The 119,367-nt window shown below is 43.1% G+C and overlaps 7 protein-coding genes across 9 annotated transcripts; 5 read left to right on the top strand and 2 right to left on the bottom strand.

The window, feature by feature from the left end:
• Positions 1 to 15,155: 15,155 nt before the first annotated feature.
• Positions 15,156 to 59,562, top strand: capn15 (calpain 15). Of its 2 annotated transcripts, none has more exons than XM_078290870.1 (12): positions 15,156 to 15,419; positions 32,958 to 34,632; positions 39,910 to 40,118; positions 43,246 to 43,429; positions 44,106 to 44,329; positions 44,843 to 44,968; positions 46,192 to 46,344; positions 49,759 to 49,920; positions 50,410 to 50,645; positions 51,473 to 51,642; positions 53,432 to 53,610; positions 55,527 to 59,562. In XM_078290870.1, the coding sequence occupies exons 2-12, from the start codon at positions 32,980 to 32,982 to the stop codon at positions 55,702 to 55,704; spliced, it is 3,474 nt and encodes a 1,157-aa protein (XP_078146996.1). In that variant the 5' UTR covers positions 15,156 to 15,419; positions 32,958 to 32,979; the 3' UTR covers positions 55,705 to 59,562. The 2 variants fall into 2 exon arrangements, with proteins under 2 accessions (XP_078146996.1, XP_078146997.1); XM_078290871.1 differs by lacking the exon at positions 15,156 to 15,419 and adding an exon at positions 22,584 to 22,633.
• An 827-nt stretch (positions 59,563 to 60,389) lies between these two features.
• mss51 (MSS51 mitochondrial translational activator) lies at positions 60,390 to 72,738 on the top strand. Its single transcript, XM_071907325.2, has 7 exons — positions 60,390 to 60,422; positions 62,614 to 62,791; positions 63,906 to 64,055; positions 66,174 to 66,298; positions 66,646 to 67,209; positions 70,628 to 70,721; positions 72,185 to 72,738. Exons 2-7 carry the CDS (start codon positions 62,634 to 62,636, stop codon positions 72,390 to 72,392), a joined length of 1,299 nt encoding a protein of 432 aa, XP_071763426.2. The 5' UTR covers positions 60,390 to 60,422; positions 62,614 to 62,633; the 3' UTR covers positions 72,393 to 72,738.
• A 1,387-nt stretch (positions 72,739 to 74,125) lies between these two features.
• Positions 74,126 to 78,720, top strand: LOC139918062 (putative protein MSS51 homolog, mitochondrial). Of its 2 annotated transcripts, XM_071907327.2 has the most exons (6): positions 74,126 to 74,212; positions 75,276 to 75,425; positions 75,549 to 75,673; positions 76,206 to 76,769; positions 77,014 to 77,107; positions 78,102 to 78,720. In XM_071907327.2, exons 1-6 carry the CDS (start codon positions 74,196 to 74,198, stop codon positions 78,304 to 78,306), a joined length of 1,155 nt encoding a protein of 384 aa, XP_071763428.1. In that variant the 5' UTR covers positions 74,126 to 74,195; the 3' UTR covers positions 78,307 to 78,720. The 2 variants fall into 2 exon arrangements, with proteins under 2 accessions (XP_071763428.1, XP_071763427.1); XM_071907326.2 differs by lacking the exon at positions 74,126 to 74,212 and having other exon boundaries at positions 75,234 to 75,425.
• A 326-nt stretch (positions 78,721 to 79,046) lies between these two features.
• On the bottom strand, positions 79,047 to 79,862 carry LOC139918048 (myeloid-associated differentiation marker-like protein 2). Its single transcript, XM_071907310.2, has one exon. The coding sequence runs from the start codon at positions 79,860 to 79,862 to the stop codon at positions 79,047 to 79,049; it is 816 nt and encodes a 271-aa protein (XP_071763411.2).
• Positions 79,863 to 82,099: 2,237 nt separating this feature from the next.
• On the bottom strand, positions 82,100 to 83,005 carry LOC139918047 (myeloid-associated differentiation marker-like protein 2). Its single transcript, XM_071907309.2, has one exon. The coding sequence runs from the start codon at positions 83,003 to 83,005 to the stop codon at positions 82,100 to 82,102; it is 906 nt and encodes a 301-aa protein (XP_071763410.1).
• A 1,400-nt stretch (positions 83,006 to 84,405) lies between these two features.
• Positions 84,406 to 94,026, top strand: cog7 (component of oligomeric golgi complex 7). The gene is made up of 17 exons (XM_071907315.2): positions 84,406 to 84,852; positions 85,681 to 85,829; positions 86,304 to 86,420; positions 87,202 to 87,370; positions 87,543 to 87,625; positions 87,788 to 87,910; positions 88,508 to 88,706; positions 88,818 to 88,945; positions 89,145 to 89,299; positions 89,489 to 89,605; positions 89,807 to 89,872; positions 90,078 to 90,264; positions 90,485 to 90,625; positions 90,822 to 90,905; positions 91,152 to 91,266; positions 91,905 to 92,048; positions 92,516 to 94,026. Exons 1-17 carry the CDS (start codon positions 84,687 to 84,689, stop codon positions 92,680 to 92,682), a joined length of 2,310 nt encoding a protein of 769 aa, XP_071763416.2. The 5' UTR covers positions 84,406 to 84,686; the 3' UTR covers positions 92,683 to 94,026.
• A 1,938-nt stretch (positions 94,027 to 95,964) lies between these two features.
• Positions 95,965 to 109,268, top strand: LOC139918064 (ubiquitin carboxyl-terminal hydrolase 31-like). Its single transcript, XM_071907328.2, has 16 exons — positions 95,965 to 96,492; positions 101,441 to 101,578; positions 101,899 to 101,987; positions 102,529 to 102,621; positions 102,885 to 103,020; positions 103,595 to 103,745; positions 103,980 to 104,160; positions 104,651 to 104,762; positions 104,875 to 104,969; positions 105,697 to 105,774; positions 105,985 to 106,114; positions 106,289 to 106,408; positions 106,684 to 106,909; positions 107,119 to 107,277; positions 107,383 to 107,535; positions 107,704 to 109,268. Exons 1-16 carry the CDS (start codon positions 95,965 to 95,967, stop codon positions 109,266 to 109,268), a joined length of 3,954 nt encoding a protein of 1,317 aa, XP_071763429.1.
• Positions 109,269 to 119,367: the final 10,099 nt, after the last annotated feature.

Raw genomic sequence — 119,367 nt, 5'->3', positions numbered from 1 at the left:
GTTCCCTCTGTCTTTGTTTTTCTCAGTTTCTCACATAAACACACACACTCAGCAGACAATTCTACCTCATTCCAGTGATTCATTCACACACACACGCACACACACACACACACCTTCTTTTGATGAAAGCCGACTGCTGTTTCTGTTTTTGTTTTTGCTCTTGCCTGTTATTGATGTCCAGCCGACAGCCTCCCATGATTCATTATGCGGCATATCGGTCGGATTTGAACAGCACTGTGTGTCATTCTTCATTCTCTGGAGAGTGATTAGGCTGCTGTGTGTGTGTGTGTGTGTGTGCGTGGGTGTGCGCGCGTGTGTGTGTGTTTGTGTGTAGGGGGGGTGTTTGAGGTGAGATGAGTGGTCCTCCAGTGGTGGTCACAACACCACAACACAATCAAAATCTGTTTTGAATGAGTGAGTCATGTTGTGTATTGTGTTCAGAATTATAAGCATCAAAGCTCTTCTTCATCTGATGTAAGCTACACACACACACACACACACACACACACATAAACACACACCACCGGATACGATAGCAAGTAAGATATGGTAATGAAAATCTACTGACAGTGAAAAGGACCCAAGGATGTGTGTGTCGGTGTGAGCGTGCGTGCAAGTGTGTGTGTGTGTGTGTGTGTGTGTGTGTGTAGAAGAAGTTGACAGTGTGGTGAGATCATGTCAGCTGTCAGCAGACACATACATGAGACCTTCCAGCTATGCTGTTCAGACAGCCTTGGAGAAAGGCCGGGAGACATCACACACACACACACACACACACACACACACAAACACACACACACAGCAGCAATAATTTATCTTCTCAACTCAAATGCATGCAGCAGGCTTCCACTCAGCATGAATGCATTATGAACAGCATGTCTTGAATCATAACATGGATCTAATGGACATCCAGCAGATCAGAGTCCAGCGTCCAGAAGAAAAGAAGATGGCAGCCTGTTGGTCTGACGTCACGGCGCTGGCCCCGGGCCGCGCAAATCCTCCAGCTTTAGCCCGAGGCACAGAGCAAAGCTTCTAGTGCTGCTTCACACTGCTGCTATACTTTCTGAATGATGTGAAAGACGTCTCGATTTCACATTGTTCCTGGGTGTTTTGCAGGGTCAGAGGAAGCAGTGTCTGTGTGTGTGTGTGTGTGTGTGTGTGGTGGGGTATGGTTTTGTTCTTGCGGTTTGGTTATGATGTAAATGGGGAAAAGACATTCTTATGAGGCTCAATGTACCATGTACTGGTTTTATGGTTAGAGAGTTGGATAAAGTCGTTGTAGTCTGTAAGTCACTGAGCTTTTGCACCCATAAATCATCTATACGAAATGGTCCACATAAATTGGTGTCTTGTAAAGGCCGTAAGTATTAACATGGACTTGTTTGTACATTCCCTCAGTTGGACAGCTCAGCTCCAAATGACCACTCATGCCCTAGCTAGTTACCTGCTCACTGCGACAGACACAATTACTCAGCTCATCAGAGTGAAGGTTAAGAAATTCAAACCGGATCTCAACTTTACTCCTCAAGTTGCTCACTTTTTAACTGTGTGACTGCGTAGCATGCGTGAAAGCCACACAAATACCCAAAGAATACAAAGGGCCTTGTGGTGTTTGTGACAGGCATTACTGGACATCTGCTCTGACTGACAGCATGTGGCGATGCACATTTTCCAAACCAGCAGCCTAACTAAGCCTCAGTTACTTCTCCACACGCTTGTAGCAACTGGTAATGTGGTGACAACAGCTTGTCAAAATGTAATAAAATGTTCCTCTACATGGGTCGGACATGTAATAAAACCAGTCAAAGTCATTAACTGCACAGTATAACCTCACATTAATCAATGTACTTTTTAGGTGATGATGTAATAATAATATTGGGACGGGCATTGGAAATTAGCAGTAGCTATAAATGCTGTGATGCATTGCATTGGATAATTGTTGTGCAATTCTCTATGCTTAATGCATCTGTTATATCATAAATAAATAAATTGACTAATAACATAATATTCCAAGTTATCACATTCTTTTTATCCTTATGATGAGTTATGCCATTATTAGTCAATGTTATCATTACATCATTAGTTAAAATATTTTTCACCCCTCATTAATTAATAATTACTAGTTGGAATAATGTTACATTATCCAATAATTTACTACATGAAGTTATTGCATTATCCAGTAGGTTTTTCACTATCAGTTGCTACATTGCTGTATCTATAATGCCCTAGTACTTATACTGCGACTGGATATTGAGCCTATACCAGACCATAACACTATACTGTATGTATGAGGAAATTCACCCCAAAACCAGAATCTGATACCAAGAGCCACATGTGAATAAGATATAAAAGCAAATTTGTCACAAATCAAAGTAAAACAACTTTTTCACATTTTCACACATAGAAGGATGTTAGGTCTCTCCAGGGGAGTTAATGGAGTGTAGCCCAATCATTCTTATCCAGTTATGATTAGTACCAAGAGTTTGCATAAGCAGTGAAGAAGTGGTATCAGTACATCAATCGACATAACTGCAACGCGCAGTTACATCTGATTCCCAGGCGATAGCTCTCTAACATCAGCTCCCCGTCTCTCAGTTCCTCGAAAGGCTGACATATTGCATAAAGCCCCGCTCTGGTCACGCTTCAGTAATACACTGTGGTCATTGGTCATTACACCTGTCAAATGGCTCCGACCTCAATTTCCCTCCCTTGATTTCTTCATAGACTGTGTGAATAAATAATGTCGCAAACCCAGATCAGATCACTGCCAGCTTAACCCCAGTGCCAGCAGTTCAACCCTTATAAATGGGATTTGTAAGTTTGCCATGGCCAGTTGTTCCAGACAGATGATTTTGACTTGAGCGAAGACAGAGGGGGAAATGGATGGCCTGTAAGCGGCCTGGACACTGACTGATCATAGAATTGGAAGGGACAGAACGGACACTCCTTCATGTAACAGGGCAATCTCCTTTCTTGGTACACCTAAGATGGCTGCCACAGAGCTTTGGATAATGTTGTTGTGGAAAAGAGCATTGTTTCAGTTTCTGGACAGTGCGTGAGACTCACCACAATGTCCAGTGAAGCATTACCCTCACCATGGTAACACAGCAGCTCTTAGTCACATGCAGTCCACCACTGCTTATTTTCAAGACAACATTATCTGACATTCTATAATAGTCATTTTGATCGTTGACAAAATGAGAATATTGACTTTAAGAGGAAAGCCTATCTTACGCTGCGATTAGGATTCTGTGTATCATCTCTTGAATGGCGGGTCATGTTGAGTGCAAGGCTGCAATTGAGCAAAGAGGGACTTGGTTGCTCGATGAATTGTTTGGATAACTGAGATGCATCAAAATGCAGGGATAAGTCATATTTCTTCTTTTTTGGCCACTAAGCAACTCTATGGCAGCAACTAGGATTTAGTGCAGTTGCTCAAAGGCACCTCAACAGTAGAGTACGTTTCTCATTGACTTCCCTGTCCACTTTATCACAACCTAGAATTTGAATTAACGTATTTACGTATGTATACATATTCAAAATCCACTGGTATCAGCAGGGCCTCTAATGGAATGTATCAACACAGACACTTAAATTAACAGAGTTTATATACCTATATGGTCTAGGACAGTCCAATATTTGGGAACAAGAGCAACTCTGTCCCTATAAGCTGGAAGCCAGGAACTAAGACTTGAGCCTATGATGTCATCAAATGTAAAGTCTGGGCTGCGCCATAGGCAATGGGGAAACAGGGGGAGACTGATTTGTACACTCAAGGGATTTTTGTTTGAGGTTTTATGCTGAAATTAGCTTTAATCTGTTACAATATTATCAGTTCTGAACCAGTAGATGTACACTTATTGCCAGAAATCCCCCTAGCCACCTTTACTATATTTTCTAATTCAATGCCCATGCAGCATCAGATTAACTAACCTTTCATCAAGATCACTAACCCTTGATGGATTCTTATTACTCTGGCTTTCAGGGAGTTGTTCAGAGACGACAGGAATAACATGAGCTCTGAGTATTCCCTTTTAACATGTCAGTTTGAATTTCTGAGTTTCTGATATCTGATGCTCTATTTTAAATGGCTGTGCGATGATGGTAACACTAGTGAAATTCTGATGCAGAAGTAATGAGGATTATGGGGTTTCTCCAAAGCTGTCACAACACCTGCATTTAACTGTCAAGCCATGACAGGCTGTGTCACGGGATATTAAACAGTAGTCTAATATTCAGCCACGCTTCCTTTAAGAACGTCCGACTGATTTCATATATGCCAGCGCTACGTATTGTGTGTATGACTATTAGAACAAACAGACACATCAGCAAATGAGTCTCCTAGGAGTTCAACACTGCATGGAGAAGGTTATAAACGTTATGAGAAAAGATGTTATGAGGCATTAAAGCGGAACTGGCATTATCATTTTGTTGCTAGAACTTCAATTAACTTATGATTAGGCAAAATCAATCAAGAGAAAACACAATTGGCGACAAAGAATATTCATCCTTCAAAAATACCGTTTTACCATTGAAATGTAATGCTGTTAATGTGAGTCAACATCCCATTCACTCCCATTCAGAGGCTCCCACTATCATTCACTCCCAACTCTCCATGTCAGAAACAAATGGCTGTGTCGCCCTCTAGTGGCTGACTCTCCTACTGCTCTGATACCAATCCAGCAGAAACGAGTGGTAATGTAACAGAATGTCCTCATCATTATGCCTGGCCTTATCTTATAGAGACTGATTTAACAGAACAGTAATTGGATGGCACCAAGTGTCAGCCAATCACCGGTTCCGCCTTTTGGTGTTTGTCTAAAGAAAGACAAACTCTAATGAGTTTTGTTGGTGATTATGGATGGTGTGTGTGCGTGTGTGTGTGTGTGCGTGTGTGTGTGTGTGTGTGTGTGTGTGTGTGTGTGTGTGTGTGTGTGTGCGTCTGTGTGTGTGCGCATGTGTGAAAGAGAGAGCAAGAGGGATAGAGGCGTCTGTAGGTTGCGTCTGTGTGTGTGGGTGTATACATACATGTGTACAGACACCACAAACATGGACACCTCTTTCCCTGTCTCTCAATTTCACACACACACACACACACACACACACACACACTCACTCACTCACACACACACACACACACACACACACACACCATCATCCATATTCATCGACATAACTCTGACAGAGTTTGTCTAGCGAGACAGGAGTGTGTTTGTGTGCACGTGTGCGTGTGCAGGCATGTGTGTGTGTGTGTGTGTATGTACGTATGTATGCGTGGGGGTGCATTAGCCCTCCCTCACTGCGGTGACTCACCAGTGACTCACAGGGCAGAGAGGAGAGGGGAGTTGCGCAAGCCAGGAACCCCTCACTGTCACTTGATTGTTTGGCGTAGCGCCGCGGCAGGTCGGCGGCGTAACCTCATCATTAAGAGAAAGCTCGCCATGGGGAGGGGAGGGGACTGGGGGGGGGGTGTATGGATAATGAGGAGGATGATTCAACAATCACTGATGTGTCACCATCAATATGAGACATGAGGGGGGCCGGCTCCAATTTAAATGAATGGTTTCACTTGACAGGTCGGGGTGTAGCAAGTAGGAGGCAAAGCATGTAGGCACGCATCCCTTCCTAGGCAGTCACAGGCATGAATTATACATGTTGCATCTATTCACTGTAAGAGATAGGTATAGTGCAGTGACAAGAAAGAGTGTGTGATTCATGTATGCACACACACACACACACACACACACACACATACAGAAACAACACAAACACACACATGCACACATTTCCCCCAGACACAATGCCAATCCTGTTCTGCTATCGGCAGAATGTGTTGAGAGGGAGAAGGGAAGAGGACATGCAATAGAGCCAAGAAGATACAACTCCCGTCGGTCTTATCTCGCTGTGCCCAGCCACAGCAGCGCTCACAAAGAGGGGAAGGAATATTTGCAAAGGAAACTACCATGTGGTGAAAGAAGGATAACAGGCTTTGGACAGCAGTCACAGTGAGAATATCAGCACATGACGAAAGCTGAGTAAGGGTCAGGAATCTGTTGTTCGAATTTTTAGGTTATGAGCAGTGTGGAGATAGATAGATAGATAGATAGATAGATAGATAGATAGATAGATGGATAGATATATAGATAGATAGATAGATAGATAGATAGATAGATAGATAGATAGATAGATGGATAGACAGATAGATAGATAGATAGATAGATAGATAGATAGATAGATAGATAGATAGATCCTTTATTAATCTTATCATGCAACAATCACACATTAGTCGTCAAACCTATTCCTTTTCAAATGTTGAAAAAGCTGAACTGATTATTGTATTGTTGTATTGAGTATTGTTTTAACACAAAATGTGTCTCTCAAGAGACTGACAGCCAGACTGACACATAGCATTTGGTGGGCGCTTTCATCCAAAGTGCCTTACAGCACCATGAGTGCATGCATTTTCAGCATGGGATTAAATCCCTAATCCTGCCAGTGTTAGTGCCATGCTCTACCTATTGAGCAATACAACAGCAGTATACTGTACACACCGCCTATGGACAAGCCTTTCCAAACCATCCTCTGGGGGATAAAGCAACACTGCACACCAAATAACTGCCGCTGTGCGACTTCAACAATAGCCACATCTCGAATTTCACTGCACTTTGAATTTAGCATGTATTCAAAACATCCAAATATTGCCACAGTATATGTGAAGTCATTGATGTTTGTCACCGAATGGATAGAGGAGACTGTAAGCTGACACTAAAAAGGGCAGTGTATGGATACAAGTGCTAGAAAGGATGTTAGAATGTAGAAAGTGTTTGGTAGTGAATGAAGCCAGTTAAGTATCTATCTTCTCCAGAGGTGTTGAGCAGTGAAGTTACACCACAGAGGGCTGGAGGTATGCAGGGTTGGACAAATCAGCTCCCCATCCCCCATCAGAATGAGGCAGGCTTGGTAGAGACAGCTCGCTTATCGCTCCTCTGAGGCATCACTCTCGGGCTTTTTCTCTGCTTTCTGCTGACTCACTGCTTATAAAGGGGAGCTAGGGGAATGTTTGTATGCGTGTTTGTGTGTGTGTGTGTGTGTGTGTGTGTGTGTGTGCGTCTGAAGTTTATGCATGACTATGTGTGTGCTTCCCTGTATTCTCTGCGTTCCCTGCTTCCCTGTGCCTGCAAAATTGTGTATCTCCATATTAGCCCTTAGTTCCCAGATACCTGATTCACCCAATCAAACAACAGCCTTTTGCATTTTGGATGACGATTAGTCTTTTGTTGCTAAAAATAGAAGGCAATAAACTATGAAAATGCCCAGACACGTTGGGCTGTAAACCTTCGAGTCCCTTGTCAAGTTGTCCCACTAAAACGGCGAGAGATGAGAGCCATCGGAGAAACACTGAGCATCTGTTTAGATGTCACCAGCTGCCAAAAGACAGTGAGTCCTCCATAAAGAACAATGTTAGCACTGTGCTTGGCCTCAACTCCTGTCAAGATGCTGTCTTTAAAACAGACAGAGCTAACAGTCAGGGGGATCTGCACGCTCCCTTTAAACGTCCGCACTTCAGCTAAGGCTAATAAAACCCAAACAGTTACAAACCTTCTAGCCACTATTGTTAAATCGGAGCCTCTTAAAAAGCTCTCCCTTGCAAATGGCTTTTCAAAAGCTAGCGGCTTTGCCTTGAGATATACAGCGGTTGAATCTAGTGGGTAGAGGGGCCTGCAGTGTATCACCATGTCACATTTCACAGTATCCAAGGGAGCCATTGGCTAAAATAATCAGCATTGTACTAGGATGCAGGGAAAAATGCTTCTCCAATCCCAATGCCACACCACTGAAGCGCGTGGCAACAACAGTTCCAGGAAGCCCCAAAATAGAATATAGGAAGTTCATTTAGTAAACACAATAAAACATGTTAAGGTCTCAAAAAAAAACGGTGCAGCACCAACAGTCAGGCGGATGAGGACATCATCTCTCTTACTCTATGAGTTCCTCCATTCTGGCTCCATGGGGTTCCAGTGGCTTCTGTGTCGCTAGTCCTATTCTTCTTCTTCTCCTTCTTCTTCCAGTGCGGCTGCTGGCCTTACCTAGGAAAACACATACATAGGTATTAGCCGGTGGCGGTGAGCGGCATACACCTGGGAGGGAAACGATGAATGAGAGCGGGTGTGTCTTTCACTTGCTCACCATCATCACTCATTTACACAGGATGCTTCACTGAGGCTTCCTGAAACACACAGGGCATAATTCACACACCACTCTGTCAGTCTGTCTGTCTTTCTCTCTCTCTCTCTCACACACACACACACACACACACACTCTCTCTCTCTCTCTCTCAGACCATTGTCTTTTCTTTTGTCTTTCCTCTATATCTTTCTTCCTCTCTGTGTCCCTCTCTGGCTCTCTTGGGGCCTCTGCAGTCCTCTCAGATCTTTGAGGTTTTGAATTTCAAAGTTGTCCTCACACCATGTGATTTATGATGGCAGTAGTGCTAGCCTGGGTTTCTCTGCTGTCTAAGTCTTTCCTGTGTGTTCAGAATTATTCTCCCGTATCATGTCCCCCCCCTCCTGTGACATCTAAAGAATTTGAAGAAGCGTTGAAGCAAATGAGCGTGGCCGGGATTATCAAGAGCTCTCCATCACTGTCATTTGATCCCCGCAAAGGATTTTCCTGTTCCTGTTTCCAGCCACAACTGGTTCTTGTCTGACTTTTGTATTTAGTGCACACACTTGAATGGCTGTTCAGTAGATTGATTTCTCCAATCTGCTTCATGGCATACACTTCATTTACTATCTTTAGTTGAGTGAATCCAATATCCACACGTTTAGACTGATCTGACACACACACATTCATTATCTCTCTCTTTCACAAACACAAACACACACCTTCAAAACACCTTCACTTTCTCCGTCTTCCTCAAGGCTTCCTCTACACCAATGCCACTGAGTTCCTTCTGACTCAGGAAAACACTCCATGAATCTAATTAATATTATTATTCATGTTAATTCCAAGTAATTATGCAGAGAGTCATTCACAGCTGCGGCACCTGGATAAACTGTGTATGGGTGGTGACACCTCTCTCGCCCCGAGCCCGCATGGTAATTAGGCGAAACATCTGGTGAGAGGGGAAACATATTGTCGAATTGAACTCAGGAGACGCTCCTGTGATCCAAAGCGCTGAATGTTTGGAAGGTGAAGCGCAATTATATTTGGGATGCGCATATCTCTCTGAGCCAAGACCTGCTCCACTCAAAGGTGATAAGCAGCCAATCCAATCCCATCTCTCATGCGTTTGATATAAAAATCCTGGCAAAGCAAGGACAGCGGATGTTGATGGGGAGTGCTGCATCGTGTTATAAAGTCACAGACGTGTGAACTTTGTTACCTTACTGTTGCACACGCCTACACTTACCTGGAAGTGCAATTAAGCCGCTGTGCTGCACACCAATGACACTGACTCATGTCGCAGAAGAAAACATTTGGTTGCATCGTGGTTGTGGTGTTCGTGAGCTCAGATGTCGATGAAGCCTAGCATCTATAAAGGTTTCTACTAATATCTAACAACAAAAACGCCCACAACACATCACAAAGCAGGCTTTTAATTACAATACCCAGGCAGAGACAGAAGAGGAGTGCATGGCCAACCATAAACTGTAGGAAATGTTTTACCAGCTCACCAGCTCACTCAACACCCATTGAGGACGTGATTTCAACATCTATGCTCTACCTCTCATGTAGTCCAGGATGTTTTTGGCTACGTATGACCCAGATTTAGAAAAAGCAGTAAATACATTATTACATATTTAAACAATGCAGCTGTAAATATAAAAACAATATGCACCAGAGAAGTCCATATGTACAAGTTAATGCTTTATTTTTGTCTTATACCCCAATATCTGTTTGTCTCAGTTTGGCTAAGACAGACGTCTACGTTCCCTTTTAAAACCTATGTAGCCTAATTTAAGCCTGGACCACTACAAACCAGTTAGAAGTCTTTTACATGGCTAATCAATGTAAAAATGCTCAGTGGGAGGGAAGTCTTCAAGTATAACTCCTGTCTTTCTTTCATGTGATGATGATTTTGCCCCAAAATTTTAATATGTTGCAGCTCTCCCCATGTCTCCCAGTTATTTAGCATTATTTCAGTGTTCTTATGACTATTTCCATAGAGCCAAACCTATAGGCACACCTGCTATTTGTGCTTCAAACCAAAGGATCTAAATACCATATCAATAAAAAATTATGAAAAACACACAAAAAGCCAATATTTAAAGTGCCCCATTATGGTTTTTTTTTCTATTTGATACCTCCCTTCATGTACAACCTGTACCTTCTCTCCCTTGCCAAAGTCATCCGCATTCACGCCTTAGCTTCCACCTAGTCATGCATACTAATCTGTGCTGTAACTTGGGGCAGTGAGCAGCCGCTGCCTGCCTGGCCCATCAAACATGCATAAGAAACAGATGTATCTTTGATGTATTCATTTTGCCCCATGTGCATGTGGATGTGTGTATGTGTGTGTGTATGAATGAGTGTGTGAGTGTGCGTGTGTGTGTGTTTGTGTGTCTATGTCGGTGTGTTTCCAGGCCCTGCGGGCGCAGGCAGGACTGGGGAGACAACGCTGCATGCATGCCCCGACAGATAGGCAGAGAGGGAAGGCCGACAGCTACGCAATCATACACACCGGCTTCCGACAAAAAAAATGATTTACCGTTTCCCTGACAGCAAGGTGATGGTTAGTGCAGTGACTACCCTTTAAAGTTCCACAGGTAATGAGAGAAAAGGAAAGGGATAAAATGGGATGCCTCTTGCCTTTGTTGTCTTTTGGTCTTCCTAGGCTATCCCACAGTGCAACACACACACTCACCTCCACAGACTCACCCAGTGTTTTCTGACTGACAAGAGTGGGTGCTGACATTTGGACATTTTGCTGGCGTTGCACTGTAGGACAGGCAATGGCGCCAGTCCACGAGGCTGTCATCTTTAAGCACCTGGGAGTCGGGAAAATTTCCCTGGCGCAAGATTGTAAACAAGTATAATCATCATTCATCAGAGGGGAGCGCTTACCGTACATCCTGCTTGTCATTTGCTGCACTCATTGCACTAGCTGCCTGCTCTGCTCTGCGAGTGTGTGTGTGTGTGTGTGTGTGTGTGTGGCAACATCTGTAGCAGTGGGACAAATAAAGCCCTCCCTCCTACCCCCTCCTTGAACCGGCGCTGGCATCCCCTCCTGTCCTCACATGAGGCCATGACCGTGTAAAGCGACCCTGACCCCACCTCTCACCAACACACACACATATACACAAATAGAATTAGTGTTAGGTTGTGGCACACACTCAAATACCCACACACACAAGTATAAACCATACCATAATGACACACAAACAGACACACACACATCTTTTTCCTGTTCCGTCAAGACAATTGTGTTGCTCACTCTCTATTGTGGAAGCCAGTCATTTCCACATGTGTGTTGGCCGTAAAACAGCAAAGGGCCGCCTAAAAGCATCCCTTTCCTGACTAGCAGGGTCACAATCTGTCCCATATAAACACAGGACACACCTTAACCCAACAGTTTCCACATATCCCACTGACCCCCTTCCATCCAACACTGTCACAAAGTAGTTTTCTTTTCACTGACACAGGATAGTGACCAGTGCAAAAAGACAGATAGCTGGAATGAGGTAACCAATCCAAAAATAGTAAAGTATACACTTTTTCACTGATATTCTCATGCTAAGCTGTTGGCTAAACAGTAAAACAGGGAGACAAAACAGTCGCTGTCATATGGTTTCAGACTTTCTGTGAGTTTTTGGGGAGTTTTGTGGCAACAAAGAAAGTCCTAAAGCAAAGCTGAGCATTGAAGCTGCTCTCTTTTGTGTCTCCCAACGTGCCTCGCGCTGGGTTTCCCTAGCATTGTCATGACAACAGTGTGTACGCACAGACACTGGCCTTTTGAAAACAATACACCCACCAAAAGTTGACTGGAGTAACAACTTCCATTCGTTTCTGGCATGTTAGTCCGAAAATATAGTCAAATAAAAAAAAGGCTACGGCTGAGTTTACTTTCTTTCGTACCAACGAAGAACAAGTGCACAAGTGTTCAGGAAGATTGAACAGCAGTTAAGCTAGTGTACAAGGATGCGTTCATTCCCATACCTTCTTGACAAAGAAGTCTTCCAAGTGTTCCCGGACCGTGTTGGAGTAAGTTACCGCGTTTCTCCACGGAATATGTTTTGTACACCACTACCTTTTATGCTAAAAATGTTCTGAGCGTGTATCCTGTGGCGTGGTAGTCCGCACTGTGAGCACTATAAGCTAAGCGACATGTGAGAAACAACGTCCAGTCTTAACTTTCTCCGCCCAGACTCATTCTTTATTCTTCTGCCCGCGTCTATCAAAGGATGCCTTGCCCCGCCTCACTCAACCCTAACGAAAAATGACTATAATAACCCTATGGAGACGTACAGTGTGTCTGTTGTAGTATCAATAGTGGGTTTGTAGCATACTGATAGTATCATACTTTATGGTATTTTTTATATATATACATATCTCCTAGGGCATCTAGGTACAATGTGTAGCTATAATATTCATACAATAGTCTATTGGTGTTTGTGAAGTATCTTTCTAAAATGTATTCATCAAAACCTCTTTTCTTTACGGATGCAATGGGACTAAATCTCATTCATAGTGTTCTTTCGTCAAATTCCTCTCTACCACTGTGGTACAAACACCAGTCAATCCGGGTCAACTCCGGTGATTGATTGTACACCGGACAATTATCCTAATAGGACATTTAATGGGTTCCTATACTCCGCCATGCTATCTCATTACTGAAGTCACAACTCAAGTCGCTAATCCTTTGTACCTCCCCGGTTCAAACAAACCGGGTGACACCGGCATTAATAGAGATAATCCGGACTCACAGAGTGGTTCACATGCTGTGGTTTATGCTGATGAAATTTAAAATTACACTCATGGGGTTTAAAGGAATAGACAATTAACTGTAAACTAAAACAGCGTGAACATTTCGAACACCGTTTAACATTTGTACAGGCTTGTAGTTTTCGTGTATTTTTGGTTCCCATGAAGACTAGTGATAGCTGAGGCGATGGACTCAAAATAAAGTTTCAAGTCTATGATGTTCTAACATTTCGACGCAGTCCTATGTAGCGATAACGTTTTATTAGTAAATTAGAAACGACTTTAATGTATTTTAAAAGAAAGAACATTTTGAAATCTCTGAAAACATTTTGTCTCATATGTTCTTGACCAGGCATTTCACCTTCAGACAACACTGAGAAAGAGGCCCACTGAAGAATGAATATAGTATAGGCCTAATATCCCTACAGGGATGTTATAATAATCCCTTGGGGTAAACAGGGATATTATAGGAATATTATTGTAATACCATAGTAGGTAATGCCATAATAGGACACACTAGTTCCTATAGGAATATTATGGTGATTTTGGTTAGGGTTCTTTGTTTCATTTCCATTACCATGACGACAAGACAGGTGCCATAGTGATTCATTCATTCATTCATTCATTCATTCATCCATTCATTCATTCATTCATTCATTCAAGCAGCATCTCATTCTGATACACCACTGTGATGTTAAAAACAGTGAAAATACAGTACTTCAAATATAGATACAAAGATAGATACTGGGGGTCCTTCTTCTTCTTCTTCTTCTTCTTCTTCTTCTTCTTAGAAGTAGAAGCAGTAGGCTAGTAGCAATAGTAGAAGTAGTAGTAGCCTAGTAGTACCACCAGCAGTAGTTGTAGTAGTAGTGGTAATACTAGTAATAGTAACAATAGTGGTAGTGGTAGTCACAGTAGTAGTAGGTGTAGTAGTAGTATCAGTGGTAGTAGTTGTAATAGTAATAGTAGTCGTAGCAGTAGCCTATAATTGTAGCAGTAATTAACAGCAGTAGTAGCAGTAGTAGTAGTAGTAGTGGTAGTAGTGGTAGTGGTAGTAGTAGTATTTGTAGTAACAGTAGCAGTAGTAGTAGTAGTAGTAGTCATAGTAGCCTAGTAGTAGTAGTAGTAGTAGTAGTATCATAATTGTCATCATTGTTTAATAGAAGCCAACATATTACTTTTTGTTGGCAATCAGAAGATTTAAAGCCCTGTCAGAGCTTAATTTCTCTTTGCATGTTGCGCCTATAAACCAAGGCACAGGCCAATATAGTCAGCCACTGGGGGTTCAATTCACACCTGTAGTGCCTAAGCAGAGTAATGGACCCATAACCCAGAAGTTGATGGATAAGGGACATCCAATGTTAACAGCGCAATGATCACCTGAGATAAAACCATCCATCAAATGGGATATGTTAGACTTCATCATGAAACGACAAGGGCAAAAAGCAGGTCAAAATGCTGTTGCAGTGAGTCATTCAGACACTTCGAAGCTTAGTCATTTAGCCTACATACAGTGAATAATATTCCTTTATGCTGTGAAGTCATTATGTATGCCCATAAACAAAGATAATAAAATCACTTGCAGAGGATTGAAGAACACTTTCAGATTTTTTTTTTTCCCATCAGAAGATATTCGCTTAGGCAATAGCCCCAGAAAATCTGACACTGATATGGGTCAGTTTCACAGAGTGCCACTAGATGACACTGGTAGTCTGCAGGTAGAATGATCCTGTTTGTTTGGCAATCTTATCTGAGATTTTGAACTCAGATTTGACTTGGGCGTCCTCATGAACTGAGTTATTAAGATAAGATGATAAATCTGAAAAAAAAGAAAAAAAGAAAAAGGGTCCCATCAGATATCTCAATAAAACACAGAGAGGATTTAGTCATTTTAATTTTAGGCCTATCTCTGAGTCAGACAAGCCTTAGATCCAAATAAACCCAGGTTGTCTATTCCTAATAGGGTCATACCTATAATCCAACTCTATTTTCATAAAACGATTATTTGTTACATTTTTTTCTATCCAACATGACGACATTCGTGCCCGGATATCCTAGTCGAAAATGTAGGCTTTCTCGAACATGGGAAATGAAGTTTTTCTCCCCGTATTCCCGAATGCATTTTACGCCCACTGATCTGCGCGAGCCCTGCAGATCACCTCCCAGTACGCATAAAACGTACGTGTAGTCTCTCTTCGCTCCTTGGAGATTCCCCTTCCTTCCTGGGGTGTTTGAGGTAAACGTACATGATCGCATCAGTCTCGCCAATACTCGATGGAGTGGAAATAAACTGGAAATTTACGCGTTGGTAACAAATGTCTGGAAAATGCACCGGAGGGCGAAGCTAACGCCTGGAAAGGTAACGTTAGCCGGCAGCTAGCGCTCGCCAAAGTACAATCCAGGAAGAACTTATCCTTTCGATGGTTGGGAAAAGTTCACGCGCTCACGACTGAAAAATAGGAATAATTTCCCTTCAACCGACTGGGTATTTTGAGGTAAGAACACTTCTGGCTGAACTTCACGAAGGGTACAGCTCTCTGACAGTGTCGGTAGAGTCAACCAAATGATTGAATAAGAGTGTCTTTGTTTACATTGTCCCCGGCGTCCCTGGCTCCCGCTGTCTCAATGGGTTTGTTAAGAGTTTTAATCTGTCCGCACTGTAGCTAATGTTTATTTCAGTGACACGGCTCCCAAGGTGAGACTTTCTTTCAGGTTCACCATAACTAGCTTGATTCTATGGGAACAGCTCATATATTTAACCCTGGTGGTACATAAAGCTTGTGTCATTTTATTCCAGCGTAATTCCCCAGAACCTGGTGTAATCAAAATGTGATACTTTAGGGAAATTCTCCTTTGACTTGACCGTCTCCAGGTAGGTCAGAGTGCAGGGTCAGCTACAGGAAAGCAACCCTGAGATGACAGGGATTCACTGCCTTGCTCAAGGACACTTCGGCAGGGCGGGTGTATGCTGACCTGAGGCCTGAACCCAGCTCCTCTGGTTGAAGGAGGATCTTTTTATCCAATAAGTCACCCTGCTGCTCCAAGTGGAAAAGCACATTGGCCCAATAGAATGGACTGTAAAATAAAACACACAGGTGTATTCTATTGGCAGTAATCGGAGGCTGACTGGGAGTGAACTTGCAGAGGGTTATCATTTGTATTCCGCTTTGAGTTTATCAGCTGAGGGGAAAAAGCTTGTGACAATCAGAAAATTTTGGGGGAGTGTAGTAATGACTACACTGTACCGTGAAATCAGCTCACATCCTCCCCTTCCCCTCTTCTCCTCTGTGTCCCTGGTGAATAGAAATTTGATATGAAATCCAAACTCTCTCTCTCTCTCTCTCTCTCTCTCTCTCTCTCTCTCTCTCTCTCTCTCTCTCCACTGACTGAGACAGCTGGTGTATCTCTCGGGGTGCTGACTTGCAGAGGGACAGGTGGCCTTAAGACAAACAGGTGCAGCCTTAACAAAGGGTTACAGTCCTCTGCCTTGGTCTGGTTTATGGGCAGTATTTTTTTGAGGTTACACACTAATGTTGTTTTTACTGTCCCACAACTACAACTACAAGCTGCTTTAACAACTCGTTAATATCTGTATTTGTATCTGCATGTATGTCATTTGTTACTCTCCAAAGCACGGTTTTGCGGTTTTGTTAAAAGTGCTCTATGAGTAAATTTGACTTAACATGATTAAACATGAACTCTGCGGTATCTGGAGCTGGTGATTGCCCAACTGAAATTTGCAGTTGACACTGAATGGTGGCTTGACCACAGTTTTATAATAAATGCCTTTAAGTCAACTGATAAGAAACTGGTTGTGCCTGCTGCATAACAGAGACATTCTTTACAGCTCCAGTCTTCTGCTCAGGTATTGTGGTTAGACTAAGTTTCGATCAACCCCCATGGCATGTTTCATACTGTAGACTTTGCTATGGAAATTAGGTAGTGGTAGGGTGGCCCAGTCGAACCAGTTTGAGTCTCAACACAGGCTCCAGAGAGCCCTGTGCATGCATAACACACCCTTGCAGGCCCTGTGAACCTGGATAAGCAGAGTGCCAGACAAATATATGCTGACTGCACTCCCACACAGTCAGTCTAGCTTGTGCTACCATGGTTGTATAGCTCATTTATGGCTAATGGGTAACCCACTGCTTTCTACGTCACGAAAGATGCGTTGGAAAAAAAAATGCAGCAATGTGAGTCATTGATGATCAGGCCTATTCTATAACTATGCATTGTTTTGTCGGTGATCTCTGTGAATTGGGAGAAGCAGAGTGGGAGATCAGGAATGAGGTCAACGAAGTGATAGGGAGTGGAAGAGAGAGGACATGGAGGAGGAAGCGAGAGAGGAGAGGGGAAGTTTGAAGGCTTATCTCAGTAATGTGAAGGGACAGTTGAGCAATGATGAGTGTTGCAGTCACCCACTGTCTTCCAGTTAACCCTTCGCTGCCTCCTCTGGCACACACTATAAAGACTATTGGCCTTCTTTCCTCAAGGAACCAACAGATTAAAGTGATATGAAGAGACTGGGGCTAATAGACACTTGTGTGTAAGAGTGACATGTAAAGGGTGGGAAGTGTCTCATTGCCAAGTGTTTTCCAGAAACAAGCATGCCTCTTGTTGTCTAGGCTGCATTTGATATTCATCACTGTTATTCATCACTCTATGATACCATTCACATTAATGAGTGAGACCTCTACGGGTCGCAGTCTTTGTTGAGGTTTATTTAAATCTCTTGAACGCAGCCCTCCAGCTTTCCTCTGGTCGGCAGTCCAGTGCGCCTGCGCGCTGCTGACACTCCAGTAATCCGCTGTTGGGAAGAGATTGCATCCTCGTCCACTGCACTCTGGCTATCAGAGAGGGAGAATTAAAGCTCGTGGGAAAAAATAGAATATATAATGGGCCGATAACAGCCCCAGATGGAAAGATATACTGGGAGTCTATGACGGAGCAGTCCTGCACTATGGGTAGTCATGTAGGGCTATTTCCAAGGCGACAACGGGACTGGAGCGAGGATGTCTCCTAATATAAGACAACAAGGCTCAGCATCTACAGCCTATACGCTGGAAATATGAGATGAGCTCAGACTTGAATGGACCCGGCGGAAGACGGTGAAATTTGCGACTGAGTTCCCCTCCTGGATGAGACCTTCTTGGCTATTTTCACGTTTTTTAGAGCCTACTAATTCGCTTCTTGCATGATACTGTCCTGGCCTCTATACTGCCACTAGTCAGCTACCGAGTTAGTCTGGAAACGGATAGATTAAATATACCTTTATACGAATAATGCTTTGCAATGCTGTTAGTAAATTGAAAGCCCAAATGCGCTTGCGTTATAACGTTAAGTGATTATTCATTATCATGTAACATTACATGAACCTGCAAGCCTAAACTGTAGCTTTGTGCCTATGTGTTCTCTGCTATGCGTTATTCTCTATAATAACGGCCGGTACGTTGATCCTAAATGTATCGAAGCCTTTAAGAGAAAATAATAAACGCCACGGGACATCGCTCGCGCTAGACGCTTTGCCTCAGGGTTATACGGGCTATCGATGCTCCTATCAACATGCATGCAAACGTCGTGAAGCCTCACTTGGCACTTTTGTCGGGATGATAGTTGTTTTCTTCAGCTGCCTCGCCTGTAGAGACTCGCTATGACAGGCTGGCAAGTACACATAGACCCGAGTGCAAGTTGGTGAAGTAGACTGGCCGGCCTCATCAGCGGGATCAGACAGAAATTAAGCCGTCTCTCTCTCAGACAGCGGAAACCAGGATCACCTCCCGTCCTTTGCGTTGGCAGAGCACCACAGCCTGAAACGGAGCACTCCTCTTGGGTATTTTGTCGGATAGTACACAGAACTTGTTGTTGAGCAGTAAACATTTCTCATGCCAAGGCGATCTGTTGAAGTTTAAAGGGCTGCTCCTTTTAAAACCCTATGCGTAAACAAACACCTCCCGACATCTGGGGGTTTCTTCAGGTTAGATTCCAAAGTCCGTGTAATTTATTTAAGTGGAAAGGCTATGACAATTATCCCTGTTGTTGAAATTATGTAAATGTCAGAAGTGGTGGAATCTCTCAGAAAGGCTATCCCGAGTGTTTCAAAGATGAGGTTTTATCCAGTGCGAGAAATGCAGTGGGGTGTTTTCCTGGTAAACCTCCACAGCAGCTGCTAGTCAGACGGGATATCTGAAAGATGAGACTTGGATATTGGCGTACTTGTAGTGTGCCAACACCCTGCCGAGGAACTGCAATGCATTCAGTTTCTACACGGCTCGCCTTCTAAATAATTCTGCAGATATATATATCTTTATTGATTTATTCCATCAAGACATTCCATCAAGATCAAGTCAGTGCCATTGTTGTTAGCACAGTTTCAGCTGTCTTTATGGACCATGTCGGTAATGTGACGTCCTGGATATGAGGATTTTTTCAGGCTTCAGCTCTAACCACAACCAATCACATAGGTTGCAGTTTAAATTTAGATGGATTAGTGTTTTTTGTTTTTGTTTTGCACTTTTTAAACCCCAAACCTTCAGGATGTGTACCGTTTGGCTGCAGAGATGCTGATTGACGGTGAACCCAATTACCGCTGCACGCACCTCTTCCTGCTCTCCCTGATCTTCTGAGCATGTGCAAAGGAAAGAGGAACCAGGCATGAGACCGACTGCACAGACTGGGGAGATGTGTCGGAAGCAACGCAGGAGGAATTATGAGTGGCACTATCCAAGACATAGTGCAGAGTGTTAACACAGAAAGCTCGAAGTCTATAACGGAGAGAATTGTAAACCTCTGCTGAGAGGAAAGTGTATTTTTTTCCCTCTCCGAGACTGACTGCTGAATTGGAATCAGTGCTCAGGGCATCCAATTACAGTTTGGATTGAGTACTTCTTCCCCCACTCGCTGTGGGAAATCCACCTTGATCTGCAGACTTAGCCACCTGCAAGTTGCACTTATTTTTTGAGTAGCCTCACCTTTGATTTCCTTGTTGTTGCCATTTTATTAGATTCCTTTTTATTCAAGTACCCTCAAAGTTGTTTTGCGGGAAGCAATTCATCCCTTTTTGAAGTAGAAAGTTGTCAGCAGCAGATTTACTGCAGATACATCTGATAAGGGTTACACTTGTGCCCCGAACATCCTCGTAACTCCCTCCCCAATCTCTGTACCTGTGACTGAACACAACTGTGGGCCCTCTGTCAGCTTTTTGAGGCAAAAAGCAGAACCCAGGTCCCCCCATCAGACTGCATTCAGAGAGCATTTTCCTGTCGCTGTGGCGATGGGGAGCTCAGCCTCGTCTCTCACGGCGGAGACTGAGTCGGACCATGGCTTCCGCAGCACCCCCTACCCATCGTCACCCCCCATGGGCTGGCTCAGGAATAGCCACAGCAGTCCGGTCTGGGGCACCACTTTCATCACGCGTCAGCAGCAGCACCCGCTGCCTCACCGAGAGCGCAGGTAAGAGCCAACGCTGTCTAAGCAGCCGGGTGCCAACACATCTCTCAGTTGAGTGCACCTGGGACACAGAGCAGGACTGGCTGGCATGGCCAGTTGGTGGGGAAGCCGAGGGAGAAATGGGCCATAGGGTTGTATTACATGGGGATGCCGTTGCTTTGAGCTGTGAGCTGTGAGCGTGAGTGTACAAATGTCAGAAGGCTTCATTTTGCAGATCCTCTTGTGTTGGTGTCGCCTCCAGTCGCTCAGGTGGTGCATGCTTTGTGTTGTAATCTGACACTATTCACTGGCATTGCTCACTTGAGACACTTTTACTACTGTCGCACATACTGTGGACTAGTATTTCACATTCAGTCTTTCTTTAAGAATAGCTCACAGAGGATTCAATAACCTCACAGTTATGAATGAAATCCACTGTTTCATCAAAGGTTATCTAATCAAAGCCTGCATTTTGATGTTTTCCTATGATGCACCGAAATCTGGCTAAGCCGGATTTGTAAACTAAAATCCCACCCCCCTCGGTTCCTCCTAGCACAGCTGTACAGTACTATGTGCCACATTTTAGGCACTGCTGAGTGGATTGCCTGGACAGATAGATTGAGCTGACCTCTGTGAGCCCAATGAAAACCAGCCCAAGGGCGATTAAAATATGAGTTTTGCCGTCATGCTGTATGGCTTCCAGACAACCTTTGATTTCAACCCATTGTCAGTTTTGTTGGAAGGCATGGTGCAAAATTTTGACCTGGGCAGTGTGTCCACCAACAGATAGCCTCTGCTGTACAGATGATAGAAGCTTCCTCAAAATTTGATGGTCTGAAATTGTTGGAACATAAAACCTACAAGTTATTTCTCCAAGCAACAATTGGACCTCGTATAGGGCTAGCAGCAGAGTTGAGTAGTAGAGAAATAGCCTAGGTTTATTTTTGATGGGGCCAACTATTAATGGAAGAGGCTTGCTATTCCTGTTCACTGAAAGACTTTCTCAGTATTGACTCTATTAAAAAGCTGTGTTCAGCTATCTCAAAGCTAGACTGCTACAGTAATCCATTGTCCCAAAGGTAAGAGTCATTGCCTTCTGAATCATTGATTGTGAACAGTGTGAAATGCTTACCAGCAGTTTGTAAGAAGCTCAGTTTGCATGTCCACTTCTTCCAAGAGTTCTGATAATTGAGCAATTTTCTTCCACTAACCCAACAGATGATCTTTTAAACAGCTCTCACAGAAAATTGTTTAGAAGTGTTTCCAGTTTTCCTGTAGCTCTGTGTGTCATGTCTCCCAGAACAAGAACAGGCAGTTGATATCGACCGCCTCCAGTGTATTGAAGTTATTGCTGAGTCACTCAGGGCATCATGGTCCGGTTGTTAGTTATTGATTTTCAGAGGGCCCGGTCAAATTTCCCCACAATGGATGTCATTATTTATTCAGCATCGGTCTCCAGTAGGGCTTTCATGTTTCTTGACTTCTGCCTGTCGCTGTCAGTGCTTTCCTTGCAGTTGCCCCCCATTTAACAGTTAAGGCCGTGATGGCTTCTATTGCTTACTCTTTTAGAGTTTTAAAATTTAGTCGTGGCTGGTTTTAGCCCACGCTACAGCATGATTCCATCAACCGTAGCTCCATGTAGGAATGAAACTTAAGTGTAGCTCCCACTGTCAGTGCAGTTTTGCATCATACAGTAAACTCCTTTTGTTTTTTCAGGAGACTCTTCCGTTGTGTTCATGATGTGCATCCCCATAGCAACAAGCTTCTGCCTCCATCGCCAATCAGACTCCAGCCTCAGTCAGCTGAGCACATAGACACATGCAGACACGCACAGACAATATACACACCATTTCAATCCATTGCTTTTGGGAGCAGTGAGGGACATGCACACACACACACACACACACACACACACACACACACACACAAGTATACTCTCACAACAAAGCTTTTAGAAACAGTGTGCAGTAGTACTTAGAACATGCTCTCTTGTCTATCCCCCTCTCTCTCTCTCTCTCTCTCTCTCTCTCTCACACACACACACTCACTCTCAGTCTCACACACACACACACACACTCACACACTTCTGTGAGCCTAACGAGGTTAGGCAAGCCTTGCTGAGCCGTGACAGAGCATGAAATATAGAAACAACAGAGCACTATGAGCCCAGCTTAACCTCAGCCATTCTCATACAGAGTTTATTCTCCAATATATTGTCCTATAAAACACTTTCTTTGCCTTGTTATTCTCAGCTTGGAGACGGCACGAACAGCCCTGTCCTTGGGTAATTTCAATTTGTTTTCATCCAGCAGCGACCTATTGACTTTGGGAAGTGTTTGTGTGTTCTGAATCAGTATGTTGACTGTTAAGGTTCTCTCAAGAAGACAACCCACTCGCCAAACAAAGATGCACAAAAGAAATTTGGTTGTGTGAGCCATGATGTTTCATAAACATGGTATCATCAACCTTTTCTCTATTTTGATGCCAGCTCAATGCAGTATTTATCCAAATGCTATTATTGTTTAAGACAACAATGGGATTTCCGTGCCTTAGCAATATAGCCTGTTTTATCTCAGCCACTCAGTGCGAGTGTGTTGCGCTGCGTATGGCCTTGGGAGTCTTCAGCCCTTAAAGTCGGTGTCTGCTCTCCCCTGAGTCGATCCCAGTGTTTCTGACTGTCCCAGCATGATGGATGATGGCGTTTATCGCGGCTCCACTCCACTGGCTCTCCTCCCGTTAATTGGATTAAAACCGGTCCACTTGGATTCGACCAGCATGCTCACTCGCTGTGTTTATGTCTGAATTATTTCAGCGCGTCTTCCCTTGCTGTTGCCTGTCTGATGAAGAGGGCTGCGTCAGGACATTCCCCAAGCCAACAGAATGGATTTGGCACACATGCTTTCCTTCACACTGTGGCTTACTTTGGAAAACAGAGCATTGATGCAGCAAAAAATGTAGCCTATTGGCATTGCAACTGACATGATTCCAGATTCCCCCGCTCTTGTTGCCATGGAAATCTGTAGCATATGTTCAGTAGCCTAATTCCATCGGGCCCTAGATAAAACCACACATGGTAACCTGGCTGTCTCACACAAAGGAAGAAACCCAAACTAGAAATTTGCATCTCTGGAGGAACACCTTATAGGTTGTCCATTATTCAAGTCAATATTTTGTGATACTGGACAGAAGCCAGTGAGCCCGAGCAATTTAAAGGCCAATGATTTTTAATGATCTGCCTCTTAAGTGTTGCATTTGTGGGGTCATAACAGGAAATAAACTTCTCCTTTGTGATTCCTGTTTGGGAAGTTCCTCTCTGGATGCAGGCAGCGCTGTGTCAGCAGTGCTGCTACCCTCCAGGTTTGGGTGCCCCGTTAGAAACATCAGATTAGCACAGCGGCAGCGACACCCTGCCCCTGACATCTCTTCCTCTTCTTCCTCCCCGAGTCAAGAGCTTCCTGCCAGCTTCCTGCTTGCTCTCCCTTTGCTCTGCGTTACTGCTGTCTGCTGAAACCCAGTCGGACAGTTTCCTCTGTTTAAAGATTCAAACGTCTGAAGCTGTCTCCACCACTGACAGATTCACCCGTCAAAAATGAGCACTGGTCGTGAAATATTCACTGAGGGTACAGCTAGAGGTCAGAAGCTACTGTTATTATTTTTTTCTTTTTCTTTTTCTTTTCGCCTTTCTCACCCAGCATTTGCGTTCTTAACATCCTCTCTCTCTCTCCTCGTCTCTTACTCAGTGGAAATCTTTGTTGGTTAATACCTTATACTCATAATATTTCTTGGTTATGTGACCTAGATAATAAGGTGTGTAACCGTCTAGGTCTGGCCTACGTAAAAGATTAACAACAGCAATGAGCTGTTATGAAGGTTTCCTCATAAAAAGGATACAGTATTCACTATTCATATGCATTGCATCATTCTGACACGACATGGTGTTTAAACAACATTACCATTGTTTTTGCAGCATCACCGTTAGCTTTTAGATGTTAGCCTAAGCTCTTGTAATGTTCCGTTCTCATAAGAGGGGGATATTTATTGAATTCTTACTCTGTAGCCTCAGTCATGTGTATTAGTGGGTTTTCTTGGCCTAAGGACACAAAAGACCTTTTGTCTCGTTTGCTCATATAAGAAAGGTTTTTGTGCCACCACTAGTGCCATTACATGCTTTTTTTTATACCTGATCGTGTTCATATCCCTTTAGTTGTCCATGACCAAAGCGTCACTGTCACCAATCCCTCTGTATCATGTCACCCAAGTCTCAATGTGCCAAAGAGGAAACTATGTTATCTGCCACTGAAGTTTTCTATCAAGAAACGCACCTCAGATAACTGCACAGGAGCCTCAGCTCCATACTGGCTGCTGTAATGACTGTTGGCTTCTGGATGAAATGAGTAAAGTCACATGCGTACTTCTCAGGTACGAGCACAGCTGTGGAAAAGCAATCTTTGCTGAAAACTATTGGAGCTTGAATTTCATCCCCCTCTTCCATGCTGAACAGCAGCTCCCCATCCCGAACATCACACAGTGTCCTTCTCGAGACGTAACGTGGCTTGGAAATAAGGAGTGCTACAGTGAAGATGCAAGGGAAAACTGTACCTTTTTGTCCTTATTAGTGAAAGAAGACCTCTCAGTGCTGAGTAGTGAGTCATGTAGGTGCCAGAACATATTACCTGGCAGGTAGAGGGGACGCTCTCGCAGCTAATCCTCCAGTCTCTGACCGTGACTCATCAGCTGCTCTGACAGACAGGGAGGAATGCTTGCTATGGGAAATGAGTGAAGTGAAAAGGTTGCTCTAATCTCAGACCAGCAAGAAAATTTCCACAATGAAGTGGTAAACAAAACTTCAACATTTTTGCCAGTAAAACTGCTGCACACTGCATTTATTGCCGAAGGGGTAAAAGAAATTCCCAGACTGTGTTTTCTCAAGTGTGATAAAGAGCGTGTAAAACTGCTGATCTAATCCCTGTCACTGGAGTTTTCTGGGCGTGTTCAGACACAGCCGAATGTTTCAACATTCATTATCTTTTTTCTTTTACAGCCTGTCTGATTCAAGGGCATCTTGGTCTCTGATAAGTCTCAATTTGTCATAACATGCCCCTGCTCTGTAAAACAAGAATCACTATGAAATACTCAGTAGGCATCAGCATGCTGTCTGCCAATGATGTCTGAGTGTAAGAAGTGTGATAAAAGCACAACCGGTTCTTCCAGTCTTTTTGGTAATGCCAGTACTGAAACCCCGAGTGATGCCCTGGCAGATGGTGGCTATGCCCAATTGGCCATCACTCCCTGCGGCGGCATACTTACCCTAGTCACCTTTACGGATACAGTAATTAAACAGTGTCACTATTAACTGCATGTTAAAATACCACCGTTTTCTAAAAGCTACGGTATCTGTCTACAGTTCTTTCCTTGCTTTTACACAAGATTGCACCTATCAAAACTCAAAACAATTAACAGAGGAAACAACATCCCAGCTTTATATCCACCAAAAAAGCACCTTAAATCAGCAGTGTGGGAGCATTTTGAATAGAAGACTGGTATCCAATTAGCAATACATGCTCACAAAAAGTGGCTGCCAAAGGGTCTAACTTGCTACATCGTCTTTGAGATCGTCATACATTCTTGCATAGTCAAATCAAGGTAATAAACAAAACTAACTTTAAGTTGAAACATGTTTAGCTTGGTGAAATGTGCTTAATGAAACGTTGGTTTCATTTGCTGGTAGGAAATAAAAAATAAAGATGTCAATGTAAGCTAAGAATTGGGCTTTCAATGTAACTTAAGTCAGCATCAACAAAGAGGAATGGGAGTATTGCAGCAAAAGTATTCCAGTGTTTCTTGTTGCGGGGCTGTGTGTGTGTGAGTCTTGAGAAGTCATTTAGCGTAATAACTAGCTTTTGTTTTCAAAAGGCAGCTACTGTGAATTCTAAAAGGCAACTACATACTTGTTTCTCCTCCATATTTAAATGTGTTTTCAATATACAATACATTTTCTTTGCACAATCCAAAAGAAATGTGAAAAAATACAATAAAACAGTATATTATAAAATGCTAAAAAAAAAAATCCCTATATTGATGACTATAATCATACCATCAAAATCTCTGCTGTTACACCCCTAGTTACTTCTGGAGGTGCTAAGCCAAGTGAAGGTATCACAGGCTAATTACCTGCAGTAAGTCAGTCTTTTTGGGGCATGGTTTACGCCTCTGTCTGCTGCCAGTCTGGCCCCGGTGGGCATCACGAATGAGGCCAGCGCCACTTCCTTGACAGATCAGACTGGGCAGATCTGTCAGTCGTGCTTAGGTGACATTTCCTTATAGCTCATAATGCTCTGATGCTCTGCAGTCAAGTGCTGTGAGTATCCTAATTTGAGCACTTTGGCGATCTGAATTCAAATGTGTATAGTTGATCAATTCCTGCCTATTAAATGTGGCAATTAAGTGTCATAGGGCTGCAACACTCATTTTGGTAATTGATTTAATCAGTGGCTGTTTTTTTTCTCATGAATATTGTCTTAGTTTGATTAGCCATAACAAAACAAAAAAATAAATCAAGTAGCTCAAAATGCAAACATTCATTGAGTTCTCATGTCTTTGAGGAGCAGGTGGCGGATGCTCTATGTCAAAACCTGCTGAGGAGAAAGTAATGCATGTACCTTTGCTTGTTATTAGGCAGAAAGGAAGAACTTCATTAAAATATGTAAAGTATCATAAGTTACATGTTGGTAATGTAGAAATTAATTAATGAATTCTATTCAGTAATATGGCTAGGTTAGGTTTTATGAAAAAGTTTTGTATGGAGGTGAGAGTACTCAGTTATCATTATCCTCTCAGGGTATTATTTAACTACTCATAACTAGTCAGAGCTATCAGCACATATTCAGGTCTGTAGTTAAGCTATTCCGTCACTGATTGCCAGGTAGCCTAATTACTCACCAATTACTATCTGATGCATATAGCAGCATAACTGGGATACTTTGCAGCCTCTCTGCTGCATGTCGGTCAGCTAGACGTTTCAAACAGTGCTGCCACCCAGCACTTCCTTTGCGCATTGCATTATTGACCATTAATAAGATGTATCTTTTGTGCATACAGTCTAAAAATGTATAAATAATGTGATGCGTTAATGATGAAAACTCACATCAAGACATTTGCATAATTTATTTAGTCAATTATATCAAGTAATAGTTGCAGCGCTAGTACCTTGTGCCTTTGTGAGTTGGACTCTTACAGTTACTTGTGATACAACAATAATTGTTGTAGTTTTTCAGTTTCCATTTCTTGTAACATTCTGCTTTGCTATTGGTTGAAGCTCTCAGAACTTTTAGAAAACATTTTCCTCGTTCTCTGTTGGAGGGCCCTACAAAAGTCTGTAGCAGCAGCAGCCACTACAATTCGCTGTCAGAGCCTGTTGTGTAAGGCCTACTGCCAGGCTCAGGCTTGTCCCGGTGCTGTATGGATTGGCTACATTATTAACTAGGAGCACCCCCCACAGAGCCAGGTCCAGCACACCACATCCACCCACTGATGAGCCAGGTAGCCCCAGCTGAATCTAGGAAGGAGACGCTTTTAGCCGTACAAATGCATAACCTTTTACCTTGTGGGCTAACTTGTAGCTAATTAGTCCTGGCGTGTATGTGGCTTTCTGTACAAGCTACACATGGATTAGTTACCAGTCTAATGAGCAACATGTGTGTGGTCAACATGTCTAGGCTGTGGCATTCAAAGTGGTTTCTAGTGTTTATACTCAAGGGTTCAATAAAACACCTTGTGTTTTGAACTTGTCACAAGATGAAATGTCATGGACAACTTATGTGACACTTATTTAAGACTGACTGACAGACCACATTGTTACAGTATATAGCATCTCTGGAGTGCTGACGCCTTTTGTGTTTTTTCCTAATGTGGAAATTGATTTATAAGACCGCCATCAAAGTGTTTGTTCATGAAGGATGCAATCATCTGGCATGGCATGACACTTTTGTCCCCAGCATTGTTTGTGTTGTGTTTTTTATAGTTAAATTAGAGTAGAACTGTAGAGAAGGCTTCTGTCAGCATTCATGTGTACTTAGCATTTTCTCTTTTTTTCCCCCTCTGTCACCCTCTTTTTCCAAAGTAATAGGCAGATAGGCAATTCTGATTATGATGTGTCTCTTCTTCTAAAGTACTTTTATAGCAATATGGAACTGACAAGTTAAGGAGCAGTTCCACTTTCAATTTGTTTTCCACTGTCTACTGTCCCTAATCATCTTTAGAAAGGTGCCATTTGCTGTCTTTGTAACAAACGGTGTGTATTGACTGTGGTCTGTGTTACAAGATAATGGCAATCTTAGCAGAGCAAGTAAATATAGAGAGACTACAGGCAGGCTACATTTTAAGAAGACAAGAAGAATGAATTGCCATTGCAGATTGTAGCCACATTGGCGATGTTTCATCATCAAAGAAAATTGTATTCTTTGAATAAACAATAGCCATGTATAAACAGCCATGGCTACTGCTATCCTCATAACATCCAGTCCTGTGGTGCTGGTCTTTGTGTTTGTGTATAAAATAGAAACACTCTGCCCCTGATGGCCAAGGAGGGTAACACGGTTTTCCCTCAGGCTCTGGGCTCACGGCCAACCTTGGAAAGGCAGTGCTAATGACTGTCGCACAAAGGCCAAATGTCTCACGGCGAGGCGGGGAGAAGCCGGCGGGACTCGGCTCACTTGATCTCACAACAGAGTTCAGAATGTGGAGCGCATCCAGCCAGCCATGGTGGCATACACACCATCAGCGCCTCTAGCGTTGACTCACCCCAACACCTCTAGCATTAACTTAACCTTCCTTAACACCAAATTGACCCATCACCCTCCAGGGTTGCCTACATCCTGCACTTATCTCTCTCTACCCTGCCAGTTTCTCATGGGAACCTTTTCTCTTTAGCCTTAAGACGTTTTGGCTTACATCTAATTAGCCATAATTAATTTTATTTGGCTTTTTTTTTCACTACTGTGATCCTACCAGTTTGCTAGTTTTCACTGAGAGTTGTAGAGCTCACAGTGCTTCTAATAGCCTGCTGAAGTGCTCTGTGATTGTCTTAAACCTAGTGAAGCATCGAAAAACTGGTCAGGGGTCATTGATCCTCTTTCTAAAGTGAATTTAGACGAGGAGCAGATACTTTATGGGCAGCATGGCTGCAACGAGGACCTCATGGCAGTGGAAGCCTAGGAAGATGGGTTTTCTAGAGGTGAGATGTGTCTCTCTCTCCACTGTAAGCTCTTGGCTCCCTGCCCAGGTCTGCGACACTGAGGAACTGAGGAGCTGAAGTGGGCACTTTTAGAGCAGCTCCACTGAACACAGGGCCAAGGACAAAAGGCATGTGTGTGTGTGCGCGCGCGTGTCCACGTGCGTGCATGTGCACTCACATGCACACACAATGCATCCTTTTAAGCAAGGGGCAGAATCATAGTCTGTAGTGGTTCATCATCTACTGCTTACATTTAATAGGCCTAATGCCTACAACACATAATAATGAGACAATCTAAATATTACAAATTCCCAGAGTGGGTGATCAGTTGGATGGGAAGCTCCCTTGATGGCTGCCAGACAATAACATTTAATGAAATTACGATCACTTTTCTCCACCGAGTACCAAATCAATTGCTTTGACAAAGTCTCCATGTGGCTGACAGCTTGACTTTGCTCTCTCGCTGGAGATGAAAGAGGCGTGACAGTTATGAAAATGGCCACAGGGAAGAACCTGTCAACAAACATGAGGTGTCGACACTGTTGTTGTTGTTGTTGTCGTCATTGCTGTTTGTGGCCCTCAGATAGGCAGGCCTATGGAGAGCCAAGCATGGTGTGAACACGTGCCGTCCGTGCTAGCAGGGAGCTGCCACTTTATTCAACCACAGTTAACTAGACCGCCGAGGGGGCGGAGGACATGTCACAGCCCTCACACTTCGAGTCTGAGGACGCAGCACAGGTCGTATGAGAGTAGATGAAAGATTTTCTAAACGATAGATCATAAAAAAGAATCATTTTAGGAAAATCCCTACCAGAAATAGCTAGGCCTGTGTTTTTCCTATTCTTATGCGGCGACTGGTGCTAAATTGACTCCTCTTAACTTCTATGTTTATGTTTCAGTTCATGGATACTTCATATTCCCTAGCCACTTGACAGATAACATTGTGGGGTGATAGCCTGAGTAAGCAAAGCATTAAGCACTGATTTGTTAGTGTTTCAGTGGGGGAAAATGTCTTAACCCAGGCATGTGTGTGTGTCTCTCCGAAAAGTGTTTTCTTAATTTGTTCTGTGTTAGTATTGGAGGGCTAAGTTTCCTCCTCACTCGGGGGCCCTTGGTTCACTTCGGAGTGCTGACTGCAGCCTAGGAGAACGAATGCAGTGCTAATGGCTCCTGACACAAAGCACTGGGACTTCTACCCTATCTTGCTGCCCCTGGGCTGAGAACACATACAAACTCAGGCACAAATGTACTTTGACAATAAAAACACACACAACCAACTATGTACGCACAAACAAGTACGCATGCCTACATATATATACACACACACGCACACACACCCCCCCCCCACACACAAAGATACCCGAAGAGACACATTAGTACCCCTCCCTGCTGTGATTCTCCTCCTCACCATAGGAAGGAGAGTACAAGCAACAGAAATGGAGAGAGGAGAGTGTGCTGGGAGGCAGAGGTTGTCTGCAAGAGGTTCCCCTGGGTTCTGAGGACTCTGCTGGTCTGAAAGGGTTTAATGGAGTTGAACTAAGGGCAATTAGCTGTCCAGGACACATGGTGCTGCAGTAGAGAAGAGTGGGACCCAGCCAACCAGCAGTCAACCTTACAAGACTCCTCTGTAGCCTCACAGCCTGTAGGCAGATTCTTTTTCTCTATGCCTTCATATAATGACAACAAAGAATCATCAGCATATTTCTTTATTTTCTTTTAACAAAAATAGGCTACGTTTCCACAGGAAACACTGGAATTCTACAGGAAATGGCCCAAAGCCAGTTCTGCTTCATAAAAGCTTTTTTTCAAACCAGCCCTGGTCGCCTCAGAGAGAAAAATGGACATGGTCCCCTTCCTACCAAAAGGTCTAATAGTGTATTATTAATAGGGACAGATGTGACCAGATCCACAAGCTCTGTGGCCAGTTTGTGGGTGACATCTTAGCCACTGGGCTGCTTGGATAGAGCAGCGCAGCATGCTAGCTCTTAGCACCTCAGCCATTTCCACTACCCTTTACTCGCCACACCACCCTCTCTGTGCTGGTGTTCACACATGAGCAGCTTGAGTGACAGTGACATTTATGGGCTTGTCCAGAGAGCAACCACGTCCGTCCCTCGGGGCCATCCCTCTCCCCCCCGCTGCACTCTGGAGGTGTCCAACCGTGCCGCTCCCCCCAAAGACCCAATATAGACACTCAATGAGTTATTTTGATTGAACAACAAGCGCGCTGGATGAATTGGACATAAAACCTAATCCAAATGATAACCCTAGCCTGAGTTATGTTGTAGTTATCTCTAAAAGTCTGACTAGATAGGTGCGTAGCTAGATATGCCGTTGGATCAAAACTGCATAAGATTGATTTGTTCTCCTCTCTCCTCACATCCTCTCTCTACTGTCTACAGTGTAAATTAAAAAGAATAGGCCTGTTGAAGGAGCATAGACTTGAGATAACAGTTAAGCTTCTTGGATAATAGATGTTGATAATAGGTGGTTTTTAATAGCTTTAAATCCAGGCCTGTGAACAATTTGTCATTAAAGTATGGAAAATTTATAAGTGCTGCCAGAATTAATAGACTCAAGCATTCAGCATTCATTTGAAAATCCATTTGGGCATGGGATTGACGCGACCTTAAGTTGCCCCCCTCTAGCCTGCATTAACATTCACTGAGGAAAAGGGAAGAGAGGTGCTAATATGAAGTGGAAGAGATCCCGTGTGTTTTTTTCCATTCTAATAAGTGTCAGTCAGGTGGAGAGCTCTAAGAAGGCTTCACTCAGTATTCTGAGGCAGTAGCAGCCTCCTCCCCTCCTCCCCTCCTCCCTCCTCCCCTCCTCCCCTCCTCTCCTCTCCTCCTCTCCCCTTGGCTCCTCCTCTCTGCTGTCTCCCTCGCTCTCATCACGGGGGCATTGTGTATGGATTTACTGCCCTCATTGCCCCCAGGAGGGAGATTTGATTTTTCCCCTGACTGGCTAATCTTTCCCTCTTTCTTTCTCTTTCTCTTTCTCTTTCTCTTTCTCTCCTTCTCCTTCTCCCTCTCCTTCTCCTTCTCTTTCTCTTTCTTTTTCACCGCCTCTCTTCCTGCACACAAAGTTTTTGCTGTCCCCTCTTCCAGTAACCCTTAACTCTCCAGATGTCTGTGTTGAACTGTTCATTGTCTCACTTCTGTATCATTTTCCTCAATATATTTCTCTCTTTTTGACGCCATCTTGCTCAGCTTTTCTCTTCGTCCTACTTCGCCCCCCTGATGCTATATTTTAAGCGTTGTACAGAATCTGACTGACTTTTTTTTATTTAACTAACAGTATGTATTAGTATATGTACTATTGACTGATTTTGGATTTGTTTTCACATTTTCACATTTGTTTTTCTGTTTTTCAGCCACTCTCACTCTCCTGGCTCCATGGCAGCAGCAGTGCGAGGCAGTGAGTGGTCATGCGGCCGCTGTACCTTCTTAAACGCCGGGGCAGCACCTCGCTGCTCCATCTGTGAGGCACCACGCCAGAAGCCCGACCTCAACCAGATCCTGCGGCTGAGCAGCACCGAGGAGCAGCGCTGGGCCTGCCCCCGCTGTACCCTCAACAACCCCCAGGGCTCTGGAGCCTGCTCCGTCTGCGGCTTTGGACCCTCCCCTGCCACTCCCACGCCCCCCACAACCACCATAGCTGCAACTGCCAACGGCCTGCTGCCCCCTCCTTCTGAACCCCCGACACCCACCGTCATCCCCACCGTGCTCTTGGAGCCCCGTGGGCAGCATCCACCCAAGGAGGAGGTGCTGCGACGGTCAGAGAGCAACGGAGAGGTGGGCGGCCTGGAGGGGCAGCACTCCGGCTGGGCGTGCCCTCGCTGCACACTCCACAACACACCTGTGGCACTGTCCTGCTCAGCCTGTGGGGGGCCCAGGAAACTGTCTCTGCCTAAAATTCCCCCAGAGGCATTGGTAGTACCTGAGGTACGCACACCTGTATTAGGGTTTCCCGTGCACACAGCAGGGGCCGCCCCACTCCTCATAGATCTAACGGACGACTCTCCCCCAGCCCCTCCCTGTGAGCCTCCGGAGCCTCCCCATGTTCCCTCACAGTCCCTCTCGTCCCCTTTTACGTCTTTTTCTTCCCTCCAAAACAACCCTGTGCCACGCAGCAGGAGAGAGGTGCCCCCTCCAGGGCGCCCACCAAACTCGAGCACCAACGCCCCCAGCCCCACGTCCCCTTCAACGGCCAGTGTGCCCCCCCAGCCCGGCCCACAGCGCCCAGCCAAGCCCAAACATGCCCAACCCCAGGAGCCCTCCTACCCCAGCAAGCGCCTCAGTATCTTGGAGGAGGAGGACCCTCACCACCACCCTCCGCCCCCGCACCTCCCCGTTACTTCCTCAGCAGCCCCCACCTGGAAGTGCCCTAGCTGCTCTTTGCCCAACCCAGGCAGCTCATCCAAGTGCGAGGCCTGCCGATCATCGCGGGCGGGCGCTGACCTCATCGACCTGGTAGGCTGTGAGGCCGTGCGCTTTACCCCGGCCAGCCCCTCTAGCCCGGACTTCAGCACCTGGGCCTGTTCCAAGTGCACCCTGCGCAACCCCACAGGGGCACCCAAGTGCTCAGCCTGTGGTTCATCCAAGCTGCACGGCTTCCAGGAGCAGCAGGCACCTCTGCCCCGCTGCTGCCCACACTGTGGCCTCCCCCTGGGGCCTGGCACTGTACCGTGCTCCTGTACCTCCTCCTCTTCATCATCCTCCTCGGGTCATAAAACACGGAAACAAGCCCGGGTCTTCCCTTCCTCTTCTTCAGCTACTCCTTCTTCCACTTCCTGCTCTTCTTCCTCCTCCACCTCATCTAGCCTTCAGGAGAAATTGGGTCAGTGGAGCTGCCCAGCATGTACGCTGCTCAATGACGTCAAGGCCAAGAACTGTGCAGCGTGCCACACGCCCCAGCAGTACCTCACGCTTCGCAAGGTGGTCAAGCCTTTGAAGAGGAGGGAGAGCATGCATGTAGAGGCCCGTCGACGAAATGACGAGGGCGAGGCCAAGGAACTGTGGGAGAACATAGTCAGCTTCTGCAGAGAGGTAAGAGGAAACTGGCCGTGTTGTAGGCAAATAGCTCATCATTGTTGGCTGTTTAAAAGGGAAGGGAATTAGCATGCAATGTGGATCTCATGTCACTTAGCCTTTTTGTCATTTGTGTGATGTTGTCATCAGCCTAGGCTAGATGTTGGGAATTATGGGGAATTTTGAATGTACAATTCAATAAATGATATACTTGGATTTGATTTTTTAAGCTGTTATATTGGTCAGCTTCAGATAAAACAGGTGGTGAGCTTGAAACTAGCACTAAGCTAGTTTTCACCTGTCTTCCCTGTGTGCTCCTGCTCCTGGCCACAACAGCAGCTTGCATCACCAGTGGTATTTACAGTGGGCATGGTGTTAAAGGAAATGTTTGCAGTAGTATAATCACCTTTGCTTCTAATCACGGCATTACATTTCTACTTCATAAGACCTTGGTGTTCTTGATTTTATAAATGTATTGAATTTGCATCATTTCTAAAGGGTGAATAAGTAAAAGCCTTGTCAAGTTAGCGAGTTGTCATCTACAGGCAACTGACATCGTTCATTTGTTGTGCAGCTCATAAAAGCTCATTATGCGTCACCATTTTTTCTGTAGAGTGCAGAAGTCAAAGACTTCTCAAAGAGCATATTTCAGTGTGTAGGCTAATGCGTCACAGGATGCACACTGCATTTCAGAGCACAGTTCCCTCATTGCAATACCTCTTTTTTGTTATTGCTCTGGCATTGTTCCCAGTCCCCCAATCTGCCTAATTTCAGAGACTCTGCCAAGAGATGCTAATAGGCTTTGTCATTTGCTTCTGTTTGCACTCAGTTTGTTAGCTGGGTTTTAATCGGCCAGAGGGTGAATGTTTGTCCCCTAAATGAGCTGCATATACCAAGTGTCTCCTCTTGAGGTCCAAACTATAGCCTACCCTCAGTCACATGGAAGTGACTGTTCGGTTTCACGACTGTCTGTGAGTAACTCCTGGATTGGGAGGCTTCAATTAGGCCAGTCTTGTTGTTTGTCCTGAATAGTCTCTGCAGGGACGTTGTGTTTGTTTTGATTGCTGATGGTTTAGTTTGAGTCAGGCTTTCTATTACCCGTCCTCAGATGACACCAACCACAACTTAGAATTCCTGTTTAGGAGGTTATTAGATTGCCTAATCGAATACGTCTTGTAATAGTGGACATATGTATGTGATAAAAGCAACTTTGATCGCTCAGATTCTAATTTCACTTCAAAGTGAACTTTAATGCATCAATTTTATCCAACTATTAAAAGATCAGAAATGCGGAACTTCTTTAACAGGCAGCAAAAGCTCTGAAGTCTTTTTCACGGTGTTGACCCCCATCATGAAATAATAGATTTTCATTAAGCGGCATAAATGTCAGTTAGGGAAGAGTTAATCAGAGGTGGGGGGTTTTCTTAATGGAGAAAAACCTAATTACCCTTTTATAATTACAAGCTAATCTTCTGATCGTAACACCTAATAAAATGACGTATTTTTACCTGCTCCAGTGCATTTAATGTCCAAAGATCAAGAAGTCGTTGAGGTCACTTGCACAGCTCTGATTGGTCTGATTCACAGTGTCACAGCTGTTTGGGGACACAGTGATGTCTTCCCTGGCAACCGTAGCTAGGTGTAAGCATCCTCTCTACTGCTTCCCTTTTTATCACACCACTTCATGTTCACTTTGTCTCAGCAATGCTGAATGGCCTTTGAAAAGCCTACATTATGTTGTCATGAATATGCTATTTGGGGCTGTCAAAAGGGTTTATGTGAGACCAGTTGTTAGACTGCTAACACCGTTGCAAATGAGACAAACCTGGTTGGACTAATTTAAACCTCAGGAGAAATGTGGGCATTGCAGAATCCAAATCTGTTCCCACTCCAGTCATTTTCTAATGACTTTGCTTTAGATTTAGGCTTTTTTTCTTTGATTCCACTTGGGTGTCTGATATGTACCCACTGACTACACTGCCACAGCACCTCTCATGCCATGTTTACAATAGCATGAAGTGAGCTTTAGAATGTATTATTAATGTCTGCTCTGCAAGTTGCAGGGCTCGCTGCCGGGAGCGTGGGAGGGAAGCTGGCTCAGTAGAAAGGAAGGATATTGGAGATCCCTCATCCCCATCCTACCCTCCTCTTCCTAATTTGACAACTACATTTTAGCTAGTTTTCCTCTTATCATCTTTCCTTTTCTCCTACAAATATTTTAGGCCTCCCTCTCTCTTGCTTTGCCCCTCTGCGCTCTTCAAAGTATTTTCCCTTGTCATCTCCTTTTCATCCCGTCTCCCTCCATCACATCTACCCCCACACTCATCCTGTTTTTTTTTTCATCCTCTCTGCTAATATCTCAAACTATGCTTTCCCCCTGCCACCCACCGCACCCCATCCCACCCCCATCCCACCCTCTCCACGCGACTGCACTCAATCCTCCAGTGTAGCACTCTAGTCTATGTGTGGCTGGCTGTGTGTGTGTGTGTGTGTGTGTGTGTGTGTGTGTGTGTGTGTGTGTGTGTGTGTGTGTGTGTGTGTGTGTGTGTGTGTGTGTGTGTGTGTGTGTGTGTGTGTGTGTGTGTGTGTGTGTGCACGCTAAGGTGAACACAGGGCTGGCCTATTTTTAGCAGCAGAGCCAGAGAAGAGAGGAGCAGCAATTATCCGCTTTCCTATAGTGAATGTAATCACTAGCAGCATCAAATGCAGCAGCTTGGTTTTAGGGGTCAGAGAGATGGAGGGGGGTAAAATTGGTAAGCAAGAGGCACTCATCGCCCTGATCCATCTCCACCAGGGCATCATCATCACTTGGCTAGCACCAAAAGTTCAGGCCCTCAGTAGCACCAGTGGTGAAATTATATCAAATGATAAAGATAGGTAGGTGCAACCTAGTACTAATACATGCAGGCAGGCTCCAACCACGCAACCACCTTTCTTTGGTCCAGTTGAAGTTCTCGTTCTAGACTTGTTGATGATGATGGAAGATGGCAGTGCAGGTGAAATATATGTTAGGGGAGATTTGGTCCAGAATGCAGCGATCAAAGAAGACCAAAAAGTAGGCGCTCTAGGTTGTTTGGAATATAGCAAGCCTGTGGATAATTTTTGTCCATGAGGGGACAAGAAAATTTCTCCCCTTTGAGTACTGCTTGTTTCTGCCTTCCCCTTTGCTTTTACTCTACTTTCTGGGGTTTGAGAGCGAGAGGTGTCCGCTTGTTGCCAGTGCCCCAGAGTGTGTCCGCTCACTCACTGTGCCAAACGAGTAAACACCACTAACAGCCATCAGCACAGCTTGTGAACCGTAAAACTCAGCATGGCTGGAACCATTTCTCTGTTCCCTCTCCATGTCAAACCTCTCTGGGAGCAACAAAAGGACGGCACACAGCAACAGATTGACGCTCATTTGTTCTATTCCCCCTCTTTGTGTACCACTTGTTCCTCCAATTCTTTCCACATTTTGGATTTTTCCAAGGCTTTGGCTTGCACATTGGATCTGTCATGAGTCTCAACTGCCTGCAGTGACAGGATTGTACTACCTGTGACAGTATTGTATGTGCCAGGCTGTACTGGCACGCTGTTGTTTTTGGTTCAATAAGTGTGCCACTGTCAAATCTGACTCTATGGTTCCTTGTCAAAAAAATTTCAGAGATCAATAGGTTGACTGTAACATCTAGATATCTAGCCACAAGCTTACTACGCTGAAAACAGGCCTTGTATGCCTGCCAGTTCTCCATAGTCAGGGAGACGGCAGGGAAGCAGTGGGTTTTCTGAGCCCAGCGCTGAACTGGCTGAATGCGGTCTAGGGTTCGCAAGCTGGCACGAGTCCAGGGGGGAGAATTGGAGACAGCAGCACCAGGTTCGCTCGATGAGGACAGCCAGCTAGACTAGCGCTGGCCATCACAACAGCTGGACCCGAACAGCTGGAAAGTGTGTTTGTATGTGCGCGCGCGTGCATGCTAGTCGTACTCTTCGACACTCCCATGGAAGAGTCACAGTCCTCTCTGGTCTCTAGTCTGTGTACAGTCCTGTGCTTTTGGTGAGAGGTATTAGTTTGAAGTCTAGTCCCTGCATGTGTCCAGGGCCAAACCTTTCCCTCCACTGCTGTGGTAAATCCGTATTGGCCTCTTAAGTCCAACAGCAAATCAGGGTCATATATAAGCCAGGGAACTACAGAATCAGCCACATGCGGACCTCGGCCGGTCAGTCCTCAGGGAGAATGATGGGCGGATAAAGGTCCGGGGCAGGCAGGAAGGTGGGAGGGGGGGGAGGCAGCGTCCAAGTGATTTTGGCTGTCGGCTGATGCTGCAGTGAGGAAACTGAATTGGATTGTGGGGGATAGCGACAAATCAATTCGCTCCATACCCACTGTGAGCCACCGGTGGGGCACCCACATTGCCCCCCCCCCGCCCGCCTGCCTCAGGAAAGAACCGGCCAAGCCCACTTCTGACACCACGAATAGGAAACCAGATAGGGGTGCGTGTGTGGCTGTTTGCCCTCTCTGGTTTGTACAGGAGGGTTTTAGATGGGCAGATAGTGTGTCAGATAGGGTGTCTGGATCTGTTAATGTATCCATGTAGTTCAGGTTCCTGTGTACAGTAGGCAAAGGTGCCTAGATTTCACAGGTCCTTTCAAAGTGTGATAATCCAATATGTCGCTTTATAAGCTCAGAGAATATGTGAGGAAGTATAGTACTTCATCTGTTTGCAAGTGATTTGCATAGGTTCTGGATCCTGATTGATGTGTGTTGGCGCATTTGCTGTCCTGCTGTGCACATGTATGATGCTGTGCTAACAGCGGGAAGTAATTCCCACTGTCACATGAATAAATTTGGGAGACAACGGTTTGTCCTTGTTCCTCCCAGCATCTGGTGCTCCTACGGTGGCCTGCGGGGTCTCAATTAATCATCATCCACCTGCAAAAGATGTCATATCAGAAATGTAGGCTAGGGGTTTTAAACAGTTTAATAGTCCTCAAAGCTCAAAGTGTCCTTCAAGCCTGCATAAGCCCTTTGAACAGCTTCAATTTTAAGTGCTCTCACCAACTCCTCTGGGCATGATTTAAAAAAAAAAAAAAAAAAAGAGAGATTTGGGTTGTCAGATAAGATCATTCTGTTCTTGTTTTCTCCTGATAATCATGATTCTCATTATGTTTCTGAATTTTATTAAGTTGAATGGAAGTCACCATGACCATATTGAATTTATTTTATATGAATGGGTTCAGTAGTCTAACTCTCACTCCTTTCCCTGTCTATCTCTCCGTCTCTCCTCCTCCCCTGTCTCCCTCTCTCTCCCCGACCAGAACGTGGTGAACTTTGTGGACGACAGTTTCCCCCCCGGGCCGCGCTCTGTGGGCTTCCCCGAGGGTGACAGCGTGCAGCAGCGAATCAAAAAGTGGCTCCGCCCCCACGAGATCAACTGCAGCAACTTCAAAGACCGAGGCGTCAAGTGGTCCGTCTTCCGCACGCCACGGCCCTCTGACATCCTGCAAGGCCTTCTGGGAAACTGCTGGTGAGGTGTCAAAACTGTACTTTGGGGACACACTGATAACACATTTGCACTGCCAATAGTGATTCTAAAGTGCTAAACTATTGCCAAACTAGAAGTATTGGCCAATCCCAAGTACCAATCAGATCCATTACATTTACTGAACAAATAGATACAGGCCATTGATTTGGGGTCACTGGGTAAAAATGAGATATGATTTTTTTATTTATTTATTTATTTATTTTTTCACCTTTATTTATTCAGGGGAGTTTCACTGAGAGCAATGCTCTCTTTTTCAGGAACGCCCTGATCACATTCACACACATTCACACCTGGAAGCTGATCAGTACAACCACAGTCTGATCTGCTGCCACTGAGCAGCTCCACTGGAGTGGTTGGGGTTAAGGGCCTTGCTCAAGGGCACCTCAGTGGTGGTAATGAGGGAGGGGCAAGCGCTGCTTTTCACTTTCCCCACCCAGATTTATCCTGCCAGTCCGGGGGGATTGAACCGACGACCTTCCGGTCACAAGCTCGCTTCTCTAACCTTTAGGCCACCACTGATTATTTACCCCATTTAAAGGCTCTAATTTGTGAAAAAGGCAGAAAAAAGTCAATTGGCCTCGATTTCTCACATCATCTCTAAGTATAGGGGGAAACAGCCTAAAATAGCCTGCATCTATTGTTGTTGGTATCCATGCATCCTTAGCCTGTGTGTATGCATGTGTGTATCCCAGGACAAACAAACAAAGCCAAAGATCCCCGATGTGAAAGGCAATTTCTCATTCCGTTCTGTCTCAGTCAGAGGTCAGTGGAATAGAAAACAGTCAACAGATAACACTTGAGGTCTGTGTGGTTTGTCAATGAGCCTACTGTAGACGAGCACCACAGCCTGAAGCCAGTGGAGAGAGAGAGAGAGAGATGGAGAGGGAAAGGGAGAGAGTCAGCGAAAGAGTAACTAAGGAAAAGGAGAAAGTGAGAAAGAACAGAAAAATGGAGAGAGGGAGAGAGAGCAGGGTTGAGTCGACAGATGTACAGATAGTATACCTGACAGGAAGATTATTCATGGGAATATGTGTCTGGACACACGCTTTATCTCAGCGCCCTTGTTCTGTGTGTCCTTGGGGGGCGTGCGTATGCGTGTTGTCCTACACACACATACACACATAACAAACAGTCGCTCACAAAGTTGTGCCCACACAACTTTCACTTCGTCACCCGCACACACCCATATGCACACACACACACACACACACACACACACACACACACAAACATAGCTTATCAAAAATAACCCTCCCCAGAGCTGAATCCTCTCACTAGCGACAGGATGTAACCCAAATTCCTCCTCTTTGGCTGAATCTCTCTCTCTCTCTCTCTCTCTCTCTCTCTCTCTCTGTCTCTCTCTGTGAACACACACCACACACACACACACAGATACACACGTCCTAAATAACCAGCAAACAGCCCTGCTCTGACCACCCAACCAATGAAAGCAGGAGTCTGCTGGTGTAAGAGCCAATCAGCCTCGTTGTTGAGTACGGCAGCGATACAAGTCGTCATTAGAGTCACATTACGCCACGGCTAATTGGATTTTGATTTGATTCTTTTTAGCCGATTGGTTTTTCATCAGGGGCTGAATGGGCCGATTGGCCCCGCTCAGCTGCCACTTGAACAGATGGAATATAGCTCTAATAATAAACATTTCCAACCAAACACAAAAGAGTTTCTATCAATCGTTAAATGGCTACTGCACTAAGGCACATGTGATGGGTGGACTTAAAGGGATATTCCTCTCAGAAAGATCTGTTGATATATTGAGCCTACAGTCAGTGGTGTACTCAATGAGCTAAAGTTAAGCCATGTTGTTTGAACATGGCTTAATATGGTGGCCAATTCATATATACGCAGAATCAGAAGCTGACAGAACTGTTCCTTTTCTTGGCATTCTTTTTTCAATGTTAAATCTTTTATGACAGTGATGAGTCAGCAGCAAATAAAAACTATTTTTAGCTCACTGTCCCAATACTTCCATTGTTGGCAGTGAATTCAACAGCCTTGTATGATTTTCAGTATCTCATTCTACATTCTCAAATGAGCTAATGTTCACTTAAAAGTGGTGTTGATGAATATTTTGGCTGAAGTATCCCTTTTAAGTGTGTTTGAGTCCATGTGTCCCCAGTTGCTCTGGTGAGGAATTTGCATTTTCTGATGAATCTGGATTTTGATTAACTAATTTTTGATTAAGCTAATTAGGGGAGGCGAGTCAGTTTGTCTTTGCTGCGGGGTAAATTAACAGTAATGGGGAGGTAACCAGAAGGCACAGAAGCTTGACTCATCGAATGTGATTGATTTTCAATGAGGGCAAATTATGCAAAAAAAGTGAAAATAGTTTCATAACTGCTCAAGGCACCTTGTGAAGCAGGATTTAATTCAGGTTTTAATTACACATTTACAGATTAATGGCTGCTTGTCTGTCTGTGTCTTTGTCTGTGCTTCTTTTTGTTCGTCTCTCTGATTGTCTGTCAGTCTACATTCCTTCGACCTCCCTCCTTTTTACATGCCAGCCTGTCTTTGTGTCTGAAGTGGGCATCCATCCAGCCGTCGTTCTGCCTACCAGTATCTCTCCTGTCCATTCATCCATTCATCCATCTGTCATCCTACTAGTATCTCTCTCATCCATCCACCCAGCCGTGCCGATCAGCTGGCCATTTATGTCTTCTCATCTCCATTTGTTTCTCTGCTTGGTTCAGTCGCTGGCTTTGCGCTTTGTTTCTGTCCCTCCACTCATCTATCCTTCCATCCATCCTTTGACTGTGTCGTTATTGCCTTCACTGCCTTTTGTCTCTCCTCTCTCTCTCTTCTTCTGCTCCTTCTTGCTACCTTCTGCCTATCCCTCCATCCTTTCCTACCTCCATTGCACCACGCCCATTCCTTCCTCAACCTTTTCTTCTTCTCTCATCCTTCAATCCCTCTCACACTCCTCCCTGCTCTCCTTCCCTGTGTCCCTTGTACCCTTCCATCCCTCCTCTTCCACATCATCCGCTCCCTTTCCGCCTTCCACTCCTCTCTCTCTGTCTCTCTTCTCTCGCAACTCTGTCTTTGTCAACCTCCCCTCTCCCTCACCTGTTTCCTCTCCTCTCTCCTCCCCCAGGTTCCTGAGTGCCCTGGCGGTGCTGGCGGAGCGTCCTGAGCTGGTGGAGAGGGTGATGATCACCAGGACCATCTGCCCAGAGGGAGCCTACCAGGTTCGGTTGTGTAAAGACGGGACCTGGACCACGGTGCTGGTGGACGACATGCTGCCCTGCGACGACTACGGCTACCTGCTCTTCTCCCAGGTCAGGGAGGAGGGAGGAGTGTGGGGAAGGATGGAGGGGAGAGGCAAGGGAGATAAGGAGGAATTAATGCTATCTGATGTATCTGATATCCAATATAAACCTAGCATTTAATAACACCATATACCCTGACTTAGGTTGTTCTTTGTTCTGTGTCTTTGTTCAAAAGCCTCTCAGTAAACACTTGGGTCACAGTCAACCAGTTGAGAACCAATCAATCAATCAAAATACTTCATTCATGCCTCAAGGGGCAATTCAAGGCAGCAAGTTCATAAACAGGGGACCACAATATACAATCATTCATACACATATAGACAAGAAGAAAGCAAGATATAAAATAGATACTGTAGATATTTAAAAAAAATACAAATAAAAAATGGCTAGGTCACAACATGATAAATACTATCCAGTTCTGTCCAGTCCAGAGGAAAGTGTGCATGTTATATGCTGTGTGAGAAGACCATTCCTTTTACATTTACTGTTCACAAGTCTTACGGTTTCTGGAATAAAACCAAACTTTCTTCGTTTGTTTTATGCTTCTAAAGCGCATTCCTGAAGGCATCAGTACAGAAGACTCGTGGAAAACATGTATAGTGTTACAAATGTACCTCTGTTGATGAGTCACACCCAGACTGACATGTGACTGACTGTTCCCGCTTTCTCTCTCCCGTCGCCTCAGGCCCAGCGGAAGCAGCTGTGGGTGGCGCTGATCGAGAAGGCGCTGGCCAAGCTCCATGGCTCCTACTTTGCCCTGCAGGCAGGGCGCGCCATCGAGGGCCTGGCCACGCTGACGGGGGCTCCCTGCGACTCCCTGATGCTCCAGGTCAGCTCCACCAACCCCCGGGAGGAGCCCATCGACACCGACCTCATCTGGGCCAAGATGCTTAGCTCCAAGGAGGCTGGGTGAGAGCAGGATCCCCCGGGAATTATGGAAAAATTGTACTGGATGTTTCCGTCTGTCTAAAATCCCCAAGTGTGGGATACCATGGTGGATCAGCGGGCTAAGGCGCATACTTTCTGCTGGCAATGCTGTTACTTTGAATACAGATTTACAGCCTTTGTTACATGCCATCAGCTGTCACTCATTCTCCGTCCCTTCTGTACTGTAAATCTCCACTGTGTCAGATCAAACAGAAATACATGCATACATACATATATACATATAAAATAGATTGGTGTCTTTGTATGATATGCATTATGTAAAGCAGATCAAAAGACGTAGGAATAACATGTACAGACTTAAGTTATCTCCATTCCCGTTCAGTTCTACCAGTGCAATGTCAGAATGGAAATTTCAAATGGAAAATTGATTTACAACATAACATTTGTAAGTGTAATTGTATTGAATGAAACCTCTGGCCTACAGAATATATTTGTCAGAAGCTTGACTGACTGTGGATTGTGTGTGTCTGCCAGGTTTCTGATGGGTGCGTCGTGCGGAGGGGGCAACATGAAGGTGGACGATGTTGTTTACGAGTCTCTGGGTCTCCGGCCTCGCCACGCCTATTCCATCCTGGACGTGCGAGACGTACAGGGCTACAGGTAGGAATGGGCAGTGGGAGGCGCATGAGCTGGCGTGATCAGCTGGCTGTTTATGTCTTTTCATCTTTCCATCTGCTTCTCTTTGCTTTTTGCTTCTTCTATCCCTCCCTTCTTTCTTTGTACATCCCTCTATCTTCTCCCTCCCTCCTCCTACCCTGAGGAGATTTGTAAAGCAAATTTGTGATGGATAACATAGTGGACGATACAAATATTCTGTCTGTAATCTTTGTTGGCAAATTTACCATTTATATGGCGTTAAAATACACACACACTTGTTGCACGAAACATTGCGGCCACCTTTTTAAAAGTGAGTGACGCTCCATTTGCACAGTCCGTGTCTCAGTTGTGTCAAGGCTGAAAAATATTTCTTTAATCTGTCCCCTCCCCCTCATCTACATCTCCCATTCATAACTGCAGTAGCAATGAATCATAGCTTTCACCAGCATTGACCTTGGCAGTCTTATTTCATGGAAAGAAAGGGTGACGTTGAGATTTTGTACACTCTGTTCATTCGATCGGCGGATTCCTAACCTATCACTGCCTCAGTTGTAAGGCTATGTAACATATATTTTTGATGTTAATGAAAAGCTGTCTTGACATCAGCATTGATGGAAAACACGTGTTCTGATTGTGAAGACATTTGTCGAATGATTCATAGGTAAAAGGGGTGGGGCTGCAAGCTTAAAGCAAGAAGGGGATTAATGCCAGTACAGTACAGTTTGATCACTTTGATCAGGTTTAGCATTGTGAGTCCACACAATGGATGCTACTTCTATCCTACCTGTGAGAGGAACTTGAGAGTAGCTGTAAGTCCCAGATGTAATTTGCTCAGGAGCCACGCACTGCCACTTTAATTTACCACCTTAAAGCAATCAGACTGGGCCACAGCACTTGATCTAAAATGAGTCGGAGTCCTCCTGTTAGGAGCCGGCGGAGACGAAAAGCAGCTAGGAAACGGCGATTCAACAGCAGTTTTTTTTTTGGATGGGGACACATGGTTTTCCATCATACCTCCTGAGTTTTACACTGTAGGTAAAAGGCAGTAAAATGAAATGGGTTGTTAAAAAGTAGGCAATCATCCATACGAAGGGGAGTCTGACTCTGAGGAGATTATGATGCTCTGTTGACTGAAAGCTGTTCTCACCTCTACTGGATTCTCTATTCCCCCCTCCCTCTCTGTCTATCTGTCTCTCCCCCTCCTCACCCCCCCCCCCCCCCCCCAGGTTGTTGCGGCTGCGTAACCCGTGGGGTCGCTTCTCGTGGAACGGCAGCTGGTCGGACGAGTGGGCCGACTGGCCGCAGCACCTGCGGCATGAGCTGATGGCCCACGGCAGCAGTGAGGGCGTCTTCTGGATGGAATACACCGACTTTATCAAGTAAGGAGAACCCTGTTTGTACAAGTGAAAGGTGTGACTTTGCACCTCTGGCTTCCAAAAGAGGTCTAGCTGAAGATATTATTTTCTTTTGTAGTAGTAGAAGTAGTGTATACTGAATCTGACTGAATCTCTCTTTGGTCCATCACCTCTGGCGATGATGGGTCAAAGCAATTTTCAAAGCAATATATATTAGATGTCTTGATATATATCGCTTATTTTTACAAGAACAAATGCAACCACAAAGAGCTGGTGGCATCACAATATCTTAAAGTGCTAATCCACACATTCCTCATGTTTTTGATTTTGGCGACAGCTTTGGTGATAAATGATCACTGCTTTGGTGTTTTTGCACTGCACTTTCCAGAGATCATGTGATTACTTTGCCAGTACTGTGACGTCTTTTTCCTTGGATCCTCTGTTGATGAAGTTTGAGTGTCTGTAGGTGGCGCTCTTTCTTCCTCTTCTGTCTGTTCAGCCATGGTGGCTCATGCTAACTTCCAAGTTCTTCTCCTATTTATTCCAAACAAACAGGGTGTAGGTTGAATAACTGTTGTGTTATATCAGTCCGTGATAAAGTGTAGTAAAACAAACATTTATTTATGTGAAAGTGTTGTGGATTTTTTCTGAAAGAGCAAATTTAGAAGCATTTTTCTTGCACAGTGTGACAAGTGACAGAAGTTTGAAATGTCCTTTGATTGTGCCGTGATGTACATGATGTGCTAAGAGTGATGGATAGCTTAGTAATCTCATGCCTCTTCGGATTTCACTGACCATCTGGTATTGACACCACACTGTGTGACTGGGTTCCATAACACCACACACTGGTGTTATGGAATAGTGGTGTTTTTTTCTTGTTGTTGTTGTTGTTGTGGTGGTTGCTCTGGTTGCCAGGGATTTGGAAGGCAGAAGCTTCGACTTGTCATGCCTCACTGTCTGTTTTGTCATATTAGATTAATCCTGTCATTCAGTCATACACGTAGCATGGTGTATTGACTTCACTGTCTTTCTGTCTTTCTGTCTGTTCGCCTGCATGCCAGCATGTCTTTCCCTTCGATTAAATGAGCATTGCAATGTTCAGTGACCTTGCAGAGGCCTATAACATTACATCTGCCTGTAATGTAATAAACACCAATAATAAAACTAAATTTAATAAAGCCTGTAACATAACAAAAAGCCAATAATGTAATACAATTTTGAAACTATAGTATAGCACCTTCACCAACAACGTAGTAACTTATTACATTATCGACTGGTTAATACATTGCTGAATGATGTAATAGCATCAACCAATAATGTGATAACACTCCTAAAACTCTTTCATTGTCTCTTCCACATCAAGTAACACCAACAGTAATATTCAGTTGGACTAAAGGTGTATATTTTGAGTGAATAACTTGATATTCACTCTTCTATTGCAGAATGTTCTTGTGGACAGACTGCATTTAAGCCTTTTTCTCTTTGCTAAAAAAAAAGCTTTCTCTTACTGTCAGACGAACATCATCTAATTAATCTTTTGGGTGATGTCAAAGAGTCCACCGGGGGTGTGTGTGTGTGTGTGTGTGTGTGTGTCAGTCTGTCTGTTCAGTTATTAATGTCCCTCCTGTCTATCATATGAGAATTGCAATAAGCCCAGGAGCAGCGATCTGTCCGTCCTCCTCAAACCTGAGAGCTGTGATTGGCCTAGAGGAGTATCCCATCTGTCTTCTGTCTCCTTATTGTTCTCTCTGACAATCAAATTATCTTGGAGCTTTGCAGTTGGATAGGAGGACTTGACACACCTACAGTCTGTTTCGGCCCTGGCTTGTTTTAGTGTGGAAAAAGAAAAGGGCACAGCGGTAGGCTCGCTGGACACATTGACAAGGCCCTTATGAGGCCACTTCTAAATCAAGAGGATAAACAAGACTGATGTTGATTATTAATAAGATGTCAGAAAGGATATCCCAACTTGCTTCTCCTGTTATTTCAAAGAGAAGGAGTGGGAGTACACAGACGCTAAGAAAGTTTCAACAGCAGGAGCACCTGACCTGCCATACCTCTCTCTCAATATCAAAAACAACTCTTTAACTACAGCATAGTCCCCCCTCCCTCTCTCCCTCTCTCTCCCCATCCCTTATTGTCATGAAGACAAAAGCAAGATATATAATAGTTGTCAGACCACGGGAGGTTAGGAATTGATGAAACGACGAAAAGCAGTCTGAAAGAGAGGAAGAGAACGTCTCATGGGGGCTCTGTCTTTTGAAGAGGAAGGTCTGATAGTTAGCGAGGTAAATCGTGTTTGTATGCCAGCACCCTCAGAGGCCGTGCCAGTGTTAAAAGAGTTGCTTTTGATGCATACAGATGTACTGAGCTCATGACAGTAGGAAGTCAGCCGGTCAAACTGTGGGTCTGTCGGGAGTTGAGGTCCTGATGCAGGTCTGGAAACACGTGGATCATGAATTTGATCATTTCCAGGTCTCGAAAAGCCTGGAAATTGTGTAAAACGTCTAGGAGAAGCATAAAATATTCTGTCATTAATTATGTCCTAGTATACACAGGCCCACACATTTTATTTAGATGGTGACCTGCTCTCTTTTTGCATATTGAAATATTTGTTGGTGTGAAGAATAATCGTCACCTATAAAGGGCTATTGCCTAGCTGATAGACATACTGCCCACACTGTCAACACACACCATATACTCAGCACTGACAAAAAGCTTCAAATCCAGTCAAGAAGTACACTTTGGAAATGTATGAATGTGTTGAAATTGTAAATGTGTGGTAATCCTGTGTGTGGATACCAAAAGAAGTGTGTGTGAGTGTCTCTGTGCTCATGTATGTGTTGGTTTTAGGATAGCATCAGAAATATTAAGATTAGTCTAGTCTAGTCCAGTTCCTGGCCATGACATAGACATGTTGGTATGTTTAAAAGTAACGTTTGTATATGTAGTTCTGTACTAACATGGGCAGGTAAATGAGCCTTTGTGTGTACACAACCACGTTAAACTAACTATCAGGCAGTGACATTACTGTAGACAGACATTGTGAAAGTGTATATACACAGGCTTTCATACTAGGATGCTGTATATAGACTACATGACATTTTGAATCCTAACAGATTGTGAAAAGCGAAAGCATTTCACACTAAACAACAGACTTAGCAGATTTCTAGTCTCTCTGCCGTACAGGAAACACCAACTTGAAGGCGAGCTCGGGACAGGGATCACACATTTGATGGCAAGGAGCATCACGTATTACACAAAGCGTCTGTGATGGGTTTCAACAGCAGTCATGTAATGCTGAAATCTTACAGCACAGTCTCAGTCTGAATGCAGCTTCACAGGCCAATTGCATTGTTTTTCCAGTTCACCAAGGCAATATCTTTTGCTTCTAGCTCATCTCCTGTATCTCTCCTCCCCCTCCCTGTCCTCCCCCAGGTACTTTGACTCGGTGGACATCTGTAAGATCCACTCAGACTGGCAGGAGGTGAGGCTGCAGGGCTGCTTCCCCAGCAAGGCCAGCGGGCCGGTCACCGTCACCGCCCTCACCGTGCTGGAGAGGACGGCGCTGGAGTTCGCTCTCTTCCAGGAGGGAAGCAGGTAAACGGGAAAACCGGACAGTCACCAACATTTTCACCTCATAGTCTTGGCAAGTTGGGCTTTATAAGGAAATTGGAGACATTTTTTTTTATTTTTTATTTCTATTTAGCTTCTCTTTTGCGTCTATCACACGCAGCATGGCATGCAACACCTCGACCAAGTGCTACGTCAAAGGCGCTGTTTTAAAAATGCAAAAAACATTATTGAACCTGTGTCTCTCTCTTTGTCTCTCTCTCTCCCCCACTCCTTCCCTCCTCTCCTTCCACTTTCTCTCTCTCTCCTTCCCTTCCTTCCTCTCCTTCCTCTCTCTTTCCTCCCTTCCTTTCCTCGCTCTCTCTCTCTTTCCTTCCCTCCCTTCCTTTTCTTCCTCACTATCTCTCCCTCCCTATCTGCCTCGTTTCCTCTCCCTCCCTCCCTTTCCCTGTTTCTTTCTCTTTCCCTCCCTCCCTCGTTCCCCCCCCCCCCCCCCCCCTCCTCTCCCTCCTCCAGGCGTTCGGACACGGCCGACAGCCACCTACTGGACCTGTGCATCATGGTGTTCCGCGCCTCCTTCGGCAGCGGCAACAAGCTGACGCTGGGCCGCCTGTTGGCCCACAGCAAGCGGGCGGTGAAGAAGTTTGTGGGCTGCGATGTGATGCTGGAGCCGGGGGAGTACGCCGTCGTCTGCTGCGCCTTCAACCACTGGCAGATGAACGTCAGCGGGGCAGGAGGGCCACCCACACCCAGTAGGTGTACAGGCGCAGTGTATACAGTACAAGCATTAACATGAACCAGTGTGGGAAAAACAATGTCTGTGATGTTCAGGTCCTTACTTGAACTGAAGGTTTCACAACCCTTATGAAACTTACAAAACCCCATTCAAAACCCATGATAAAATTTTAAAAATAGATAGATAGGTAAATGTAGATACAAGGGTTTTAGTGTATTACTGTATGTAACAGTTGGGATTCAAGACAGACAGGACTGCTCTTCTGTATATATACACAGAGGCAATACATTTACAGTGTGTCTATATACAGTATATATACAGTATATACAAAAAGTGAACCCCATAATGCATATAAACAGACATCTGAAGACTTGTACACTCACAAACCCACCCAACACACCACACACATACAGTATACACACAATTACACAAATGCATACAGTATATTGAGTATATACAGTGATTAGAAAGGATAAGTGGGATTTTTCTCAATCTGCTGCTAATACCAGCTATACTGTTCAAATTTGTTTCAGCGCAAAACAGTCTTATGCATGTGTTTAGCTTCGGGAAAATATTTCTGGGCAAGTTGCTATGGTGCATATATCCAGAATCACTTGCAGTGTAAGGACAATAGCAACTGTTTGTGAATCCCATAATTGCAAGCAACCTACTGAAGAATAAGTGTAAAGGACAATAAAACAATGCTGGAAAGTCTTTGCCAAGTCATTTTTGAACGCTTACTAAACAATAACGAAGTGGACTTTCAAGCCTAGTTGTTAGTTTTTTTTTTGTTACGTTATGAAGACATTTATTATCAAGCTCATGCCTGTGTCCGTCCCACAGTCTCCAGCCCCACCAGCGGAGCGGCGCGGCGGCCGAGCCAGGACTTCCCCGGCTACATCCTGGCCATCTACAGCTCCCGGCAGGTGATGGTGGAGCAGGTGGAGGCCACCGCCACCACGCTGGCCGACGCCATCATCCTGCTCACCGAAAACAAAGGCGAGAGGCACGAGGTGAGACACACACACACACACACACACACGAGCAAGGTGAAACACACCACCTTACAGTTCTATTAAATGTCATTCATTCTTTCTTACTCACCTGCTTTCAGTTTAACTTTCACTTGCTCTCTCTCTCGCTCTCTCTCTCTCTCTCTCTCTCTCTCCCTCCCTCCCTCTCTCCCTCTCACCCACACACACTTTCACTCGGTGTTTGCCGATCTTCTATGAGCATATTTGCGCGCATGAATCCAGAGGACGCTTTCAACTCTGTAAGCCACTTTGAGATTCCACTTTAGATTTTCTTTGCAGCGCCCCAAATCCCATTCTGCCTTTACCCGAGCACGTACGTGCACATAACCGCACACACACACACACATACACACACTCTGACACTCACACCCGAAGAAACAAATTATTCTGGCTCTCCTGAACAGCGCTTTCCAGAAAGTGCTGTCATGTTGGCTGGTATTTCAGAGGATGACGGAGCTTTTTAAACACTAGAAATCAGCGGTGTTAAATCATTCAGCTCTCCAACTTTCCAGGAATTCACCACTCACAGCAGGTGGGCCGAGAGCTTCTGGGTACATAGCGGCCACTACAAGAACTGTGCTGTTTTAATGATAGGGTGAAAACGAGATGCACTCGGGGATTAACAAGTGATTTGGGCAAAGAAAGCGTGCTTTGTGTCCAGAAATAAGAGCCTTGTCTCTAGAGTCACATGCATGTGCTGCTGGCATGGGATGCAGCTGAGATATTGTGTCAGCAAAGAATAAATACTGAGTGGACTTCCCTCTCCTTCTTAAAAAGGAAAAGAAATGTTGTTTGAAAAAGTATGTACAATGGAAGATGTTTTTGGGCCATTTCAGGTAACACAACAGCAGTTGAAGTAGTACGGTAGAGGTAATACAGAGGCATTCACTGTATTCCAATTACAGTGCCCAAACAGTGATAAGCAGCAACTACATATGAGATGAGAAACTTCAAAGAGAGTTGTTATTCTGAATGTATCATGCAGTGTTTAGAGGAAAAATCCAAGCTAAAACACTTTTAGCTGTTGGCGACGTGACTTGCATTTCTGAGTCCATTTCGTTGTTGGGTGGTGTATTTTTATTATTGCCGTAGATAACTGCCCAAAACAGCTACAATTAAGTTTGATGGTAGAAAATAATTCAGCTATCTAAAACATCAATGGGAAACATCAGGTTTTGGGGTCAGTCCCTCAGAATCAAAGAGTGAGGGCTTCTTTCTAGACTCACCGTTTTGCACCGACGTTCGACAATCATACAGGGAGAAATCCATCGTAGAAGAGGCAGAGAGACCAATTTCTCCACTGACAATAGCCTCAGTAGACCAGAATGCAATGCAGCCACAAGACATGATGCGTTTTTGAAGAGGCTCAATTCTTGCTTTTTCTCCCTTGCATAACTTACAGCTAAAAACAAAAAGTTCACTCCGTTCTCTGGGGGTTGTCGAAAGTCATTCTGGGAAAATGTAGGAAATCACTAACTGAAGTAGAAGGCAACTTGCAACACTTGATCACAAAATAACTCCTGGAACTGAACATCACAGATTGATAATGTATAACAGCATTAAGAGTATATGAGGATGGAATCTTCCTTTTAAGTGGAACATGTGTGCTGGATACAGTGGATACGATTTGACTGTAGGACTCCTGTGTGTGTGTGTACATGCATTTCTGTGTCTTGTTCTGTGTACATGGTCACACTTGATTGTGTGTCTCCTCGCGTATCTGTGTGTGTCCACGCCCGTGACTGTGTTTGTCCCCGTGTGTGCTCAGGGCCGGGAGGGCATGACGTGCTACTACCTGACGCACGGCTGGGCGGGGCTCATCGTGGTGGTGGAGAACCGCCATCCCAAGTACTACCTCCACGTCTCCTGTGACTGCACTGACAGCTTCAATGTGGTGTCCACGCGCGGCAGCCTCAAGACCATCGACAGTGTGCCCCCACTGCACCGGTACACACATCCTCACACACACACACACACACACACACACACTTACATAAACACAGTGATCCTAGAGGATTAGTGCTCCATAGTTCCTATTAATCTACTGTACCTTGGGCTGCAACCTTATCCCAGACTAGTAACTAGTAACTTGCTGGGAGGCTGAATAACAAATGCAAAAAGTCAATAATTTACATAAATATTTTACATACAGCATGTTCTACAGTCTTACATTAAAACGTGTTTAAAAAAGACAAATGTTATTTATTATTGATATGGTAAATTCGTTTTTAAGTAATTGAGGCATATCACAGTACTGTTTCTAAAGTTTTCATCTTATTAATAATTATCGGGATAATATTGTATATCGAGATAATTTTGACCAAGATAATCGTACTATAAAATTTTTATATCGGCACAGGCCGAGTTTGATTTCAGCTCTGACCTACAACACATCATCTCCTCTATTGCCTCTGTCTTTCCTGTCACTCTCCACTATGTACTGTCCGATAATAGGACTGCTTTAAAGAAAAAAGATCTGAAAGAACTTTGTATGCAGATATGCATATGGGAAATCAAGCATGGTAGAGCTATTTACGAGTCATTAAGTCTCTGAAATAAGCATCTTTGGACATCTATGAATGTTTCAATTGTACACATAGTGCACATAAATGCAAATTTACAGCCTCCTCGCTTCACGGTTATGTTCCCCATAATTGGATACCGTTAAAAGTCGCCACGCATGAGGATCATATTATTTAACGACATTTTCTTGTTTAACATCAATATCTCCCGTTTATCCGCCCAACAAGAGCAATCTGCCAGTTCCATTGTTGAAAACACTTGTGTGATGAGCAGCACTTCAGCTCTGCTATATCACAGTCTTAGCCGTGGTTCTTATTCACCCGCTATTTTATAATCAGTTCATGGGTGAAAACGCAAGCTCTCATTCTCATTGGCACAATTCTCTAGGTCATCCATTATTACTCATTTCATTTCATATTTTTAGAGACGGATAAGGAGTTCTGTACATACATTCATGCCTGCATTATGTAAGCACATACTCTGAAACAAGCTACTGTTATCTATTTTTAAACGGCATACAGTTTTACAATATGTGCTACTATGATTGTTACAGGATAGCTTACTGTGTTATAAATTAATAATCACATTATCTAAACACATCCCAGGGTTTCTACTCAGGTCTGGAAATTGTGGAAACGTATGAAAATGAATTAAATCAATTCCAGGTCATGAAAGGTTTGGGAAAGATAGAAAAAGTCTGGGGGGAAACATTTTTAGTCCTCATGCACATAACCTCACATTTTCTGTTCATGTAGACCCGCGGTTATTTCACAGATTGTCACATTTGTTGTTGTGGACGATAATCTTCAGCTGCAGAGTCATACTGCCTTGTTGTTGTCCGGCTATTATGCTGTCAGCATACATTATATCAACACCCCAAATCTAAGATCTTTAAAAAGTATTGAATTTTGAAATGGAAATTGCATATGAACCCTGACATACTCAACCATACTCCAACACTGTTAAGAGGTATATGAATAACACAGTCAAAGGCAGGTTTTTCAGAGGGTTTTCTCTCCTCACACCATTTTGCCTCATTTGTTCTCAAAATAGACTAAAGCAGGGAAAAAAAAATACTCGAGAGTGCTGACTAATCATCAGCTTTTCTGCCCCCAATCCCAGCTTTAACCATTCCTGGGTGAATTATTAACAGTCCCCAGATCAGTGACTGACGGTAACCACACCATACACAATACAAGACCTGGGAATACCATAGCTTTGGCTTCTATCTGAACTGGTGACGTGTGCTTGGTTTACCTTGCCTGAGGCTTGAATGGCCTAAAACATACATCACCACTGTGTGCTTTTTTTTTTTTAATACTCTCTGTCTCCCCCTGCAGGCAGGTGCTGGTGGTGCTGTCCCAGCTGGAGGGGAACGCTGGCTTCTCCATCACCCACCGCCTGGCTCACCGCAAGGCCGCCCAAGCCTCCCTGGGCGACTGGACCCCCACCAAGGCCACCCACAGCCCCCAGCTCACCCCGGACATCGACGGCCTGCACCGGCCCAGGCCGCTATGACCACCGCCCTCCGTCTCACACACACACACGCACAAACTTTAAAATACAATGAACTATGGGACCAGTGGAAAACAGAGGGGGGGGTCGGGCTGTGTGCAACGCTGAAATATGGAGGGAGACACGTGTGTGTGTGTGTGTGTGTGCGTGCGTGTGTGTGTGTTTGAACGAACACACACCTGAATGTAGAGCATGAATGGGCAGAATTTGTGTGCTCTCCTCCTCTTCCTCCATCGCTGGATGCTAAAGTCTTCGTCCGGCCCGAGCACGCCCTGTTCCTTGCCAAGCGGATGTGCCATTTAGGGATGGGATGAGAGAAGCGGGCCGCAAACAACAAGATCATTCACCCAGACCCCCCGCCCCCAACTCCAATTACCTAAAGAGGATTCACTTCAAACACGATAGAAATCTGGACCTTTGTTTTTTTCCTTAGTACAAGCGCTGTATGTGGGACAGACACATTCTCGGACGTTGAGTATCGCTCCCTCACACGCTTGGAGACGACCCTGCTTTTCAGAAGTCAGGGTGGAGTGCTGTAACTACTGAGCCATTTGCCGGCCCACCCCCTCTGAGCCAATCCCCCGCCTCGCTCAGAACACTTGACCCCGCCCTCCATGGCCCGCACCCTCAACCCAGTAGCTGCACCTCATCGGAGCTGTTGACTGTTGGCGGACAAACAAAGTGGTTTCACCCACCCAGCCCTCATTATGGTACTTAAAGAGCCAAACCCAACTGCTAGTTTTACTCACAGTCATATGGGTTTTTTTTATTTTAAACAATACACTTTACATTTTGGCAAATTTGGTCTTACTTGTTTTATACACATGTCCCATGTTGCTGTCTTGTCCATATTTGTACATGTTCAAGGTCATAGAATAAGCCATCATCTGTACGGTACTGTCTGTCTGTCTCGCTGTCTCCACTCTCCCTCCTCACCACACTGCTGTCTAGCTCTCTCTCCAGCTCAGGACCAAACCCATGCTATTGATTAATACAGTAAGCTGGACTCAAGGAAAAACCTCAAGTTGATATTTTGACAGTTGTATGGTGCCTGTATAACAAAGTGTGGTATGAGAGACCGCGGCTGGGATAGCACCCTCCTATATCTCTGTTGTCTCGCCTCCATGTTATCCTTACTAGGTCTGGTGGTCGTGTAGAGAGTAGTAGCTGTTGTCTTGAGTGGCGGTAGAGGGGGTTTGTCTTGTGAAATGCCCACACAGTTAGTTGCACACCCTAGTGCTTTCACAAACTAATGTACATTTTTGACTTTTTTTATTTTTATTTTTGTTACAGAGAAACAACCGCTGTACCTCCCCTGCTCTTTTCTTCTCTCTTCCTCACTTTCATTTGTTTCCACTCAGTCCCTTTGGGGCCTAAATGCTGGAGGCGAGTGGTTATTTGACAAACTCTCTGGTTTACCCCTCAGGCAGGCTGGCTTTTCTCATCCTGTCCAAGAGTCTGTCCGTTCATATCTCGGCACATGAATTCACGCTTCGGGAGCAACTCCCCTCTGTAGACGATACACAAAGTCAGTTAATGCTGCATCTTGCTATCTTGGATTGTGCAGTGACACCCCCTGAATTTGCGTCGCTAAATGTTGGCGAGCATAAACAAAACGGTAGCTTACAGATCTTTTCGGTACTGTTAATTTTGTGGCGAAGGTCAGTGTGGACATTTGTCGATGTATCACGTATTTTAACAGACGAGTTCGCCAGCATGTCAACTCAGACTTAGGACTACTTGGGGAATACTGGAGGAGGCGCTGGCTGTTTGAACAGTGGGTTTGCCATAGGGGAGCTCTTAAGAGGAGCCGCCGAGTTTGTTTTGGGAGGTGGGGGAGCGTTTTTGTTTGTTTGGGCGCATCACAAGCATCTGGACCATCCTCCCGCAAGGATACACCAACGGCACATTAGAGTACAGAGGCACCGTGTAATAACAAATGAGCTTTTTGTCAGACTCCATGCACACATAGAGGGAGAGAGAAGGGACTCCTGAGACGTGCTGGTTTGGGTCCCTCGCAGTTTCTCTTGCATTGTGTGCCATATCTGCCAGGATGGTCGGGTGCTGTGAGACATTGTGGTCTCAGAGGGTTTAGGACTTCTTCTAAGGCCCCTTGTCCCGTCTCATTTGTCCAGTGTCAAAGCCATTACTCAGATTTTATTAAAGATCTTTCAGCCTTCACCATGGCATTACAAATGTTTCATCAGAGAGAGCGGGACAGAGGAGAAAAAACTAACACATGGTACTATCTTAACTGGGTGGAGTGGGAGAGATTTTTTTTTTTTAATTCAAAGGTGATGTCTTACTGCTATGTAGTTATGTGGGGAAACACTTGAAAGCAGCACTCGTATAATAATTTTCGGGGAGAGATTTATGGGGATTTTTTGCCCCCATTTTTATGACTTTTTTTTTATTTGAAAATAATAGATCCCCCCCATGAGATGATTGAGTGCAGTTCTTTAGACCAGCTACCTTGAGCTTAACAAGTGCTGAAGCATGCGTCATATGTCATTGGCATCGTCCCTTTTGTCAGTTTTGTCACCACTCATGGCGAACGGCAGCACTGTGTCACGATGCTTGCGGTCTTGCTCTGTGTACTTCATGACATCTTCAGGACATTTTGTAAGAAAACTACTACAGTGACGTAATGTCTGCTCGATTAAAAACACAGCTGAAGTAACTGTAAATATGTTTTCCAAAGAAACTTGCTGTGTGATGACCACTTTCAGACGTCGGTTTGCCCTGTGTGTGTGTTCACAGCCCAGTAGCTGTGAATTCAGAGGCTCTAATTTATTTGTATAAATGATTTCGACAGGGGGGAAAAAAGCTTGCAGGCCTGTTGTCTAATGGTAGCTGTATCACAAATGTGTGTGAACCAGATGGTAAACGCGTGTATTTGGTTGAATATTGAACCAACAGTGGATTGATGAATGACAGAAAAAGGAATGTGATAATTTATGGCTTTATTTTGATCGCCCAGAGGGACTAGCTTGACAAGAACTGAACCTGCACTGAAATACCTGAAAAGTCAAGGCACCTTGAAATTCAGTGTCACGGCTGTTTCACTTACATGTGTTCATTTACATGTGCTTGATTTTTGTTTTACACAATGTTTTTTTTTTTTTTTTTTTAATCATAATTGTTGTTTTGGCCCTTGCTGGTGTCCTATGAATCCTCTCTTATGTTAAGTTGTGGTGGTGACTCTTCCTCACTTCAAGGGCGCCCCCTGCTGTTGAAGAGGCGACAGCCAGAGACACGAGTCTCAGTGGAACTGGTCATTCACAGACTGGCCAACACAACGCCTTTTCTCTGTTCTCCTGTGTCTGGTTCCCTCTTGTAAATTGTACAGACTAATATAAGCCACCCAAAAACAATGAACTGACCCTCTTGAACTTGTAAAAAAAAAAAAAAAAAAAAAAAAAAAAAGAAAGGACAAAAGAAGAAAAAAGTAAAAAACCTAATGCTGAAACACAATGGAACTCTGACAAGAATGTGATATATATTTTATTGATCTTTTCCAGGGGGAGTATATGTGTACAAACCTATGTATGTTTAATTTTCAATCTCAGGTTCCAATGGACCAAATACATTTTTTTAATTAAAAGCAAAACCTGTTGTCATTATTAACATAATGTTATCACATTTTTCTTGGGCAAATTTCCATTCATCTTTATATAATAGCAAAGACTTTTTGGCTTGTGACTCATAAACAAATTATGCTTACTGGCAACCCCCCAATGTGGGCAAGCACAAAGAATTATGAACTGTGACAACAGATATTAATTTTTAATTTTCTCTTTTGAGGCTGTTGTGCTCTATCAATTATAAGCCCAGAGCCTGCAAGTATTCATTATTTCACCAAAAAACAGGTAACTCTCATGAAGAAAGCATTAAGTATTTGTACATTAAAAATATATATTTTTTCACATTCCTTCCTCATCTTATGACCCCCACAAACTTATCTTGCAGCAGTGTGATGGTTCCCAACTCCCAGACTGGAAACTGCACTGGTTTACTGCACTGTCATCAGGTCCAGAGAGCCATTTTCTGCTGTTTGTTGACATTTCCAGCACTGTCTTCTTCATGCTGGTCTGTGATGTGCCTCTTCTTCTCTCTGGACTCCCTCTTCCCAGCAGAGTGTGTTTTTGCAGAATCCAGGGGTCTGTGGTATCTTATCCTAGTGTGTGTGAGAGGTTGGGGCAGGGCCAAAGGGGCACGGCACCGTGGGGAGCCAGTTGACAAACCAATGGACAACAAGATGGATAACTCCATGTGACAGGCCCCTGAGTCCCTGATCATCACCATCACAGCCACCCCCCTCCCCTGTTTGTCCCACCCCTCCCAAACCCAAACCTGCCCTCCCTCCTCCCTCTACTCCACCCCGGCCCTCCTTCCCAAACCCAGCCCTTACTCCTATCCTCCTATCCCCTCCTTTCTTCCTCTGCCCCCACCTTCCTCCAAGCCAAACCCTCTCCCCGACCCCATCCAGCTCCCTCTCTGAGCCTCTGGCCCCCATCAGTAGTCTCCCCCTCAACCTCAGATGCCAGGAACTCTCCATAAATGAGGCCACAACACCATGCCCCCTCCCCCTCCCTGCTTTGAGGCGGATAAGTTTTACTGACCCCCAGCAGACACACCATCCAGGCTCCATCAGGTGGTGGCATCGCTCAAATCCAGCTTTAGGAGCTGTCAATCACATTCTCCCATCCTGTACTGAGAAGGTGAGACCAAGAATCTTCTAGAAGGCGCTCTCCCCGTCTGGAACCTAAGGTATGACTATGGTGTTGGTGAAATATCTGTCCATGTCTTGGTGTTGTGACATACCTGAGTCATCTTTTTAGTCCAGAGTGTTTCATTATACATTCAATAAGGCAAGGCAGGGTGAAACAGTGTGATAATGCTGGGGATAGATAGTCAGTGGAAGGACTTTGCATGCTAAAACTTTGACGGTGTTATGGTCAGATATGCGAGGAGTGAAAATTAAAACCTGCCCTCTCGTGGGAAATCTGTTCATTTCCACTCATGCCCCCTCGGTGCCCCGTAGATATGAAGGAGCTAATTAGATAAAGGCCTTTCAATTTGTCTCAAGACAAGATAAGGGCAATCGTTCCTCCGCAACACTTTCGTATGAAATTGAAAAGAGTTCCTCAAAGTAGCAGGACACTTGTTTTGATGTAAAACTCTGGAATGAACATCATTCTGAGTGCAATGGAGCGCCTCGATGTGATAAAGTAATACACTTTAGTTCTCTAGTTAAGAATAGAGGTTGTTAAAATAATTTCAGTGAAAGTGCAGAGCGCTGAATGCAGTTTGGCATGCTTTCAGGCTAGACAGGGTTTCAGGACTTATCTATATAGGCAGGTAGGCAAACCATCTCTTGTTAAATTGTCTTATGTGATGGCAAACTAAGCGCACTATCTCTGGCATTGACAAGTTACAATACACAGTGCAATGACATTAGCTAATCTAATCTAAACCTCGGTTTAAGATTCAGTCAGAGTAAGAGAGGTTTGATATAGAAATACAGTATTTTAAACCTGTAAGTCTATGGTATATATTTTTAAATGGCAGTACTCTGCTGATCCCTACTGGGGAGTTATTTAATCACTTCATATCAGTAAAACAAAATCTAAAAGGGCATGTGGACAGGTCAAAAACTGCAGCTCCCAGAGTGATTGTGAAAGAGCAAAGTATGCAGGCTAAAGAGAGTTATGTACCACCTCTAGTTGATCGTCTTTCTTCCCCCCTCTTATTTTCCCCTTAGTCGGGCCAAGTAAATAAATCGTGTGGCAGTGCTGGTTGGGGGAGTGGTGGTGGTGGTGGTGGTGGTGGGGTGGGTGGGGGTGGGGGTCAGGGGGGTTGCGGGTTGGGGATTTGTGTGAAGGGCAGAGGCATGACAAGGCACCTCCAGGGGCTTACCTAATGGAGCCCCCGCTTCTCTGAGATTTGGGTGATCCACCTGTTGTTAAGAGAGCCTCTGTCATCAGGGCATAAGGCCAGAGAGTGTGTGTGTGTTCGTGCACAAAGGCATGCCTGGTCTTTAGTCTTTAGTCCCCACCACTACCTCATACGATCTCCATTACTTGCAGTTATGTGGAGAAGAAATACCTCCGTCTGCACTGAGTATTAACGCAATTTAGAACTGGAAGATATCTGTTACCGTCTCAGTCTATTTTCTGCTTCTGTGTATAGCGCCGTACATCACTGCCGTCAGATGAAAATCTTTCATCTTCAAAAAGTCACCTTGGAAAGACAGGCTTGCTTTCATATTTAGGGCCATGCATTTTTGATTTTTGAATTATCATTGGTTTTGAGTGGGTTTCATGGGAACATTAAAACATGAAATGCCCCTAAATTGGAGTGCGTTCTTTTTCTCTGACAGCAGTGATACATTATCAGCAGTAGCATTTCAAACCCCTCACCTAATGGCAGTGAAAATCTCCGTGGCCAATGCAGCAACGTGCAACTTGGGTGTGAAAGTGCATAGTGCAAATATCTCTGCATGTCTTGGTATTTCCTCCCACCAAAGACTGCATTTCCAGCCCTGCTTCTTATCATCTGTCAGTCTAAGCTGGTGGGGTGGGGGTGGGGGGGGTGGTCCTCAGTCCCACGCAACCTAATCTGTATCTGTCATTGAGCTCACAGCATAGAAATGAGGAAAAAGACTCTGCAAGCCAGCTGTATTGTTTGATGTAATGGTTACAGCATGTTAATGACCCTGACCTCTGAAATGGACCACTGACAGAGTACTGTCATCGCTATCCTGTGAGGAAATGCATGCATGATCACATCAAATTGTAACCAAACGAAATGTCTGTCAGCCCTTCCTAATAGGCCAAACATCATTTAATAGCCTACAATATAACAGGAAATCAAACTTACTGTACATTGAACCCTTCATTGCTTTCCTAGTGGAAAGCGAAGGCCACAGAATGGCGTCCCAGATCCCAGCGCTCCCACAGTCCTACGCTCCAGGGACACATAGCGTCTTCTCTGACCAGTCTGGCTTCTACTCTCTGGACTCCCACGTCCCTGGGCTCTCGAAGGTCATCCTCAACAAGCTCAACATGAAGGACTATGGAGAATACAGGTAAAAACACATAAGGCTTAGTGATACTGACTGATAATAGCCAATGTAAAAACTGATGTGTTTCTTGTCCATTGATTCTCACTTATCCAGCTAAAGTTGATTCATTTTTCACTCAGTGGGACTTCATCATTTCATGTGTATGGAAGAGGATTAGGGCCGTATGTGAAAAATGTATTTGAGTTGAATTAATCTCAGAATTCTGAGTTTAAAGCCCGAATAATTGAGATTAAAGTCTGAATTGTAAGAATAAAGACTTCTGAGTTTAAAGTCAGAATTCTGAGATTAAAGTCAAAATTCTGAGAATAGTCAGAATTCTGATATTAAAGTCTGAATTGTAAGAATAAAGAATTCTGAGATTAGTCAGAATTCTGACTTTATTCTCACAATTCTGACTTAATTTCAGAACTCAAACACATTTTTCACGTGGCCCTAATCTAGGGTGACCACCTGTCCCGCAATTCGCGGGACAGCACCGAAATTGGAACGTTTGTCCTGCGTCCTGCACGTCATAAGCAGTGTCTCTCATTTCAATGATTAGGCCTATTTTTTTTTTTTTTTTTTAGTAAACAACATACTTATATATTTAACTGTGCATTTGCTAGTCGCTACTTAAGGAAACTGGTCTGTTTATCCCTCCTATTCTTGCATAAAATGTGATTTTCAACCAAACTATTAGCCTATTATATTTAATTCATTATATTTATGGTATTGAATAGGTCCTAGTGTCGTTAAAATAAACATTTCATAAAGCCTACCGATGATTTAAAGCAGGTTAATATCCAAAGCCACTGCAAATAGGCATTCCGTCTAATATTACATCAATATTTACATAGCCTAATAATAGTCATTTCTCTCTCTCTGTCCCGCAAAATCACGTCTGCTGTCCTGCAACGGAACAATTAAGAGGTGGTCACCCTACCCTAATCTGCCCTAATGTGTCAGTGTGTCCCTCTATTTCACAACTTGCTTCGTATGTGAGGTCCTATGTCACTCTGCCATGTGTGAACTTGTGTTACTCCACTAGAAGTTACTGAAATGTCTCTGCACCAACACCACCAGTCAAATGCCTGAACACGTATTGCGCTTGGCAAACGAAGTGTCTGGTTCTGATAAGGGCGGCTGTCGAGGGGAAGGCTAAAGGAGTCTCATTCCGCAACTACAAGGAGATGTTCCAGAAGATGGAGGAGACCTTCAAGTTCTGCACCGGCTGCAACAAACTCCCAGAGAATCTCCCTGAGGGACAGGCTCTGAAGCGCTGCGTGAAGTGAGTGCAAAGCCAAAGGTGGAGGGCGACGATGGGTTAAAGCATGCTTGAGAGTGGCAGGGATGGGGATCACTGTCACACTTACTTTTTTTGGAAACTGGTAATATAGTTCAGTGATGGGGGTTGTGGGGTAAGCTTGGGGGGTGCGAGATGATTTATGGGATAGGAAAAAAACATATTTTTACTATACAAATGTATTATCATGTGTAATTTTTCTGATTTTTCTTCTGCTTTTTTCTTGTGAAATATTGAATCGTTTTCAACCTCCATATCAAATTAAACGACCTGAAAAGGAAAAATCATTTTTTGGGTGAACTCCACTCTCCACTCTGCATATGCAGCCTGTGATGGAGGGTCGCGAGTAGGACCACTGATGTAGTTGATAAAGTATGAAATGGGTTGAAATGATATTTGGTGCATGACTTGCAATATTCTAGCATTAAACCTCACTTAACATTTAGCATAGCTGACAACCAGAATATTTTAGGGAACTGCCCTGTCACCATCCTGTCAGAACGTTGTTTGTGTCTGTTGTCCAATAGCTGTCATGTGTGAAGCATTACCAGTTGTCTTTGTATCAGCAGCAAAATGATAGGCCGCCAAGGTGTGGACAGTTGTGGACAATGGCCAGTGGCAAATATAGCTAAGCCTCCTGACTGCGATTAATCTCTCTGCAGCTCTCTGCAGTGTATTAAGAAGGTAAAATGTGAAGCTTAATGCAGTTTATAAAGGCACATCAACACAGAATATATTTCAGTTTAAGGAATGTATTGAGAATAGGGATTGGCGTAGTGTTCATTTGGATAGGCATTGTTTTTGAGCCTCTCTTTTTTCACTCTGTCTCTTTCTCTTTCTCTCTCTCTCACACACACACACACATACACACACACAGACAAACATTCATACTTGTGCATTCCCTTGAAACTCTCAGCTGCCACAGCCTCTCTCAGAAAAGCTACCAGTTGCAGTAGACTTCTAGGCGAGCAGAAGACAGAACTGCTGACATTCAGCACTAGTGAAACCCTCTTAGTGGGTTTCAGGACATTTGGCATCTAAGAAGTATCACCAAAAGTCCCTTGTGACTTTCCAACAGCTACTTGATTCATAGGCTGGTTCACATCATTCCATTTGTCACCATCTGGGCTTTGGGACTTTGACAAAGTCTTGTATATTTGGACTTTCAAAGGCATCTGTTTTCCTCACCTTGTTTTGACTGACTTTGTCCACTTGTGAGCCTCTTGTGGCGGATTAGTACGCCCAAAGTGTGCCATGACAAAACATAGTGCCTGAAAAATGATTCTATGTAAATCTGAAGGCCCCCGGGGCTGCGAGTGGTCGAAAGGTAACATATTATAGTCTCAAAAAGCAGCGACTGGCACTGCTTCTCAGACCTCTAATCCACTACATTACCTCACCACCTAAACTGTGTGACCACACAAAAGACGGCATGCATACAAAGAGGTTGTATAATCACTAATAAATTCCAGCTTCACTTCTACAGCTTAGATTCCTACCACGGCTGTTTTTGCCAGCTGTCGTCTAAAACAGAACAGAATTCATCTAAGTCTTTTGTGTCATGGGTGAGCCATTGAATGAAAAGGTCAAATTTGAAGACGGGCTCTAGATAAATGTAATACACTATTTATATCCTGGCACAAACAAGCCTATGATGTGATATTAAAGAGGCTATCTTGATCAACATATCTTACATACTTGGAGTGAAACCGATTCCCCCATAAAGGATTTCATCATGGTCTTCAGTAGGTACTCGATTGTAATGTTTTTGTTTTGCATTGAATGTCTAAAAAGAAAAAACAAACAAACATATTAACTCTTCTACCTGGAATCTATTTTCTAACAGTATCCACCACTGATGCACATTTCTTCAACATCATTGAAGAAGTCGAGCTTTAGGTTATAAAATAATGGTTCAATTTGCTCCAGATGACATCACTCCGGGACATTTTCACCCTTAAAATCTCAATAACTCTTAAACCAAACAAAGTAATGTGCAAAATGGTTACGGTTCTGGGTTATGTGGGAGATAATGTGAAATTACCATGCCATTCATTTTCCTTTCTATTTCACCTTCTGTCTCTCTCCATTTCTCTCTCACAGGTGCTTGAACGTGTATTACTGCACAAAGGACTGTCAGAAAAAGGACTGGCCTCAGCATAAAAAGGTCTGCAAGAAGCTGCGTCTGGTGGCCATTGACAGGCTGGTGGAGTGGCTGTTGTTCACAGGTGAGAAAAGCGAAGCCGGTACCAATTAATTGAAGTTATTTGAATTCACAAAACAAATTCATATAACTAAGATGGCATAGTTTAAAGCTGAGCTGCAGAAATGAAATGCCTGAGAGAAAAAAACTGACAGAAACTCAGAGTACAATATTGGTGCGTTTTTACATTTTTAATTGAAGTTCTTCAGCCTTTGAAACATCCTGATTGCTTTTTCATACATCATGTAAACTTGCCAGATAGTATCAACAATAATCTCTGTCCTCAGTTGTCTGCCAATTAAATATACGGTAGCTTAAGACTCCATCAACAGTAGTAAAGCTTAGAATACACCTGTTCTACCACCCGCACAGGAGACCTCCCATTCCCCATTGAGAAGTGGTCCAAGCCAGTAGCTGAGGTGAAGAACTGGGACGACTGGCTCCCCATGCAAGGAGACCTCATGCCTCGTCTGGACCCCATCTTATCTGGCGCCAACATGGCCAACCTGTGGAAGAACGCCAGCAGGCCACGGCCGGAGGACGCTGACCTGCGAGAGTCTTTATGGCGGATCCAGAGCGAGTTCCTCTCTCGAGTTCTCTCGGTTGGCATAGCCGTGCAGCACTTTGGCCTGGACCCATATGCTAAACCCCTTACTATTCACCTGGCGGGGGCATCCCACAATGAGACCATGGGAGCCAGACTGACTGACTATGATGAGCTGAACCACATGTTCCCAGGACACCAGGGTCTGGAGGTGGTCATGGTGGGACCAGAGGTGGTGAATGGCCCCATCAAGAGGCCTCCTCTCAGGGCGTTTGGCCCCAAACAGAGGGTCTACATCAGCGCCTACAAGGGCCTCTACCACCAGTTCTGGGAGGACCTGGTGGAGAAAGAGGAAGCAGCCAAGCCAGATCTGGTGGTTGGGTTTCATCCTGGTATGTACATACATCATGCTACTATAAATAAACAAAAAGGTCAAGGGATTTTCATAACAGAGATGTGATTGTGCATGCACAAATACACAGGTCTGTTTGAAAGTCTTTCACCTCAGAAAGGTTTAAATAAGACAGTAAAGAACATGCTGATCACTGCAGCTATAAATAGAAACAGCCTAACTTAAGTGGTCAGCTGTCTTGGAGAGCCATGGCCGGTCTCCCTCTATGCCAGTTTGATAACCTCCTCTCTTCTTTCAGGGAATAGAGGAAGGAGGAGAGGTGTAACTCGCTAGATCTGGCTTATTCATTAGCGCCAGGCTTTTATCGGGCGTCTGGGTGATTCATGGCAGCAGCTGGGGCAGAGTTTGGCTTCTGTGTGCTGGACTCAGCATAATGTCAGAGGGCTGGGGGGGGGAGTCTCAGTTCCCCTCTTGGGCTGTTGGCACTTTCTCCCTGACTCAAAGCCCCAGTCGTCTGCCAAATCATCCCTTTAAAACACCCCCATCAAGTCAGGCCCATCCCATCTCAGGTTTGTCCCATCCCAGACCTATCCAATCACAGGTTTATCCCATTGCTCACACTCAGTCTGAGAACCTAGAGTCCATAGCTGTATATATTTTTGGCTGAATTTCAAATGCAGTTTATCATTGCACTGATTTAGAATGGGAAAGGTCTATAGAAACCTTATCACTTGATAGATTTATGAGGAGACCAATTATTTTTAGCATTATCATTATTATTATTATTATTGTTATTGTTTTTGTTATTACTGGTGATGGCGGTGGTGTTTTAATCATTAGGAAGCACTTTTTTCTCCAATCATGCAATTATGACAGCGTTTTTGAACGAAGCCCTTGACGTTAACTGGGTGTCACTTTGTCTCCCCTCAGATCGGTTGTATGGGATGGGGATTGAATTGAGGTCACAGACCTCATTAAAGTGCCACTAAAACCCTACACCTCCCAGACAGCTAGGCACTGAACATGTTCTGACCCTCTAACCCGCTAAGCAGCAGTAAAGCCCCCACCCAACCGCACCCATAACCCGGGGCTCAGTTATCACTGCAGGCTCCGCTGGAGCTAAATATACAGGAATCAGTTATCCTGTGAGTAAACTGTCTGAGAGCCACATTTCATACTGCAAACCTGGCAAAGTACTGCATTATGACACTGTTAAGTGATAGGAGAGCAGGCAGCATGAAGAAAGGAGAGAGAGAGAGAGAGAGACAGAGACAGAGACAGACAGACAGAGCAGTGAAAGAGACATGTCCTGGGTCAGAGCAAGAGTGGGAAACTGGGAGACGGTGACCTTAGACACAGAGAAGAGGAGAGTGGAGTGACTCTATGCCAACTCCTCTAAGACAGCGGATGGATGAGGGCTAAGTGACAGCTCAGCAGGCACCTCATGAAATACAAACAAAACATCCCTGATTTTTGTCAACCATTAACTTAATGGGAAATTTAGAGTAGCCCCACTTTGTTCAATCACTGAATGCTGTTCTATTGGGCAAATTCTTCCCTTCAAACAAAGCTTCTCGACCAAGAAACAAAGCACGTCTATCGTACTGTATATTTATATCTAGGTTCCAAATTCAGACTGGAGCCAGGCAGTTATTGCAGTCATTAACAGACTGGGGGTGGCGTCTCTTTGTCACCTTATCTCCTGCACGTCCTGCAGGTCTAAACGCCTAAACACTTACCGAGTGTTAAATGTTTTATTGTGATGAGAATTGTAACCCTGTGGATGTGCGTATCATAACATGTATTATTCAAATGCAAATCCTCTCTTTCTGCGGTTTGTGTTCTCTGGAAAGACGTGGCAGACAGGGGATAACATGATACCGTCTGTGTGCCAATATCATGGGCCTACACACACACACACACACACACACACACACACACACACACACACACACACACACACAAAATACAGTACAGAACAGAACAGTTGCAGTTTTAACAATCTTATAGCTTTCTAGGTTTTTTCTCACGTGCATACTTTTTTCCTTACTGTTTTTTAATGTTTTTCTCATTGCATCCCTATCATGGAGAAACGAATAATGCGACACTTTATTGATCCTTGTAGGGAAATTCTCCTGCTGTTTGCTGCTCTCCACAGGCAGATCCGAGCACAGGATCAGTGATACAACAGCAGCGTTGCAACTGATATTGTCTCGTTCAAGGACATTTCAGCTGGGTGAATGTATTTCCTGCTCAGAAAAAAAAAAAATACAGTTGACGTAAGCCATTGAATTCCCAGAGTCAGGGAAAAGTGACATCTGTCAGTTCATATGCTACAGGATTATATACCCAACCCAATTTGAAAATAGCTGGACTGGATTATCTGTTTATATGTGTGAGAACATCACCTTGAATTTTCAATTGGTTTGGAGCGAGTTAGCGCAAGTTAGAGCGAGCTTTCTCCCGTCCAGCTGAAGTGCCAATATGAGGTCAGCTTGTTTGGAATAAGATTAACTCAGTGCTATTGACCGATGATTAGGCTGAATGCAAACACTGGCAGCGACATGTGTAGAAAGTAATACATCCCAGCTAACGAGAGAAAGACATGGCCAGCTGGTCACAAGAGACCGAGGGTGTAATCAAGCCTAATCCTTTTAATCCTTCACCTTATTGGGGAAAAGGTCTCAAGAGTTGACTTTTTCTCTGTCAATCAATTCTGTGTGAGATGGGTACGGTGAGAAACAGACAGCTCAGTGTGTGATGCTCTGCCATTCAGCTTTTGGACTAACTTTCAGAGAGGTAGGAATGCTGCTAGAGAGGCTCAAAGCAAGAATTCATTAATTCCACTATTGTTTTATTTCCACATAGGACTTGTAATAGCTTTTTTTCTTTTTTTCTGTGGCCTTCTCTTACCATGCCCAATTCCTTTTTTTTTTTTTACTATTTATTATTATTAGTATACATATAGGTGTACAGTATATATGTGTATATACTACATGTATACATATAGGTATAGATATATAGATATATAATTGCTCATATTTTGGTGCAGTTTTTTACCTGGCTATGTAGTGAAATGTCTTTTTATCTTACAATGTTTTGATAATTTATTATGTGACTATTAATTATTTTTTCGTTTTTTTATCATGATGTGTACCTTTTAAACTAAACACTGTAGTGATGCTCACGTATTTCAGATGACTTGTCAGCTGCCATATGAGTACTTAATAAACTTAAACTTAATGTACGAGTTAGGAATATAAAATTCTGAATGGAGAGTCGTGGTCTGATCAGGTTTCATACTGTTATCACTCCACCTTCGGATTGCATTTTGTACTCGACGTGTCTAAAAATGGCAACATTTTCTCTGGTCACATCTATTTGGCTTTGATATGAAATCTGTGAACTTCTATGCTATACAGTTAACCGGAATGATTTCTGTGGGTTTTTTTGCCCAGGGTTTCATGCCAACCAGGGCCTGGTGGAAGGTTGGCTGCCCACCCTCCTGCTGCTCAGGGACTACGACATCCCCTCCTTCTTCACCATGTACAAGTAGGTCACATTAATACTAAAAATTACACTTGTTTCACATTTTAGGGCGGAGATAATAAAATTGCTTGCCCTCTGCGACAGGGAATATTCGAAATTCTGTGTGCCAGAAGGACAGTGTTGATGACTGCAGTGTCTTTAACTCACTTTATATTCCATCTGCTGTCAAATATATAATAACTCAACATTCAGTGATTTTTCCCAGTATCACAGTTTACGCTTCACTTTGTATTGCTCTTTGTGTTACATGTTTACGCTCTGTGATTTCAGTGTTGCTCTTGTTTGTTTTTAACCAAACTCTTTCCTTTGGAGGAAGGGATTTTAAAAGAGCCATAGTATTGATTTATTGATTTACTGATTGATTCCTCATCACCCCTCCACCACCTCACTCTATCACACCCTTCCCCCAGCCAGCATTCATGGAGAGGCAGTTGAGCTCATTGTACCTTCAGATACCTCAGAATAACACTGGACGATAGTCACAGCTGCCCATAAATGTTGCCAGTAAAGATTTTAAGCCATTCATAAACTTAAAGCGCCTGTCCATCCAACTGCACCTCCTCCTCCTCCTCATGTACCGTCGCATAATAAAGCCTGTCCTCCTCTGTTTGTTCACCCTGCTCTCTGTCACAAGCAGGCACAGATTCCTTAAAAAAACATCACCCACGCAGCATAATTAGCCTCCCTGCTCCTCACCTACCTGACCTGACATCAACAAAGCCGGCAATTGCAAAGCACTTATCATAGCCCGCGGTGACCCAGATCATCCACTCCATCCCCTCTTCACGCTCCATTCCCTCTGGTCGCAGATACCAGCAAATGTCCCTTTTGTAGAAATGCCAAGCTCAAGAAAAGCTTTGTTCCCTCTGCTACACACACTCTCAATAAACTCCCCTTCTGTACTGGAACCTGATCACATACTGGCATTACTGGTGTGGTTCCCGTGTTGATCTTGTTCTTCTGTTCATACGGTTCCTCTGTAATTACTGTAAAGCTGTTTGCTGTTGTATCTGTGAATAGGTGTGTAACTTATTTTTCTGTGCAGAGGCTGTGAAAATTCCTTTTGAGGATAATAAACTATTACTGTTTTTCATTATCTTAAAGCCACTCTGATCTAAAGGCTTATGCTTAAATGCTTGAAATGTGTTTCCTAGACAAATATAAATAGTGAAGTTGATGCCTTTGTGTGAATTTCTTTCCAAAGCCTTTGCCTTTCCATCAAGGCAAAGGGCGGCTCCTTTAAAGAATCTAAAATATAAGATAGTTTTGATTTGTTTAACACTTTTTTGGTCACTGCATAATTCCATTTGTGTTATTTCACAGTTTTGATGTCTTTACTATTATTCTAAAATGTGAAAAATAGTAAAAATAAAGAAAAATGTGTGTGTCCAAAATTTTGACCGGTAGTGTAAGCTAACTTGATGCATTGATTCATTGATTAATTTGTTGTCTCCCTGTCCCTGCAGTGAGATGGAGCTCGAGCACTCCCTGCAGATCCTGCAGGAGTTGGAGATGAACATCCGGGGCAGCGGACCCAATCCCTTCACCTCGCAGAAACCAGAGCAGGTGCAGGCCTGTCCCAACAAAAACCCCGTCTACTGCAACTCTCACTACCTCTGTTTCCAGGGCCTGCTGCCGCAAGAAGAGCTTGAGGGACCCGACCCGGACAGCTAAGACTTTAAAGGAGCCGTAATAAGGAATATCAAAGCCTGTTTGGGGGGCAAGTCTGCCACATTCCCATCCTTTAGTGCCGTAGTTTTGTACATGAAGAGTGTAGACAGTTATGCAGTTCTAAACCAATAACAAAAATCGTCCCATATGGGGGGTCGCTCAGAAAAAATCATAGGCTATCAAATGGGGCGTCTGTGGTCTAATGTGTGTCTATGTGGGGGTCCAAGACATGAAACATTTGAAAACCCCTGCTGTGAGACTGCTATCTGTAGCAATCAATTAAATGTTGTTTTATTGTTTTACATGTTTGATATGGAAATGTGAATTGCTGTGCTGCATGCTGAGCTGATGTGTGAAAATATTAATAATGTTGATCCACGACCCTGATAACAATGTGTTATACAAGCCATTACATCTTTGTTTGTGCTTTATTCCATCAGAGGGGGACTTGTTTTGATTTTGTTGCTGAAACAGTCAGTGTGACACTGACCTCTAGTGGATGAAAGTTGTAAAAGCACACAGAAAATAGTACAGTTCCCAAAGTGAGGTCCAGGGAACACCAGCGTCCCGAGGGGTCCAAATCCAAATGAATAGTTTAACTAAACCGACTGTTCATTCGTTTGAATCAGCCCAATAAAAGAATGTATAACAATAGCTATTCCGATCAGAGCTTCCACTGTCCCCACCGTATTTTATCCCTGAAATGTCCTTAATTTCTCCATTACATAAACATTAATTATCCATTAAAAATAACGTAGCTTTAACAAAAAGTAAGGGTATTTTTAAGGGATTTATTAATGGGTTGATTCATAGAGGCACTAGTAATTAAGGGATTTTTGTTATGCCTTGTGCATGGTTTACATGGTTATTAATGAGTTATTAATGGAAAGTTCCTGAAGTTTTCATTATATTAGAAAGTAAGCAGTCAAAAATTAAGGGATTGTTTAAGGGGATTTCGATGGGGTCTCCATTTATCACTCGATCCCAAGATATTCCCAGATGCGAGGTCTCTTATCTTATCAAATGAGGGTTTGTGGTGTAATGTGGGTCTATTTAGAAGTTCTCCATATGAATAACTTTGGGAATCTCCGTATTAGAATAATATAACCAAACTAGAAGGGCACTCGGAGAGCGCAGACCTCCGCCAAGGCCAATAGTCCAGTCTTCTATGATATGCAAATGTACAAGCGCAACCAATATGCGGATCCGCTCCAAAATTTAATGGGTTCTTCCTTGGCCCATGCTACACCCTTCCACGAAGTTTCATGAAAATCGGGCCAGTAGTTTTTCCGTAATCCTGCTGACAAACAGACAAACAAACAAACAAACAAACAAACAAACTAGAAGGGCACTCGGAGAGCGCAGACCTCCGCCATAAGGCCAATAGTCCAGTCTACTATGATATGCAAATTTCGTGAGTCGGATCCGGATCCGCTCCAAAATTGAATGGGTTCTTCCTTAGCCCATGCTACACCCTTCCACGAAGTTTCATGAAAATCGGCCCAGTAGTTTTTCCGTAATCCTGCTGGCAAACAGACAAACAAACGGCACCGAAAACATAACCTCCTTGGCGGAGGTAAAAATTCAGTGCAGTACTCTATACCTATAAGTTTTGTCACTGCTTTGCACGGTATTCCCTGCCTCTTGTAAAGTCAGGAAAGGCCTGGAGTTGTCAGACTTTTTCTGGAAGGGAAAGCACAGGTGTTAAATCTGACAGCCAGCCCCCCCCACAGCGCTCACATACCAAACCAAGGAGCAGAAGAAGAACCAGAGAACAGTGTGAGAGACTGGTCTACAGCGCTCCAAATGACGGAAACTGAGAGGTAAGCGGGCTAAAGTTATGTCCACATAGTTACTGACAGTTTAGATACTTGGTAGGCTACTTCGATTTTTTTTTTTTAGGAGACTGAATGTGTCAAAATTTTCACGGCCACTCCAAAAGCAAAACAACAAACGAAATCATATAGGCCTACACCTCAGAATATAAATAGATATGTTTCAAAATATACAAAATGTAGCCAAAAATCAATTTGATGGCTGACAAAGTTTTGAGTGGTTTGAAAAATATATCTCAACAGATACTCCAAAGTAGCCTACACCCAGAACCTATTTTTTTTTTTCTCCTTATGCTAAGCCACGCTGCGAGCAGAGGGAACAGAAGCGCGTGGTGCTCGTTAACGGTGACAGGCTGACATTTAAATGACATTTTGTAGATGAAGTGTAACACTGGCATACCAACACAGTCGTGTTCATTACTCGTGTTCCCGACTTCCCTGGAATGCAATGCCGTTCAGTTTCTGTCTGAATTGTCTCTCACCTCTTACATATAGCTCCAGGCCCACCTTTTCTGCTACATTTGTATAGATACTCACCTGTCATGAATCTGACCCACATGCAATTATAATATTGTAACCCCCATTCATGATACAATCCCTCTGCACCCCTCCTCCATTACACATACAGCAGAGCAAATGTCCCAGTCTAAGAATAGACTGTATGAGAGGAGAAGCTATAGGCCTCAGTAGTCAATTGGTGAGCACACTGGTTTGTTTTGGAGTTGTTGTTTTTTTTATGAGATTTCTAGACAAAAAGACTATTTCAATTAGCTCTACTCAATATAACATGTTTTAACAAGCAGGCTGTCATTCAAACATTCTGCAAATTGTGGTCATATAGTAAATGTTGTCTTGTGGTCTTTATAAACTCCTTTTATCCAAGTTACTGATCTGCAATAATGCTGTGAATTGTTCTATTCTATTCTATTCTGTTCTATTCTATTCTGACTTGATTTTGAATTGAAGCTGTTGGGGGCTTTGGAGAAGTTCATAGTAGTTAAAACAAGTACAAAATGCTCATAATTGCTCCTTTCTCTTCTTCTCTCTCCAGAGCGGTTCCAGAGACTAAAGGTAAGGCCATGGCCTTCCGGTCTCAGAAGGAGATGTTTGACAAGATGGAGGAATCTTTTAAGATCTGTGCAAGCTGTGAGAAGCGGCCAAATCAGCTTTCAAACTCGCAGACCCTCAAGCGTTGCGTCAGGTGAAGAGAGAGAGAGAGAGAGAGCTCACCCTGTTCGAAGGCTGTTCAGCCAAGATGTCCCTTCGTGAAAGCTTGTAATTTTACAGATGACAGAGCTCTCACTTTTGTCCTCTCTTTGTGCAGATGTCTGAATGTGTACTACTGCTGTAAAGAGTGCCAGACGGCTGACTGGCCCAAACACAAGAAGTTCTGCTCTCAGCTGCGCTTAGTAGCCACTGACAGAGTTGTGGAATGGCTTGTGTTCAAAGGTAAGGTGTTATGAGTGAACCAACAGGGTTTACCATGAGGTGTGAGTGAGAGTCTGCCAATAACAGACAGAGTGAAACAAATGTTACCAACAACAAGAAAAACTAGGTGAATGCTGAAGTATCCTATTTAATAAAGGAATGAAGGAAGGAAGGAAGGAAGGAAGGTTGAAGAAATAAAGAAAGTTTCAAGACAGAAATAAATGTCCAAGAAAGAAAGAAAGAACATTAACCAAACCTTGGATCTGATGTAACTATCCCTAGTACTATTAAACAAGGGTGAACACCCATGTAAAACCTGTAACCCCCTTCCCCTATCACACACACACACACACACACACGCATGCACGCACGCACACACACACAGAGATAATGCTTTTGTCATATACTCCATATACTCCCTGAAGTAGTCTGAGATATAGACGTCTGCTAAACTTCCACTTTCAAACCATTTAAAAATGGCTAATCAATGTAAAATTGCTCAGCGGGTCTTAATACTGTCCTTTAATTTCATCCTCCCCTGTCCCATCATCAGGAGACCTGCCGTTCCCTACAGACAAATGGTCAAAGCCTCAGTCAGAGGTCAAGGGCTGGGATGACTGGCTCGCCATGCAGGGAGACCTCACACCTCACCTCGGCCCCATTTTGGCTGGAGCGAATATGAAAGACTTGTGGAGCAATGCTGGCAGACCTCGGCCAGAAGACGAGGAGCTGAAGCGGTCGCTGTGGAGGGTTTCGAGCGAGTTCTTCTCCAGGCCGCTGACCGTCGCCTGGGGAATGAGGCTGTTTGGCCTGAACCCCGATTCCAAACCCCTTACCATTCACCTGGTGGGAGCGGGCCACAGCGAGACCTTGGGAGCCAGAGTGACGGACTACGATGAGCTGAACCGCATGTTCCCAGGACACCAGGGTCTGGAGGTGGTCATGGTGGGACCAGAGGTGCTGGATGGCCCCATCATGAGGCCTCCTCTCAGGGCGTTTGGCCCCAAACAGAGGGTCTACATCAGCGCCTACAAGGGCCTCTACCACCAGTTCTGGGAGGATCTGGTGGAGAAAGAGGAAGCAGCCAAGCCAGATCTGGTGGTTGGGTTTCATCCTGGTGAGAACTTCTTTTCCATTACAAGACATAATATCCAAGCCAATGTTATGTTCTGAGATGTGAAATTTTGTCTTGTGTGTTCATGAACTGTGAAGCCAAGCTGACATTACTGATGAGGAAAATGGGCTTTTATTGACGTTTCAAACTATTTTGCATACACCCAGCCTCTACTGCTTGAGTGGTTCTTACTCATGCTAAGCTCTTCTTTGATTTATTTTCCTTTAAATCTTTTTTTGTTGTCAAGGGTTTGATGCCAGTCAAGGCCTGGACGAGGGCTGGCTTCCAACGCTTCTGCTCCTTAGGGATTATGAGATCCCCTCCCTTTTCACTGCTCTCAGGTAAGTCTCACACACTAGTACTCATAGTGCTGTAGTATCTGAATCTAAAACATTGTAACTGTCAGTCAAGTCAAGTTTATTTATAAAGCCATCCATCACAAAGCATGTCTTTACAGAGAAGGAGCCTTCCTAGATCTAACTAATCAACAATCAATCACAGAACAAAATGATGCAATACAGTATTCAAACAAAATAAAGCTCAAGGAAACAAAACAAAGCCTAACCAGCACCACCAACATTAGACCTTCAGTGAAGACAAGGAAAACCTGTAATCTGTTGCAGCTGGCAAAAGTAAATACAGTAATCAGGTTGCAGATTGCAATACACTAATCAATTTTCAGATACTTTTTTGAAAAGGGCATTTTGGTTGAGTTTACAGACAGTGGACACTTTCAAGAATATTACACCTCTCAGAATTATGTCTGATACTTACTGTAGATAATTGCAACACTATTCATGGTTATTGTCTATCTTGGCAGTCTGTATTGCAAATTGTTTGGTTAACTGCATATTCTATGGATTTTGGAGGCAAAGTACCTGAAATGGCTGAAAGTAATCAGTTTACATTACTGTGTTTAAGTCTTCCTGTGGATTATACTACTGATTTTATCATTTTAAACAGGTAATCAATCATCTGTACTGGATTATATTTTGAAAGCGCCCCTCCCATCCCTTCTCACACATCCCTTCCACACACCCAGGCTTAACTCTCTGGCCTCTTTATCATCATCAGATTAACACTTAACCTGCATCGGCCCATGTGATTTCACAGCGCATAGTATGCAAATTAGCACATTGACACTTGTTGCATATTATTTTGCATCATATCACATAAGCGCTCTGAGGTATGCAAACACGCTGTCTGATGAATTGTGGTACCTCTTTATTCTCTCACTGCCCTCTTATCATCGACTGTGAACGTATCCAAGAGGAATGATATCCCACAATCCCTATGGGTAATTAATGGCTGCTGTGTCCTCCCTGTCCTCCACAGTGAGACAGAGATGACCTACTCCCTGCAGATCCTGATGGAGCTGGAGATGGACATGAAGGGAAGCGGGGCCAACCCCTTTGCCTCGCTGAAACCAGAAGTGGTGGGCACCTGTCCCAACAGACCGGTCGTCTACTGCAACTCCCACTACTTCTCCTTCCAGGGTCTGCAGGAGAGCGTGGAGTTTGAGGAGCCAGAGGAGGACTGAAGTGCTAACACTCTCCGAAACTGAGGTGTTAGGAGTGACGAACCCTTAATGAGGCAGCTGCTCTTCCCATCAATTCAGTCATTTCGTACATCTAGAAACCAAAAGGGGGATACCATCTTACTTCTGACGACAAATGTGAGTCTGTGCCATGACATTTGCATTCTCTATCTCACCTCCATGAAATTCAACGGCCAGAGTCTTCTGATTTGAATTTACTGTCTCAGACCTATTATTGTGTTGGCAGGGAGACGATAACACTTAGTCAAATGTCCACTGGCATTGTAAATCTATCATATATTACACTCCACTTGCCTGATACAATACAGTGCAAGATTACAGTTTCCAGGTTGACTTTTGCTATTGTACATCCAATAGCAATGATCTAATTTATTCAACTTTTTTATGAAGTCACCGGCCGACTCGAACACTTCTATAGTGCAGCGTATCATTAAATGTGATTTTGTAATAAGACACAGAACTGGCTCATTTTTCACAACATGTTGGCTTCTCTTGTCTCTTGTCTGCCACATTACATGCACTAATTAAGTTTGTCGTGTGTTATGTTTTGATCATTCATTGCATACTCATCACAGGTATTTCTACTGTATATTAAATATGTTTTCATTAAATAATCATACAATAACCTACCAAGAAAGACACGGAAGCATGCATCATAAGCAAATCATTTTTATTTTAGACACATTAAATATAAATAAACTTGACATTTCAAGTCTAGATTTCTATCGAGCCTTGATGGATAAAACTAGGTCTACAATGTAAAGGACGACATTGACAATGGACCCAATTGTAACCGTATTCAGGTCTTTACGGTTAGTGTGGTTCCTGTAACCATAGACGGACCAAAGAATAATAGCGCACAGGTACGACAGCACTGCCACAGCGTTGAACACCAACTCCATTATACCTAACCCGAATGAGAGTAGACATTGCAGTAGCTTGAGCAGATGGAGAACTATGATGATGATAGTAACCAGGAGGCAGAGAGCAAAGACGATGATGCTCAGTATCATCCCGACAGGTCGGGACTGCAAATCTACTCCTAGAAAATAGTTAGTGGCAGCAGAGAGAATAATGCAAGCTAGGAAGGCCTCAGTCATGCGGAGGATCCCTCTCAGGTTGGACAGGTAGCCACTCGGACACTTCATTTTTTGCATCACAGCGTCAACCAGAAAAATCACGGTGGCAACCAGGGAGAATATGGCGCAGATGATGCTGGTGAAGCAAGTGAGGCAGACAAAAACAAAAACAAAGATGACTGTGGCGGAGCTGATCATGATGGCACACAGCATGGTCAGCCCGCAGGTCAGGTCGGCCCAGTTGGGCAGGAAGGCAGCTAGGAGGATCTGCCAGCTCTTGCTCTCCACCACAGTCAGGGTCACGGCTACGGCGATGCAGAAAACCCAGACAAACTCACACCAGATGCCCCACGGGCTCGTCATCTTGCCTCTGAAGATGACGACGATGAGAGCCAAAGCACTGAAGATTATTTCCAGCAAGCGCAAAATGCCCTGCAAGCTCTTGAATGGGCCACACATGTTGAAATCGGGTACTCCAAGTAATTAATCCACAAGTAAGGAAACAGAAGCCTCTGTAATGTTGTCAATACAAATTGTACTTGCTGCTAATTCTTCAGTAGCTGATGCCCCGACCTCCCTTGTTTCTACTGCTGCTCTAATTCTCATACTCAGATGGAGCAAAGTCACAGTATAGACAGGCAGACAGACATCCTATCAGTGTTTACACATGGCACTCCTTTTTATTCAAAACTCTGGGTGCATGAACTGCTCCTAAGAGTCTGGCAGTCTGTTTTCCATGAACAATTATATATCCGTATATATATATATATATATGTACAGATTGCAGATTTCTCTGCAATTCATGTCTACATTTATTTCATTAAATTATATAGATGCACTCTTCTCTGTAAATGCATTTATTTAGAAAGCAAAAATAATCAAAGATTCAAAAGTCAAAGATTTCAAAGTCAGCCCATAATATTTAACACACCTATGTGCTTCAAGTCAGTATGACCCAAATTAATTTCAACCAATTCTTCATGACTTGTTCTAAAATGACAAAACAGGAATACAGACAACCCCTCCCTCTCTCTCTCACACACACACACACACACACACACACACACACACACACACATACACACACACACACACACACACACACATACACACTGTTCTCCTGCTGGATTGAAAACCTTTGCACCTACTACTGAAGAAATGAGGTCACACTCAACAAAAATAGTCTTTAATAGAGGTTCACTTTATTCCCATTGGAGACAAAACATTTTCGGCCTTCTGGCCTTCATCAGTGTCTGTGGATGATGGATGCACCTCGTTTCTCATTGGAGGGAACCCTCTAATAGATGTAATGCAATTTCATTCATTTAACACGCATTCCCAGTGCTAAATACATATTTCATATTTAATCTGACACCGCAGGAACATAGTGAAAAATATATAGAATACACATTGGAAAATTACACATCATAAAACTAGAGTGTTGCCTGCAAGACATCAGGCATTGGGCCATTCATAAATTGGACATTACTACAATCAATATAAAGATATTTAAATTCTCAGTTTAAACACAATATCTTATAGAAAGACCATCAAATTGCAGTCCTGATTCATATCAATAGGATGTAATGTTTTTAAGGTGTGTAACCAGAAACAGCCTTCTCAATAAAGATTTTTCAGCATCACCACCTGTGTGATTTGCAATACACTTCATGTGCTCACACTTTATAAAGTGTCAGGCTGCAGGCGATGTGATGTCTCCACGTTTTATACTTCTGTTGTTAAGTTTGATTTTGAGACTTTGGTATGTTTGACCTATGTATATTTTTGCATTAGCAAAATGTATACCACATAGGTGGTGTTACATGTGATGAGACATTTAATGTTGCACTCTTTGCCTGTGTGTTGGTCAATGAACCCCATGTTACTACATGAGATGCATGATCTGCATGTGAAATCCCCTTTGATAAATGCACCTGTTGTAGGTGTATATGCATCAGCTTTTATCAATTTAAACTGTGTTAAATATTATATGCATTAGGGTTGTGCACATCATGTATATATGTATAGATGTTTATGATGTATGTATGGTGTCTAATCATACATAATATAGGTAATAATAATAATAATAATAATAATAATAATAAACTTTATTTATATAGCACTTATCAAAACACAGTTACAAAGTGCTTTACAAAACAGAGAGAAAAATAAGTAAATAAAAAGACAAGAAATAAAATACAATTACATAAAAAGGTAAGACATCAGAGGTCACATGACTTGAAAGACAAAAATGGGTTCACGTAAAAGCAAAACGGTAAAAGTGTGTTTTTAAAAGTGATTTAAAAGAAGACACCGAATTGGCTGACCTGATCTCGCATGTATGTACTGTACAGTGCATAGCATCATTGGTGGTGAAACAGACTCATCGAATTTCGTACTATCATTACACTGTCACATAAAACTATGCAAAACGCAAAACTATGCAAAACTGTTTACAAGTCTTCAGGATTCCTGGTAAATCATCTTTACTAATTTTACATTATACAGGTACTAATTAGACCCAGATAGAGGCCCAGATAATGCCCAAGCTACAAGCATTGCATATTTTATTGTATTCAGGAGGATAAATGAATGTTCATGTATGCTCAGTTTCAGGGTTCTACTCAACAATTTTTAATCTGTGTGGGTTTAAAGAAAACATTTTTAAGAAATGATGAGAAAAGTACAGGTCTTGTTTATGTGCGTTTAAAGCCACAGATCCCAAGCAGGGTAAAAACAAGGTCCACTATGAAAAGAATGAGATTCACATAGGTCATGAAAGCAACCATAAACTGAATGGCCCAGATACAGTAGCTGGCTGGACAGTCACTGGGACGAGGATTGTTCCTGAAGATGAAAATGGGCCACACGATAGCGGCAAATGCATACAGCACTACAGAGATGACCAGAAAAATAAACACAAACCTGTCCAAGTTAAAGGGTAAACACTTCTTCAGTTTCTTGAGGATGTTGGTGACTATGATTAGGGGGATGATGGGGAAAGGAATGATATATGCTACAATGCACAAGATCAGAACAGGCCTGTCATGGTAGCCAGTGAGCGAGATAAAAATGATGCAGGTCACAAAGGCTTCCATAACCTTCCAGAATCCGGGCAGAGCGGCCAGGTAGCTCCCCTTTTTCCCGTCCAGGATTTTATCCTTCACCACCTCCATCGCGTAGACCACGCCACACAAGAAGGCAAACAGACTGACCAGCCAGGCGTAGAAGCATTTGCTGCAGGCGTAGAAGTTGGCATAGGTAATGGCCACAGTCAGGGTCATGAGGGTAGAAGACATGGCCATGCCTGTGGTGAAGTCGGGCCAGTCCATGCAAAACATATTGAGTGGGATATCGAGCAGGAACATCTCAATCAGGGTGATGATGATGGTCATGATGGGGCAGAAGGACCAGGTGAACATAGCATAGTTCCAGTAGGTATGGGTGCTCTCACCTTTAAAGGCACCCAGGAAAAAGGTGACCAGACACAGAATGATCTGACACATGTGCAGCCCCCCGCGTCCAGACATCAGAGTGGCAGGGGTAAACACCGCCTTAGACACTGTCTCTTTAACATCATTGATTATGTCTTTAAATCCCATCTCTTTGAATGAGCTGAAGTGTCCTCTGCTTTGTCGTGTTCTCCCAGGCAGCTGCTAGAAGCTGGAAGAAGAGTGTGTCATCTGGGTTCATCTGCTCTCCTTTGTTGCCCGTGTGTTTTGCATAATAATCATGAAATGGGATGTGTGTAGTGATCCATGTCTACTGCAGCAGATATAAAATGGCTGAAATGTGACTGTGTAATGACGCTACTTTAAACATAGAGACCTACCAGTTGAAATCATACAACAAGAAAGTCCTCTCCGCAAAACATGGTTGGCATGTAATGATGGCAGCCGCTGTACTTTACCATGCTAAGGCAGATAGGAGAAGAGGAATCGCTATGCAAAGTGAGACCAGACCACTGAGTTGCAGCAGAAGTCTACAGGAGCGTGGCCAGGAGGTCCAACACAACCAAGAGCACCTGGATGGCTTGATTAACAGGTCTAATATTGTAAAACCAAATACTGACAATAAAAATTTTAAAAATGTATGAAGCACACAGAATAAACAACCACATACAATATGATGCATTCCATTAACACCAGGGACACCATAAAAGTCTCGCCTAGCAAGGATAATGTGACTTTCCTGTTGGGTTGCTACAGTTTCCAGGGTAAGGATCACTGAGCACAGTGGCCATTAGGTTACATTAGTTTAGAAAAAATGTTAATGTCCTCATTGAGGCAATTTGTTTTGCAGCTTAAAAACAGTTACACTTATTTCAACGTTCAGCCCACAATCATATTACATGGTAAAAGTGGAATCACTTATTAAAATAAAATGCATGCTGTACAGTAATACTGAAGCACTGCAACTCTGAAACTGTGGTATTACTGTACAGCATGCATTTTATTTTAATAGGTGATTTAATTAGGGGTAGAGGGCAGCTCCAGCAAGACATTGAGGGTGTCTATCCAGATCAGGTCTACTTTAACGTCATCCCAGTTGAGGTGATCTCAAAAACCTCTAAATAACAAACCTCAACATCAGAGAAACCCCATACTATACAGTGTTACTATTGTTGCTGCTTTGATAAATAGATGATTCGTTTCACATGAAAAGTAGTTGCCATAAGGTGGTATATGGTCATTAGCCACCAGAGGGAAGCAAAGTGCAGAGCTGTGAGGGTTTCTGCACGGACACTCCCGTGTGTGACACACTGACGGTCTCTTCAAATTAAGCACTTTATATATTCTCCTCTCTCTTTGCTGTAGGACAAGTACGCTTTGTCTTTCTTCGCAGACGGATACACTTTTTGACATAACATTTTAGCCCTATTCTGTTATTACAGTATATTACTTAGCAGGCCATTTTATTGTCTTGGCGCTTGTTTCTGGGGAAGGTAAATACAAAGTACAAACAGGAATTTGCTGTCAACCGTCAATTGAACTCACTGGTAGTCAGCAAACATCAAACCTTTAAGAAATTTACTTCTCTTCTTGAATGCCGTGGACATTTCGAGTTAACTCTGGAGGAAGCCGTTGCCTTGTTAGAAATATATTTAGTCGTGATGATCATTTCATTTTCCTGGGCTATTTATTTTATATTTGTCTCGAAACCTGTGTTGGGGAAAAACTAGTTGTTTAGCTAGCGATGGCCCGATGACATGGGCTACACAAGAAGAGTGTATGACTGAATGCTAGCCAGCGGTTTGCGCTAGTGAGGAAGAAAGACAGCCAAATGGATTTCTCTAAATTCCTGGACGATGATTTCGATGTGAAAGACTGGGTGAACGGCGCCTTCAAGGTGGTGCAGAAGGATGCGCCGGGCAAGGCGGACACACACGCAGCCACTCTCGTCATGAAGCTGCAGCTGTTCATCCAGGAAGTCAACAATGCTATTGAGGGTCGGTATTTGTTAAACTGTCTTGTAAACGTTCACCCTTTGCATAGTGACATAATATCCTAACGTTACGGTCAGTTGAACCAACTAACAGCTTGTAGGGTGTGCCCAGATACGTGCTGTTCTTCCTCTTTTGGTGCATGCCGAAATTTGGAAGTTTACTGTTTCCTTGTTGTGCACAAATGTGTGACTGCGTTTTCTTGCGCATTGTTGTCGTTTCTACTCTGGTTCATTTGTTCTGGGACAGATATTAAGGCTAAGAAGGCTGCAATATGATGACATTGAAAAGGATATAGGCCTACAGTCTTGGATGTGGAGAGAAATCTATTCTTTATTCTGTTCAATTTGAATTCATAAAATAGTTGGATAGGGACGCTTTGTAGGCTTGGACTGGCGAACAATATTATACCGCATGTAAACAAACCAGAGCAGAAACGACAACAATAGGCCAGAAGGTAACACCATTACGCAAGACATTTTCTGAATCATTTGGTGCCACTCCTTGCCTATACATACATCCAATTCACCACACAGCTCTAATTTCAAAACCGGTTCACCAGTTATTCTGTGTTCTTCCACCAAAAGACACCATGGGAGGAAATAATGAGTAGTGCCAGCAAGTTTTAAAAGTAGACGTTTTATGTAAATGCTTGAAACCCATACCGGAGAGAATGGCACATATCAGGGCTATAAGTTTTCCTTAATGACTGCTGTTTCATTCTCCTTGCTGAGAGTGCCAACACACAACTATGGGATGTTTTTATGAAAGTGATAATCTTCCTTGTTATACCATTTCATAACTGTAAAGCTACTGATTTGTGTCTTTGTGTAGAGAGCAGTAACCAGGCCCTCCAAAATATGCCCCGAGTGCTGCGAGACGTGGAGGCTTTGAAACAGGAGGCTTCCTTCCTCAAGGAGCAAATGGTCCTAGTCAAGGAGGACATCAGGAAGTTTGAGCAGGACACTGTGCAGTCCATGCAGGTTAGGGAGCAATTCCATCACTAAGTTGTTGTTATATAACTAGCATTTGCATACTCTGTAGTATGTTCAGGGTTGAGGAGAAAGGGATCACATGTAACAGGATTACAGTAATCTACATTTACTTTTTTTAGGTATTTATCTGACGCTCTTATCCAGATTGATGTACAATGAGTGCAACAGTAGAATAAGCTTTAATTCTTAGATAGTAAGGAGAGAGAAAGAGTCAGAGCCATAGTGGCCTGACAATATTCATGTGGCCATAGAATAATCATGTAAGAGAGAAGTCTTAGGAAATAAGATGAGGAGAAAGGTGATAATAAAAACTGTAACTATAATCCATTTCAGTCACTGTGAAATAAACACAGTACCCAGATTACAGATACTTAAAAAAAAAATATATATATAAAAGCATGTGATAGATTGTGAATTGTTGGGCATCCCTTGTATTGTGTTTGTGTGGGTCCTGTTCTCCAGGTCTTGGTGGAGATAGATCAGGTGAAGAGCCGCATGCAGCTGGCAGCTGAAGCGCTGCAGGAGGCCGACAAATGGAGCACACTGAGCGCAGACATCGAGGAGACCTTCAAAACACAGGTAGAAAATGAAATGACATGGCGCAGGGCTTTCGATGTCATCTTTTTATAGCGCTGCTTGGTTATCATGAACCTTCCTTTTTGGTAGCTTCTCATCCAGGTCCACATCCATAAAGCTGCTCAAAAATGAATATCATTAAATGGATTGTTCAGTGCCTCAGTTCTGAATTGCTGAGTGATGTTTGAAGCTGTTAAAATGCCCAATAAAACACACACTTGTGAATTGCATAACAATTCATTTTAATGTTAAAGGAACAGGAAAATTATGTAATTATCTACTCACTCCATTGGCAGTCAAGTTTAAAAAAGGGAATAAAATGATAATCAAATTTCTCTAAACAATTTGTGCAGCATAATCAGCATAAAGTGTTTTGTAGCCAAACGATTGTACTGCGAGTCCAAAAAATAAAAGATTTATTGGCCATTTGCAGTATTTTTTTATAACTCTGTTTGGTGTTGTGCCTTTTAGGTGTTATAAAATCACTTTAAAGGCTTTTTGTGTTTTATAACTTAACTTATCTAAGATTGCTAGTCAGGTCACATGAAAGCTATATCTGGAGAGGTGAAACTGAGCACATAAAACACTTGTTCCCTACTCCATGACTGTATCCCAAAAAAAAATGTGTTTTGTGTTTTTGTTAGTCTATCATGATGTTAGCCATGTCAGCTTTTACACGTCTGACAGTTTCCAATGTCAAAGGACTGTAAAATGGTAATAATACTGTAAATATAAATATTTTCTTGTGAACATGAACTCTGAATATGCTCCCTCCTTCCCCTAGGACTTTGCGGTGATCTCCTCCAAGCTGACCAGCATGCAGAACAGCCTCACTATGCTGGTGGACACACCAGACTACTCCGAGAAGTGTGTCCATCTGGAGGCTCTGAAGAACAGGCTGGAGGCCCTGGCCAGCCCCCAGATAGTTGCAACCTTCAATTCCATGTCTATAGGTAAGAACCTGGGGAAAAAGCACTTGTGTTCCTCAAATCTGATTCCTTCAACATCCATTTCTTTGTTCACTGTAGTTCAGTTTCATTGATTGTTTTATAAGTATCATCTGGAGAATACATACGCTGATCAATCTACTTACATTTTGCTGGGTTGTTTATGATTTCTTTGCAGACCAAGCCAAGCTTTTTGTTAAAGTCTTCACAGAGATAGACAGAATGCCACAACTCCTTGCCTACTACTATAAGTGTCATAAGGTAGGTGGTGATGGCCTCTCTCAGACTTCAGTCATCAGTCAATAAATCAGTCAACATAAAATCATATTCTCATATCATTTTTCATCTGTTTGGGGTGGGTGTGTGCTCTCCTGTGTGCTTCTCTGAATGAATGACTGTCTGTGTTTGCGTCGGCGTGTCCAGGGCCAGTTGGTGAGCATGTGGCAGGATCTCTCTCAGAGCGAGCTCAGCCTGAACCAGCAGCTGTCTGAATTCTATGACACCCTCCTCTCCACATGGCACTCCCAGCTCCAGTGGAGCAGCCAGGTACATGACGCACTTCCAAGCCAGACACCTGTCAGCGAACCTGTGGCCCTTGGTTTCAGTGAGAAGTTCCAACAATGCTAACAAGCCATTTTAGTGAAATTGATGGACAAAAAAAACAAAAAACAAAAAAAAAACACCTGTTAAGTCAGAAAAAGTACAATATCAAATCTAGGTTTGTTATTCCATGCAGTGTGCAGTCTGTATGTAACCTTCACACTCGATGTATTAATTATGTATTTTTAAAGATTTTGATTGGCTGAGACCCATGAAGCCATTATACAATACACAATAAACACACACCTGTGACTGCATACATTAAATTAAAATTTTATTGTAATAGCTTTAAAACTTGGATTGGAAACACTGTATTTATTATTGTTATTATTGTTATTATTGTTATTATTATTAATAATAATAAGAAAAGTATTTATTTATTTATTTATTATTATTATTAAAAAATCTTAATAATACCTCGTAGCTGTTCTAAAATGACTGTAAAGCACAGCTCTTCGTGGCTTATTACATTAGTACAGAATGCTTGTTTCTCTGCATTTTCCCTGAATACTTACTCATTGCCTATATGGTAACACCTACCAGGTGTTCAAGAACCCGTACGAGGTGGTGACGGTGTTGCTGATCCAGACTCTGGGGGCCATGGTGCCCTCCATCCCTGTGTGCCTGGGCACAGCCATGGAGCGGGCGGCCCAGGAGCAGCGGCTCGACACGCTGCTGGAACTCCACCACACCACGTCCGCCTTCGGACACAGCCTGGAGGCCGCTATGCTGCCGCACCTGGGTCTGTGCAAAGCCAGGACACACGATAGCCAAAACAATAAAACTCTAGACAGTGTAGATAGTGCAAATGAGGTGAATTCACATCATTATGTTCTGTCTGTGCTTCCTGCAGGTGAGAACAACCTGCTGAAGGTGAATGAGCTGGTCAGCGCGTTGTATGACCCATACAAACTCTACCAGCTTCAGTATGGAGACGTGGAGCAAGCCCACCTCCTCATCCAGATCAGTGCTGTGCCTCTGGTAAGACAACACAGACACAAACACAGACACACACACACACACACACACACACACACACACACACACAATCCAATAGGTTCACATTAAAATCTTGTCACTAGTGTTTGTTGTCTGATTCTCTTCCCATTTTCTGCTTCCTCTGTTTTCCTGCTCCCTCTGTCTCGCACTCTCCATCTTTCTCCTCCCTCCCTCTTTCCAGGAACACGGGGAAGTGATCGACTGTGTGGAGGAGTTGAGCCGCTCTGTTGGCAAGCTGTTTGGCCTGGCCAGCGCTGCCGTGGACCGCTGTGTCAAACTGACTGACGGACTGGCCGTGTGTGGCCTCCTCAAAGCCCTCAAAGCCCTTTTCACCAAGTAAAAATCGCTCACTGTTACTCACAGTCATATGACCATATTTTATGATCTTTGCTTTATTCACATATGAAAACTTAGACTAAGTATTTGCTCCATTTTGAGTACGTGTGGACTGTGAGAGTGTCGGACCTTGGTCGTTTTTTTTTTATTGTTTTATGTAGCCAGCCTTACCATTGTGTCTTGTTCCAGGTATGTGTCTGACTTCTCCACAACACTGCAGTCAATCAGGAAGAAGTGTAAACTGGAGGACACGCCTAGTTCATCTGTTTTCCAAGAGGACTGGACAGCCTTCCAGAACTCTGTCAGGTGAATGTCTGTTATATTTGAGATACGGTGATGAGAATTGGATTTTAACATTTTCTCACTCCAAGTGCATTGCATTAGGATCCATTGTTTATAGTCTTTTGACATTCAAACTCTCACCACTGAATTGCCCTTTAAGATGAGTATTACAGTATGCAAGATGTGGCCCATGGTTTAACCTAGTTTTTACATTGTGTTTCACAGGATCATTGCCACTTGTGGAGAGTTACTTAGACAATGTGGAGCCTTTGAGCAGCAGCTGTCAAACAAGTAAGATAACTTGTATACTTTGTATTACAATTGAGATTGGCTAGACGTCTTTAATGCTCTAGTTGTCCGCCTTTATCTTAGACCTGTTCGACTCTTTGAAAGTGATATAACTTGTGAGACTGCAAGTGCAGTTATAGCATCAAGTCACATTCTCAAATTTTAACAAATTGCATGCGTTTCCTGTGATCCATCATCCCTCCCATAGGATCCTGGCCACGGCAGGTAAGTATTTGTCGGAGTCGTACAGCCCACGCAGCCTGGCAGGTATCCAGGAGGCCAGCTCCACAGAGAGGAAGAGCACCATCAAGAACCCCTGGCAGGAGTACAACTACCTTCAGAGGGGCAACATGGCTGAATACAACAGCCTGATGGAAGTGCTCTATTCCCTAAAGGTATGGAGCTTCACCTCGGGGGGGATTGTTGTCAGAGGAGGGCAAATTCTTTTTCTGTGTTTGCAGAAAAGGCAGTCTAGTTCTACATGGAGGAAATCTTAATATGGTAACTGAATTTTGTAGCACCAAGCATGGGTCAATTACTGTAGCATGTTATCAAGTGGCTTCATGTTGACAAATTCCAGCTGCTTTTATACATAAAGTTCCCATTGGTTTGTAGGAGAAGGGCACAGGTAACTCCAGCCTGTTAGCTGAGCCCAGGACGGCTCTGACCAGACTGAACCAACAGGCCAACCAGCTGGCCTTCGACTCCGTCTTCCTGCAGATCAAACACCAGCTCTGCCTTGTCTCCAAGATGGAGGTGAGAGAGTGTCAAGTTTCTGCATTATTTGATTTTAAATAGGGATTGACATGATTTGAGTGCATTGCTAAGAGCTTTCGGTGTGTGTGTGTGTGTGTATGTGTGTGTGTGTGTGTGTGCGCGCATGCAAGTGAGTGACGTGTCTAATTTAATCTCCCTTCATACTGTTTGAACCATGCACCGTGTTTGTGTCCAGAGTCGAGAGGCAGGTGGTTTTGGAGAGAGTTACACAGAGGACTTGCCTACTTTCAGCCTGTCGCCGCAAGAATACATTACAAATGTAAGTCAGGCTTGGCTTGAATATAGGTCATAACATTAACTCAAAAAATAATTCCTAAATTATTATCTACATAACTCAAGTATGCGGTGTGAATCACCACAGGAAGCCACAACTCTTATCCCCTAAGATGAAATCAAAGTAATGTTCTTATCGTACATATTCACAGTTAATATGAGTACTATGAATATGATAGCTCCCAGACACCGGACGTATCGAGCTACATGACTGTCTGTCTTCCCTTCCCAGATAGGGCAGTACATTATGTCTCTGCCACTCCACTTAGAGCCATTTGTGACACAAGAGGACCCGGCACTAGAGTTGGCCCTGCACGCTGGAAAGCTGCCCTTCCCTCCTGAGCAAGGTGACTGGCCGTCTAGCCCGACTCTCACCGCAATCCATCTCTCCACATGCTCCTGTCTGGGGTTTATAGCCGTTACATTTTTCTCTGTTCTTCTGTTTTTCCTTGTTTTCCTACTCGTTTTCTTTCCTCTAACCCTTCTTCTGTGCTTCTGTTTTTAACCCTTAAACCTCTTCACTTTCGCGTTCTCTCTTTTTCACTCGTCCATCACTCCTTTATTCCTGGGAGCTGTGAAACAGATGTTTGCTAATGGTTCAGTTGCTAACATTATAGTAAGCCAAGTACATTACTGTATGCTCTAAAGAAGAGATTAAGACGGCTCATCAGTCAGGAAGCCAAAGAGCTGAGATCAGATTCAAATAAACTGATCATTAATTAGGTTGAAATGTCATCGCTACCAATGTGCCGTGGGACTGTATAGAATCTGTACTTGTCTTTCCTCCCTTTCCTCCTTTTCTACATGATTTTAACCTTTTTCCCCATCTTGCGCTTCCTCTTTTTTTCCCTACACACCATTCATGTCAATTTCCCTCCCCTCCAAAAATGTCTCTTCATCTCTCTGTCCTAACATCGCTGACTGTTGTTCCCTGTATGTCCTGTGAACCGTCCCACGTTTGACATCATCGCTGTCCTCCTCTCAGGTGATGACCTTCCTGAGCTGGACAACACGGCCGACTACTGGCTGGGCTCCATTGCCCGGGCAACCATGCAGACCTACTGCGATGCCATCCTGCTCATCCCCCAACTCGGCACCCATTCCACCAAACAGCTGGCCACAGATATTGGTAACTGGGCTGCCGTCTCTCACTACAGACAGACACGTTAAGTTAATAACACATTATGCTGGCCTACCTGTCGCCACCATAAGCGCTGTTGTGCTAGCATCTTCACTGAGGAAAATATATTGTAAGTGGTTAAGGGAAACGGCTGTTATACAGTAGAGTTCTGTTGTTGACAGATTGGGAAAATTAAATCCTATTGCGACTGGTTATGTGACACTTCCATCTACAAAATAGCAGAGAACCAGTTAGCTTTGACGTGTGACAGAATATCTAAAACATGACACTGTGTGCCTAGCACCTGAGGTACAGTAGTGTTTATAGTTTTGCATATTGAGTTGTTTCTTGCATATATAATTACATTGTTATTAATAGTCAGGGGGGACAGTTCAATGAAATGATGCCTCCCAATTTAGTCACTGAAAGGTCATAACTCTGTCTTGATGTTACATAACTTCTCCTCTGCTCCACAGACTACCTGAGCAATGTGATGGACGCTCTGGGCCTGCAGCCGTCCCGCACCCTGCAGCAGATCATCACCCTGCTGAGGGCCAAGCCAGACGACTACAGACAGACCGCCAAGCTGCTGCCGCGTCGCCTGGCCTCCACCATCGCTGCCCTGCGGGGCATTGACTACTGACAGAAAGGGAGAGGGAGACAGACGCTGTAGGTATCGCTACACAGTGGCTCTTAAAGCAGGGGAGTCTGGGAACCCCCAGGCATCCTTGACGGGTTCCCCAGGGGTTTTTCAGCAAAGTGTCTGATTCACAGTCTGATTTCACTTTTACTTTGTTTACATGTTACAGTACCTTAAATCTCAAATTTCTGAGTGACCATTCCCACTTGGGGCTTACTAGTTCTGGTAACATTAGGATGATCCTGTCCAAACAGGTATGGATTTAGGAGGTTTTGAGAACCTCCTAGCAGAATCAAAGAGGTTCAGACTTTATCACACTGTTTAGTCCAGAACTAAGTGAGACTTTAAATAATGACTCACCTTTGATGATGCCTTGAAGTCAAGCCAAAAGGGAAAAAGTGTCTTGACTGTACCCTACCAGTCAAAAGTTTGGACACACCTGATTGAATGTACTATGTTTTTCATTCTCTTAAAGCCATTTTGATCTAAAGGCTTATGCTTAAATGCTTGAAATTTGGTTAGACAAATATAAATAGTGAAGTTGATGCCTATGTATGAATTTCTTTCTAAAGCCTTTGCCTTTCCATCAAGGCAAAGGGCGGCTACTTTAAAGAATCTAAAATGTAAGATAGTTTTGACTTGTTTAACACTTTTTTGGTCACTGTATAATTCAATTTGTGTTATTTCATAGTTTTGATGTCTTTACTATTGTTCTAAAATGTGAAAAATAGTAAAAATGCATGTGTCCAAACTGCTGACTGGTAGTGTACATCTTGAGTCTCAGCATTCAAACCCCCATAGTTTGTTGAAGCATCTAAGGAAGAACCAAAATGTAAGTCAGGGGATGGGATGTGCCAGTGGATTTGAAATATATATGATCCATAGCTCCATTGTTAATTATTTGTCAAATTATTTGTCTTTAATAGGTTTAATCTATAATATTAATTGGACTGAATAACTATCGTCCTATGGTAATATTTCCGAATGGAGCTGCATCTGTTTTCTCTTAGGTGAGCTGCACATTCAGTAATTGAGTTTACAGTTAAAGGTATGACGGAAATGTTATGAAAGGTCTCTCTCTCTCTCTCTCTCTCTCTCTCTCTCTCTCTCTCTCTCTTTCTCTCTGGCTTGCTGTAGTAGAAGCTGAACTGGGCAATTAACAAAAAGATGGATAGTCTCTATTGGAAATGTTCCCATGCAATAGCTGGAAAATCTGTAAATCAAATATATACAGCACTACAGGATACTGTACAAATGTCTTATTTTCTATTATTCTATTGTTTATTTACTAGATGAGATTAGGGGTTGAATGATTTTGTAATGTAATCAATCTAATTTAATAAATGTCTGGCCTTTATCCTCAAATACTTTTTTTCATAATCCAGAAAAGTGTGTGTGTGTGTGTGCGTGGAATTGATCTAGAATGTATTAATGCTTCCGTTTACTATTTGTTTTATCTGAGCACTGATGGAGACCGATTCAAAAACATTATGAAAAGTCAACGTTTAATAAATCGCATATCAATGCATCCGCTCTGCATAGTGGATGCATTTGCACCCTCAAGTCGTGAGAATAGGCCTGCCTGTCACAGTCAGCTGGCTGGGGAATACATGTGAAAATAGAAGACTTTATTTGCTCTAATATTCAGGTTACAGCCACTGCCAGACAGAGACTCCAGACTTGGGAGCAGGAGCATCAATTCACTAAACTAAAGGTATGGCAAAGTGCCTGAATCTAATATTGTTTGAAACCTGCTTATTGACTACATTTGTAGGGACAAGTGAAGCAGTTACTGATGAATGACAAGACATTATTTGGTCAATCTCTTATGAAAAATCACTATAATATTCCTATATGGACTTAAAGTGTGTCTGTGGGCTCACTCAATAGTTTGATGTGTTATTGTATTCTCATAATATTCCTATAAGGAGTTTTACTTTAGTTTTAATTTAGTTTAACTGTAGTCGTAACCTACAGTATCTGTGTAGCATCCTTCTAAAATGTATTATATGATTACTATAGTAATTTTTCATGAAGGTGTAATAAATTCTATATTGGTCATCAAACTATCTTGTGCAGATGCAGACAGAATAAAGGGAACACCCTATGCTCACCTTATGTGATTTTTTTTTAATTGAAGAAAATTTTATGGGGATTTTCTCTCCCTTATAACAAATGAAAAAAACTATATCAAATGTAAACTTAGACTATAGGGCATGATAGCTGCCCATACCTTGCCATGGCTACCCAGTTGGCGCCCAGCACGGTGCATGCTGGGCAGAAACGGGGATGGAGCATCGTCCAGCATCACATGCCGCTACCTGCTCTCCTCCAACATGGACCAGTGTTTGGCCCTGACGTCAGCCGTCACCGCCCTGCCTGCAGTATCGGTGACTACAGATGATGATGGAGACGGGAGAAGCGGCCTTGCCATGAATCACAAGCGGAGGGGAAAATAAGCCGTAAAGGGACTGGGACAAGTAATCAAAACTTGCGGATGGAGATACCGAAACATGCACCTTTCGCATCTCGCGCACAAGAGGCGCTTTTAAGCCGAATGGAGGGGAGCGGCGGACCGTGCCGCTCCGGTCGGGGGGTTCCTCAGTTTGGAAGAGCCTCTGCAAGCGCGTCCACTGTGGAGGCGATTTAGGGAAGACATCCACTGGCTAAATATCAGCGACCCTTCAGTTTTGAACAACAGCGCGGATAAACACTGATGACCCGAGGTGAAGGAATAGTATTATTAAGGGTGGAGCTGCGGTTTCTTTAATAAATCATGAGGAATTCCGCTCGCGATTCCCTGGATTGAAAGGTTGATTTGATGTTGATATTTTAAAGACACTGCCCATTGATACGCAACTAAAGCGCATTATTTTCGTGTCTCCGAATATGACAGCTACGTGATGTTATGCCCCCGGACCGACTGCTAGAGATGATGGCTCCTGGCTGGTGCGGGACTACCCCAGGCATTCATTTAACGCGCCGTGATAGTGGCTCTCCATGGAGCATGTTTATGCAATCCGACGCAGTGTTGCAAGTGGGCTGATTCCAGTTTGTCGTTTTATGTTACTGTGGTGTCATGATATGATATGATCCCCAGAACTGCCAGGCCTATATTTTCCTCTAAAATGATGCTGAATGCTAGGCCTAGTGTAGAGCTCCATTTAACCTAACGTGGGTGAGCTGTCACCGGGGGATGACAAATGGTCGAGGCGATGCTCTAAAAGGGGACCCTTTCTGGAATACAGGCCTATAAACTGGGGAAACCCGTCAGACTGAGTGACCATGTCGAAAGCTGCCACAAACAAGGAGAAGAAATCCTTCAGCAAAAAGCTGTTCCGGAGGAGCTCGGTCCGCTCCGTGGGGAGCTTTATGAACCGAGTTCTCCGGACCTTGTCGACTCTGTCTCATTTCGGCACCGAGGAGCAGGCCGCCGACGACGAGAAGGACGACGCAACTTCGGTCCCGACCACAACGGGATGCTCAGTCCCCTCCGACGACAGCGACTGCGGGGGGTTCCTCTTCGGGGACAAGGTGCCGGGCGTCGCCGGGCTCAAGAACCACGGCAACACCTGCTTCATGAACGCTATCTTGCAGTGCCTGAGCAACACCGAGCTGTTCGCCGAGTACCTGGCTCTGGAGCAGTTCCGCGGGGGAGAGACGACCAACAACGACAAGGCCAAGTCCAACGGGGTGCTGGTGCAGAAGAAGGGCCAGCAGCAGGAGGCGGGGGAGGTGACCGAGCAGCTCTCCGGGCTTGTCCGGGCGCTGTGGACTTTCGAGTACACTCCTCAGCACAGCCGGGAGTTCAAGGTAGGCTGTGGCTTTGGCGGTGCAGGCTCCTCAACTGTGTGTTTTTTTAAAAATATGACATGGGATAAAGAGCGTAAAACTCCCCCATAACTCCCCAAATTAAGTGTAAAAGCAGCCTAGTTCATGCAGACAAGCGCCACAAGCAGACACAAACCCACCTTAACTCAGTTTACCCGCTTGTTTGTTCTGGAATAAAGTCCCTACACCTTTTATGCCCGACATCTCAATCTTAACGATAAATTCCTATAGTACACATATCAAACTGATATGTTATAGGATGATATGGTCTTCGGGAAAATGCATTCCTGTAAATTCATTGATTTTTGTTTTGTATTGTGGTTGTTTGTCTTATGAAGATCACCAGCTGGAGGTCATTGTTTACCCACCTTTTTATTTAGCCTACCACTACATCACTGGATACAAGGCCCAGGTGTGCCTCCAAAAATATGACAAAGAAGTATACCACTGGACAGAAGAGTTGTAACATTGTAACAAATGGGCTTAGTGGGATAACTTTGGAGTTATTCAGTTAATAGACTACTCATTTTTAAAGGCCTGCAGCCTGGTGCAAGAGCTGTAGCCTAGTTTATTAAAAAGCATGTAAGTAATACACTATCTTACCCTTGTGAGTTTTGTAAAATGATGGCAGCACATAATCAGATATCTTCTCCATTTATTCTGAAGTCACATTTCATTAGACTCCTGCAAAATAATGTCATCTTAATACCTAATGCAATTATGGATGCTTTGGTTCCAATACATGTGGTAGAATTACAGCAAGTGTCGGTTTTAATTATCTCATCAATTTCTTTCATTTGTCAGATGAATTACAGAAGGTCAGATATAAATGCAGTGATAATGTGGTAGCCTTGAATGACTGATTTGCTTGTCATCAAGCCATCTAGCAGACTTCCATTATCAAAATCTTATGGCATTTTAATCACTTTTTTTTGGTCAATTTCTCTAATTCAAAAATATATATTTCATTTCATATTGTTAGACATGAAAAATTCTAGATGGTTTCTGTCTGAAGAATCACAGATCCATCCATCCATCATCCATAGCAGAGCCAACACAGCTAATCAATTATGATTACAGGTTATGTAATAGCGGCCTGTATTGTCAAGCCTTTTATTGGAGGGATGATGATGGAGAATAGGAGATTTTTACTGTTTAAATCACAGTAAATGAGGAAGTCAAGGGGTCTGGTCTGTGATTCTAGACCAACACTCCTTTTTCTGAGAGGCTTGATGAACTGGCCGGCTGAGTGTTGAGTCCTAGAGCTGAGCTGTGATAAAACCCTACTTAGCTGCTTTTTTTTTTTAAACTGCCTCTTCTCAGACCGCTACCATTGATTGTCTGTGCCACACTTAGCAGCTTTTGTTCCAGCATTGTCTGCGTTTTCATTATTCACCACATAAACTTGCATTCCCAACACTGAAAAGCATTGCCTATCAAAAACACAAAGGCTTGTTCTTTTGCACCAGAGAATACTTTTTTGTCTGCTTCTGTCTGATAACTTATTGTCCTGTTTCACAAGTTCAAAACAGGCCTACATATTGGAGAGGAGTTGAGCAGGGCCATACAGCACGTTGCTTATTCTTGACAGTGTTACTATTTCTGTCCGTTTTTTTTCTCCCTTGGTTGCCAGCCAGAGTACAAACTGTCTGATTTGATATAGATTATCCCCTTCAGAGTGTGAGGCCTTGAATATATTTGAGCTGGGTTGGGAAATAAAGTGCATCTCAACGCTGTAAAGCACTTTGTTAAAGAATATTTGTTAAATTTGTTATCTGATTTTATCATGAACTAGGTATCCTTTCATTCTATCCAAAAACACTTGGCTCAGTAATTTGGATTTTGAGACACTGGTAACAGAGTTTGTTTATGTTTTCCTGGCTGGAAACTACATATATGAACAATTCTATAAAATGCATCACTAACTCTTTCCTAATCCTTTAACAACACAATTTCCATATAGGAGGAAATATTTTCGATTTTTTTTTTTCCAAAGAAATGCTAATAACCTCTGCTTCTAATATCTCAAAATATACAATACTGAGGCAGGCTTTTGGATGGGCTTAAAGTTCTCCCAGTTAATTGATAAATCAAATAAACTTGAACTATCTCTTTAAAGCATTTGGAAAAATACTTGTGCTTCATCCAGTTGATCTTGTTTTCAAACTTATATGTGACAAGATGAAATGCAGCTAATTGAAATTTAGTGATACGTACCATTTCCGTTGTCAGTGTAGATTACAGGAGGCTCAGCAGTCACATTTGCGGCTGCGTTGCCTATTGTCTCAGACCACAATCTGAGCCTAAATTGAGAGCACTTACTGATCATTAGGAAGACATCAGTAATAATAACACAAGGGAATTATCCATTTTCTCTCAGAATCCATTTTCTCTCAGAAGCAATTGGTTTGAAGATTATGTTGTTATCCTCCATCCAAACTGGCTAAAAGCAAAGTCTACACGAATTTGCCAGGATGATGGGAAGAGACATCCACCATTTGCGAAAGGTGACATCTAAATTTACAAAATGATTGGTGGCACAAAATTTGAACAAACTGCTGCACTCTGTAAAGAACAGTAGGTAACTAAAGGTTGACAAAATTATAATACTTTTTACAGACTGGATCCTCTGTATTTTAGAGATATTCAGTGATGAATTTCAGGTGATGCTTTGTTTCTTTTTCACAAAATGGATATATTGTTTTATGGAAATGAACTCTACACCTGCTCTAACTCAATAGGCAGTTGATCCTTATAGTCAACAAGACTGTAGACTAAAAAGATTGAATGTAGGGGATAACGGGATAAGTTGAGCCTGTGGGTAAGATGAGTCACCCCCTGGTATCTAGGTAACCATAAACAAAATGAATCATGTGATCACAGATTTGGGAAGAATAATTCATTTCCCTGAAAGCCAGGTGAGAAAATGTGATTTTTGCTATGTCAAGTCATTTCGTCGCAGTAAAGATGTCATAATTCTTGTATGTAAATGGAAGAAGATGTGTTTGAGGCTTTATTAGGTACAATATGAAGTCAAACATGTAGCATAACTGTGGGTCTGATTAGCTATGTGAAGTTGATTCAATCAGTGGCAAGGGAACAGAAGATAGACAGAATGACACTGAAGAGAAAGATTAAGAAAATTGAGAAAGGAGATGTACCAAGAACAGCTTCTGACAGACACACACACACACACACACACACTCACCCACGCAGCACAAACATTGTGCTGACAGTTATGTTAAGCGAAGTTGTGTATTGTTATCCTTTTGAAAATAAGAGAAATTGACAGCCTGTTATGTTGAAGTAAACATCAGTTAAGTTGTTAGAGTTTGATAGAAGAAAAAAAATTGAGGCTTCTCAGAAGAGACAGAATGGAGAGAGAGCTTGTCTGTCTCTGCATGCTGGAAAGGCCTAGTGAAAGGACTGAAGAGGACAAAAATAACGGTTTGAAGTTGTGTAACATTTTACCCCTTAGGGCTCAACTTGGCCCTATTGTGGGGTAAGTTGAGCCAAAAGACCTTTGTTCTGTTTAATGTGCCATACTTCTAAAACTGTATTAGCTACAAAAATGTTTTAATTTCCATGGATGCCCAACCACCTTAAAGGATATCTGTGTTTTTATGTTTGTGCTAACCTGAGTTGAGTGTTTTCATATCAGTGCACGCATTACATTATGCTCTGCTTACCGTTAATCACCTGACATCCACAGGGAGACATGGAAGTCTCCACTGGGACATAATCCCTCAAAAACATATGGCCTTGCAGACCTTATTGTCACATCCATTTCTTCTTATTTGGGATGCCTTTGTTAGCCAGGACGCCAGTTAATTTCAAGATAAGTGTGACATCAGAAAGTAAATGTTATATCTATTAACATACAGTAGTGCAAAAAGATTGGGGTAAATATCAACTAGACATAGACAGAAGTAAATGAGCTATAACTTGAAATTACACCGGTATTTTCCTTAAAGTATACAGTAATTATTGTTTGAAATAAATACACATTTATTTTGCCATAGTAGCATAAAACGTGCATAATCTTTCCCCGGTCTCCCCTACACTTGTTCTCCATTACTTCCTTGCAATCATGCTCCCAGACACTGACATTTTTCGCACTTATCATAAGTCGCTCTGGAAAAGAGCAACATCAAAATGTTTTTGTCAGTTAGAATTGACTGTGTTTATCACACTAAAAAGTATCAGAGGAACAGACTGCTATCCACAGGATACACAAACAGTCACAGATGTTTTAAACATTTTGCAGGATTAATATTCAATCCACATTTCACACACTTTCCAAATTTCAATTGTTTTTCCCTCAATTTGTTTCACAATCAGTGTAGCCTAATAGGTTTACTTATGATGTATGTTCATCAAAACAAACCTTTACTTAAAGATAGTGTTTGTGTTCAAGCCGCAGATGGAAAGCTTGCACTTTGGTTGCATCACACTTTGTATAAAGTGCTGATGCTGCCTTGGTAATGGCTTGAAAAAGAGGAGGAACGTCCCATAGGACTGGCAGCGAGGCACACGGTGCTCAGTCCCCTCATATCTTTGACCTTGCGTGACATTTGATAGCCAATGAGTAGAGGTGACTTTACAGCTGCCGCCTGGATGGCTTTGTAGAGTACACACTGTTGTGACCGCCGATAGCTAATTGTCAGTGAGGTTGAGCTGTCGATTTTCCGCTTGTGTCCTGCTGTTTTAAAAGGCTTCTCCAGGCCTGCCTCTCACCATCACCATCACCTCCACTGACCTTTAGGATTGTGCTGATCAGGGCATCCTGGACAAACTTACTGAATATTTTATGATGAGCCAATGCAAAAGAAAAGAAATGGCACCGCTTCCACTACAAAATCCTTTCTGTTTTTGAAGCCATCCACCAAAACCTCATCTGTTTAAACCGTTGCTGTCTGTTGTATTGTAGAACGTGGTGTCGAAGAGCGCCCTTCAGTTCAGGGGCAACGCCCAACACGACGCCCAGGAGTTCCTCCTGTGGCTGCTGGACAGAGTCCACGAAGACCTCAACAACATCGTCCACCCTGAGAGCAGGCCGCCCAGGAAGGTAAACAGCAACTCAGGATACAGTCATACTTTACATATACTGTATATACTCAACTATACACAAACATAATCTAAATCCCTGAACCACCTTTTTATACTGTGGCAAGATGTGGTCTCTTTTGTCAGCAGAGATCGCTCGATCAACGATAAAAACCTTGAGATGAACTGAATATTGCAATATGCTGTACACTGTACCATTTGTGACTGCTGTTCAACTAGGCTGTCCCATGTATTTTTATATTCATTTTCTTGTGCTTGCGTGCCATGGGGCATTTTTGGCTACTTTTAAATGACTGTACTACCTGTGTTACGCTTATTTAGCCCCCATTAGAAGAAGAAAACGCCCGTGAAGGATCTCCACTACCAGCACCCGGCTCTTTTGTACAGGAGCTGTTTCAGGCACAATACAGGTGAAATTTTAACTTTGGCCTAAGGTTAAAGTGGTATCAGTGCATTTCTGTTTGATTCATAGAGATGCACTGATAACTATACTGAGTATACAACTACACAGCTACTAACAAGACATTTGTATGGATGCACTCTGCTTTAGATTATTTTTATTCATCTAAAAACAGTGAGCACCATACTTAAGACGGGAAAAAGAGCCCACAACATGACTGTAGTTCTTCCTTTAACCTTTAAATTTGAATGTCATTTGAAAGTCATCTTTATGGTATGATGAGATTACTTTTTCCAACATCCAATCCATTGTTTTAGGCCAATATCAGCCTCATACCAGAGCTCAGAATCAGATCGGTGTCACTAACTGATGCGCAACCATGTTCTTTACATCAAGTTTAACACTGCCCGGCTTGTGATTCTGTGATCATCCTGCTATTGGATGTTACTTTTTTCATAAATATATACCACTGATTTTAAAATCTGTCACTAAGTATATCACAGCTATATTGTTTTATTCTGAAGTTGTTGTTTACTGATGTCTCTATGTAGGTCCTCTCTGACTTGCCCTCACTGCCAGAAACAGAGCAACACCTTTGATCCTTTCCTCTGCATCTCACTGCCCATCCCGGTACCTCACACACGGTAAGATGATACTGCGTCTAATGTATAAGTAAGACAATATCTATTGGACAAAAAATTATCCTGCGCCTAAAAGCGCAAATAAGTCCAGATCTGGTCTCGTTCTTGCTATTGAACGTGGCATTAAAAAGAGTGTCAAACCCAGCATAAACAGACTAGATCTGACACGAAAATGCTAAAATTAGAAGATGTTGTCTGTCTTTGAAACTTCACTCAAATTATGGCTATGTAACAGCCATTTCATTTCACTTTTTTCTGTGTTCCAGGCCCCTGTATGTGACGGTGGTATACCAAGGAAAGTGCTCCCACTGTATGCGAGTTGGGGTGGCAGTGCCTCTCTCCGGCACTGTGTCCAGACTGAGAAACGCCGTGGCCCAGGAGACCAAAATCCCTTCTCAACAGGTACTGTCGCGTTTGAAACTTGCCTCTCTGAGTCCATGAAGTGGCTTAAAGATATCGATTATGTGCTGCTTTGAGGAAACCGGATGGAGGAGGAATGTTCCCAGTGGGCTATCAAAAGATTTGTCGGTTAGGTTTGACGATGTTTGCGATTCGCATCATTGGAACGGTGTGTTTTGTTCCTCGACAAGATGTTGCCTCTTTGGTGTCAGATGGCATTTCAATCACAGTGAAAGCCATTGTCTCAGTCCTCAACAATCCACCATTTGTATTTGATGTGTCACAGTGGCAGACGGGGATCATGTGCTATTTGCTTGATTAAAAAAAAAAAAAAATCAATCTATTTCATATGGTCTATTTTTCTGTATTCATGAATTTTCAGATGATTTGAGCAGTGTTTTTTTTTATCAGTAGAATATAAATATCCCTATCTATCTATGTAGGAATCTGAACCCTCTCTGATATTTGACAGCTCTTCTTGTTACTACCAGCTAGATATTATGTAACAGCAATTTTGATCAAACGAATGACGCCGAAAGCAATCCACACCCTGCTTTTGTTCCCTGTCTCTGTTCAGATTGTCCTTACTGAAATGTATTATGACGGCTTTCACCGCTCCTTCTGTGACGACGACGACGACCTTGAGATCATTCAGGAGAGCGACTCCATCTTTGCCTTTGAAACACCTGAGCTCTTCAGACCAGAGCAGATCCGCTCACAGCGAGGAGGTATGACATCCTGTCGATTCCCTAGAAATCAGGTTAGCTCTTTGGCGTATTAGTCCAGTAGGAGTCTAGATTAGATTATGAATGGATTAACATTGGAGAGATGCTTTAATCAGGAAGTTATTACGCAAATTCACCACCATGTCGGATTGCTTTGTGCAGCATACAATACAGTACGAGGGCTTCAACTTTTTTCATTTTGTGTCACTGACTTTACAATGTGTGCATTAATTATAGGGAGCCCACATGCAAATCTGAACCAGAACAACTTGAAGTATGGCACAGACAATAATAGGATATCTACACAAATACAAGAGCCTACAACCCCACCGCCGAGTCCCAATAAGAATACCGGCCAGGCTGACAAGATTGTCCTGTTGGTGTGTAACAGAGCCTGCGCTGGACAGCAAGGACGCAGGTACGCTAAACTAACCAATAGGGATGGGACAATATATCAAAATGCAATATATCACAATACAAAACTGTGACAATACGCAGAAAAATGAATCGTGATATTAGCTCCATTTTATTCTGCTGTAGCAATCACAAATGAGATGACTTGCCCATCACAATTTCACAAGCTCTCCATTGAAATTATATTATTTGAACTTTGAAGTGACATTTTGAAATTGCTGTTGCTAGAAAGATTTGTGTCTCAGAAATAAACATAATTCTGCACAGTCATACTTTGTTGTCATTGAACTTTTATTTGTTACATTATGGTTGTATTGAATCATGAACCCCATATCACGTATCGAATCGTATCATGAGATGAGCCTATCGTCCCATCCCTACTAATCAAACAACACTGTGCCAAGGATTAAAACATCATCCCGAGGAAATCATGACCACTGAAACTGCTGAAACTATTTTGCAGAAAGACACTGTCATTTTTGTAACTGTTGCAGGTTTGGTAATCCATTTGTGCTGTATTTGGAGCGTACAGTGACATGGGATGTGCTCCAGAAGGAGATCCTGGAGAAGATGCGGCATCTTTTGCGTCCTGGAGTCTTTGTGCAGGTACATAACGCTTTGTCACACGTGCACACACTTACCTACGTAGCCTTTTAATAATGCTGCTATGTAATATTTGACAAAGTGTGGAATTCTAATATTCCTTGATGGTCTGTAGGTGGGGCCCTTCAGTTTGCGTGTGGTAGGAGTGGTTGGAATCACATATCTCTTGCCTCAAGAGGAGCAGCCACTCTGCCATCCCTCTGTGGAGAGGTAAAGTCACGCATCACCACCAGGGGGAAGTATTATCTCTCTGACCATGACCTCAATCCCTCATGGTGTTCAATCGACCGAGGAGCCATGTACTCTCTCTCTCGGATGTATTGACTTCAAAATATTTCTTGAAACGTGGAATAGCTTGTCTGATTTTTATGGATTTTCTTCTGAGAGGGAGATGAACTGTGATTTTTACATGGATTTTTTTCATGGATTTTTTAGAGAGCTTTAATATAGTAGAATGATATTTGAAATGTTTGAATGAAGATAGATAACTGAAGGGAATGAAAAAAGGGAGATTATTTCTTACTCATTCTCATGCTTAAAGGTCATGACATTCAGCTTCACTACTGGCACAAGAAAAACCACGATCTCCAATTTTCTAGAATTGGTAGGTGCTGAGTAAGTTTCATGACCCCAAGGCCTATGAAGACTATCCAAAACCCAATGTGTCATTTCAAAAAGGCATGATCATCAATCTGAAAATAAGGTTGCTTTTCTTCATTCGCAGAAATGCTGACTTTTGGAGATGGCAAGAGCAAGTTTTCTCTGATAGCAGCTATATAGATTTTATATTTGTTTACAGATAAATACTCTCGTAATGATGGCAGTCTAGGAATCTACTGTAGTACTGAATGTAAGCCATTCTGGATATGAGCATCAGCAAATGCCTAAAATGGAAAATGTAATGTAAATGCTTTTCTGTTAATCTAATTTTTAACAGGGCATACAAGTCTTGCGGTCCTGGAGGGCCACCACATGTCAAAATTGTCGTTGAATGGGACAAAGAGACAAAAGACTAGTAAGTGAGATCTGGCAAAGACTAAGGCACCAATTACACACACTTCATTAAGTTCAGTGCACTTGATAAGAAACCTTCTTAGCACCTAGTCTTTATATATAGTCTTTATGTCTGATGTCTCCTGAAGTTTATGTCTTTCATCACAAATAGTGTGATGTCTTTTGAAGCTCCATGTGACCTCTCTATGACTTGTGCTTGTTATGCCTGCAGTCTGTTCAAACGGACTGAGGATGAGTACATCCCAGATGCTGAAAGTGTGCGTCAAATGAAGGAGCAGCACCTGCAGCCTCAGAACTGCTCACTCGCCCAGTGCTTTCAGCTCTACACCAAAGAGGAACAGGTAGGCTCATCCTATGGATCATGCACTGTAGTTCTGAGAATGTCACTGACACTGAACAAATGCGTGGATTGGAGGAGGTTTTTTCTTAAGTGTTTTATTCTTTGCTGCACAGTGACATTAATTTCCACATATATCGTGTTAAAATCCATGTTTTTTTTTTCACTTTAATTTCAGCTTGCTCCCGATGATGCATGGCGATGTCCACACTGTAAGCAGCTTCAACAGGGCAGCATCAAGCTCAGTCTCTGGACCCTGCCAGACATCCTCATACTTCACCTCAAACGCTTCAGACAGGTACTGATGTAGACAGTGCAGATTACAGAACGAAAGTAGCTGACAAAATCACTGAAATCTCACTGAGAACAAAAATAGGAAGGAGAGAGAGAACGGGAGGGAGGGAAGGAGGGAGGGAGGGAGGGAGGGAGGGAGAGTGAGAGAGAGAGTTTTATATTATATCTTTTCATATTACCATATAGGCATTGCTCCCATAGCACCTGATGTTAGTCAAGTGCATGTTGTTCACACTGAACCAATATTCATAAATGAAATGTATGCATTGTGTCCTTCAGGACGGGGACCGACGGATGAAGATGCAAAACATGGTGAAGTTCCCACTGATAGGCATGGACATGGCACCCCACATGGTCAAGAGGAGTCAGAGCAGCTGGAGTCTACCCTCGCACTGGTCACCATGGAGACGGCCTTATGGGATGGGCCGTGATCCTGAGGACTACCTTTATGACCTGTATGCTGTGTGCAACCACCATGGGACCATGCAGGGAGGACATTACACAGGTAACAGAACACCATCCACAATCATACACTATACTGGAAGCACCAGTGTGAGTTGCCTCTGTGTAATGGATTGATGTTGTGTTAACTGTTTTTTGTTTTGTTTTGTTTTGTTTTGTTTTGTTTTGTTTTGTTTTGTTTTGTTTTGTTTATCATAAAAGCTTACCAGATGTTTGTGATATTTCACTCTTACTATATACTCTGTCCTGTAGCTCACTGTAAGAACTCCATTGATGGGCAGTGGTACTGCTTTGATGATAGCGATGTTCAAGCCATATCTGATGACGAAGTCTGCAAGCAGACTGCCTACATCTTGTTTTATCAAAGACGAGCCACAATTCCGTCTTGGTCAGCTAACAGTTCTGTGGGAGGTAAGTTTCCATGCCATTAGGCTGTACAGTGTCTCACATAAACTGTTGAATGTTCTGTAGGGAATACATTCTACATGTTCAACCACCTTCTGTTTTGGCCTTCAGGATCAACCAGCTCTTCCCTGTGTGAACACTGGATTAGTAGGCTGATGGGTAGCCGTCCACCGAGCCAAGCTTCATCTGGTTCCTCCAGACGCACCTCATTAGCCTCCCTCTCTGAGTCAGCTGAGTTTGCTGGTGAACGGAGCGAAGACGATGGTGCGTGACACTCATCCAAAAGACCAAACATGCACTGTTTGCAATCTCATATCACTTTAAACACACAATTTCTGAATTGATTTCATTGTTTCCAAAGTGACAAACATGAATATTTTCTCAGTCAATGTAATATTGATTTTTATCTTTTTGTGCTATTCTACCAAGCAGGCTTTTCCACCCGACCAGCAGTGAGAGGCATGCAGAGACAGACATTCTCCTCAAGGTCTTCCATGGCCAGCCCTCTAGCGCTTAGTGAGAATGGCACCAAACCATCCTGGTCCCTCTCTGCCAAGCTCCAACTCCGTTCCAACTCTCCCTCTCGCTTTTCCTTGGATTCCCACTCCTCCTCCCCCACACTGGAGAGGATAGGAGAGGCGGTTGATGACAAGGTGTCAACCTCCTGCTTCAGTGGGTCAGCTAAGCCAGACAAATTATCTGGGGGCAAGTCATCCCTTGCAGCAGTGGATAGTAATGCAAGTGGTAAGAGGCTGGTGGAGCAGGTTCACTCAAAAGCCGTTGTGCAGGCAGAGCAGAGGAGCTCCAGCCAGGCTGGGGATAACAATAATGTAGCCACTGCTGCTGAGCAGGCCAGCCCTGGACATGGGGCAACTGCAAAGGAGCCTAAACAAAGGAGTGGGGGTGCAGAGAGTGCTAATGTCAAAAGGACCTCAACCAAGACTGTCTTGGAGTCTGAAAGGAGTCCCAAGAAGCGCCCTGCCACCTCCTCAACATCCTCCAGCTCTCCATCTCACGCATCCCCTGCCGCTGACAAGTCACCATCTCGAACACAGGCCAAGAGTGCTGCGTCAGCATCTAACCCCAAAGAGAAAAGCGATGGACCCCCTAAAACTAGTAAGGCTGGCTCCGCGAAAACAGCCACCCCTTCCAAAAAGGGGTCATCCCAAACCCAGGAGACATTACATCCTGAGTCTGCGCAACAGAGGAAGAGTGGTTCTCCAGGATTACAAAGCTCACACCCTCAGAGGAGGACATCACCCAGAGTGGGAGGTGAGAAGACCTCAGCCTCAGGCAGGACTAGAGCAGCAGACAGGAGTACTAGCCGGGAGTCCTCACGGACCAATGTGGTCTCAGAAAGAAAGGTTAGCCATGGAGGTCCTTCCTCCAGGGCGAGTGGTGGTTCATCTCGGGGCGGAGAGAGTGGTAGAGCAGAGGGCAGGCTGGGTCGAGCTGTGGAAAACAGGGCAGGGGGCCGAAGCTCAAGCAGCAGCTCCTCCATGACCAGCCTTCGGTCCTCAAGTGTGGGTATTTCCTCCGCAAATGCAGCCCCACCATCAAGGGGACCTCGAAGGAACAGTAAGACCGAGGACAAAGGTTTGTCCTTCTTCAAGACTGCTCTGAGGCAGAAAGAGACCCGTAAGTCAACTGATGGTGGGAAAGCAGGGGTGGTGGAGGCTAAAGGAAGTCCAGAGGATGGTGGTGGGGATGCACCTAGAGAAGCAATAGCAGATGGAGCAAGCAAGAAGGCCCAGAATGTGGCTTCAGAGGCCCAGACTAATCTGGCCACAGCCAAAGACAAGGAATCCTCTAAGACATCCACCCCAGCTAAGCGTTCGCTGCTGCCCTCCACCAAGTCCAAATCTTCTGGAGCAGAAACGGCCACCCAGTCCTCTGCCAATGCAAAAGAACCTTCAAAGAAAGAACCTGCTAAAAAGACAATGCAGTCTAGAAAGATTCCCATCAACTCTACACGAACTAGCCAGAAGCCCAAGTAAAGTCATTTGGAGGGCCCGATAACATTCTCTCTAGTGCAGCTCTTAGGTGTTTGAACCATCAAACTAGACCTCTTGTTTGAGAAACATCTTCAAAGCACCTGTAGCTTTTCATTGGTTAATGAATACCAGCTGCCATATTGGACAGTTACTGTCCACTTTGTTAAATAGTTATTTAGGAATGGATTTAAACAAAGCACTTTGTATGGATTGCATTGATTTTGAAGAATATTATATTGTATTGTAAAAACTTATGGACTGCACACATAGTGAAATTTTTGCCTGGTTCTGTCTGTAGCATACTTGGGCGAGAAACGTCTTGGTAGGAGGTAAAATAAAAGTGTGGTTTTGCACAAGATGGAAACCTGGTATAATGAAGGAAAGAAACCTTTTGAGATACATCACATCAAACATGGACTACTCAGTCACCAAAGGAAGTTTACTGGCAATTTTTAACATGCTGAGGCAGTGAACCTCTCAATTATTTCCAAAAAAATCCCTATGTACAGCTCTCCTTAAATATTGGGAGCCATATGTCAACAACAAACATCAGTGCCTCAGATAATCATAGTTATGTATTTACGTCTAATCTAAATTGTATAACTACAGGTGTTGGTACATTTATAATTAAATTTTAATATTTATTAAGCACTGAAAATGTTGTTTCAAGTAATACACAATTAATCCTATTTAACCGAACCTGCTGTTTACATATGCTCCTTGATGTAGTAATTGTGCAACAGCCTTTAAACAGCATTTATGTGCAGCCAAAATCAGACTTGTGTTCCAGACTGTCGTCATGTGGCCTAGCAGAAGTACAGGAATGAAGCTTGTGTCACTGGTGTTAAACGTCTGGAGACCATGGTTCTTGATGGTTCTTAAATGGTTATATTGATTTAACAGTAATAACTTCTTACCCCCTCCCCCTGAGTGCCCTCAGACCCCGCCTGCCCACTCCCACTTCTGCCCCCCAGCTGCTGATGCCAACAACTACTGCGGGTGCCCATGGCCTTATGGGGAACCTCTCATTCAGACTGCCAGACACCTCAAAACATTCCTCTCAGATGAACACAGGGTTTATGTAAAAAGCCACTACGCACACAACCAAGATATTCAAAGACAATTTGCTGGGATGTCTTTGTTGAACACCATACATGTACATAGAGCATTATGGTGTGCTTGAATCAGACCATCCTTCTTTGTCTTTATCTGTGACATCGCAGCTTGTGCACATCTTTAGCTTTTGCGTTACGCGCAGATCCACATTGAACGCACTGACATAGACTGAGAAAAGCGAGCGCCATTCATGAAATGTATGACAGCAATTGTTGCATGATAAATTGCTTATGCATGCACTTAACTATGCAAGCAAATCCTTGCTAATGCCCACACTGAGTATGTAAAACTGCTACTCTTGGATGTGTATATATTTCTAACTGTATATTTTTCCAAATGCCAGCATCAGAGAGCATGTTTAGGCATCCTTTATTAATGCTTTGTTTGCACATTTCTTCAAAGTAATATACATTTTGTATGAATGATAGGTATTGCTCATTCACCCTCTCAAAGTAAACCAATTCACTTGCAAATTAATGTTTTCTGTATTGTATTCATTTGTCTCATGTTTGATTCCAAACAACTCTTAAAGAGATGAGCACATCTCTTTTAAGTTTTTATACAACTTCAGAAACAAACCATTTGGCTACAGTTTACAAGATGAGTTGTGGACTTCTTTTATCAACTTATATAATTCGAGGTTTAAGTGGGAACCTATTAGAAGTTTTTCCAGTTCCTTGAGAGAGCTGAGAAATTCAAATGGCATTGGTCCAAAGACGGTAGTGTTATATATAGGACCTTATGACAAGCCTATTCTCTGGGTCTAAAGACAAATTCCTTGACATTTTAAGCTGGGACCATTCAAGAAAAGATGTTGAACTCAGCTACACCTTTATAACCACACTGCCTTCTTCTGTTTTTTCTAAAGTTGTACAGTATGTTCTCTAACATTTGATAATGTGTTGATTTTAATTCTTGTATGACCAAAATCGATGCATGACCCCGTAAACTTACAACAAAATTCATGCCATTATTGGATGAAGACCCAGTTACCTATTTTTTAATATTAATGATTACAGACAATGATTTTTTAAACTACAGAAGATTGAAGTGGGAGGCTTTATTGACTAATCGTCCAACACAAGCAGTCCTACCAAATACAGATAGATTATTGCTAGAGTTACTATATGGCGTTACAATAAAGTATAGGGATACTGTATGTATTCATGTATGAATATACATCAGTAGCCCAAGTAGACAGACCACACACCCTATTTGAAATCGTTTACTGGCACACTGTGCATAATAAAGCAGGGTATTTTACTTTGCATCAGTGCCTGGTGGCTACAATGTGTTGATATTGTCGTATTACACCCAAGACATGCAGTATTTTTTGGCAAATTCTTCCTTCCAGCTTGTGAATAGATGCCTGTACTTCATATCTGTATGCAAACTGAGACTTGTCTTATAGAATGTTACATCAAAGCCGTAAAACATTGCATTTGCTCTGTAATGGAGTAATATCCGTAGTTGTCTGGAGTGACTATAGAAAAGCTTTGAAGTCAACACACAATGCTGATCGTGTGAAAGGGATGTATAAATACAGCGAAATGCAAAGAGGAGTTATTTATTTTTCACAAATGCATGAGAAGGGTTATTCCATTTTATTTTTCCATTTCTATGCTGTGATATAATGTCATTTTCTGATGATTCTGTTTTGACTTTTACAGAATTCATCAATTTGATGGGAGAAAGCAATGTTTGTTGGCATTGGTTTAGCAATGCAAGAACAAAATAAAAGTATGTCATGAAATAAACATTTGTTGATATCTGTAGCTTTGGTTGATTTTTTTTTCCCATTTCTACAATTCAAATTTTATCCACTTGGTGGAGCTCAACGTTTGCCTCAAAATCCTAGTGGATTAGAGAATAATGAGTTTGGGAAATAAAGCAACACTAAACTTGAATTTGTCCTTAAGATATGCCCTTCAAATTGAACTTTACTAAGACATATAGTACTGTCGAATCTAATGCTGTCACTGTGGGAGATGACAGGTGCTGCATTAAGCTACAGCAGCATCATTTATTTACAGCTGATTCAATTATGGCTATATTAGTTTGGCCCAAGGCTGGGCACATTAAGAGTTAATGCCCCCTCTTTGTCTTTCTATTCCTGTAATTTTGTATAACCGTCATCAGTTTTGGGAATTACATTTTTGCCCTCTCACTTCTCACCTCTTGTGCAGTCTTAGAAGTGATGAAATTTTCAAAATTGCCTATGGTGTGATGGGGCTGGAACATGCTGCTCTTCACAGTGGATGATAATGGGATGGCTCTACCTTGTGCATCACATACAGATATGAACATTTTGTCTCTTATTCGAAAGAAAAACATTGGATTGTTCAATTAATATGCATGTGTGAATGTGATTTAAACATTCACAGGCTGCAACCTGGCACAAGATAATTTTGTGCCGGAGCCAAGCTCTTCTGCTGAAATCAATAATCATTTGCCAATTGTATCAGTTCCAAGAGAGCACCATTAGCAATACCTCAGTGGAGAATTCATCAACTTTTATCTGGAGTATAACACACAAACCATGACATTATCCTTCTTGACTCCAGAGCATAATGCATCTAACATGCTGAATTAGTTTACAGGTTTTTCTTTTTCTACGTTATTGGGCTTCACACATTGTAGACAGGCAATCTCATCTTATTGATCAATCCTCTCTTGGTCTCTCCAGGGGCCAACTTTAATCCTTAATGCTGCTGCTTAGACTCCATTTTAAGACTCTCTCTCCCTGGATATAAGAAGACAAAGGGTAGGATCCTCTTGATTAGCTTTCATTTCTTGCATGCTTGCTATTTGGATGGAAAGATGCATTGACTACTCTGGTGCAGAAGACCTATTTGCAAGTGTTAAAAGGCCTATATGTTGTCATGTTAGAAAAGCCTTTTTAAGCATTTAATTAACATATTATTAGGTTGAATCTATTGAGAACACAAGTAAGATGTGAGACTATGAGACAAGTGGAAAACTTTCAAAAGGAAGTGGTAGCAGCTGAGCTGATAACTGAAGTCAAAACTGCCGGTATTTATAGATCAGAGAGTGTCTCGAGACATTACTTCACTGCAAAAATGTCTAAGTAGTAAGTAAGTAGTATGTTTAAGTAGTTTTTTGTCTGAGTAGTAACAAAAAAATCTGCCAATATCATGAGATAATGACACAATTTCTTACAGTTTCATTCAAGAATTTTCTTTAAAACTGTGACAATATCTTGAAATAATGCATATCACAGTAGTATAATCCACACTGTAACCTGATTAATGAACATTCAGGAAACAAATTCATTTGCAATGGAAGTAAAATGAAAAGACACAAAAAGACACATTGTGTAAGAAAATGGAGGACTTGAAGGTTACACTGATATCAGAATTGAGAAAAATAATTTTTCCAATGCACAATATTGTGGAAACAGGGACCCGGGACATTAGCTGCTATTTCTAGTTACTGTACCTTAGGCTGGGTGGGTCTACCTGTCCACTTTAATGCTTCCAACAGCCAAAGCTTTGTATTGGAGTAGACTGCAATGTGACAAAAAAAACTCTCATGTCATAAATAGCTTAATTCTATGTCTCTTGTTTGCTTTCGTTCTCTTTCATTCTCTTCCTGTCCGTCTCCATCAGTGTTGTGGGGAAACGTACTCTGAAAGATGCAGCTCACTAAATGACTAACAATCTCAAGAAGCATTTCTCTGTCCCTTATTTTCCTACACATCTCTACTCATCATCCTAGTATCCAGAATTTTAGCATCACAATAAGCAACAACTTGCACACAGCCGAGAGTAGATGCATCCTCGATGTGCGTCCATTTTTATTTTCACTAAATGAAAAACAAAGTCAATTATTCACTTGTTTCAGGAGTGAGGATGTCAATTATTGCTTCTCTCTTGAGTCCAGTGATGCAGTACTTTAATTCCCTTTTAATTGGAGATGAAAAATCTAGCAAGCTTGAGTGCAGTCAGAGAGAGTGGCTTTTTAGGTAATGCAATATAAATGATGTTGTGCCATGTGGGACAACCACAGCTGAATTACATAACCCCAAGCAGTGAGTGGTGCCTTGAAAACAACTTTAGCACCCAAAGAGACTGTGCTGTTGTTTGTGGACTGGGGACAACTCCCATGGATTGTCGGGCCAAGTCCTCACAGCAGCTTTCAGCAGCTTTTTGGTACTAAGAAAAGCTTGATATTGGCTGATCCAACTCTCATTAGGATATGTAGTAATTTGTGATTACAGACTGAGAAATGTCCAGCTATGCAGTTATCATTTTGATATGTTCTCATTACAATAGAACCAGCATATAGAATAGAATCTGCTTTAACCATTCCTTGTCTTTTTGTTTATTTATAAACCTTGTAACATTTTGATGCATTTGCACTTTTGATTATTTATACTATGTATTTACATTGTTTGTCTGTTGTTTGTCTGTGACCTTTACAGTATGTATGTTTTTGATGCTGCTTTCTTGGCCAGGTCTCACTTGGAAACAAGATTCCTAATCTAAATGAGATTTACCTGGTAAAATAAAGAAATAACAAAAATCCCCAAACAAACAAGCTACTGAGCCATTGCTTTAACTGTAATTTGATTTGGATTCTATTGTAATTTGATTCAAACTGCTTTGATTCATTCATTCATTAGCCGGTTAGGCAACAAAATTGCGATTTCACTTTAAGATGGCAGAGAATATACTCGCTTAAACCCTATAACCTGTGACTCTAAAACCATAAAACCCAGCAGGCATATTCCTCCCACATACTACACGTACTTTCCTCCTACATAATGCACTGTAGTGGGTAGCAGGAATCCCAAGGCCTCGTCAATACAGAGAACTCATCAGGATGCTAGAGAGCAAGGTGTGAAGTGTCAAAGTTGGACACACAGCCAGTGCATGTCTGCCACGCTTCCTCTGACACTCATCCTACACCGTTGGCTGTGCGAGAAGTGATTGACTGAGAGGTTGATTATGCTTCTTCCAGCCAGGTGGTTGGCAGGCAGAGAGGCGCATATCACCAGATTGCTGCATCAGCCAAAGTGTGAGGCCACAGTTTCTGGCATCAGCGTGTCTGGACGAACATCACAGGAATAATAAAAAGATGCAGGGATGTCAATCATCCCCCCAAAATGTGTCTGTTTAGTTGTTGTTCCATTTTTTTTTTTTTTTCAATTTTGTTGGCAGCAGTCGGTCTGTTTCGTATCTTGTATCGTTAGAGGCTTTTGCCTTTTGAGCAATTCTGAGATGGAAGACAGGCGAGACTGCATGGGTAAAAAACTGTAGGTTCTCGGGTTCTTGTGGGAGTGGGGGAAGGTCTTTGATGTTGTGGAGTATCATGAAGGCAAATAACACACTTTGATATTTCATAAGCCATCTCTACTCAAAAAAAAAAAAAATCATGGGTACACATACACAGACACACACACAAACACACACACACATGTGCGCGCAAACACACCGTCAAAGATGAGGTTTGCATTTCCACCCAGCTGAAACATTCACAGTTATTTTGGCTCTAGATATTTGTCTTACACACATCACAGTTTCTGAAAGTTCCAATTTTCCAGAGATGTGGTGGGTGAATGTCTGTCCTGTTTGATTTTCTGAGGAAGATGAATTAGTGTTTGGATGAACATAAAAGGTAATGTATTCATAAAAGCTGTGATGAGTGCAGCTGTCTCCAGCATCTGACATCCAATCTGAGACAAGCCGCCCGGGGAGGTTGGAGCTCTCTCCACTGCGTGTGTGTGTGTGTGTGTGTGTGTGGTTGCGCATGTGTGCACGTGTATGTTAATTTGTATGTCCAAAACAAATAATTTTCTTTCTGATGCAATATCATTGAAATTCTTGGAGAGTAAAGTAGGGTCATTTTTGTGATATTTGTGAAAGCAATTCTTTATCAATTACCTTGATAATAGCTTAAAAATTCTGATTTTGACTAAGAAGTCTACCAGTATTCATTGATTATGATGAAGATTGCCTAAATCAAAATGTCGGTGGACTAATAAATATAAATGTATTAATTATTATTTGAGTGTTACAATAATATGTATATATATATATATATATATATATATATATATATGTGTGTTATTTTTTCTACATTAGTGTGCAGCTAATTTCAAGTCTTGAATACTTCCTGCTAAGTATGGTAATGTACAATACAATAATAATGATGATGGTGATTTAACTGCATCAATAGATCAAATAGAATATCATATCATTCTACACTGAAATGGTTCAGAAAGCTAAAAACTGCCCTTAAGAATGTAATTTGCTTGCCTACCTGCCCTCTTTCTTGTATGATAATTGGATGGCCCTTTATTTTGTGTGTATTTACAGTACGTGACACACAAAATGTGTTAAGGCATTTGCAAGGGGCACATGAGCACAGTCCTACCGAAAAGGTAATCTGGGCTTTCTTTTGGGGAGTTTGCCCCTCCTTTTAGAGTGGCCCTTATGTTGAACAAGCGTGAATTTGCAATAGCTGCGACCACATACACAAAAATTTCCCCACCCTTTGGCGGCCACAGTTACAGTATGCACCTTTTTGTTATAGGCCACTCCCACTACCACACCCCCTTTTTACCAATTGGCATGAACAATTAATCAGCTGTCCTTTGGCTCATGACCAACCTTTCCACAAAATCTGTGCAAGTCTGTGAATCCATTTGGAAGTTATGCGTCTTTTTGCGATAGGCCACTCCCATTACCACGCCCCCTTTTAGCCAATTGGCATGAACACAAACACACACCTTCACACACACACACACACACTTGACCTCCATGCCAAATTTCAGCCTCCTAGGGCAAAAACTGTGGCCGCCAAAGGGTGGGGAAGTTTTTGTGGACCAACCAACCAACCAACCAACCAATTTAGATCACAAAGCATAGAAATGGCCTTCCTACTGATATGATTCAAATTTGCTTTACCGTTCTCTTATGGTTGGACTTTGGAAATGTGGGCTTTATCTGAAAGATTAACATGGGCACTAAAGGAGGCAGGCCCAGTTGCTGCATTCATATCCATGAGCCGGTCTACAGCGTTGTTGCTGCAGGTTAGCAAGGATTCATGCCTAGAGAGTCCTGCCAAATGATGTAAACCGCTTCAAAATCCTAATGCATGTAGCGTCGACTCAGGTGTGGTCTGTAGTCCAGGGGTTGTTGATACATCAGATGTGTTTTGGTTTGCAGCAGATGTAACAGCAAGGTTCGTCTTGCGGCAGCCTTGGGATGAGGCTTGTTATTCTCCTCAGTAAGACATGAGGCACGCACTCTAATTAGAACACATCTCCTGGTGAGAGAGCCGCCGAGGTCTGGCTACTCCTCCGTTCTAATCAGCTTTCTACCTCGCTTTAGCTCCTTCACAGAAAACAGACTCTCACTAGTCTGACAAACGGATACAACAACAAGGCGATGGCATTGAACAACTGTTTCTAATTTGGAGGACTTTGCAGAATTTCACAGATCTAAATCTTGAAAGGGCACACGCCCAACAAAATCTCCTATCTTCGCCATCTCTCTCTCACTCTCTGTTGGGGATGAGTTAAACAGGGGGTGCAGGTGGCTGGTTGATTTATTTGTAGCATAAATGCAGAGATTTGAATGCACATGAAAATGAGTTAATTTTGTTTTGCCATTTTTAGACTGTCCATGAGTGGTAAAATGCCATCATCTTGTCAATGGAACAACACAGTAGGCATGGCTGCAGTAGGACCTGGATTTGCATTTTGCACTTTATTGCCTCTTAGATATTCTCCATATGCTCAATAGAGCACATCACATGCACACATTTACTAAGTGTCATCCCTGCAGACTTTGGAGGTCTAACATTGGTCTGCAAATAGTTGTGGAACATGTATCATTAGGTGCTTGTGACTGTGCCACAGTTGTCAGCACTTCATTTTAATTTGGTTCCAAAGCCACTGGTGATTTCGACCACTGGGACATCCTGTCGGCTGCAGAAGTTAAACTATTCTGAAGCATTAGGACTGAGCGAGGTACTGTGCTGAATCTCTGCCTCTGCAGTGTCAGCTGCTGTCTTACTCGGATACCAGGGAACCTCATTCTATCTCATCTGAGCATCCCGAGCAAAGGAGGAGAAATGCTGTGTGAATGTGTACTATTTTAATACAGAACAGCTTTAATGGAGCACACATGTAAAATGCTTTTTCCTGTAGGCATGTATTTGTAACAATATGTCAGCGATGTATGAGTTTTGGGGGAAAATTACTTGTTTAATGATCCTTTGCAAATGCTTTCAACTTGTTTCTGAGCTCATTACAAATCCAAAAGGATGAATGTTTGAAGCAAAGTTAGCCGACAGGGATTCTGTATGGATATATGGTGTACTTGATGGCAGAGTATGTGGCATCAAAATTTCAAATTTCCTAGCTAATTTCTGTCTTCAGTCAGTGTTTTAGATTTTATTCTGCTGTCAGGGAGTTTTAGTCATGCAGTACTAAAGAGAAACAGTGGAATTTATTTATTTATTTATTTTTAGGTTTTCCCCAAAAAAACTACATCAAGCATAAATCAATATCATATCATGATGCCTGGAAATTATTACCAAGCACTCTCTAAGGAATGTGAAAGAAAAAAAGAACAATATGTGTCTGCTCTGTCCTTGAAGTCTTATTATTATGTGTACACAAGATTGTGCTCTCAGCAGTAACTGGTGCTTATCAACAGCACACAAAGGCATTAACCGATCCCTACTTCAGCTCCTTCAGGTATTTTAAGCATTTAATAATCACCAAGCTGCCTCAATAGGGATGAGATGCTGCTGGGATGTGAATGGATGAGTACGATATGGAGAAATATGTCTTTTTTTTAGGCTTTAAGCTATCATGTTAGGTTCATTGCTTTCCATCAAATTTGTTTGCAACTAAGTAGTGATAAACTAACACACTAGACATTACCTCACATGGATTTGTTTGAAAAGTAAGCATGCTGTAGATTGATTTAGTCATAATGTTGTTTCATAA

This window comes from Centroberyx gerrardi, chromosome 20 (assembly GCF_048128805.1).
Source record: "Centroberyx gerrardi isolate f3 chromosome 20, fCenGer3.hap1.cur.20231027, whole genome shotgun sequence".
In the NCBI taxonomy this organism is placed as follows: domain Eukaryota; kingdom Metazoa; phylum Chordata; class Actinopteri; order Beryciformes; family Berycidae; genus Centroberyx; species Centroberyx gerrardi.
This window is presented reverse-complemented; position numbering and strand designations above follow the sequence as displayed.

What these genes read in the sequence shown, in the direction of transcription:
- capn15 (XM_078290870.1), top strand. Translation starts at nt 32,980, where the DNA reads ATGGCAGCAGCAGTGCGAGGCAGTGAGTGGTCATGCGGCCGCTGTACC. An exon ending in TAGTCAGCTTCTGCAGAGAG is followed by an intron (nt 34,633 to 39,909) that starts GTAAGAGGAAAC and finishes CTCCCCGACCAG; the next exon opens with AACGTGGTGAACTTTGTGGA. An exon ending in GGCCTTCTGGGAAACTGCTG is followed by an intron (nt 40,119 to 43,245) that starts GTGAGGTGTCAA and finishes CTCCTCCCCCAG; the next exon opens with GTTCCTGAGTGCCCTGGCGG.
- mss51 (XM_071907325.2), top strand. Translation starts at nt 62,634, where the DNA reads ATGGCGTCCCAGATCCCAGCGCTCCCACAGTCCTACGCTCCAGGGACA. An exon ending in AAGGACTATGGAGAATACAG is followed by an intron (nt 62,792 to 63,905) that starts GTAAAAACACAT and finishes GGTTCTGATAAG; the next exon opens with GGCGGCTGTCGAGGGGAAGG. An exon ending in TCCTTCTTCACCATGTACAA is followed by an intron (nt 70,722 to 72,184) that starts GTAGGTCACATT and finishes CTGTCCCTGCAG; the next exon opens with TGAGATGGAGCTCGAGCACT.
- LOC139918062 (XM_071907326.2), top strand. Translation starts at nt 75,238, where the DNA reads ATGCTCATAATTGCTCCTTTCTCTTCTTCTCTCTCCAGAGCGGTTCCA. An exon ending in ACCCTCAAGCGTTGCGTCAG is followed by an intron (nt 75,426 to 75,548) that starts GTGAAGAGAGAG and finishes CTCTTTGTGCAG; the next exon opens with ATGTCTGAATGTGTACTACT. An exon ending in TCCCTTTTCACTGCTCTCAG is followed by an intron (nt 77,108 to 78,101) that starts GTAAGTCTCACA and finishes TGTCCTCCACAG; the next exon opens with TGAGACAGAGATGACCTACT.
- LOC139918048 (XM_071907310.2), bottom strand. Translation starts at nt 79,862, where the DNA reads ATGTGTGGCCCATTCAAGAGCTTGCAGGGCATTTTGCGCTTGCTGGAA.
- LOC139918047 (XM_071907309.2), bottom strand. Translation starts at nt 83,005, where the DNA reads ATGGGATTTAAAGACATAATCAATGATGTTAAAGAGACAGTGTCTAAG.
- cog7 (XM_071907315.2), top strand. Translation starts at nt 84,687, where the DNA reads ATGGATTTCTCTAAATTCCTGGACGATGATTTCGATGTGAAAGACTGG. An exon ending in AGATCAGTGCTGTGCCTCTG is followed by an intron (nt 88,946 to 89,144) that starts GTAAGACAACAC and finishes CCCTCTTTCCAG; the next exon opens with GAACACGGGGAAGTGATCGA. An exon ending in GCCTTGTCTCCAAGATGGAG is followed by an intron (nt 90,626 to 90,821) that starts GTGAGAGAGTGT and finishes GTTTGTGTCCAG; the next exon opens with AGTCGAGAGGCAGGTGGTTT.
- LOC139918064 (XM_071907328.2), top strand. Translation starts at nt 95,965, where the DNA reads ATGTCGAAAGCTGCCACAAACAAGGAGAAGAAATCCTTCAGCAAAAAG. An exon ending in ATCCCGGTACCTCACACACG is followed by an intron (nt 102,622 to 102,884) that starts GTAAGATGATAC and finishes TCTGTGTTCCAG; the next exon opens with GCCCCTGTATGTGACGGTGG. An exon ending in AGCTAACAGTTCTGTGGGAG is followed by an intron (nt 107,278 to 107,382) that starts GTAAGTTTCCAT and finishes TTTGGCCTTCAG; the next exon opens with GATCAACCAGCTCTTCCCTG.